At 39.9% G+C, this 144,179-nt stretch overlaps 6 protein-coding genes across 13 annotated transcripts in view; 5 read left to right on the top strand and 1 right to left on the bottom strand.

Moving 5' to 3' along the window:
• The window catches only part of LOC139646296 (NLR family CARD domain-containing protein 3-like), a 23,753-nt gene extending 9,320 nt beyond the window's left edge, over positions 1-14,433 (top strand). The window contains exons 4-10 of the mRNA XM_071522284.1: positions 2,620-2,698; positions 2,918-3,146; positions 3,380-5,177; positions 5,292-5,465; positions 9,952-10,125; positions 11,577-11,623; positions 11,882-14,433. Coding sequence (XP_071378385.1) covers positions 2,620-2,698; positions 2,918-3,146; positions 3,380-5,177; positions 5,292-5,465; positions 9,952-10,125; positions 11,577-11,623; positions 11,882-12,444 — 3,064 coding nt within the window. The 3' untranslated portion in view covers positions 12,445-14,433. The remainder of the gene's footprint in view (positions 1-2,619; positions 2,699-2,917; positions 3,147-3,379; positions 5,178-5,291; positions 5,466-9,951; positions 10,126-11,576; positions 11,624-11,881) is intronic.
• A 6,579-nt stretch (positions 14,434-21,012) lies between these two features.
• Positions 21,013-26,061, top strand: LOC139646300 (uncharacterized). 4 transcript variants are annotated; one of them, XM_071522290.1, is made up of 3 exons: positions 21,013-21,122; positions 21,866-22,442; positions 25,040-26,061. In XM_071522290.1, exons 2-3 carry the CDS (start codon positions 21,867-21,869, stop codon positions 25,634-25,636), a joined length of 1,173 nt encoding a protein of 390 aa, XP_071378391.1. In that variant the 5' UTR covers positions 21,013-21,122; position 21,866; the 3' UTR covers positions 25,637-26,061. The 4 variants fall into 4 exon arrangements, with proteins under 4 accessions (XP_071378391.1, XP_071378393.1, XP_071378390.1 ...); XM_071522289.1 differs by having other exon boundaries at positions 21,037-21,108; positions 21,721-22,442; XM_071522291.1 differs by having other exon boundaries at positions 21,053-21,108.
• A 71-nt stretch (positions 26,062-26,132) lies between these two features.
• Positions 26,133-37,776, top strand: LOC139646301 (insulin-like growth factor 1). The gene is made up of 4 exons (XM_071522293.1): positions 26,133-27,684; positions 28,061-28,205; positions 32,693-32,880; positions 35,528-37,776. The coding sequence occupies exons 1-4, from the start codon at positions 27,640-27,642 to the stop codon at positions 35,651-35,653; spliced, it is 504 nt and encodes a 167-aa protein (XP_071378394.1). The 5' UTR covers positions 26,133-27,639; the 3' UTR covers positions 35,654-37,776.
• A 12,603-nt stretch (positions 37,777-50,379) lies between these two features.
• Positions 50,380-91,794, top strand: LOC139646297 (DENN domain-containing protein 2D-like). Its single transcript, XM_071522285.1, has 17 exons — positions 50,380-50,622; positions 58,246-58,315; positions 58,486-58,587; positions 58,776-58,841; positions 65,985-66,032; positions 69,092-69,187; positions 75,640-75,809; positions 78,972-79,084; positions 79,169-79,238; positions 79,336-79,413; positions 82,460-82,600; positions 88,176-88,324; positions 88,609-88,780; positions 89,416-89,466; positions 89,649-89,730; positions 89,899-90,144; positions 91,418-91,794. The coding sequence occupies exons 2-17, from the start codon at positions 58,249-58,251 to the stop codon at positions 91,483-91,485; spliced, it is 1,719 nt and encodes a 572-aa protein (XP_071378386.1). The 5' UTR covers positions 50,380-50,622; positions 58,246-58,248; the 3' UTR covers positions 91,486-91,794.
• A 114-nt stretch (positions 91,795-91,908) lies between these two features.
• Positions 91,909-103,640, bottom strand: LOC139646298 (DNA damage-regulated autophagy modulator protein 2). The gene is made up of 7 exons (XM_071522286.1): positions 103,510-103,640; positions 98,680-98,747; positions 97,560-97,702; positions 95,257-95,434; positions 94,457-94,539; positions 94,198-94,290; positions 91,909-92,069 (listed from the first exon to the last, which is right to left on the bottom strand). Exons 1-7 carry the CDS (start codon positions 103,638-103,640, stop codon positions 91,947-91,949), a joined length of 819 nt encoding a protein of 272 aa, XP_071378387.1. The 3' UTR covers positions 91,909-91,946.
• A 7,973-nt stretch (positions 103,641-111,613) lies between these two features.
• LOC139646294 (serine/threonine-protein kinase 38-like) lies at positions 111,614-141,754 on the top strand. Of its 5 annotated transcripts, none has more exons than XM_071522283.1 (14): positions 111,614-111,696; positions 115,232-115,368; positions 117,885-117,936; positions 120,138-120,260; positions 123,223-123,306; positions 126,800-126,923; positions 127,636-127,790; positions 128,927-129,029; positions 129,275-129,336; positions 129,905-130,022; positions 132,331-132,454; positions 135,076-135,171; positions 135,694-135,788; positions 135,880-141,754. In XM_071522283.1, exons 2-14 carry the CDS (start codon positions 115,238-115,240, stop codon positions 136,017-136,019), a joined length of 1,407 nt encoding a protein of 468 aa, XP_071378384.1. In that variant the 5' UTR covers positions 111,614-111,696; positions 115,232-115,237; the 3' UTR covers positions 136,020-141,754. The 5 variants fall into 5 exon arrangements, with proteins under 5 accessions (XP_071378384.1, XP_071378380.1, XP_071378381.1 ...); XM_071522279.1 differs by having other exon boundaries at positions 128,927-129,038; XM_071522280.1 differs by having other exon boundaries at positions 111,644-111,696; positions 115,236-115,368; positions 128,927-129,038.
• Positions 141,755-144,179: the final 2,425 nt, after the last annotated feature.

Below are 144,179 nucleotides of genomic sequence, written 5' to 3'. Positions count from 1 at the left end.
TGATGCTATTATTAACACTTATATAGTCTTATTAACACATAATAGTGTTAATAAGCACCTTATAAGGACTTATAAGGGCCTTATTACCTATTAATTAACGCTTATTACAAGGACCTTAATATAAAGCGTTACCGCCATCGGGCTTGCTCCTGCAACACCATCATCACCATGGACTTTCCTGTCGCCTGGACAGCATACTGCTGAACCCAGAGACAGATGTCGGTGACCTTTGTGATCTCATCCCACACGGTTGGGTCAGGCTTCCATGTCATCGTAGAGCTCCGCCTGGTATGCCGTGAGCATTGACGTGACATTCAGTGCCCTCACCACCACCGCTGCAGCCTTATACACCCTCTCAATCATGGACTGGAACCGGTTGGGTAATATCTGGTGTGATAAGAGCCAAAGCTAACCCAGGTGGAGCAAGACGGTTGGGTAAGCTGTCAAGCGAGCCGCTGGAGCTAGCTATGTGGTAAGCCTGGAGGAGCTAACCACGGCAAACAACACTTCACTAGCAGGGACCACGCCACAACAATATGTCATTCAAGTGTTTAATGGAATTCAGAGGTATTGGATGTTGAGGACAGGTGAATGGATGTAAAGGGGGGGGTTGAAGGTGGAAGGAGAATGTCATCTGGTAGGCTGGTCCGGGAGGACGTACTGAAGACCGGGCAGAGGGAGACTCAGTGTGGGGGTTCCGTCTCAGGTGAGTTTCCGGCCGAGCTGATTACGGGCCCCCCAGATGGTACCTAGAATGACACGTGGGAGAGGTATGCACTGGATTGAGTAAGAAGGGATGAGGGGAGGAGGGAAGGGAGGATGAAGGGATGTGGGTAGGGATGAGGTAGGAAGGTGGATGGATGAAGGGAAGGGGAGGGAGGGTGGGTTGAGAGATCTAAGACAAACAGGGCAGGATGGGTTGACCAGGTATAAGTAGGCTAGGCAGGTGATTATAGGTGTGGTTGAGGCGTGGCCCTGCTCCCGAACCTAAGTTAACAAATTAACTTCATTACTGTTTGGAGACAGACTAGAGTCTTACCCATGGAGAAGGCAAGACGAAACCCGAAGAAGCTGCGGAAAAAACTAGCGCTCGGCGATGGAGCTGTGCTGTGAACAGTTAAGCTAGTTAGCCATAGCAACAGGCAAGAGATGAGCTTCTGAAGCGAGAAGAGGTGATTGAATGAAGAGAGGATGCAGTGTCAGCCCTATATATAGGAGGAGGGTCCTGATGCACATGTCACGACTGCCAGCCACTCAGGGCTGGCGTAGTGGAATAAATGCTTCTGAAGATACACGAGGGAGCGTATCCCATAGTGAAACATCGAAACGAATGCTATGAAAGAGAACACTGCTCGTTACTCATTCACTCTCCTCTCACAGACTTTCTATCTGGTTCTGGGATTTGAACTGGTGACTTTCTGGTCAAACCCTGCTTTTAAAACTACCTTCTTTTGTCAATCCTGTGTTTCTATCAGGATCCAGCAGGAGAGACCAGACTCCCCTGTACCCAGCTGTGTGTCCATGAGGAGTGACCAGTCTAAGCGTCGCCTTATTGACTTCAAAGATGGACACCACTCTGCTGAGGAAAGGTAAGAATTTAAAACGGATGGGTTTGTTGTTATCCAGCTCTCCTGAGAAGAGGTATCAAGTCATGAGATATAGAATTGTTCCGGCCATTCATACTCTGTTGTTTTTGTTTCCTCATTCAAAACATCACATCCAATAATCAGAGCTGGCTTCCCCGATAGCAATGTATCTTGAAAACTCACAACATACACAATGCACTACTCCTTGAAATTTGTACGTTTCCCAAAGGACTTCATGGCGACAAATTCTCAACATCTAATTGAAGATCAACTTCAAGAATCGAAAGGCATTTCAGGTCGATTCAAGGAATCATCAATTTTCTGAGCTGCGACTGACAGGTTGTTGTGTAATATCGACCCAGCTGACCATTATAGCTTCACCTGTTGAGGGAGAATATTTACTGAATTTGCAGACTCATATACCACACTGTTTGTGTTCTTGGCCAGTTACCTGGGTTTTGCTTAGAACAGCGCAAAATAGCTCACTGCATAAGGCATAGGGTGTTAATGTAGACTCAAGGATACATTTGAATTTGGTGTAGCTTAATAATAAATACATTGGTGAAAGAGAGGTACCATTATTTATTTATGAATTCATATATTTTTACAGTAAGGGTTGGGACAAAAGGAAATGCCTCTATTGGTTTTGATAGGTTTGACAGTGGCCTGTCTGCTCTAGGATCTCACCTTCACCGCTCCTGCAAAGAGATACTTGAAATCTCACAACTAGATGAACAGCACATTTCATGTACTGCTTGAGTTGCGAGTATTTTCTGGAAAGCCTTGTGAAATGAACAAATGTCTTGAAGAATGACTTGAAGATATACTTAGCGCTACAACCTGCTTTGGGAAAGGCACTCCAGAGAAACATTTACAGTGGAGTTCACCTTGTGTTTCTGCCAGGATTCATCATGACAGAACACAACACCTTTAACAACCTGTGTGTGTGTGTGTGTGTGTGTGTGTGTGTGTGTGTGTGTGTGTGTGTGTGTGTTGATATCTGGAGACCTAATACTTAATGTTTTCTCCACAGACTTCAGCAGCAAAGTAAAGAGGTTCCCAGTGGTCAGTCTGCCCAGGAGCATCAAACAGACCTGGACCCCATGTTTATGGTGTGTAAATGTACATCAACACCTTTTACTTCTGCTACAAACAAAATGCAAAACAACCATTCTGGTCATTATAGTCTCCATGCTGCACTCTTTAGACCAGTGGGCTTTCAAACCCTGCAACATGGATTTGATGTTGTGTTCCACGATTTTAATATGAAACTTTAATTTATTAGTATTTATTTAATTTAATTTAATTTAATTTTTTGTATTCTGTTCCAGCTTCTTGAGGAGAACATTGTCACTTTTGTGAAGAATGAGCTGAAAAGGTTCCAGAGGATTCTGAGTCCAGATTATCCAGAATACCCAGAGAGGCAGAGGGAGGATGAGGAGGTAGTGGACGGTGAGGAGGAAGAGCAGAGGAGGAGCAGCAGAGAGGCTTTTCTGCAGATCACACTGCAGTTCCTGAGGAGAATGAAGCAGGAGGAGCTGGCTGACTCACTGCAGAGCAGTAAGAGGCTTTTAACAGGTTTAACATGATGGAAATAGGAAATGGTTGAAAATGAAAGATGTTTACATTTCCAAACTCTGTAAAATGCTGTACACATCTGCATCAGATCTATACAATTTGTCAGAACATGTTTGTCCACTACTGATGAGCTGAATAGATATCATGGAGTGGGAAAATATATACATCCACACTGAAATCCACTCACTGATTTCATTTGTTGTTTGTTCATTCAGAAACTCTTGCTCCTATCTGCCAACGTAAACTCAAATTTAATCTGAAGGAGAAGTTTCAGTGTTTGTTTGAGGGGATTGCTAAAGCAGGAAACCCAACACTTCTTAATCAGATCTACACAGAGCTTTACATCACAGAGGGAGGGAGTGGAGAGATCAATGATGAACATGAGGTCAGACAGATTGAAACAGCATCCAGGAAACCAGCGAGACCAGAAACACCAATCAAATGTGAAGACATTTTTAAACCCATACCTGGAAGAGATGAACCAACCAGAACATTGATGACAAAGGGAGTGGCTGGCATTGGGAAAACAGTCTTAACACAGAAGTTCACTCTGGACTGGGCTGAAGACAAAGCCAACCAGGATATACAGTTCACATTTCCGTTAACTTTCCGAGAGCTGAATCTGCTGAAAGGGAAAAAGTACAGCTTGGTGGAACTTCTTCATCACTTCTTTACTGAGACCAAAGAAGCAGGAATCTGCAGGTTTGACAAGTTCCAGGTTGTGTTCATCTTTGACGGTCTGGATGAGTGTCGACTTCCTTTAGACTTCCAGAACAACGAGATCCTGACTGATGTTACAGAGTCAACCTCAGTTGATGTGCTGCTGACAAACCTCATCAAGGGGAAACTGCTTCCCTCTGCTCGCCTCTGGATAACCACACGACCTGCAGCAGCCAATCAGATCCCTCCTGGGTGTGTTGACATGGTGACAGAGGTGAGAGGCTTCACTGACCCACAGAAGGAGGAGTACTTCAGGAGGAAATTCAGAGATGAGGAGCAGGCCAGCAGAATCATCTCCCACATCAAGACTTCACGAAGCCTCCACATCATGTGCCACATCCCAGTCTTCTGCTGGATCACTGCTACAGTTCTGGACCATGTGTTGAAAACCAGTGAGAGAGGAGACCTGCCCAAGACCCTAACTGAGATGTACATCCACTTCCTGGTGGTTCAGTCCAAACTGCAGAATGTCAAGTATCATGGGAGAACTGAGACAGATCCACTCTGGAATACAGAGAGCAGGAAGATGATTCTCTCTCTGGGAAAACTGGCTTTTGAGCAGCTGGAGAAAGGCAACCTGATCTTCTATGAAGCCGACCTAACAGAGTGTGGCATTGATATCAGGGCAGCCTCAGTGTACTCAGGAGTGTTCACACAGATCTTTAAAGAGTGTGGGCTGAACAAGGACAATGTGTTCTGCTTTGTCCATCTGAGCATTCAGGAGTTTCTAGCTGCTGTTTTTGTTATCGTCTCATTCATCGACTCTGGTGTCAATCTACTGTCAAAACCACAATCAACCTCCACACCATCTAAACTAAGACACAAATCTAAACTAAAACACCTCTACCGGAATGCTGTGGAAAAGGCCTTACAGAGTCCAAATGGACACCTGGACTTGTTCCTCCGCTTCCTCCTGGGCCTTTCACTGGAGACCAATCAGACTCTCCTACGAGGCCTGCTGACACAGACAGGAACTAGTTCACAGACCAATCAGAAAACAGTCCAGTTCATCAAGAAGAAGATCAGGGAGAATCCCTCTCCAGAGAGAAGCATCAATCTGTTCCACTGTCTGAATGAGCTGAATGACCGTTCTCTAGTGGAGGAGATCCAACAGCACCTGAGTTCAGGAAGTCTCTCCACAGACAGACTCTCCCCTGCTCATTGGTCGGCTCTGGTCTTCATCTTACTGTCGTCAGAAGAAGAGCTGGAGGTGTTTGACCTGAAGAAATACTCTGCTTCAGAGGAGGCTCTCCTGAGGCTGCTGCCAGTGGTCAAAGCCTCCAATAAATCTGTGTAAGTGCATAGAAAACTGAATGGATCCAATGTATTAAACCTACTATTCATATAGAAGAAAAAAATAAATATTTTCAAAGTTCATGTTCGTCTTCATCACTAATTCTCCATCAGGCTGAGTTTCTGTAATCTGTCAGTGAGAAGCTGTGAAGCTCTGGCCTCAGTTCTCAGCTCCCAGTCCTCAAGTCTGAGAGAGCTGGACCTGAGTAACAACAACCTGCAGGAGTCAGGAGTGAAGCTGCTCTCTGCTGGGCTGGGGAGTCAACACTGCAGACTGGAAACTCTCAGGTAAGATCCATTTAGAGTCTTTTTGAATTGATTTGACACACTTCTCCAAACGAAGGTCCTTTCTCTCAAAACAGTCTGTCTCAGGTCAGGATTCTTCAATCTGCAAAGTGCGACCCTGCAAGTTATATATCAGGATTTCAGAGCCATTTTACATTAGCATTTTCAATTTCAATTTCACTGGATAGAAAGTTTGGGAATTTGCCAGCACTTGTTTTATTCTGATCCAAATTCATATACACAACCATGAACATGAAGGAGTTAGAAAAGATCATCCATGCTCTGATATCATGTCATTAGATTACTGCACTTCTCTCTATTTCTGTCTCAGCCATAATTCACTGTCACATCTCTAGCTTGTTCTGAACAGAACAGCTAGTATTTTAACTAGTGCAAAGAAGAGATGATATATCCCCAAGTTTAGTATCTCTCTACTGCTTACCACTTAGATACAGAATTAATATTAAGATTTCACTGATCACATTTAAAGCATGGCTAGTTTTATCTATGGGTTACACTACAGAGCTCTTAGTTCCCTTTGAGCCGGAAAGCAAGCTGAGATCTTCAGGTCCTTCTGACTTTCCCTCAGTCCAGACTCAAGACTGAAGGTGAAAACACATTTGCCATCAGCTTCCCTAGACTGTGGAATTTTAAAACACTTTAAATCTACTTTATACATCTTACTATTCTTCTTTATGGCTTTTTTGTAAAGTATAACATAGCATATACCATTTGGTGGATGTATTTATCCAAATCAGAATAAAAAATATATATATTTTCAAAGTTCTTGTTTGTCTTCATCACTAATTCTCTTCAGGCTGAGTGTCTGTCAGGTGTCAGATAGAAGCTGTGAAGCTCTGGCCTCAGGTCTCAGCTCCCAGTCCTCTAGTCTGAGGGAGCTGGACCTGAGTAACAACGACCTGCAGGATTCAGGAGTGAAGCTGCTCTGTGCTGGACTGGGGAGTCCACACTGTAGACTGGAAACTCTCAGGTAAGATCAGGTTGTGATGTGTAGGAGCCTTTTTTGTTTTTTTGTTTTGTAAAAGAGAACTACAAAGGCGTTGTGTAGTTTTGAATGTAAGATGACAGTCACCTTGCGTCAGCCGTCTAGTAATTGACACAGGTGCGTCTAACTGGTTGAGACGCTAAGCAGATATTGTTTTTCAACCGCGCGCTCACACACCTTTCTTCGCTTTACTATTTTGTTTTGTTTTTTATTCAACCTTTTAAAAGCCACGTATATTTGCAATAGCCTAGATTCATGCATCGAGCCTTGGTTTTTGTACGGTGGCCATTTTAGGACATCCTCAGCTGCCTTTGTCATTCGAAGGATTAGTTGTCTTTTGTCAGATTTAGGTGGACTTGTGGCAGATTTAACTGTACTTTGTCAAACTTAGATGGCGCTCGTCAGATTTAGATGGACTTGTGGCAGATTTAACTGTACTTTGTCAAACTTAGATGGCGCTCGTCAGATTTAGATGGAGTTGCATCAGGTTTAGCTGTACTTTGTCAAACTTAGATGGCGGTCGTCAGATTTAGATGGACTTGAGTCAAGTTTAGCTGTCTTTTGTCAGACTTAGGTGGAGTTGTATCAGGTTTAGCTGTAATTTGTCAAACAGTTTGTCTGCAATGGAGGGCAGTCCTGGCGTTACAATCAAGCGCTTCCAGTCCTCACATGGATGAATCTCACACACATGCAGTGCTACAACCGGACTGAAAGAAACCAGTTTCAGGTAAATACATAAAGCTTTTTGAACTAACTGTGCAGCGATTCCAATAAATCTGATTCATATTTGGAGAGTCCACCTCTTTGCCACAAGTATTGCCATTATCTTGATAATGTATGATTCTGTCGTAAAAGGATCACGCCAAACAAATTAACGATTCAGGTAACGTTACAAAAAATTGTCTGGTTAATGAAAACCTTAAGAATTGCTCTAAATGTAATTTTTGTTTGTTGTCATCATGCTTTTATTTTAAAGGCACAAACAGTAAACTTATTAGCATAACAATAAGCGCTAGCCAAGTGTAGGCAACCATCTGCCTCTGTTATAAATGTATATTATATGTTTATAGGGAAATTACTTAGCATCATTCTATAGTTGCGTACTTACTAATTTAGCCAGGAATAATTTAAACTAGTTAAAGGTAAAATTAGACAATACGATGCAGTGGTACCCATCTAGATCTGGTTAAATTTACACTAAGAACATTTTTTCCCCCAAAAAAGCACATAGTACATTATTAAGATAAGGCGGCAACACTTGTGGCAGAGAGCTGGACTATCTAAATATGAATCATATTTATTGGAATTGCTGCACAGTTAGTTCAAAATGCTTTATGTATTTACCTGCCTGCAGGTTCTTTTCTGTCTGGTTGTAGCACACTGCATGTGTAAGACTCATCTGTGTGATGAAGGATTGGACGCACTTGATTGTAATGCCAGGACTGCCCTCCATTGCAGACAAACTCAATCTAAGTTTGACAAAGTACAGCTAAACCTGATATAACTCCATCTAAGTCTGACAAGCATCATCTATGTTTGACAAAGTACAGCTAAACCTGGCACAAGTCCACCTAAATCTGACAAAAGAGAGCTAAGACTGACGCAAGTCCATCTAAATCTGACAAAGTACATCTACGAATGACAAAAGCGGCTGAGAAAGTCCTTAAATGGCCACCGTATTGAGCCTTGTTTTTTGATGCCTATACGCACCTGCAGAATCACATGCACTTCCACACTCATTCATATTGCTCAGACCTACATCTCCTGTAGGAGCTATTTGTTTATTTTGAATATTTGATTTATTTAAATCTATGTTATTTTTTGTGTTAACTCTGGTGTGTGGGGCGGATATGCAGCCAGGAAGGGCATATGATTTTTACCAGAGCAAGAGAGAGACAGAAGAATTTAATTGTTTGCTCTTGAAACCTGGAAATAAATGTCAAATTATATACGTAAGCATTTGACTGGACAGTGGATCTCCTTTTCTTGCCTGAGTCATTAAGTGCTTGACTGGCGCATCAGTGGTTTTTGTTTAACTTTATTATGGACAATAGAAAGCAATTGAAATCAATGGACAAATAGCCACTACATCTCCTGATCATCAATCAAGTCATCCCAAACAAGTGAGAACCCATACGACATAAACTACTGTGGATTAAGTGTGTTGAAAACAAGTCAGTCTTTAAAGCTGCAATAAGCGATTTTCCGACCACTAGAGGGTGACAGAAACCGCAACACATTTGTAAATAAAGCACAGCAATGGTACTGCACTACGGAGTCCCCAAAGGACAAACCATGCATAAAGGCTAATAGCTAAGCTAAACATACCTACAGAGAAGTGTCGCCAGTTACCAGTCTCGCTTTGCCCCTTTATCCCTGCTGAAGGTTACATGTCCCACAATCGCTCGCTTCATGGATTCCGCCATTACGAGAATTGTTTTTCAGGAATGGAATTGTGTTTCAGAATTGTGTTCTGTTTTTTGTGGTCATGAACATTTTCTGCATTGATCAACTAAAATCTTTTTCTATGGTATGAATCCAGTTTGATAAAATAGTATTGTGCTGTATTCCTCTTCTTTTCTACTCTGTTCCTTTAATTCTATTAAAAGGATGGACAGAGTTAGAGCATCATGTTTGAGCTCTGAAACATAAAATGTTCCCTGTCCAAATGTACTTGAGTAAGACACTGAACCCCTTCCTGCTCTCTGACAGTGAGTCGCTCTGGAAAGTTCAAATATAAAGGAAAAATAAAAGGAACATTTTTCTATTCATTTTGTCAGGTTGAATCAAAACAAGCTCACAGAGAAATGCTGTCAGGAGTTCTCATCAGGTCTCAGCTCCCAGTCCTCTAGTCTGAGAGAGCTGGACCTAAGTAACAACGACCTGCAGGATTCAGGAGTGAAGCTGCTCTCTGCTGGACTGGGGAGTCCACACTGCAGACTGGAAACTCTCAGGTAAGATCCATTTAGAGTCTTTTTTAATTGATTTGACACATTTCTCCAAACTAAGGTCTCTCTCAGCTCAGGATTCTTCAATCTGTTCAACAGATTTCAATCCTGCTTTACATGCAGGTTAATGTCAGTAAATAATCAACTGACCTGTGCAGGATTTTCTCTGCTTACATGATTTTTAAACCAGTTGTGATGCCAACATTTATCACTGTTTTGTAGCCTCTGTGAATTACTTTCCATGAAGGTATTTCACTATTTCCTCTCCTTGCAGCATCAGTTGCTGAAACCTAAAATACCAGAAAGAACTTCTAAGATTCTGTCACAAACTGAGTGGAAAACTCTCAAATTGAACCAGATGAAGCCACAGAGCCGATCACTGGGTCAACTGTTTGCATTTGAGACAGTTAAATTTTTTGCCAGAATTTGACTTCATGGTCAACTATTTTCACAGCTGTATACTAAAAAATATCTAACATGTAGCTTGGTGTGTGTGTGTGTGTGTGTGTGTATGTGTGTGTGTGTGTGTGTGCAGGATGTCAGGCTGTCTCCTCACAGAGGAAGGCTGTGCTTCTCTGGCCTCAGCTCTGAGCTCCAACCCCTCCCATCTGAGAGAGCTGGACCTGAGTTACAATCATCCAGGAGCCTCAGGAGTGAAGCTGCTCTCTGCTGGACTGGAGGATCCACACTGGAGACTGGACACTCTCAGGTATGGAGAGGCAACGTCTGCTAGAAGGCTGAGAGTCACACACCTTTTCTCTGTCAGACTGGCTGCATCCACACTGCAGCTAAATACAGCTGTCACTCCTCATTGAAGCTTCATCCTGTTCAGTTCACACACAGTTCAGTTATTTAAGGAATAGTTGAAAATTCAGTCATTATCTACTCACCCCCATGCCAGTAGAAAATCGGGTTTGTTAGTCCATACAGTCCCAGAGCTTGCCAGCTGAAGTACATTGCAGTGTTCTCCAAAACTGAAGTTGCTGGGGACCTGTCTTCAGTCTTCAAAAAATAACGGAAAATAACCATAAAATGGCTCCATGCAGCTCGTCCAGCATAATCCAAGTCTCTGGAAGCCAAACAATCCCAAAGTGACTTGAAAAGACATTTACAACATTATTTAGCTGAAACCACCACTCTACCTGTTGTTTTCAAAATACGTCCAATAGATAGCTCCAATTACTAGAAACAAGACTTCCAGTTTGGCCGTTTAGCCTTCAAAATAAAAGCACACAATTTTTAAACATGTAGAAAGAATTTATTTTAGAGACATTTTGGTTATATTTGTTTAAATTATCTTTACATCCCGACAGCTGTCAATAAATCAAATGCTCTGAGAAAACAAAAAGAAAAACTCCAGCCTCTGTGGCAGTCCCAGGCTAACAACCAATCAGGACAACTCTTCCACAACTTCCGCAAAGAGGCGTCCCGCCCCCACCTGTCAATCACACGTGCACAGACCATGCATAATCCTACCAGCCTGCAAACAACAGAGAGAAAACTAATATCTCCACAGAAGAGATTAGGTGAAACAGTCAGAATCCAAACTGAATACTGGGACTGGAATAAACCTGTTGTGTAAGGAAGGCAGTTATTTTCCCCACAAAGACCCTTTTAATCAGCAAGCTACATTCAGCTAAGTCAGCTGGTGTTAGTCTACCCTAGCTATGGCTTTGACACTGTTGGAACTAATCTATGTGTAAAAAATAGTTTTTTTTGCCAGTGAATATTTCAGTAACAACTAGATTGAGCTAGAAGAGCTGTGTATTGTGTAAAAGGTTTGGAATTTGTTAGTTCACCCAGACGCCGCTCTCTCTCTAGTACAGAGTGAACCTTGCTCGACCTAGGTTTGTGTTTGTAACCGTACTGACTAATCTATGCTGACAAACAATATTTTTTGCTGGCGAATGTTTTAGTTAGAACTAGATTGAGCTGGCAGAACTGTGTTTTGCATGAAAGATTTGAATTTATTAAGTTTGCCCCTCTCATGCAGCCTGAGCCTCGTTTGGAGGGAGGAGTTACAGGAGGGAGGGAGGGAGCAGAGAGGGAGGAGGGAGGATGTTTTTGTTGTGTATGTTCAAATTCTTGTTCATTTCTCTAAAGTATCCATTATCAAAGAGATTATGCTGGTCTGACTTTATTTACCCCCCCCCCCCCCAGTGTGGACCATGATGGAGTGCAGTGGTTGAAACCAGGTCTGAGGAAGTGTAAGTGTGTATTTAGTTTGATTCATGAAAACAAAACAGCACACATTCAGTTTCTATTTAAATAAAAAGCTCATGTGTGAAATCTATTCATTCAAATCCTACTCTGAAAAAAGATGGCTGACAAAATGTGTCATCATGAAACTGTGAAGAAACTGAAGAAATGAACAGTCAATCTGTTAATAAATCAACCAATAATAAACACAACAGGTGTATTAGATGAGTAGCTGCTGCTGTATTGTGTCTTGTTCTCTCCATCAGATGCCTGTGAACTCACACTAGACCCAAACACAGCAAACAGAAACCTCCTGTCTGAAGACAACAGAAATGTGACAGAGGTGGAAGAGGAGCAGCCATATCCTGATCACCCAGAGAAATTTGACTACTATCATCAGCTGCTGTGTAGAAATGGTCTGACTGGTCGCTGTTACTGGGAGGTCAAGTGGAAAGGATTGGTTTATATAGGAGTGACTTGCAGAGGAATGAGAAGGAGAGGAGACAGTGAAGACTGCAGACTTGGAAGGAATGAAAAGTCCTGGACTCTCTTCTGCTCTGTTAACAGTTACTTTGCCTATCACAATAACAGAGAAACAGCCATACATTCCCCCTCCTCCTCTGGCTCTAACAGAGTAGCAGTGTATCTGGACTGGCCTGCTGGCTCTCTGTCCTTCTACAGAGTTTCCTCTGACACACTGATCCACATCCACACCTTCCACTCCACATTCACTGAACCCCTCTACCCGGGGTTTTGGGTTGGGTTAAAGTCTGGTTCCTCAGTGTCTCTGTGTCAGATAGAGGAGAGAGAGAAATACTCACACTGCTGACCAAAGACAGCTGCTGAAATGATGGTTCACTCTGTACAGTTGAGTGTCATCATCATAACAGTGATAGGAGAACCCATGAGAGGAGATCACATGGCTGAGGGATTTAGTATACAGAGAGAACAACATGGGCCCCAGGGACTGGGGACAGCAGTGTTAAGGACCGTATGCAAGGTCTGGACAGAGATCCTCTCCATGAGACCTGGTATGAGCAGTTAGCCAAATAGGCGTGCAGAACCAGTAATGCCCAGTTCAGATAGGATGGAGACAAGGATTCAGCGGCAGATCTACCAGTGTAGTAACTGCACCCACACTGTCATTGTCATCACACATCTGGAAGGGTCTTGCATCCTGTGTGTGAGCCTCTTCCCTGATAACGGATCAGGAAAGTGGATAGAAAGTGGTTGGATCGTAAAGGAGGCCACTGACCTCTCGGTAAATCACTCCATTTTCACCCTAAGAGCTGGTATCAAGGACCAGACCTGGTAAATAACCATAAAACACCAACACTCAGCCCTGTCTTTGGTAATCCCCAAAGAAACAGAGAGTCTGAGATGACACCCATTGGAATGTTGCCAAAATCAAGAGAAATCTTTGATACAGACTCATGAAACCTTGGGTATCACATTGTGGTGGACTCTAATGTATATGACTAATTTTATGTGTAACTGTGATGTTTTATATAATAGTTATTTACGTTACTCAATTTCGTTATCTTTACATAGGGCTTCGATAGCCATGTTTGATATTAAAGTGTTCAGGAATTTGTGCTGAGTTTAATAATGTTGATGTTACGACGGTCAATTATATTGGACAGATCTGGGAACCAAAATTAGGGTTTCATGCATATGTAATGAGCCGTAACACTAGACATGCCAGCCCACGCACACACCCCTCAACTGATCACAACAAAACCAAACACACACATTTCCAATGCGGATTTCATGCACTTTACGTGGTCGCGACACGTGTGCTAACGGAGTCTGACAACAACTTTGTTCCAAAGTTTGTCTCCAAAGACGGACTCAACTGCATCATCATCACAAGCCAAGTAGAAAGCCTGTTTCACCCGAAACAGTGAAGAGAGCCTTGCTGCCTTGCCTATCTGCCTGACAAAACACACACACACCAGCACGTGTGTCTGTGTGTCCTGCCTGCTACAACCTCGCTATCAGCTATCCTGCTGAGTTTAACTCTGAAGAATCATCGGAACCTCCAGAGTGGGTCGGCGTTAGCCTTGAGAGACCCACAGCCCTGTCCAGCAGCCTGCGTGCTCCAGCCTGCGTGCTTCACTCTGTCGCGGCCTGCTGAGATCAACTGAACAGACGTCGGATCTTCATCCTCCAGCACCTCGTCGAGCCGAGACTCCTCACAGACTCCCGGCCTCAGCGTGCTTCATCTCCTTCCGGACCTTCGCTGGTGTCGTATGTACTGATCATTGTCCACTGGGCATCACATCATACATCACACATAGCTATTCCATTACATTCACACATCTCACACATATCACACACTTTATTACGGCTCCCTATAGTTATAGTAGCCTAACCATTCAGTTATTCAAAGATTCATTCGAGTTTTCCAGATAGTTATACTGTCGCCCTTTATTCCTATCTTGCCGACTCATGTCTTCCACTGCTCATCTTCCATGATTGTGTCCGCTGAAATGTTGGTTTAATTATCAGTATTGCATATTTACATGATCATCTATTCCTATTGCCATTGATTCATCACAATTCATAGGTATACCTCTTGTATATACTGTACTATATTCACTTGTATTTACCTGATTATTGAGTGTGCTTTAGTTTAGTAATAAATATATTATTCTGCATAAAGTCACCTTCTGTGTTCATTGTGTGGGTTTAAATTCAAACATGCCGAGAGTTCACTCCTTCAGATGAGACCTGTTGATGCTGTCTGTTATCTGGTGCCCCGTTCTTAATTCTCATTGAAGCTAACTCTAAATTATATTGATATCAGACACCATTAATACCTATCACCACTACACCGGGGTGGCATGGGGTTGCAGCTGCCACCCCTAAAAAATGCCTTGCCATCCCAGCTGCCACCCCAGTTTTGGACAATCTAATTCAAAAATATATATATGAAAAGTTGTGGCTGGTCGGAAATTTACAAGAGCGAAACTCCTATGTCCGAGTGCAAGTGAATGCAGCAAGAGATGACGCTCCCCGTAGACTCCTACCCATCCCCAACAGGAGCTGTTCGCGTGCATTCAGAGCGACTTCATCTATGACCGTCTGTGACACAACGGCAGGAAGAAGAAGAAGACAACGGCAGTCCAGTCGGCAGACCATACGGTGAAGGAATGAGGTTGATGAGCAAAATAGCTGTAGTATTACCAGTGAGCAGTGCAGCCGGTGAATGGAGTTTTTCCAACTCTTAGGATCATAAAGAATTATTTGCAGTCTACTATGACAGAGAATAGATTATCAAGTTTGGCTATAATCAGCATTGAATCAAAACGCACTAAGCTTTGGATCTAAATAAGTTTGTGAGGCGTTTTGCTGAACAACATGGTAATCGCCGCATTCAGCTAAGTCATGGATATGTGTAATATACATCCTTGTGTCCTTTCTATTTGGGCAGAATATGTCTTTTTTATTTGGGCAGAATATATATATACATACATATATATATATATATATATATATATATACACATATATATATTAGGGCTGTCAAATTTAACGCATTAATTTAGATTAATTTTAAAAATAACGCGTTAAAAAAGGTAAATTAACGCATATAATTTAATGATCTGTTCTGGTCACATTTTAGGCTAAGTGATAGGCGTATGTTAAATTATTAAAAAAAAAAAATGTTCTGGCCACATTTTAGGCTAAGTGATGGGCTTATGTTCAATGAAAAAAGACATGTATTTGGAAAAATGTCTGAAGATTTGGAAATAAAACAATTTATTTATTTCTAATGCCACCTTTAGATATTTCTATTCTGCTTTACTCATGTGCCACAATAATGTAATGTTTTTGAGTTAAAATATCTTCATTTAGGGGCTTTTCCAAGCAAATATTGATATATGTGATTGTTTGCAATTAAATCAGCATATGGTATATATATTTCTGCCACGGTCACCCCTTAAAATCTCCATGCCACCCTCTTGCCACCCCATGAATATTTCTCTAGATCCGCCCCTGCAAGGATTTGGTGGTCAACTATATAAAAAGCAGCAGACAAGTGAAGGAGGACAAGGACAGAGGAGAGGGATGAAGCCTGACAGGGTGGAGAGCCTCCTGACTGCAAGGAGAGCAGTCTCAGTAGAGTGAGAAGCCTTGAAACCGGATTGAAGAGGGTCCAGGAGATCATTCTGGGAGAGATAAAGAGAGAGTTGATTGGAAACTGCTCACTCAAGGGCTTTGGATAGAAAGGAGAGAAGAGATACAGGTCTGTAGTTAAGGATAGCAGCAGAGTCGAGGGAAGGTTTCTTAAGTAGAGGTTTGACTTTGGCAGTCTGTAGAGCAGCCGGAACAAGGCCTGAGGAAAGGGATGAGTTAACAAGGATAGTGAGGAAGGGAATGATGTCGGTGGAGATGGTTTGGAGAAGAGTGGAAGGGATAGGATCGAGGGGGCAGGTGGTGACTCGGTTGGACCTGACAAGTGTGATGACATCATCACGGGAGAGGGTAGAGAAGGAAACAAGCCCAGGGACAAGAGGCAGAGAAGTAGGTGATGGAAGGAACAGCTGATGTCATCCACCTTTGTAGCAAAGTAGGTGACTGTGACGGAGAAGCCGTCACTGTTTGCGGACAGCGCTTTGTAAATGCACTCCTTACTTACACTCGCAGACACGCATCCATTCACACACTATCCCTCCGTCATTGTGGTGAGTGCACACACCACAATATTTATTAAAGCAAGTTTAAAACTTCCCCATATCTCCCCTACAGTTATATACTAACCCTGGATAAGAAAAAACTCCTCGCCGTTGTAGTTGTTAATCGCTTATTTATACTTACTTCAGACAAGGAAGTGTCCTGCTGTCAACTAATACTCCTCTTCATCCAGGCAGGGAGTCACGAGACTGAAGATGGCGGTGTAGAACTTTTCTCCAACTTTTCTCCCCCATACTATGTAAGAACAGACTCAAAATCAAAGGATATTCCAGTGCTGTGACTGGAGTTAAAAACGACTGAAGTGCTGCCCTCAAATGTCTCACTGTACAAGACAAACCACTGCTATAGAAAAGAAAACGGTTGAAGAAATGTCTGAAGCCGTTGCCGGTGAGTGTAGGGACGCCAGCAGCTTGGCCAAATTAATTGATTCGACAATGGCCAAATACTTCCGCGACGTGGATTCCAAAGCGCAAGAGCTCGATTAGATAAAAAGCTGGACTCTATGCAAGCTGCCATAACACGCAATGCCGGTGAAATTAAGTCTGTTTGCTCACAAACTGCTGCCTTACAAGAGAGAGTAGAGAATACAGAGAAGGCCCTCGCACGGTGTTGTAAGGAATTAAACCAACTGGAAGCCAAAAATGCTGAAATACAAAATAGAAGCCGAAGGGACAATCTTCGTTTGATTGGCCTGAAAGAAGGCGCTGAGCAGACCAATGCACTGGCATACTTGACTGAGTATTTACCCAAGTGGTTCCCAGTCCTAGCTGGTAAACCCATGGAGATGCGCGCACATCGCATCGGCCCTCCACGAAAATGTATTGAATAACATGCAGAGTCATATCTCTACAATAATATAATTATTAATATCAGTATCTACACTGATACAATACTACTAGTAACATTATGAATATCAGTATTTATAACAGCAGCAGCTATAGAAGGCATAAAAAATGAGTATTACATCAGTATTAATAAAACCAATATTCATGTCTCTGATAATAATAATAATATAATTATATAAGTATGAATATTATATAAAGTGTGAATATTATATAGTGTAGTTCCTCTCTCTGAACAGCAGAGGGCAGTGAGCACATTTCATTTCTATAGGTTCACTATCAGTTAACAGATCAGTATTAACAATATCAGTATGAATATTAACACCATTAATATCAGTATTTATAACATCAGTGTTGATATCACTGTTGCTAATATTAGTCATGATATCAACATTAACAATAGCTGTATTTATACCGATAATGATAATATTAGTATTATTATCAGGATTAATATAGTCAGTACTAATATTGTTATTTATTTTACTTTTATCAATATAAAAGCTAATACCACTATTATTTAATATGACGAATATCAGTATGAACAACATCAGTATTTAAACCATATTCATGTCAGTGTTAATATCAGCACTTATTTCAGTATTAATATTATCATTATTAATATCAGTATTTACATAATATCAGTGCTGCAGTTACTCTCTCTCACCACTGGAGGGCAGCGAGCACTCAGGATTATTTCTGTGTGTTATCAGTTTCAATATTTATATTAACACCAATATTACTGTTAACATTATTAATATCACTATTTAAAACACCAGTATCACTTTCAGGTTTAATAATATCAGCATTAATGTCATTATTAACGTCTCTAATAATAAAATCATGATTAAAAACCAGTAGTGATATCACTATTAATAATACCAGTATTCATATTATAATAACAATAAATAAAATAATTACAATAATATCAATATTATAAGTATTGTATGTGTAGTGTTGCAGTTTCTCTGTCTGACCACTGGAGGGCAGTGAACACTCACTTTAACTGATAGTCAAACTGATATTAATATTGATTTGAATGCTGATATTATCAATATTACTGTAATATACATATGAAAGCTGACATTATTAACACTGATATTAATATTCATGTTTGTATTTCTGTTGTCATGTGTCTCTACACTGTTAAACCTTTACGAGCCATACATGTTGTTTCATCTCATTCATGTCATTAATCAATTATTAAAAATGAATGAATCGGTTGAATTGATTCATTTTGGAGCGAGTCACCACTTTCCTTCCTGTTCCAAACAAACTCAATCTGTGTTTGGTGTTTGAATCTGAATTTGATAGAATTTAATAAATCTGATAATAAATCTAAAATGTAAGAAGTTCTGTTAAGGAAAACAAAACACATTCATCAGCATGAGGAAACATGGTGACCTTTGACCCTGAACCCTGCTGTGTGTGACCTCTGACTGTCTGACTGACTTTCTGTCTGTCTGTCTGACTGACTGACTGACTGACTGTCTGACTGACTGACTTTCTGTCTGTCTGACTGACTTTCTGACTGACTGGCTGTCTGACTGACTGACTGAGTCTGTTGTTGATGATTGACAGGTAAAAATATCTTTCTTTAGCAACATTTGGTATTTTATTGTCATCTCATCATTCCAAGCTAAACTTCTATCTAGTTTTCTATAATTGTTTGTCAGAATTAAAGTTTCTCCTAGATGAACATTGTTTGGTCTTCATCTTTTCCAACAAGCAGTTTCAACTGTGCGAGAGTGAAAGTCTCACACACAGTTATTGACAATACATTAGGCCTGTGACCATTTCTACTATTTTTTAATGTTCCCTGTTTATAGCTGTTGCATCGCTCAAGTTATATCATATTATATTATATTGTATTATATTATATTCGTCGTCAGCATCACAGTCTCGGAAGACCATAGATTTCTTGTGTCTGGGAGTGTATATATATATATATATATATATATATATATATATATATGTATATGATATCACAGTATACTATAGTCGCGCACTTGACTGACGGCCGCACTATTTCAATCAAGGACAGACTGGGGCAAAAAAACAGCCCTGGACTTTGACCCAGACCAGCCCACCACAACCGGCGCGCGGATACTCCACATGTGGACGTGACCCTGCCAGGGTAACGATACCTTAATCTTACCTCACCATACTATACCAGCCAAGGTATCACGATACCAGTATCATAGTAGTAGTAGTAGTAGTAGTATCATAATAATATGATATAATTCTAAACTGAACAAAAATATAAAAGCAAATTTTACTTGGTTACAGTTCATATGAGAAAATCATTTGAGAGAAATTCTGGGCAAAGGAGAAATGCTCGGGATGTAAACAAACTTGTACAGAAGATTAGAGAAAAATAAGCTTTTTATGGAAAATTAACGGGATATTTTAACTCAGGAAACATGGGACCAAAATTTTACATGTTGCATTCATATTTTTGTTCAGTATAGTTTAAGTAGAATACTCACTGAGAGATGGAGGACACAATGAGGGCACTCTCCAGTGACTTCAGCTTTTAATCACATATTTTTTCAGCCCCACCCTTTTCTTTGCGTTTTTTGCTGTCCATGTTGGCTAACCCTAACCCAAACTACCACCACCAGCTACACCTGACTCTCTCAGCACTGTCGAGTTATTATCCTGTAATGAAATTCACACACCACATACCTTACTTCTCCAGATGCAGAGGAGTGAATATTTCCCAGAAAGTTTCACTCTGCCCTGCTTGTATAACCAAACCAACTATGCTGTATCTAATATAATTGCATTTTTTGACAAGTCCCCATTTTTGGCATTGTACAATAATCAGATATGGCACATCAAGACAAAGCCATCACAAGCAACAATAAGTTATTCCTTCCACTTTATGAAGAAATTGCTGACTAAAACAAGTTTCTTTCTTGTGTCATATGAGAAAACGTATACAAAAAAGTAAAAAATTGCTCAGCTTTCAAGAACAGGAACAAAATGACAGATGTACAGACGGATGCAAACAGCAGAAAAAACAACCAGAACCATACCAAAGCCAGTGAGCAGCTTAACAAAAACCTAACTCAAGAGGACTTTGATCATGTATCGAAAGGTGGATGGCTGAATGACAGTACAATTGGAGAGTATAATAACCTCTTGCTCTCAAATGTTAAAGACAAGGCTGTACATATTTGTTATCCCACTTTTGTGAGCCAAAAGTTGAGGAGCCTTTGGTGTGATGACATCAGTGTTCTACCTGAAGTTCCAGAACCACCAGAAAATTGGTGGAACTTTGAGTTGGTGATATTGCGAGTTGGTGATATTGCCAGTTATTGTAAAATCCCACTGGGGAAGCATAGTTGTAGATTTCACCAAGAAAAGAGAGTATGGTAACAGCATAGTATTAGATGTTGAAATTATGGATTCACTGTTGCAGTATGAGAAGGCGCTAGTAAATACAATGCACATACAAATAAAGTTAAACTGTACAGTGTCCAATTTAGTCAGAAAATGTCACAGTGTTAGTATGGCTGACTTTGAGGGCCTGCCATGAGTTTTCTTAAACAGCTTGGACCTAAATGTTAGTGTGCAGTGAAAGTACAGGTCTGTAGGAGTGTTTTGACATATAACTTGTGCACATACAATGAAAGGTGACCTGTGTAGTGTTTAATCTGTACAGCCTATGTAGTCCAAAAATGCCAAATCTCTGTTTAAATGGGTTTTTTTGTGCAAAAAGATTTGTTTCTAGTCAATATTTGAGTGTTGTTGTTTTTGTTTTTTTTTGTTTTGTAATCACGCTTTTATTCTGAAAAATTCGGACCGGAAGTCTTATTCTTATTGCCCAGCCGGAACACAGCCAACAGGAGGAACACAGCAGCTGAACACAGCCGGAGTAGATGAATGTGAGTGAGCAGGTTATACAGAAAAAGTTGGGAGTTTATGAAGTACAAGTGTTTAATCAAGGTATGAGCAACAATGTAAGTTCCTTGAAATTAATGAGAGACATTTTTAGGTATGTTTAAGCTTTCCTCGACCCCATATCGATGATGATATTTGCGACTATAGGTAATGCTAGTTCAATTGGCGTTTGCTAGCTGCATCCGATCTCTTGCACGGAGAAAACGTCACGCCAAACTCCTCAAACACCTGCCATTTTAACGTGGACTTGATCTTCGGCATATGTACATACCAGATAGAACATGACTTAAGACTTTTTATGAATCGCTGGGGTCAATTGATCCATCCGGTTCTTATTTCAGTTAGTTTTTAGTTTATATTTGTAGTTGGTTCACACTTGTCGCTATCTCCCACCACGGTGCATGTTGGTGTTGAAGATGGAATATTGCTGGTACAACAGGCGTACCAATGCTAAAAGCTGAAATAGTAGACTATTGAAATAAGAGCTGCTTGTTGGATTATATTTTCGCCGACGTTACCAGTGTAACCCAACGGTATTCGTAAAACCTCTTGAATCCCGTTCTACTAGGTATGCACGTTTGCATATAAGTAAGGCAACCTTAAATTGACGGATTTTTAATGGCGTGGCACGAACTTAATTGCTTTCTGTGTGTTCAGCTGTAGGGATGCAATTCAATTGCAGCTCAGCATGAGACCATCTCACCGTGGCAACTCTAATGTTTCAGAACAGTTTTATACTGTAGTTTAATCAACTAACTCAATACATTATTAGAGTATGTGAAAAGTTGTTGATATTACACAGCATGGATATCCTTGACGGGTTTGAGATCTACATCCCCAAGAAGGCTGAGGTGAAAACCATCCCTCTTTGGAGCTTGCCAAACTCAATGTTGAAGGGGATGGGCCTTCCCCAGTCTGACTGTGATGGCTCCAGGAACCTTGCAGCCTCCCCAGAAGGCACATGGATTTCTCCAGCTGTCATACGGAAGAGAGGCCACCCATCAGCCAACCATACAGGAGACTCCAAAGAGAGCATGTCTTTACTGTTGAGCAGAAAGCTTCGGACAGCTCAGGGTCCCTTCCAAATGTCTTTCGTCTCCTCCAACCACACAGCCTACAGGGTGCTGGGAGACATCCTTCCTGGGAACAAGGTTTCCACCCAGACCAGTCAATACTCCATGCTTTCTCACTGCTCCCCACCTCACACCCACCAAGATGCCATTGTCATCTACTGTGGCCGGGTCTACCTGTCCATCAAGAGGACCAAGCGAGTCAGAAGTCAAGGAGAGACACATGAACCAAACCCAGTCGCCCAGTCTTGGCTGAGTGATTCTCTCCTTCCTGCAACATCAACATCTGCCTCTGAGAGCCAGAGGGTGGTAAGACATGGCTCTGTCTTATTTGTCTGTGGCAGGTAGAAGTTATTTACATGTATGGAGACAAGGGTTAGACCAATATATACATAATGTTTTTAGAAATCTGATATGTGTCATGGTTGTCAACCACTGATATGATGAGTGTATGATACATCCCTAGCCGGTCCCTATTCCGTGTCAAATCAACCAAATTTCAGGAACTTCGCCGGCTTGAACTTTTGATTTTGATCATTTTTCTCCTGGTGGAAGATATACATAAATGATGACGAAAGCCAAAATATTAAAGCTCACTGATCATTATTTACTGAGTTTATTTACTGAGCTGACTACTTAATTCTGCTAAACTGGCAAGAACAATATTTATATTTTCATATTTTCCAATGGAATGTTAAGCCATTATGAATTTGTTGAACATTGGGCCTCATGCAAGAACATTTTCGTTTTCTTATCTTAAATTTCTCTTACTTTTTTCGTGAGGTGGACTCGTACGAGTGTGCCACGTCCGATTCACCAAACACTTGTATCTTCAGAAAACTGTCGTAAATGACCTGCGTAAATATGATGAATTCCACCTGTTCTAAATGAACGCACGTTCATGAGAATTGTGAATTTGCATAATTGACGTCCCAATAATGCCATATAAGGTTAGGCGTCCGGCCCATATGTCGGGAAGCTTCATTCATAAAACTGACAGGAAGACTTCGGAGAAGTCTACCAGCTCTGAGATTGAAGTCCTACTATTAGAAATAAGTCAACCAAAGCATATAATATTTAATATAATTCAATAGTGAAATCAAAGGCCCTGCTAAAGCCAAGGAATGGGGAAAAATAACTCTGTGCGTTCCCTTGCGATAAACAACTATAGTATTCCTATACATTTTAGATGAACACTAAATAAATATCACAATGCTATAATTCCCTATAGGAATATTATAGTGATACTACAGAAGACAAAAATACCATGATAAGGTCACTATAAACTCATTATTGAGTACCACAGACACTCTAAGTCATCAGAGTATTATAGGAATATTATAGGACTATAGTGATTTGTCATTAGGGCACTGTCACAGAAATAAAAAAAGAAATGGCTTGACATGAAATAAGATGCAAAAAGCAAGGCGATCCATGACTGCAACAGGAGGGCCAGGAGAAATTCTCTGTTACACAGACAGATGAAAGAATAGGCCTACACCTGCCATAACTGGCGATATAGCAGTGTCAGGTGTTCAGCGATGTCACCCTGGACAGCGACTTGCACCTCAACCTGGTAAGACCTAAATTTAGATTCACTTACACTTACCCACATTAAAGTTATCAACTGGAGTAAAATAGCCTAGAAATCAGATTTATCTCCCTCTATAATGTATTTCCCCCAATACAAACTAACCTTGCCTTTGTCTCATCTGAGTGTTTGTCAAATAACCTGGCAATTATTAGTGTTTTTTGTTTTGTCTTTGTATTGAGCGCACTTATAGGCTACTATGTAACCCACATGAATACTTATGAGATTTTATGCGGCTCTGATAAAATACATTACGCACTACCTTCTTTTGAAAAAGCCATCAGTGCTCCGTTGCTATTTTTCCTGTTGCTGTAACCACTGTACTGGTTAATCTCAACATGATTATACATTACTTTACAGTGTCATTTATATATTCAAACTCAAAATGTCTTCAAATTGACAGAGATACAATCCATTAGTCAACAACAAAGTTTTTGTTTTGCTTTGGAGAACAGCAGGTTGATTGTACGTGCCTCATATGATAGGTCTGGACCACTTGTACATTTTGTTCGTACCTAAGAGAAAATTGTAAATACGAGAAAATTGGTGAATGTGGCAAGTTCTTTTAAATCGCTCGTACGAGTGATTTTAAGAACGAATCTGTTCGTACGAGAGGCCCATTGTGTGATGAACAATATAGCCGTAATTAGCCTAAATGATAAACTTTATCAAATGTATTTAGGCCTATATGGAGCTGGTAAATAGCAGAGACATCAAATTTGGACCAATGATAGATATTGATGTGTAAATGCTGTTTAAGTAGTATCCAGTTGGCCGCTAAAGGTAAAAATGTTCAACTTTGAATCATCATACAGTAACTCTATCATAAGTCTTATTTGCACGAAACGTGGTACACATATCCAGCCATCCTTACTCTTTTTGTTAAAATCAAATTTTTAACATCTCCTACACTGTTTGACTCATTACCATCAAAATTGGTCAGTAGTGTCAGTGGACCAAGCTCTTTAAAAGTTATTCATAGATTTTTTTATATCTAATTTTGTTTTGCTGATTTTAACTCTCAAATTTCAGCTAAATTGTTATAACTTCATAACAGTTTGGCCAATATTCATGAAACTTTGGACATATTATATTTGAACATATTGAAATACATTGAATAACGTGTGCCAATGTGTGTGAAGCCATTTTAATATCGATCAATACGGGACGACACAAATACCAAAAATGTACATCTCTGAATCCGATTGACATAATGTAATGAAATTTTATTTCATGCAGATCTGATTTTCAGAGTTGGCTGCTGTACTGACCATTTACGCTCTTGTATGTAATCAGTGCTTTGTATTTCCTCCAGGAGTTGTTGAATGACTACTACAGGTCGAAGAAGAAACATGCGACATGTAAAGATGGAGTAACACATAGTGAAAATGAGGATGAGTTTATGAACAAGGAAAGGGATGCATCATCATCCAAGGCTGCACATTCTGTCCCTCAATCCAGTGACGGCATTCACAAAGTGCACAGCCTCTGTCATGAGACTAGTGGAAAGGATCCTGGAGGGAAACAGGCTATAGAAGAAGATGCCAGGGAACCAACATGGTTTCAACAGGAAGAAGAGGAAGAGGAGGTGGTGGTCAACAAAGTGATACCTACAGGTAGTGGGGAATCTGAAATGGAAGACTTGCACTGTCAAGAGGCTGCGAGTGCTGATCAAAACGATGTGGACAGTAATTTGCAAGTCAGCAGAGATGAAGTCGATGATGCCATTGCCGTTACAGAGGACAGTAACATTCAGAGCTCGACCAGGGGGGCACTGCTGGGTTTGGCTTTCACCTCCGCACCAGTACCTCAGGATTTTGACTTTGAGCAGCTGGCTCAAGAGGAACTGATTTCCCAAATTAGAGCCAAACTCAGAGAGCGTGAAGCTGCTCTTAACAACCTGCAGTCCTGAGAATGACCATTCAGTCTGAACTAATGCATGCATGGCCGTACAACAGTAATGAGAGTGTGGGCTCTCACTCCCGAAAAGCCAGACGTTTAAGTTATATTGAATTACTGTTAGGTTTCAGTATCATTTGGACATTTTCTTTACTGATACCAGTATTTACAGTACCTTTTTAATTCAATACATTTTTCAACACTATGTGCAGATCAAAGCAATTCAGCTGCCTTAATTTAATAGAGGACCAACTAATGAATCAAACTGTTAGGAAGATACTCTGGATTGTGTTAAAGGATAATACTAGTGTCATTTTATTTTTTTCCTATCTACTTTAAATCTTGTGAAGAGTCTAACCCCAGCAATGTATTTTCCACAGGCAGAAGCTACTAGTATCTGTTCTCCTGCAAGTTTGCCTTATAAAGTCCTGCACTCTATACTGATCACTTGTGACTTTTTAAATAAATCAAGTTAAAGGCCTTCAGACTTGACAGCATTTTGAAAATGACAGGATATTCAAAATTGTTGAACCTGTCACTGGGATTGTAAGTGCAATTGTGTTTGGTTCTTCTTCATTGTGAATGTAGAATGTTGACATGGTTGATTCTGACTGGTGTACTCAAGCAACTGCTTGAGCAACTGCTGCAGGTTTTGGAAGAATTGCCATTGATGTTTTGAGAATAGTTAAATGCACTATATATTTTAAAGTTAAATGCATTCTCACATTGAACATGTGTAGTACTACTGTAATTTGTGGTGCTAATTTTATTAGCATGGGATGGATTATTAGTATATGGAAATTATTAAAAGCATTCATAGTGAATACAAGTCGGGTTAAACCACAGAACTTGAATGGATAGAACGGTCTTTCCCATTCAAATCAACACTCCTGGATGGTCGGATCGGCGGCCGTTATTATGTGTACCGTTCCGTAACATAAAACCTCCTTGGTACCGTTGGCCTAGCTTCCATATAAATGTGGCCAATATTATCCTTTTATTAAAAATGGGAAGTCATTGTCATCCACCTCTGATATGGTGGATATGATGCAGCTTGATTTGATTACATATTTATTTCAGAATTGATCAATACTACATTGGTTGTCTATGGGGAACCCTTAACCTGAATTGATTTTAATCAGACCTTTTGATCATCATCAGTCTAAATGCTGTTTCAAAAGCTTTTCCACCCTGGCAATGGTGAAATTTAAAGTTATTGAATATTGGCACAAAATATCGACTATCAGCAGATTCAAACAGCCAAGTTTGTGCCAATTAGTGGGTTGAAGCCCCAGTTGACAAAATTTGTCAAAGATTCCAAGAATAGTGACTGAATATTCATAGTATTCATATTCATAGTATAGTATCACTTACATGCAACCATGTCTGTGATAACATTGAAGTGAATGGTAAATAAGTGAAAATAAAGGGCCGGAGCCGGGAACCGAAGCCAGGACCTTCTTGTTACATGGTAGCCCTTTTAGCTGATCTTGTTAGCCAATATTAGATTGGTTAACAGGCTGCCTACAAGGCAATCTATTATTGCAAGGCTAAATTTATATCTACATCTGATATCTGCCAATCAGTACCAGTCATTTCCAGGTTCAAAGTCGCCAGGACTATCTATGTGCCAAATTAGAAAAAAAACAAAAACATTATTGGAGTGAATACATAATAACAATAATAATAATAATAGGAATCTCTGGAAACATAATGGGTTACCACCACTCATGCAGTGGTAACCTAAATATGGGTATTGGCCTTAAAAAAAATTTAAAAAGTGGGTAAAAAGTATTCTTTTGTATAAAGTATTTAACTTATCCCACATGGCAAGCATGGTAGCAATAGAGCAGAAATAGTTTACAGCATGTTAAATCTTCTGGTATGAGATTTGGGCCTCTTGCCTAAAACTGTGAGATTACTGGAGGGAGGGAGCATTCTCACTCAGGTCCTCCCCTCTCCTGCTGGCTGAGTATAAGATAGCAGGTTCACTACAGACAGCCACAGACAAACAGGATGCACTCCCAATACTGGCCTTCTGCAAGACCACAGACACTGAAGGTAAGTCAGCTGAGACGTTTGTCATTCCAGCTTAGTTTTTTCTGTGACAGCAGAACAAAATTCAATGAGATGTTTCTGCATTTCGACAGCAATTTCAGGAATGAGACACGAAGTTGCTCCTCACAGATACTGTCATGGATCTTTGGATTAAGAGAATGAGGGAAAACGATCAGCAAGCATTGATCAATGCACAGCCATTGTTTATTAAGATTCTAGAAATGTATTAGGCATTTTCATTGCAATTATTGAGAGATTTTGGCATGGGTCTGGGTCTACAGTGTAAGATGTACAGATGAGATCAAGATAATTCATAATTATGTTTATTATTTGCTTTTCCATGATATTAGCTGTGTTTTCACAGTTTTTCTCTCCTCAGGTGTTATGTTTTCAGATCTGTGTGTTTTACTTCACAATGTGCCTGGCAGTGTTGCCGATCCCGTCAGACGCAGCCAGACTCCGCTGTGGTAGTGATCTCCTTACTGACCTGATATTTGTGTGTGGTGAACGTGGAATCTACTTAGGTAAGTCTATCCTTGTAAAATACGGCTATTTTCTGCAGTGACCGCTATGAGTTTTTGAAAGCTGATATTGATACCGATAGTTTTTGATTGAAACTTCTGATAGACAATATTTTGTACCTATATTCCATGTCTTTAAATTTGACCATGTTCAAGTCTAAAAAAAATACAATTCAATGTTTGCCCAACAATTATATTCTTGTCCTTTGCTGTGGAAATAGGTCTATAATTGCTAAAAGTAAGAGAATCCAGATTTTTTTTGTTTAAAACAGGGTTAGGGAATTGTTTGTAATTGCTAAAATGCTTGGAACAACTGTTTCAAGGACCTCTTTTAGGAAGTCAGTTGGAACAGTATATAGAATTATATATGGAAATCTTTATAAGTAAAAAAACAAAAAAAAACTAAACGCAGTTTGAATGGTTTGACTACACAGTGATGAGAATGGCCTGGGAGCATAATGCTATCAGCTTCCTGGTGTGACGTCATTATCTGTCCAACAGTGAAAAGCATCTGAACATCACTATCGATTCAAAGATTATTATTATTAAGAAGAGTATTTGAAACGCTTGATGCATGTCACACTGTGGGAAGACTCACCACCACCTTTATGCTACGAGTTTACTGAACACCTAATGTGGTAAGAAGATTTTGGAGTGTTCTTTAGTGCTTATGTATCAAGCAGGTATTTCATTTTATAGCATTAACAAAAAGCACTGTTAAAACCAACAAAAAAGGCACAAACTCAGTGCTGACAATACCAATATGAAATAGCCGATGTATGGTGGACCAAAACTAGAGTAATTTAATTAATTAAATCAGACATACCTTTGGAAGGCCTAGCCTGCAGCATGGTGACTAGAACTAAATATAAAGATACAATATCAGCAATATCTATACCTACATTTAAGTTTGGGAAGAGGAAAGATGTTGGGTAATCCACTCCAGTGCTCGATTCCCAGCCTGTCTCCACTTTGTGCTCAAAGTGGTACAGGCTAGGAAACGAAGGGCAAACTTGACTTGTTTCTCATGGGCGATGTGTTTCGTCCATATCGTTGAATGCTTCCTGCCAATACTGGCATTGTGGTCCAGGAAAATAAACACCTTACGCCTGCAGTAGTAGAGCTGCTCACCCCTGGCCTTTCAGTGTTCTCTGTCATGATAGTAGTGACAACACACAATAACCGCTCTTGTCTTAGAGTTACGCAAATCTATCGTAGCCTGAGGTGGCCCAATCCGGTGCGCTGTGTCCAACATGGGAGGCGAGGGGAGGGTGTCTAGACATAATATGAAAAAATCAGACAAACTTCCCTGGGTACACAGTTTCTGATTTTCACGAATGTCAATAGACTGTAAGTTGCAGCGATGGGATGGAGATTCAAGGTCCTCTGGTTTCAATGTCAGCTGTTTGTTTTTGGTGATGAGGTGGGAGACAGTGGACTCCACCTGAACTAGACAGTCACTGTATTCTGACAAATTTTTCTCCAGCTCTATGATCCTGAGATGGTGTTTGTCAGTGGCGGATCTGACTGTATCCAAGGAGGTGGAGAATGGAGCTAATGCAGCATTAATGACGGTTTTGAGTTCAGAGGCAATGGTGGCTTTCAGCTCCGAGACGGAACATAACATGTTGTGCATTGCATTGTCCAGGTTGAACTACTTGGTGTTTTGCTGCTTCTCAGTTTTATATTACACAGCATTTAAATACCAGAAAGTATGTGCAACTGATAAATACTCGCAGTGAAGTGTGTAAATATAACAAATCAAGCCTAGACTCAGGAGCCTCGTCCACATGTGTTTTCCCCATGGCGCAGCCGAGGGCATTACAAGGCAAATTCAGGTCAGTTAGTCAGTCAGGGCCGCTTAGTGAGATGATGCACTTTGTGAGATGGCCCCTAGAGAGCGTCTTTGACTGTGAGATGCAGTGTTTCCCATACAGAGGCACGAAATCAAATTGGTCAGTGTATAAAAATTGATCTAAATCGATCTCTGATGTGCACATCACGTCATGTTTGTCAATTGGACATGCACAGAACAGCAGCATTGAGAACAACGCTGCAAAAACAGAAGTTAACAACTTAACATTCCACAATTTGCTCCAAACTCGCCTTTGTTAGTAACGGATTTGTAAACAGTAACATGTCTTCTGCTGCCCGACAAACTTTAATGGTAGGTAACGTTATTACCTTGTGGTATTTAAGTAACGTTATGGAATCAGGTAATTGAACCGCGTCGCAGTACTTCAGTGCATAGAATTGAACACATGCACCGTGGGTCTGCACAGGATCTGTACTTGTTCTCCGCATGCTTCCCATGGTAAACTGATGAATCAGAACTTTTTTCTTTTTTTATAATAACATTTTTATTGAGATATTGTATCTCCTTAAATTTATTACAAAGAAAAAGGGAATGGGAGGATTGGATACAGTCTTCCCAAATATTCTTGTCATAAACAGTTTGAAGATCCTTTTCCCATTGTTCAACAACTTTATATTTTCCCCAGTATGGCTCAACACACTGTCATATAAATAGGAAATAAACCTTTCTTTCTTGTGTAGTTAATAATGTTTTTTTCAATTGGTCCAAGAATGGATACATCCTGGCTTAATTTACAGTCTGTATTGATAACGTGACAAGCTTGAAGATGAGCAAAAAAGTCTTTGTGTGGAACTACATAAGTAATTAGGACATCTGCAAAAGACCTAAGTACATCAAACAAGTCTCCTATCACTCTAATACTTCTATCATGCCAAGAGCGAAACATAGCACTTTTAATAGGAGAGACTGGAGAGAAATCCCTGTTGTTCATGAGTGGTGTTAAATATGAAGAAATATCCTTTCTACCAGTAAAGTGTACCATTTCCTGCCAAACCTTAATAGAATTTTAAGTATTATAAGTATATAAGTATTATTATTATTAGATTGTCTGTTGACCTAGAATGTGCTTTCCTATTACTTGTGCGCTCCCCCAGTAATGCAAAGGGAGCACATCCCCAGGCCTCGTGAGGTTCTGGTCCCCCTTTAAGATAGCTGTGGACCCATTCAGAGATAATTCTACCTTATTTATTTAGTGTCAGGACTTCAGTGGACTTCATTAATTGGGTTAAGCTGATATACCATTTACCCAAGGCAAGTGTACTGGTTAATGGTATGAGATCCTCAGAGTTCCTGTTGTGTAGGTACAGCCTTTTTCAAGGGAATATAAGTACATTTTGGTTAGTGGGCCTTTCAATAAATTCTGGAACTTTTTATAAAACTAATCAGAACTTTTTATTGCTCATTAGCCAGTACGCAGATCCTCAGGGAGAATGCTCCTGGCTGTTCCAAAGTCCGGGCTAAAGATAAAAGGAGAGAGGCTTTTACCATGTCTTCTTAAAAATCTCTTCTTAAAAAGTACTTCTATGAACACGCCTTCCATAATTCCATTCCATGAAAGCACACACACAGATCTTCATTACAAAATAAACAGATCTCTATTTCACCAAATCATTTTGGCAAAGTTTGTCAAACAAATATGCTAATGTTTCGGCCTAGTGGCCTTCATCAGAGCATGTATGAGAGTGGAAGCCATGCCATTCTCATATAGGTGTCTGTAGGTTGTTGGCTGTAGAGAATTACATTATAATTTATGGGGTTAAAATATCTTTTTCTTTATACAAAATGATAATGACAGTCAATAGGTGAATGACATGCAACTTAATTAATACTTACACTGAGGTTTCAAACTGCAAAGGGCATGGTTTAAAGGAAACTTAGATTTATAGGAAACATTTGAAACTGAAGTCATCATTGAGTCCAGCAGGGGTCATTGTGTTTAGTGTGTAGATCTAGTACATTTCTCTCTGTGTGAACAACTTGGCTATGTTGCCCACTCTGGCTGGAGGAGTTTGCGGCTTACAAAATGCAAAGAGGCTGGTGAGCCAAAGTTGCCCTCAAGCCCTTTCACCTAATTACTTCTCCCCTGTTCTGACCAAGGCCACCGTCACCATCTGGTATCAATGTGATATCACTCTTCCACCAAAATGGCAGCGTACTTACCAGAACATTTAGCCTCTATGGCATGATAGCTTTATTGTTATAACACATCTTATCTGACACCATTTTAGCTGTCACATTTTGAAATAAGAAGGGCACACAGAAACAGCAGTGGAGTAGAGCGCTTCTAAAACCAAAAACGCCAACCGCAAACCAAAAAAAACAAGTTTTAGATGAAGTCATTGAGAAAACTGCACTTCGAGAGTGTGTCCCTGCTTTATGGTTCACCAAATTGTGTGCTCAGTGGAGTTGAGAGTAAAAGAACACTTGGAAAAAAAGAAACCAGGGCACTTATTTTGAGTGCAAAAGTAAAAAAAAAAGCTTTTATTTTTCTGTGGCTACCCTGTATATTTCGGCACATTCACATTACATTCATCAATTTTTTTCAAAAGTGAGGAAGATATTAAAGCTAAAGAGTGACTAGGGAATTTCATCTTTGTTATCTTTCTTCCACCAGGAAAAGGTAACTGGTCTGGTTATGGTACTCGGCCCAGAGGTAAGGGCATAGTGGACCACTGCTGCCAGCCAGCCGGTTGTGACCTGCAGCATCTAGAGATGTATTGTGCGAAACCGAAGAGCCATGGCCAACAACACACCACAGCATACCCAACCACACAACAACTTAACAAACCACAGCTAGTCATGGTAAGTCATTTCTAAAAATGATATTCCTGAAGTGATATCCTAAAATCTGGAAATCTGCAAATGTTCTGAAGTCCTTCAAACTTAAATAACTGTAGGCCAATCTCTATATTATGCGTCTTGGTGAAAATATGAGAAACAGAACAGGTGAAGGACGTTTTAAGCTCTAATTATACATCCCAATATCCCAATCAATCAGGTTTCAGGAAGCAACACAGCACCGTCACCATAGCTCTTAAAGGCCTATTTCACTGCTGTGAATATGATGATTTATTAAAACTAGGTCACCCATGTAGTAGAAGTGTGCAATTATTTTTTAAATTGGAGCCCTATGACCAGAGCAAACTGAGAAAACGGCTGTAGATTCCCCATATCGCTGTTAAGGGGGAATCCTACTGATGGTGCGTTCATGGTCAGTGTAGCACCAAAGACAGAGTTAGCAGAGAGAAAGCAGCATTATATCTCTTTACTGAGGCTTATTTTCATTTACAAAACGTTTTTCCTCATCGAGTCTGGATAAATCGTACCCGTTTTCAAAGGATCATAAAACAAACCAGCGCGCTGGAGTCAGTTACGTTCTGTGGATCAACTTACCGAGTGCTGAATGGTGCCGCTGGATGTAGCCGCAAGTTACAGGTAAAGTTAACACAGTCGCTGTTCGCTGTTGTTCTGTATTCAGAGTTGGCAAAGTCCGATATAATATTCTGTCAGAAAACAAAGTCAGGTTCACCAAAGCACCGTGAAGTTTGTTGCAGCGCAGAGTTTTCTGTCTGTCCCCCTGACGATCATCACCGGGCGTTCACAGGTGTTCAACCCCCCGGTGCAGAGCGTCTCTCTCGGCTGACGCTGTTACAGCTCCCGTGGACGCCCTCTCCTCCACACTCTGATTTGTCTGATTCCACAGCACTATGTTCGGCCTCATAAGTTGTAATAGTGGCGCCACATCTCTGCTCCGACATTAATGGCTAGTTGTTTTTTCGTGTTAGATTCAGCTTTTCTGAATCACGGAGAAATTTAGCAGCTTAGCTTAGCTTAGCTGTGGCTGAAACGTCGCTCTGGTGGTCGCTTCCTCTTCCAGACTCTGTTGTGTCTGATTCAACAGCGCGATATTCGGCCTCGTATCATGAAACTAGTTTTCTTCCAAATATACTGATATTTTAAAGTATTTAGTAGTATGATATATTAGTGTCTGCTTTTCCCTATCGCTAGCGTAGCATGGGACGGGAGTGTTTTGGGAGACCCACATTTTACTGTCCTTGAAGGCACCACTACAGAAAATGTGGAAATGTAGTTTGTAGTCTAAGGCAGAGCTCCAAAGGCTTTTTGCCGGAAAATGAACTGGGAGCTCTGGCTGCAGGCAACATGGAGGGAAGTTAAACATTGTTCATTTGCATCTACTACCGACATTGTAATGATACAAAGCTGGTTGAAAATCGGCGAAGTTGCCCTTTAAGGTGGTAAATGACATAATTGAGGCACTGGATTGTAGGAAAACTTGTGCAGCCCTTTGTATTGATTTGTCAAAGGCATTTGACACAGTTGACCATAGTATCCTGGTAAAAAAGCTGCAGTATTTGATTATCCTGTCATGCGGTAGATTGGTTTACCAATTATCTTTCTGCTACAATGCAATATGTCCAGTTTGTGGGGTCTGCCTCATCTATTTTGACTGTTTCCAAGGGTGTGCCCCAAGGTTCAATTCTAGGTCCTTTATTGTTCTCCATTTATATTAATAAGCTTTGTGATAACTTCAATGCTTTGTACCATCTCTATGCAGGCAACACTGTTATTTACTTCTCTGCTTCACCAGTTACACATGCCCTTGAACGATTGCAGTCTGTTTTTGATGTCTTTCAGTCCTGTTTGAAACAACTTAAATTGGTATTAAATACGGTCGAAACTAAGCTTATGTTATTTTCTAACTCCAATGAGCTACCCTCTAATCTTCCATGTGTCTTCACCCTTCAAGGTGTAAAAATGTAGTTATAAGTATCTGGGTATCTACATTGATCACCATTTATCTTGTAAACCTCATATTGAAAATCTTGTTACTAAACTCAAGCTGAAATTAGATTTTTATTATAGGAATAAACCATGCTTCTCTTTTTGTGCTAAGAAATATCTGGTATTGGCAACCTTTTTGTCGCTACTAGCCTATGGTGATCTGCTTTATGTGAATGCTTCTGCACAATGTCTATGGATGCTAGATACTGTCTATCATAGTGCTTTATGATTCATCACTAGCTGTGAATGTATTATGTACCATTACACCTTGTATACTAGAGCCGGATGGCCTTCTTTGTATGTACGTAGGCATACCCACTGGTTGACCTTTACCTACAAGTCACTCCTTGGGTTGCTCCCTGCCTATGTGTACATATTTGTCTAGAAACCAATGTTTTTATGGCCAACACTCACAAGACTTTCTGCAGATGTCAGTACCCCAAGTTCGGATGGAGTTGGACAAAAAAGCTTTTAAGTATTCTGCACCCTTTACTCTGAATGCTTTTCAGATTGACCTAAAACTGTCTGAGTTGATTTCATTAGGAGAATTCAAATCAATTTTAAAAGACTTGGAGGATACCACGATCAGTCAATGTCTCTGCCATTGAATTATCTTGTAACCTGTTTTTTGTTTGTTTTTCTACAGGAACAGCAGTTTCAAGCTGTATTTCAGCGGAGAATTTTAGAGCACCTGGGGATACCCAACAGTCCAAAGAGAGAAGCCTATAGAAAGAAAACACACCACTCACTCAGGCGGAAAAACAAAGCTTGATCATCATGCAGGAGGATGAACACACAGCAGATAACCAGCAGGCTTCCTTTAGCCTCTGGGAATCCCCTTCAAGGGATGACAAAACTGTCATGAACTTTGTCCTCATGGAGGGGCTGAATATTCAAAGTTACTAAATTGGACGCAGCAAGTTTGGAGGACTGACACAGACTGTTATATGCACTTGAATAAGTAGGGATACTCCCTCACAGTGGCCCAAGAATTACACCAAAATACCAGATTTTCAACAGATTTGGGGGAAATAGAGGGCTTTCTGGTGTCATAACACACACTCAGCTGATTGTTTTTCTAAATGTATAACGTGGACTTCTCAACAGAATTCAGTAGAAATTATAATTTCATTACTGATACATCTGATACATTTTGTGTTTAAATAATATCAGCTTGTTAGCTTGCTAATTATAGTATCTGGTCAGCTAACCATCGCTGTCTTGTAAAAACATCTGATTTGCCTAGGAACTAACACATCTAGTAGAGCTAGCATTGGTAGTGGCTAGAAGTTGCATGTTAACATTAACATCAGTTGCTTTGCTAAATGGGCCTCCTGCAGTTTATTCTGTTAACTGAGCAGACTCCTAAGCTATATCAGTGTGTATGTTTTGGAGTAGAGACTAGGGTATAGAAAATCCAGTTTAGTGTGCCATAGTAACTTAAATTTTGAAACAAATCTACCTTATCAGCAGTGTTGGGGAAAGTAACTTTTGAAAATAACTAGTTACTTTACTTCGTTACTTTCCTGAAATAGTAACTAGTTACGTTACTAAGTTAGTCTTTATTAAAAGTAACGCATTAGAATACTTTCACGTTACCCACTTAAAATTATGCCTTTAAAATACGTCTTCTGCTGATGTCATCACTCTTAATGTACAGAAATCATCACTAATCATCATGTTTGGGACACAGCCTTAAGTAATATCTACTGTTGTCTAAAACATCAAAGTAGCTTTCATTTACCTTGTTCCACGTACAGTATTTGGACCAGGGCTGGGGGGTTGGACCAACTGGATGCTTTTCTGCCGTCACTGCATCACAGGAGATTTTGAATTGATCAACACTGGCTCCGTGTTCCTCTCTATAAAAACGCCTAATCTGAGAAACATGGTATCGACATGGAGCTATTGACGTTAAAAGGTACCTACATTGCAGACTCTCTGTCGTTTTATAATCCTTCACGAGCTCTTAGATCTTCTGTGGCTGGGTTTTTAAACACAAACAATACTACACATAAGAAAATAGGCAGTGCAGCTTTTTTTTAACTATGCTCCAAAATTATGGAATATTATACCTAAAGCCATAAGAGATTCGAGCTCAGTGAACATTTTTAAATGACAGCTGAAAATCTATTTATTTAACTTGGCTTTTAATTGAAGTCATTCTATTTTTACTTTTTATTATTTTTTTTACATATTATATCATTCTTACCAGTTTGTTTTTACGGTCCCTTTTACCATCTACTGATTTATTTATTGCTAATCCTTTCCATTTGCCCTTGTTATAATTTGTATGTTTTCAATTTGTCTATTTCTTTTAATATCAAGCATTTTATTTTTATTTTTTATTGTAAAGCACTTTGAACTGCATCGTTTGTATGAAAGATGCTCTATAAATAAAGTTTATTATTATTATTATTATTCATGACTGTATAATGTAGCGTACCATGTATTTCAGGTATAGAACTTATAGTTGCAATACATGCAGTACCGAAGACACTTTCCAATACTTGAGTGTCTCTGCAAGAGAAACAAAGTTCTACAAACTTTGTTTCTTTTGCAGTTCAGTAATATCAAATTTTATGTTACATATTTTTTAACTATAAAAAAGTTTGTGTTTATTCCTCATATAGTGATTTTTTTTTATTTGAATACTTGTATATACTATTATTAAACATACTATTATTATATTATTTAACAATACTTATACAGTATATTATTTAGCTTTTGTACGTGTGGAATCAGTGTAGGGCTACTGCATGCAGTAGTAGTCAAGTGCGATGTGAGATCTGGAAATTTGTGTAAAAAACGTTGAGTCTGAGTAGATTCATTATTTATTATATTTATATATTATAACACCTTTTGGCCTTTTGACATGAAGCACATGAAACAAAAAGAAAGCTTTTATTTTGTATTTTCATTAGCTTAAAACTGAATGAAAACAGAATAAAAGATATAAAGGTATTATTTTCTGAATGATTCCATGATTTTCTATTGCTCTGTTTCTCAGTCAGTTTTCAGTGATTTGGGGAATAACAAGGAAAACTGGGGGATTCATTTGTATGTCTGAGGTTTGAACATGATATTTTTACATTTGTGAATCACGAAAGTGTCTTTTCTCAGTGTGCCCATTGCCCATAGAGTTGTTTTGGATTCAGTCACAACATTTCAGAATAATACAATATTTGCTACAACTTGACCTCTTGTTTTGACGTTAAATTTCAGTGCAATCATAAACATTTGTCTCTCTTTGCTTTGACAAGACAGAAGTTCTCTTTCTGAGAACTTCTAACAAAGCGTTTTGAAGGCCATCCACCCTATTCCAGCCTGATAAAATTGTTCTTTCATGACATTGATTTGCAGGCCCATATTCTTGAAGAATACATACTTGTTTGCATTCAGTCACATTAATTCAATTTATACATTTTGTTTTACATAAGTAGCAAGGTTTCGTTTCCTATCTAAATGTAGCATTGTAAAAATGACTGATTCCTCTTGCTCTGGTTTTTTTCAATATACAGGATATGATGTTAATATCCTTTGTGCCATAATCCATGGTGAGCATTCATATGGAGGCCCAATTCAGAGTTTAACAGAATGATGCTCTACCATACCAATGAGTACCATGGAAAACATCAGGCTACACCATCATAAATCTACAGAACCATAAGACAGGCAGCAACATTCACCAGCTACCTACTCTAGTTTCAAGGTGCGTGAGTGTTACTCATCCTCTGACCAAAAGCCTGAATAAGAGTTTAGCCATTTCTATAAGGGTGAGAGTATACTGTATTCAATATACAAATGTTACATTTCTATGTTGAATCAATATACAAATAGTATAGTACAGAAGCTTTGTATCAAAGCAGCTGCTGACTTGTCTGCAAAGGTTTCAGCTTGTCAGCGAGCAGTCTTTAGGCTCCTCTTCTGCAAGGAAGCAGTCCTCCTCATCCTCCTGTGCACTTCAGGGGCAAAAGTAAAAGGTTTGTATCCACTTCTGTACCTATCTAAGTCACCTACAGCCAAAATTATCATTCTGTAACGAGAGTCCGAGGCGGATATGCATGAAGATGGTGAAATTATGCCAACAGCCAATTGTTAGATGTTAGCGTTAGCGATCACGCTAACCTTAGACTTTTCTTCATGTCCATGTTTCATTTAAAGGTCACACATAAAAAAACTATTTCAGAGAGAAGGTGCGGTGATTACAGCACACAGTTTTTCGCGTTTCAGCCTGGGTACCGGTGCTCTCAGAACAGGACATCTCAGTAGGGGAAGTCTCTAGGAATCACCAGAAGGCACTGCAGCACACGGATCTCTGCACTGTTAGAAGAAAGTGTTTTGAAACCCAAAAAGTGGTGGCAACTCTGCTGCCACCAATATAGTGGAGTTAAAACCCTGTTTACACTGGCATTTCAAGACAACATTTAGTGGTACAAAACCCTCCTGTGACTGTTTTGAGATCCAAAATCCGAATGGTGCTTTGAAGCACTCTTGAAAACTGATATGGAGCATGGATACACCAGTGAAATAAGTGATTTGAAACACATTTCAGAGATTCAAACTCTTTTTTTCTAGAATTGGAGACACCCCTGATTATAGAGATTTGAAAGACTGCACAGTGTTTCGAGGTCTGTAAAACCTGGAACTATTTTTCTTATTTTCCTCAACTCCAAATACCACTTTGGTGTTTTGATGCCTTACTTTCATGGACTGAAAACACCACTAGCTGACTGTCAGGGAATCCAAACACCACTATGGTGTTTTATTGATTGATTTATGGCACTCCAGACACCACTATGGTATATTTTTCAGAAAGGCTTTGTCCTTCATTATAGAGTTATCTATATGCCAAGTGGTTCATTGGAATATCTAACAACATAGGGACGTGGTTACTGATCAAACTGTTATGCTATTGTGTTGACATTACATTAGAGATTAATTTGGTTTCCAACAGAAAAAGGTCTATATGAGAATGACTTGTGTAGTGAGGAGAAAATGAAGAAGTCTCTATCTGAAGGATAAGTCTCCAAATGTCAACCAAGTGATAGTTGCGTATGATATTTTTAAGCATTACATCACTCTTATTCATTAACATAGAGCAAGACCATTGCTTATCCAATAAGGAGTCTAGAATGCAATTAAAATCCCCATCTCCCATTATTATATTGGCATTGGCAGTGTCAATGGCAATGAACGTTTTATTTAAAACAGACTGAAAGAAATTTGCGTCATCAAAGTGGTCCGTATAAATTCACTGTCACTGGAATACAATTTAGCCCTTGATACTGTAATGTATCTTCAATTTGGGTCTCAAATGGTGCACCATTTGAGACCACAGATTATACGCACCGTGGTGTGTATAATCTGTATAGTAGTAATTGAAGCCAAGATGTGGTCAACCAATCTTTTTTATAAGGACAAGTTGCCAATAATAATATAAAGAAAAAACTTGCTATGGCCAGTGAGTAAAAATGTCAAATCAGTTCAACCATCTGACGTCGTGGTGTCCCTGTAACAACGCATTATGTAATAACACCGCATTATGTAATAACTCGACAAAATGTAATACATTTTCACTTCATTATGTAATAACACCCGCATTTTGTAATAATCTGCCGCATTTTGTAATACACAGCCTGAACGCAATATGTAATAAATTTCCCCACATTTTGTAATAAATTATTACATATTGTGGTGGTTATTACAAAATGCGGGAGTTGCACTTTTTTTATGATGAAAATGTAATAATACAGTGCATTATGTAACTCCCATATTTTGTAATAACCACCGCAATATGTAATAATCTATTACATATTACTTTCAGGCTGTGTATTACAAAATGCGGCAGATTATTACAAAATGCGGATGTTATTACATAATGAAGTGAAAATGTATTTTGTCGAGTTATTACATAATGCAGTGTTATTACATAATGCGTTGTTACAGTCCCCTTGTGGAAGGAGACAACAGTGGCTCAATTGTTCCAACACTTCAGTCATAAGGACATGAATATGTACTTTGAGGCAAGGCTAGTGTATCACCTGATTCTCATTCACAAACATCATTGGATGCCCCATGTTGTCGAAGCTCCTGTACTGACACAACAAAGCCTTCAGGGTGTGAGGCCACCTTGCATCTCTCCCAGACCATGTCAAATCATTGTCATATTTAATGATCGTTGGGCCCAGGTCCTGATATATGAAGCCGTCAGATCCATTGTATTGAATACATACTGCCTGGCAGCTGGCCAGGCTTTCTGCCTGGCCAGCTGCAAAATCATTTCATTTCATTTCATGTATGCAAAATCATTTCTTTAACCGAGTCATGATGTAGGTGTGCACTGAAGGGCCGACTTGGGGTGCAAGGCAAGTGTGGTGCACATGGTCCACTTTATTTATTTGGTTTATTGAAGTTCTCTTCTCCGAGTAGCGCCTGGATGAATTTGAGATTGCCATTTTCATCATCCTTTATTCAGATTATCTGAATATTCTGCCTCCTGGAATGTGATTCAGCATTTCCCTCAAGCTGTTGAATTTAAATTGAAAGAGTGGCAGAAAGAGTGGCACACAGGCTTTCTAGTAGTGCTATAGCATCGCAGCAAAAACGTTTTCCTGAATGTGAGTTACTGACCCATGAGATTCTTCTGATCTAAATATTTCAGTAAAACCAGATTATACTCCTGTTGTCTGTTGACTGACCATTCACTGCTAATGGCTCCACAACTGCACAATAATTTACCATTGTCAAGTTTCTGATGAAACGCTTGTGGAGAGCCTACAAAATTTGTACCTTTAACAGACATGATTTACAATCTAGCGAAGTACAATACTTCAGTCAAAAGCCATGTAAGTAAAAGTAATCACTGATTCCAAACAAAACTCAAAAAGTAAGACTACACATAAAGTACATATGTACTTTTTTAAATTCTTAAACACAAGTCATCAGATCCAGTTGCTCCTCTCTACTACAGCAGGTATAAGCCAGTCCAAACCAGACTTCATCTCCCTGAAACATCCCTTCTCAGGCCAGATGGAAGATGGAAGTGGCCTTTTGATTATAGCAACACAGTAACAGCTGCCTAGGAGGCTAGATAAGACTGAAGGGGAGAGCTTTCTCCTAGTGGCTGCTTGCGTCACAACTAGATAGTATGATTCACTCCCATGCCTTGCCATGCCAAGCTTTTCTATTAAAGGCCCCACTTGTATTTGATTCTCATGGCTATGGGTGAACTCTATTTCTCAGGCCAAAAGGATACATGTTAGGTTGGTAACCTTTTACACAGTTTATATTTTTGACAAGCTCATCAAATCTGTGATGTGGGAATACTTTATGCTTATTTTATGTGGTGTCTCCAGTGAGAAAAAGTTTGGTGATATACTGTACTGTGTGGCATGTACATATTCATGAACAGCGTTAATCAAGACAGCATTGCAGTTCTAAAATAATCTATTAAAAATAGTCTATTAAATTAAACGGATTATGGGCTTTAAAAGAATGCTGAAATGAAACTGAGTTAGTAAAATAGATTTATTCAACAATACGTTTAAAAGACTAAAATGACTGGCAGATATCATTTACAACTTGCATGCCACAATAAAAAAAGTTGAGGGCAAGGTCACCTGGCCAGGGATGCAATCCTAAGGCCTGCCATGTGAATGTGAAGCACACAAGCATGCAGTAGTGGAAAACACACATAATATAAAAATAGGGGAAGTGACCCACATACCCATGTACATATAAGCCCACTTGCTCTTTTATTTTGAAATATAAAAAATACAGGAAATATAGCAAAAATATCAAATTGTTACTGTCATGTTACTTTTTGGAGTGAATTGGATTTTTCGCTCTTGAGTTATGTATGAGCATGTTCTCCACTGTGCAGAAGCCATTTTAGAAGTGACCCCAAAACTTTGCCTTGTGAGTGGTCCTCTCAAGAAGCCATTTTCCTCTGATTTGAGGACCAAAACCGGTGAGTATTGATAAGAATTATAAAATTAAGAGATTCATAAATTAAATGACACCTTATATGATGTGTTAGTATTTAAAAGCATTATTTTGTATTTCAAAAGATAGAATTCATGAGCTAGCGCGGGAGTAGAATAGAATGGTGGTCACACAGATAGATGCTGTAGAACAACAAAAAATGATAACTGTTGATGACCATATTAAATGAAAACATTTTCTTTCAGCATACATCTTCAGCACAAAAAATATCTGTTACTAGAACCTATAAATTTTGTCATGTGGGCTTACAGTAATAGGAACAGCGCCATTCGGAGGCCAATTAGCACATGAAGAATAATTGTTTTATTTTTTGCACTAATTTTAAAAAGCATGATCTAAGTTGTAAAAATAATGCATTGTATTCATTATTAAGATATTATTTGTTTACATGAATTCTATAATAAATTAGTGAGGTTGATTTGCCATGGCCCACTGTTGTTCCTAATAAGCTCACTTTGCCCAAACCCATTGTACTTCATATTAAGAGGCCTTAAATGAATTCATTTAACGCAGAACACATCCTTTCCATTCGTGAATTACTTAATTTATTTTCATTGTAGGGACGAAATGGGTAGGCAGAGAAAAAAGTGGAAGCCTACTGTGAGTTTCATGAGGGCAAGTGTGACAACCTTGCTAAATTGGCAAGGAAATGCATGGACATATTCCTGTGAATAGGAAGGCATCCAGGTTTAAAGGGTACACATGTACCTTATAAGCCCACTATGGACTTTTCATGTTTGCAATTAAACTTAGATTTGGGTGGACTTAATTTGGGTCACTTACCTTATTTTATGTGTTCAAACTGTGATCTCTGAGTTATTCTTACCACAACATGCAGTGAGAGGGAACTTCTGGACCTCTACTCTCCAGAGACACAGGCCCCTGACTCAAACTCAAATATGTAAAAATGTGGTTGGAACAACTATGCATATGGCAGAGAGAGGTACAGTAGGTCTATACATGGATGGTAGATGGAAGTGAAAAATAGCTGGACAAGCAAAATGTTGATAATACACTAATTTTTTACAAATTCAACAGAACTATATTGAGTAATGAAAAAGTGAACAAAAGAAAACCAGCTAATGAACATAAAACAATGAACAAAACGAAAGAGCAAAACAGCTGGTTAACAACAAGCAGCAGGGGTATGGTCAACCCCACTCCAGGCCTGCCTATAGTAAGTAGGCCTATATTAGAGCACAACACACACCCCTGAAGAATGGTATGAAACACTCTTAAGAGGACACTGAAGCCATTAAACTCAATACAGCAGTTTTATAAGATTGAAGGCCTCAAGAACGGACCTGTCACTGAAGCCACTTAACTGAACAGAACAAGTATTGGACAAATGCTAGAGTAATACTACAACATTACACTACAAACCAACACGTTTGTTGCAACATACATCCAACCTGCAGCTGTATGGGACTCAGGGAGCTTCAAATGGGAGCTGTCCTGTCACTGAAGCCACTTGATATGATGATAGAATTAGCTAGCCATTAGACTATTGCTACAAAACAAGGGCCTTAGGTGGTACAACTCAACATATCTCCAAACTGCAGTTGCACTGGCCTCAGAGAGCTGCGAAGGGGCCTGCCACTGAAATCGCCTAGCTAAAGGAGAAGGAGGTTTTTAACTAACAATATTCCACAGTCACCAATCTGACCCAGTTTTTCCCACTGATTACCTGCCTGTCTGTCATGCCACTACGACACACCAGAGCGGTCAAAAGGAACCTAGCCCTACTTCTGGCCCTTTTGCACTGGGGGCCCATTTGCCCCCAGCGCAAAAGGGCCAGATAACAGCAGTACCTTACTACAGTCCTATGTTCATTGAGTGTTCAGAGTTCTATTGTGTTCTATTGGTCAATGTAATGTGTTTTTCTTTATTCTAATCTCTTTATTCAGGAACATTAATAAGGTACATACTGTACAGATTCAAACAGAACACCATAATTGCCTTGTGATGCTCTATTTTGCTTACAAAAGTACAGCAGAAAGAAAAGCAACAATCTAATAAAGAAAATGTAACAAACAAACATAAAAAGACACTGTCCTTCCCCTGTCCCCCCCAACCCATCCATCCTCTGTGGTCACCTCTCACAGCTTATAGAACACAGCACAAACACTTCCTTGCACAGTACACAGCAATGATAAAAGATGGATATTGGCTGCTCAGGCAGAGTGAGTTCCTTGTGGTTGCCCTGAGGTACACCAATCCGGTAAGTAGTTGATTACAGGTTTCTATAGCCTATTAAAGATTTTTAGGCTACCCTTGGATCTAGTACACAGTCTTCCTCACTACTACTGAGTGACTGTAGGAGGCTTATCCATAATCCAGTTAAAAAGAATAAATTTTCTGTCCAAAACAAGCAATTTTTGGAGGAGCAAAATTGGAGGCATTAAGAGGCAGATTCTTGTTGGGCAGACTAAGCAGGAATAGACCAGGTGTTTTTTCAATTCTAGTTTGTAAAATAGAATTTAGTTCTTTAGTTAGTAATGACCAGAATTTACAAATGGTGGGGCATAGCCACAGGCAATGTATGTAAGTACCAGTCTTTGTTTTGCACTTCAAGCAAGAAGGAGATTGGGTGGGGTGAAATTTATTAAGAATATAGGGGGTTTTATCCTGTCTGTGTGAGATTTTGTATTTGGTTTCCATAAATCTGTTACAGCAAAATATATTGTTACAGGCAAGGATGCACTCAGCCCAATTGTCTGCTTCATACTCAGTCCCCAGATCCCTCTCCCATACTGACTGAACATGATCAATGTTATGTTCCTACTCCTATTAAGCCCACATGACTAAATTTGTAGAAAATGTGAAGGAACGCTTTCAGAGGGTTCCTTCACCTCAATGCATAATGCATTGAAATTAAGTTCAGCCCCAACTTTAACTGGTTAACAAGCTGTATTCTTGTTTTTTTTAGTTTTTTTTTTTAGTATCTCTTCTTATTCTTTCTTCACAATTTCCATTGAGATGATGTTGACGTTTGGCAAAATGATAGAGATTGGTGGTGGCTTATTACTCAAAAAAGCTAACCCCTTATGGGCCAGATGATGGCACTATAATCAAATAAATACCCTCATTACAATTTGAAGGCCATAACTCCCACACTGACGCACTGATCCACTCTCAGAAAACAAAATCTTTCTTATCTCATCTGAAAGAAGGACATGATGAGTAACAGCAGAAAGACTCAGAAACAAATCATTCTGAAGAGATACATGCATGACATGGACATGGTCATGTCATTTTAATGTTTTCTCCTATTAATGTATCTATTAATCTGAATTACTTTTATAACTTCTATAGCTTCTATATCATTTTGCGCTATAGATTTTTGAAGCGATATGTGTGTACTCTTTGTATTTGGCAGTAATCTCTATCCTTGAGTAAGGAAAATAGTGTCAAACAGGGAGCATGTATCAGGCTGGTCAACATTATGTAACATGCTGTACACTGAAGATTATTTTGTTTATATTATCTATTCCCGTTGAGGCATATCAGAGAGGACATGTTGAATTTGATTTGCTTTTGGAGCAAAACCTATTATGATAAGAGTGTATTTTGCAGTCCGACCATGTGAGAATGAACACAGTGTAGAATTTAAACACAAGGCAATATGGTAAATAATAGCAAATATAAGCAATCTTCTAATATCTTCTTGAAAAATGTATTTATCACAACCATGTACCAAATCTCATGAAATTTGCTACACATGCTAATTGGACATGTAATAATCCAAATCCAAAACATTACTTCTGTGGTGTGTGCTATGTTGTTGGCTTGTGATTTGACCATTGTTACCAAACTTTCTAACTTTTCTTTTTATGTCGATGAGCTGTATCTACTTCCATTATACTTCATTCAAGCTTATAAGCGCTGAGTAAGGGATGTATTTATTTTATTTTCTTCTTCTTCTAAAAGGCATCTTCAGTCATATTTGGCATATTATGCTTGGGCCCTTGGATCCTATCACTTCCATCCATTTGCTGCTTCAACAACCCAATTTCCCCATGGGGATCATTAAAGACTGAAGATTTTACTGTAAATTCTTGATTTCATGTGAGGAGCGGGCCTATGACATGGGGCCTCTGATCTCAAAGAAAATGCCACCAAAAATGTCCAGCAGATGGAGATCCTTTACCTTCTCATGCTACAGTGGTTTTCAGTCATGTGCCATCCTGACCATCTCCATCCAGCTGCAGCCGTGGAGCGCAACCACAGTTTTAGACCAGCAGTTCTAGACCTGAGCTGCGTTTCATTAGTCATTTAACCAGCCTACACTTCCCCTCGGCACTTGGTAATACGTAGCACCATATGTAACGCGAGTGGCCACTTGCAGAGCAGGGGGGCAGGGTCCGGGGGGGAGCAGAATATTTTAAATGGAATGCACTTGCACTTAAGCAGGCCTAATAATTAATAATAAGAATAAATATTAATTACACAGAACAACGAGTAATAAAATATTGCAGATGAGTTAATTTCATAAATATGCCTAAATCCTCTAAATAATAAGATGCGTTTGTGAAGTCTGCATCGTTGTTGACTCGCTCCCTCGGCCCTCGAAGGGTCGATCTCAGCAAGTTCACTTCAGTTATTCAGTTCGGTTAAGTGCTGAGGGGAAGTCAACGAGGGCAGGTTGAAACGACTAGAAGGCTCATTTGAGATGACTACCTGCACGCCTGGAGCAGACAAGAGTAGCCGAGTGCAGTCAGGCGAGGAGTCAACAAGCCGAACACTCCCGACAGCACACTCACTGCTCTTTTTCATCTTCTTCAGTTTTGTTTAACGGCGGTTGATAAACAATTTAAAAGGTGCATTACCACCACCCACACTCACTGCTCAAACGACCCAGCCCTTCACGTTACTTATTTTTATTTTAATGTAGGTACTTTTAGCACGACTTTCTATTCTACGTTTGTAAAATGTTGTTTCTGTTTTTTGTTAGTATTTCTTCTCACAGAAGAAGAAGTCGGGATTGTCCGGTGGCTTTCCCGGGACATCACCCCACAATAACCAGAAATAAATAAATAAATAAACCCATTAAACTGTTTTTGTTGTTGTTTGTGTTAAAGGAAAACATGAAAAAGATCTTTTGTTTGATGCATTTTACTGGCAATTTACCCATTGTTAATCTAATATGAATATTTTGCACTGTTAATTGAATATTTAAATTGTGTGTTTATATCAGAATCAGAATCAGCTTTATTGGCCAAGTATGTACACATACAAGGAACTTGACTGCGGTGTTTCGTTGCTCTCAGTGTACTAACACAGAATAAATATACAGCTAAAAACAAGGACAACAAGATGAACAGAGGTAAACCTAAACATACTATGTACAAATATGCATATATATATAAAAAAAAGTATGTGTATATATATGTATACATATATAGATAGATAGATAGATAGATAGATATATAGATATACAGATATATACATATGTAAACAACCCTAGGACAATAGTGCAATGGTGCAGAGTGCAAAGATGCTGGGATAAATATGGAGTTGTTGGTGTAACAGGTTGCATTATATACATGAGTTATTATTACACATTACATACATTATACACACATTATATACACAATCAGAATTGTACAGATGATGATGATGGGGGAGGAGGAGCAGAAGGAAATCCCTGGTCTGGGCCTTTCACTTCTGCTTTTTTGTTTTTTTGGGGGGGTAATTATATACATGAGGTAGGTTTATTGCACAGGTATAGTTTCTGTCACTGTGTGACTGATTTAAGTGTTCATCTGAGTGATGGCCTGTGGGAAGAAACTGTTCTTGTGTCTGTTGTTTTGGCGTACAGTGTTCTGTAGCGCCTACCAGAGGGGAGGAGGGGAACAGGTTGTGTTCAGGGTGTGATTTTCCTGCCCGTTTCCTGACTCTGGAGATGTATAAGTCCTGAATGGAGGGCAGGTTGGCACCAATGATTTTCTCTGCAGTCCTGACTGTCCTTTGTAGTCTGTTCCTGTCCTGTTTGGTGGCCGATCCAAACCAGACAGTGATGGATGTGCAGAGAACAGACTGTATTATTGCACAGTAGAACTGGATCCGCAGCTCCTGAGGCAGGTTGAACTTCCTGAGCTGGCGTAGGAAGTATATCCTCTGCTGGGCCTTTTTGATGAGTATGTCTATGTTGGACGCCCACTTTAGGTCCTGGGAGATTGTGGATCCCAGAAACCTGAAGGTTTTCACAGCAGACACGGTGCTGTTGAGTATGGTGAGGGGGGACAGTGTTGGGGGGCTCCTCCTGAAGTAAGTATAAGGCATAGACTAGTTTTTTTTTGTGTAAGAACAGCATGACTGTAGGCTACAGCTGTATACAGTCATATGCAAAGTATTACAAAAGCCTATATACAACCGACATTAGTTAAAACAGCCTTTGAGGTGGGATTTCAAAAGCACATCTTTCAAAATCTTTGCTTGATTAATTGTGAGTTTTGCTAGGCTGTAATAATTACAATAAGGATTTCAGAGTTAGTATTTTCCAAAAGCACACACAAAGGAATTTTTTTGTGACATTTAAAAAAAAAACACCCCTTGACACAAACCAGTCCACCAGTTTAGCCCAAAATGTATTGGGAATAAAACATGCAAAAAAAATAATTTACATACTTTCTACATATTTTTTAATTTGAATTTGAATTTTGAATTTGAATTTCTTTATTTGAACAGGGACAAAGTACAAAGAACATTAACCTTATAAAACAAGGAGAGATGTAATGTACCAGGTTTTAGCAAATTGCTAATTTCCACCCGTAGTCCCTGGGCAGGTGAGTAAAATGATAGAATAGTACGAAAATTACATGGTACTCAATAAGAGTATACAAACACAATCATCCCCACATCCCCAACCCTGAAACTGCAGGTCTAGAACTGCTGGTCTAAAACAGTGGTTGGTCTCCGCGGCTGCAACTGACCCCAGAGTCGTCAGGTTTTCATTCCTCCTCTCTATGCTTTTATACAATTTGAGAAATCTAAATGACTACACTATTAACGTGATGTTACTAACACTATTAACTTTAAGCACGGTAAACATTGATGTTTGCATGATGACAGAAAACTGCAGCATGCATACTCCGCTGTGGCTAGGGTTTTTGAAGGCTGATACCGATATTTTTGGATTGAAGCCTAAATGTCTTCCCTAAAATTACAAGTATTCAGGATTTCCCACAGAGTTTACTTGTGTGGGAGCAAAATCTCTCATTGTATCTCTCAAATTCATATGAATAAATTGGCTTCAACTGGTTTAAGAAGCAGATGAATAGGGAGCACAGCATCCAACCATTCTTAATACACATCTCACACACACATGCGCGCGCACACAGACACACACACACACACACCATTTGTCTCAGTGAGTACACTGTTTTACACTGCAAGAGGAAATTCCGGTTGTGGGTTTAAGGCTGAAGTCCGTCAACTGCACACTTCCTCATACAGATGCACTTGCAGCCTCATTGCTGTTACTGATAACACTGCTAGATACACACACAGAATAGACAGTGAAAGAGAAAAAGAGAGGGTTACAGGTTGAGAAAGACTGAACTGGAGAGTTTTAATGTGGACATTTTGTACTGATGGACAAAATAGTGGTCGTGCTCACATTAGCAGTAGTGTGTGAGTGCGTGTGTGAGTAGATATAGGCTAGTGGATATAGTGTATGTAAAGCGCAGTGAATATATTGCTCTCAGACAAGACGAGACATCGCAACACTTGGTGAGTGTGTTATTTCCGTGAACCATGATCTTTGTGTTGTCAAGGTTGCACCACTTGTTTGAATGGGATCGACTGTGATTCAATTGCCATTTTCATACTGACTGAATTCAACTTAAGGAATACAACTTTAGAGATTGGCAAAATAAGTTCATTGATATCTATATCTAAAATAGAAGAGAATAAAATAGAGAAAAAAACTAGGGGTAGAAACTAAGGAGTACTATTTCATAGGTGGAAAATGGGAACAGAAAACCAGAGCTACGATATAGAAAGATCTTGTCCATATCATTGTTCTCTCTTGTTCAAATGTAATATTTTCCTATGAAGAAGTATAGTTGAAATGTAAAGATAGGGAACTGTTTGATCCTGACAGGCTGCTGTCAATTCACACAACTTCACTTTCATTTCCTGTGGTAAGAGCATAACCACCATACATACTGCTTACAGATACGGTGTGAACTTAGTTTATTTTTTAAACACAGAAACATGACACTTTACACACACATCCAGCTATTCTTGTTCTACAGATTTGCCTGTGGAACCATGAAGGTCTACAATATTAGATTTTCAGGTATTTTGAACTTTGTAAAAACAGTTTATAGTAGGCTTCTTCAGTTTTTAACTTATTGACACAAAAATGGATACCATGAAGACCAAGATACAAAAACTGATGTAACCAATTTTTACACAATAATGTGGCTGCGTTATTTGATCTTAAATGATGTTATTGTCTAACTGGACTAACTTACCATTTAGTTATTGCACTGTCAATTACTAACAACATATGAACTGTTCATTAACAAAAAAATAATTATGCAACAACATATTTGCGTTCATATGTATTTACATAGTACCGAACCTGTAAAATGAAGCAGGTCTATTTTCTACATTTCAATAGTAATTCATATGTATTTACATGGATCCGGACCTGCATGAAGCTGGTCATGTGAATCTCCTCTACTTCCGTGTTTACACTCCTAGTCATACACACACAAACTGAAAAGCCCCGCTGAAAGAGTTTCACTTGCACCTAACCTTAACCATTACCTTTTTGGTCTTTGGTCTGTTTCCTAGCTGTTGTAGCTTCTCTCCCCAGTGCCGATACGTAAAATTTATGTGATTCATCATAACTATGATTGCTATTGTGACATTAATACCAGAGCTAGGGCAAGTGGACACTTGATGGAAGTGCTTCAGAATATGGTACGAAATGTGATGAAAGGTTTTAATGCCTTTTAATTAAGAACTGAATTAAATTATAAGATTTCAAAACATTTCTCCTGAAATGAGTTATGGTACTTTTAATACAGCTATAGGAAGGTAATAATATGGTAGAAAATATCTGTGCATTGTTCTTAAAATGACCTTCAGGGTGAAATTCTACTACAGTTTATTAAAGCTGAATAGATAAGCGAAAGCAAGAATTGGAAGCAGTCATCACCATGGCAACCGATACATGCCCTGCTTGCACGTTTTGTTCGTGCACGGCTTGTTTTGTCGTGTCAAATTTTATGAGAGGCAAGGATAACAGGTTGCAACTGTCATGTAAGCACATAACATCCAAAACCATGAATGACATGTCTTAGCATCTTAGCAATGTGTGCGCCGGGCCAGCCGCCGGTGGCCAGCCGCCGGTGGTCATCCCGGAAAAAGCGGCCGTTCTGGACTTCTCCAGAACTTCCACATGGCCAATCCGTTTCTGTCTCCAAATAGCACATGTTCGTATCAGGATTGATTATAAGGTGTGATATTGCTTATTGCAGGTTTAAAAGATGCTCATTTAGGTTCAGCAAAATGGCTCGGGAATGGTCATAGATGAGGAAGCTATACCAACAGTTCTAGAGAAGCCTGTCATAAGCCTAGGAAGGTGGTATGATACAAATCTGAGTGATAGGGAGCAGGTTCAGGAGATTCGGCAGCAGATAGTTGAAAGTATTCAGGACATAGAGAGATCAAAGTTACCGGGCAAGCTAAAGTTGTAGTGTTTGCAGTTTGGCCTATTGCCTCGGCTAATGTGGCCCCTGACAGTAAATGAGATACCACTGTCAAGGGTAGAGAAGTTGGAGAGACTGGTCAGCTCATATGTCAGGAAATGGCTTGGAGTTCCATGTTGTCTTAGTAGTATAGCTTTGTATGGGAAAGGAATTCTGGAACTACCTATATCTAGGCTAGCAGAGGAGTTTAAATGTGCAAATGTAAGATTGGAGTTGACACTGACAGAATCTAAGGATCCAATAGTCAGGAGTGCAGCACCTCCCGTGTTAGCAGAGCGGAAATGGAACCCAAGAGAGGCAGTGCAACAAGCGCAGTCAGCTCTAAGACATACGGATATTGTAAGGCAGGTGCAAAAAGGGCGAGGGGGCTTAGGCCTGGGGATAGGGCAACCGTTATGGAGTAAGGCAACTTCTACAGAGAGGAGACAGATGGTTGTAGATCAGATACATCAACAGGAGGAGTCAGCAAGGTGTGCCAAGGCAGTGTCTCAGGCAAAGCAGGGCCAGTGGATGAAGTGGGAGAGTGTAGAAAAGAAGAAACTCAGCTGGAGAGAGCTATGGGGGATGGAGGCAAACATAAAAAAATCATAAAATTCATCATAACAATTTGACTTAAATTGCAAGAAATCTGACAAAAAAAAGATTTCAGACTACCACAGCAGGGAAGTTAAACTGTGTCTATCGTATACCTAAGTGTAAGCAGTCTGAGTTTGAGAATTAATTAAATATATTTAATTGGGATGATTTGATGTCTTCTGATGAGCTGGAAAAGGGGTGTAACACCTTAACAACCACAATTAATCTCATAAATGAAAGATTTTCTGAGAAGGTTCAGAATAAATCTGAGCAAATGGTATACACGCTGGTTTAATGACAATTATTGGAAATTGATGAAAAAGAGAGATTCAGCATTGAGAAAAGCATTAAAATCAAGATGAGATATAGACATGAGGATTTTCAAAGGGCTGAGAATAGCTAAATCCCATTTATATCAGTATTATGAATGAGGTAAAAGGAAATGGCAAACTAATCTGGAGAAACATCAACCATCTCACAGCAGTGTGCCAAAATCTACATGGGGTTTACAGTTTAGGGTACAAGGGAAACAGCCAATCATTTCTAAAGTTGCTAAAAGAGCTGTGACTGATCAATTGACTACACATCTTAATACAACCAATTTCCCCCTACATCATATGCAATTTGGCTTCAGAACGAACCACTCCACTGAAACCACTTGTTATCTTGTAGAGAAAATAAAATCTAAGCTCGACAAGGGTGGTGTAGTTAGATTTACGTAAAGCATTCGATACAGTTAATCACAATGTTCTCATCTCAATGTTTAATTTCTTAAAAGGTTTAATTTCTCCCCTGCAGCGCTGTCATGGATGGCCTCATATTTATCAGATAGGACACAGTGTGTAAAAGTTAATAACATGCTTTCAAGCAGTTTGAAGTGCAAAATGGGTGTGCCACAAGGATCAGTCCCTTGGTATTTAGTCTATATAAATTATCTTCCACAACAGTGTCATAGGATGAAGGTACAAATGTACGCAGATGACACTGTTGTGTACACACATGCTAAAACAGCAGAACAAGCTTCAAAGATTACTATGGCCATGACAAAGATCACACAGTGGCTCACACTGTGTGAAAGCAAAAACGACCACCTCTTGCAGACATTCATATTCAGGGGGAAATACAAATATCTATATCATTTTGGACTCTAATCTCAATTTTAACGAACACATTAAAAAAAATTACAAAAACTATCAAATACAATTTACCAAATTTTAAACAAATTAGAAACTGTCTTTCCTGTAGATGCTGCCAAGATATTCATGCATGCTATGATTTTTTCTCACTTCCTATTGTGCCACAAGTTGGAGAAATGGTCATTAAACCTCTGCAATCTTTACACAAACACACTTTAAAAATACTGGATAAAAATTGTAATATACTTCAAAAGCACAACTTCTTGAGTTTTTGAGAATTTTAGATTTTATTCAAATGTGTGTCTTGTTTTCAAGGTTTTACACAATCTCGCCCCTCCTCCACTACATGTCACTTTGTGAGAAGAGAGCACCACTAAATCCTCTAGAACTTCCTCAAGAGGAGATGCTCTGTAGCCTTCCGTCGCACTGCTTTTGGACAGTCCGCATTAAGGACACTAAATAATGGAACACACTTCCAGCTGATATTGCATATTGAGTTCCAGTCAGGGGCGTGTCTAGGTAGCCTGGGGCAAGGGCCACCCCTGAAATCTGACTGGCCACCCCATGTGCTACCCTTGAGTGTGACCAAACTGAGTGGCAAACATAAATGCAGCACCTGAAGATGAAAACCAAGAGGTAATGTCAGTAGCCTGCCTTTTTTCCCAATGGCACAACTGTGGTCATCACGAGGCAAGTTCAGGTCACGCAGACAGTCAGTCAGTCAGGGATGCTTAATGATGATGCACTTCATCAGATGGCCTCTACAGGGCGTCTTTGACTGTGAGATGCTGTGTTTCCCATACAGAGGCACAAAATCAAGTTGGTCAGTGTATAGAAATTGATCTAAATCGATCTCTGATGCGCACATCACATCATGTTTGTCATGTGGAGATGCACAGACAGCAGACCAGCAGCATTGTATTCAATCCACAGAGTCTGCCGGTGTGAAAACAAAAGTGAAACTTACATTCCACAATTTGCTCTAAACTCGCCTGTGTAACACGTCTTCTGCTGCCCTACAATTCTTATCTTGTATCTTGTGGTATTTAAGTAACGTTAATGAACTAGGCAGTGGTGTAGTGCAGGGTATACGCAGGTATACAGCGTATACCTACTTATTTTTCAGTCGGCATTGCGTATACCCACTTCTAAATCCCCTCTGATGCGCATCATTCAGTAGTGTGCTGCAAAGAGAAAGAGAGACAGAGAGAGAGAGAGAGACCGCACAAAGAGACTACTTCTGTTTGGATCTCTTCCCAACTCGTCTCTCCCTAACATTTTCGTCTCGTTTTTATTCGTTGACGAAATTGTCAATACATTTTGTGATAGTTTTTGTCATCATAAATTATTTTTTATTTAGTTATCTCGTTTTCGTCAATGAAAAAATCTCGTTGACGAAAACTATGACGAAAATTATTCGTCAACGAAATTAACATTTGCAAACTGCCCCTTGACAAATACTGTTAATTTTATAATGATGGCACACTCTGGCCTACACTATCTGCTGCAAATCAGCTGTTCCAAGAGACAGTTTACAAAAGAAACTACTGGCCCATAGACTACTTGCAAGGTGAGAGAATAGTTGTCCAATTTTCATGTGTGGATGGACTAAGGAATAAGGAATAGTTCACTCAAAATGCATAATTATGTAGTTGTCTCACCCTATAGTCTGTGGGCCAGTATTGATTGTAAAATCTGCACCTGTTCTGTGGCTAATGTTAATTTCATAATGATCCTTACTCCCTGAAGTCAAGCAGCAGAAGTTAAGTGACAATGTGCAAATACTAGCCTACTGGCCCATTTTTGGGTGAACTAAATATGCAAGAGTAGTCTTACATGTCACTGTTTATAACACAGGGCGTTTATCCTTTGCTGGACGGGCCGCTTAAAAAAAAAAATTTGGGGCATAAATTAAGAGTATACCCACTTCTCCAGGCACCACTACACCACTGGAACTAGGTAATTGAACCGTGTTGAAGTGTTTCAGTGTGTAGAATTGAACACACACGCCGTGTGTGTTCAATTCTGCACAGGATCTGTGCTTGTTTTATATGCATACAGTAGATAGTGATGCTTGAAAACATTATGGATAATTCAGTTTTTTTTTTTTTTCAACCTGGGCCTTGCGTTAAAAAATTCATCACTTCCCTTTCCCTTTCAAATGTCCTTTCAACACGACTACACCCACACAGCAGTGGGACCTGCCTACATCCTTGCTAAATGCCTCACTCACTGCCACCCTGGCTTGAGTCTGTGTCCCACCTTGGCCACGCCAGTCAAAATGGCCTGGACATGCCACTGGTTCTTTTAGCAGTTTTACAGCCAAAATCTGTCTTATAGCTAAACAAACATGCAACTGTAATGCTGTAACTGCAACTAATTGTAACTGGCTTAATTTTGAAAGCACATGCACTTTGTATTGGTTTTTATATCTTGTACACTGCAATGTCTAGTGTCTATTATGTATTACTGTTGTATGTTTGTATTGGGTGGATTGTATGTTTTCAATTGTGACCTGCCAAGGGACTGCAGATAAAAATTAGCTCTAAGCTAAATCTGGCAAATGGTAATATTTATGTTTTACATTGTACATGGTCCCTTACAAATACATTCAATAAATAAATGTCCTGTGATTTTGGTTTGCTATAAATGGCAGCTGTTTTGTATCTTGAACAATATAGAGCCGTGTTTATGAACCCAGTCCACAAGGACAACTTTTAGCTCCAAATCTACTTTTGCACACCTGATTCAATTAAGGTGCCATGAGAATGTGTGGCCCTTAATTGATTTTGTATTTCCCTGCAGCCTGGATAGATGAAATATTGAGTAGGTGTGGCTTCACAGCCAGGGGTTATGCAAGAATTAAGTAGACAGACAAGGTTGTAAACTTTACATCACAGTCTCTGTTATATTTTGTTTCCATGTTCATAAGTTAAGTTTGTGCTGATTAGTATGTGTGATGTGCTTTATTAGGGCTCTGCTCAATAAAAAAATGTTAAGTCATAGAATATTGAGTTGTTGGGGAATATTGAAATGGCTGTTTAATAGCCTAGAGTGTACACAAAGCCATGTGTTGCTGTTGGATTGCAGTTTAAGAAACACATTTGCATTTAATTTGCAGCAAAGTCCATTTTCTTTAAAAATGTGGCTCTGAATCTTCTATTTTCAAGACTTTATTAATGTAATGAGAAAAAATATTAAAAAAATAAGACAAAAATAACATTGTCTTCAATCTCATTTGACATAGAATTAGTTTATTTGTATTTTATCCAGACTCCAACATGAATAATTCAGTGGCTCAGTTTGCCCCCAAGTGGCTCAACTTACCCACTTGAGCCAAGGGCCCACTTTTATTTAAGAAGTTGTATTTTCATTCTTCTTTCATATAGCTGCAGTCTTACCAGTTCATTTGAAAGTCAACATCCTGAAATATGGGTGGAAGCATTTGTTTTAGTTCTGTGTCATTTTTCCTTGCCAAGATAACATTTTGAGTAAAAACTGGCTCATCTTACCCCACTCTCCCCTACTAATGTTCTCTTCAAAGCCACAACAGCCTACAGTAAGTGGTATGGGAATAATCTTTGAAACCCTATTTCACAACCTCAGCTGGTATCACACTGGTATTACCTGCTAGTTTGGGTTGGAGACTGTGTACACAGATTAAATACAGAGTTTCAAAGTTCACAACGGAGCAAACAAACAATTATAGCCTAGTAAAGACAATACAGTATGTCATAATAGTCTGTGCACAGTTGCACACATAGGTCTGATAGACTGCAATAGGTATTATAATAATAATAATATATTATGAAAGCAATGACAACAGAAAAATATCCTTAATATTCCTTGTACTCACAGGTTTTTATCATTTACCTTTTCTTTTACATTTCAGTTATTTTTGTTTCCTTTTCTCACAGACAATGGAGGGAGAGATGTCTCCAAACAAGCCAAAGAGGAGTTTCAGGTTTTCATCTCTTCGCCTCAAAAGTGAGACTGGTTTCCTTCCATCTACTGGCTAAATTGGTCGTACATATACTTTTACAGTCATCTAAAATGTCTAACATTTCTGTCTATACTTCTCATTTATGATTACAATACCTGTGTTTCATTTAACCTTTTATTTAGGTTGAACTCATTATGTCAATGTGAAATTTCAGCTAAAAGGCAAAGTATTCCCGAAGAGACTGATTTACAAGGATTTACAAGGCAGAGACGGTTGAAGTCTTTCTCATCAGTGCGAGAGACATTCTGGAGAAAGGGTAAACAACATACTCCCATCCCCAGTCAGTCCACTTCTCTTATTTCAGATCCACCATAACACTAATCACAGAAGTTCTCCTCCAAGAACTGCTTGTCCATAATGAAGAGCACCAATCTGTAATAATATCTATTGGTAAATCATACTTTTCATGTTCTTCTGACCTCATCTTTCATCCTTTAACCCTAGAGAGAGTCCCAGATGAAGAGAGTACCTCACAACAAAACAGTTGTCTGATCCAGCTGAGGAAGACAGGTAGGTTAGAAAATAACATGGGTGCCAATTAGCACTTAATTTAAGTGAATCCAAATTTGATCAATTTGATCCAAATCTAAAAAAAAAATCCCATCAGGGAGCATTCAGGACCAGTGTTCCCCTCTAAGATTGAAGTTTAGTGACCTATGTTTAACAATTTATCACACTGAACAAATAATATCAGACATCAAAAACGTTAGAAATGTAATGGATATAAGCAGGTATGGAAGTTTTGGTGGCAAAGTGGCCGTTGGACGTTTTGGTGGCATGGTGGGTCAGTTACACTGTTACACTGTTGCCTCATAGCAACAAGTTGCCTCGTAGCAACAAGGATGTGGGTTTGAATCACCTTTGATCATAGTTTCACTGTTATCTCTCTACATACAATAGAGATCGTCATGGAATTCTGGACAAAATCATACCTAACAATAAAAAATATTCTCAGATTTGGGTCAGAGAGACAAAATTTCATCAAATTGGGGTCCGTGGCCCTAATGTGGACTAAATTAGGGGTCCTTGATATGAAAAAGGATGAGAATCACTGGTTTAGTGAATTAATTCCTTGTGAAAATTGGATCTATTTCAGGGAAGTCCATTTTCAGGGAATTCTGCAGTATTTAGCATGTTGGGTGACTGAGCATGTTGGGTGAGCATATTAGGTTTCAAAACAAATAGTCCTTCAGGGGCCTCTTTGTGCCAGCGGCCTCTGGTTATCATCAATTGTTTTATGCATGCTTGTTACAGTTTAGTATTTTCTGTAGATCAATCAAGAAACACTTCTGGAAAGTGTCACCACTGAAAATAGAGTGAAACCGATTTTAGGCTTTTCAACCCTCCCAAGACAAAATTCTGGGGGAAATAAAAAAAATTGCGCTAATTGTATCAGCCTTCAAAAACCCATATCGGTGAAGGACCAACGGTAAAGTATTCTCTAGAAGTGTCATTGTTTTCAGATTAAGATACGATATAAGATAAGATTTGTTTTTCCATATACTAGGCCTACAGAGACTCACACGTTTCGATGGACTTGTTCACGCGCACAGGAAGCGCAGGGCGAGAAGTAATGCTGCATTCATGTCTTACAGGAATAACCAACTGCTGTGTCTTGATTGTTCAAAGCAATGAATTGGAAGCGCTCATATGGTAGTTAGAACCGGTTAGAACGTATGATAACCTAGGTAATCTTGGTTGAATTAAGGTCAACACACAATTGTATGGGCCAAGTGGGCTGCTGACCGAGATGAAACAGAACCCCTTTAAAGCCATCAGGACACGTGTGGTCCCTAAATTTCTCATTCATTTTCTCCATAGACATTCCAGAAAACATATTTCATATGTTAAGCTTTTAACTTAACCAACCAGGTACACGACTAATCATATATTATAACAATAGATTAAACGAATATAAAAAGAAAAAGGAGCATTTTCTAGTACCATTTACCATCTGAAAACTGACTAAAACTTATTTTTTAGTAGAATTTACCAAGTGAAAGCTGAGGTGAACAGTAGGCTATTTTGCAGTATGCCTATATATGCGCTGAAAACTGAGGTGAACGGTATTTAGAAGTTGTAAACTGAGATGAACGGTAATCTCTAATAGGAAATTCATTTTTCCCATATGATGTGAATGCAGCATAGGACCGCGTGGACGCGCGCAAGCACAGTGCAGAACTCGAGCAGTTTCAGTTGTTGGGGAACACGTTGAACCGACTGTGACAGTGAGCGCGAGCCAGGATGTGTACTGGAATGGAGACGATAAACTACCGTTGTTGTTTTTGTTGCTAAAAAAACATCTGAGAGAAAAACAGTGTTTGTGGAGTTAAGCAGCAATGAGTGGAGAGGTGACGAGGAGAATTAGAAGAGGACCAGGGCTGACTAACTTCAAGAACAGATGGAGTGAGTATTGGGCAGCCGACACAGACGAGACGAGACTGTATTCACTCTAATTTATTTGATCGCCTTGATTGAATTTGTAAATAATAGTTTAGCACCGATACATTTTAGCAAAGTGCATTCAAAAATCGGACAGTTTAATGCTTGCTTATCGGCAAACCTATAGGGCATGATATAGGCTAAGACATTTTACGAATCATTCCACTGGTAACAAGTGATCCACCAAGAAGCACCTATAACCTATATATTCAGTAGAATTTCAACTTTTAAATTGGCTTCCACTGCTGGTAAAGGCCCTCCCTAGCGTGTTATGGTGGAACAAGATTGTGAGAGCAACGGGCGAACCAAATTTGTAGTTGAAAATTAATGGAAATTAGTGCGGCTTGGTGAATTATATAGCCTACGTGCCTAATTAAAGAACGTCATCTAATACTTAGGAGCCTATACATTTAACGTGTTTTGAGGTGTGTGTTTTAAGGATAAGTAAGGCAACATAAAATTTACAGATTTCTGACTGGAGTGTGGTGTGATCTCTCCATACAAGAGAATGGAACGTTATCGGGCTAGCAGACACTGAACACGAAATATTGTTTTCCAGTCCTGTAATTGTGTTTTAAAAGAGTTAGGCCTAGCCAATGTCATATGGTTCAGTATGTCACTGCAAAAGTCCAACAAACTACTATGTGGCCTAATGGAAACCTTTTTAGCCTGTCAAACTTACAACCCTGCCCTTTGATGCTCTGAGCTGTGTGTTGTAGCATTAAGTGGCGTATATTATTTAACTTATGTCCATCACCCCCTTGCTATTTAGGCTACTGGAGTTAATTGTAGGCTATGGCTTTGTACAGAGGATATTGGCTAATTCTAGCCATATGAACTGTAGATTACAATGGCTTTATTGCAGTCAGAAATAGGCTCAGGGTAATTTTTTAATCTCAATTTGTCTGTTGCATTCAGTTTAAACCATTGGCATCTGTTGTAACCATTGTTGGTTGTACCAAGGGACCCTTTATGTTTGAAGTTTAACATCTTTTATACAGCAGACCTGCATGAGTCCTTTAATGACTGACTGCACATTAAGCCTGGAATGTGGCTGTTGACACAGAAATGGATTACAGACTGATGAAACTATTGGTGTAAATGTTAAAAAGTCAGTGTGCTAACCCCATGAATCTAGAGAATACTATTTTATGAAGGTCATCAGTGAAATTACATTTGAAACCTAGGTAAAGTTTTTGTTTTCTGATGCAAGATAACGTGAAGGGGATTTATTTCAGACAAACTTGGAAGAATGCAGAGTTGGAAGAATCCCTTTAGACACAACTGACTGCCTGGTAGGCTGCTAGAGATGTTGTAACATGTTCAATAGCCTAAGGGCACACCCTATGCTAATACATGACTGTTATTTACACCCACATTGCAGTTGAACTGCAGTAACATTAAAAGGTTATGGCATGTAGGACTGGCAAATGCTTGTTCATGAATATAACTATGAAGGACAAGAACAATATGTGATATTAAGGTCTGAAGCTAGAAATCCTCACCACTGGAGGACATTCCATATGCTGAGGTTGCAGTGTTTAAAAAGCCAGAAGTTCATGATGAGTTTGTGTGCTGCAGTAGTTGTGTAGGCTTGTTATAGTCAGTGTTGGGAATAGCTACCTTCCTTGGAAAAGAGTTGGCAACACTGCTACCGGTGCGGTAAATTAGCCCACACAGTGTACTAATGCTTGATTTGAAGGCCTGTCGAGGCTACAATAAATACGCCTATCAAAACATATCTATTGTGTTTTATTGTTCCACTACTTACTTTTCATCATAGTGATAATGGGTACAATGTTAGATAAAATTGGACAGTTGTCTTGTCCCACACTGTGCCACAGCAACACTAAAATAATATAGCTATGTGTAATAAGAGAATTGAAGTAGACATTTAAAAGTAACGCAAAAGTTACTTTCCCTAGTAACTAATTACTTTTATTATGCAGTAATTGGTAAAGTAATTCAATTACTTTTTGAGAGAAGTAAGTAGTAACTGTAACTAATTACACATTTTCAGTAACTTGCCCAACACTGGTTATAGTACATAAAGGGAAAAAAAATATGCCTGCTTTTTTTTCTTTTGGCAACTACATGTGTGCAAAATTGTGACTGCCAGCTGTTGGCTGTAGAAATAGAGCTAATTTCCCTATTGGCTAATGCAAATACCTTACCCTGTCAACAGAAGTTATGCATTGTCCTCATTTGGACCTTGCACTTTAGTGTATGCTGTTACAGTATCTTGAACCAACAAGGTGAGCTAGATTGAAAGTGAGCTGTGGGCTCTTTAATTACAGTGGGCTGACCTGCTGAAGTCAACTCACACTGTAGGTTGTCTGGGACAAATTCAGTTGTACTTATGCTGCATTCACATCATACGGGAATAACTGTAAGAATTACTTCAGTGCGAATTGGAAGTGTTTATGACGTTCTGTAGACTTTGGTTGATCCTGATCAACTTTTTCACCCTTAACACACATGCATTTAAGTGAGTGATACATTTGAATAATAATAATAATAATGATAATAATAATAATACACTTAATCTCACTTAGCGTTACCTGACTGACTGACTGACTGACTGACTGACTGACTGACTGACTGCCTGGCCTGAATTTCACTCGTGATGCCCTCGGCTGCGCCATGGGAAAAACAGGTGCATAAAAACAGATAAAATGAACCAACAGCAAAGATCATTAAAAGCAACACAAAGGAAAAAGGCCTGATTAAAAAGGAAAAGTTTATAAATAATGCATGAAAACAAAGAAATAAAACCAACACCAAAGTTAAGGAAAGGCTCTGTTAAAAAGGAAGGTTTTAAAAGCATCAAGAGTCTGCGGTGCCCTCAGGTGGTCAGGTGGTTTGAGTTCATGTTTTACAGGAAACCAAACATTGCAATGTCAACCACAAACCAAATATCCAGTAAATAGTTGTGTCCTAGAATGGCTTTTTAAGAGTTTTGTGAACAGTATTTTCTAGTAGTATTTACCATCCGAAAGCTATAGAGAAGACACATGCTAAAATATCAAAATTATTAAATACTAATTACGACGAATTACATGTAGGGACATCAAGAGGTTGACCCCCCTCTTTCATGGTGGAGTCATCCTGCTACACTCAGTGGTGAGTCCTGTGGCCCCACTGATAACCTGCAGTGAAGTGCTGTGATAAGAGTCGATCAACCACTCTTTCTCATCGTAAAATGCAGATGACCCCAGCAAACCAAATCAAGCTCAGGTTGTGCCCATATGATCAAAGGACCTAAACCACAGTATTGTTGGGTCACAACCCTGAGACCACATTCCATGTGGTCTCACCTGACTGGAGAGTCACCAGGCGTAAATGTGCCTTGGCCTTGCACAGCGCAGAAAACTTGTTTCCCGCTCTGTGCAAAACTCTCAAAATTGACCAAACACTTGACTTAAATGGAGCATTCTGCCAAGGACTCAATGGACAATTGCAATCCGTGCTTTGCCTGGGTGGGTTAACCCTGGGTCACAACCCTGAGACCACATTCCATGTGGTCTCACCTGACTGGAGAGTCACCAGGCGTAAATGTGCCTTGGCCTTGCACAGCGCAGAAAACTTGTTTCCCGCTCTGTGCAAAACTCTCAAAATTGACCAAACACTTGACTTAAATGGAGCATTCTGCCAAGGACTCAATGGACAATTGCAATCCGTGCTTTGCCTGGGTGGGTTAAAGGCTAATTTTATATTAGCTGACAATTATTTGTCACACTAATAATCGCGATCAATGATTTCATTGCCTTTTTTTTTTTTTTTTTTACCAACATTATAGTATAAAGGCTCAGCTAAACCTCATGGTCCTCATGTTTATAGATAAAAAATAGATGGTTGGACATGGTGATATGACAAAACAAACTGACAAAATTTCCTGAAGCAAGTAACCACAGAGAGTGGCACGAAGACAAAAGACAACCTAAAACCTAAAATCATGCCGTGCCCATAATGTTGGGGCTTACAACAAGCTGACTTATGCCCACCCCACAGCACACTCATACATTTCTGCACAACAAAAATGCCTACATCCTCAACCCGGGCTTACAGGCTTCCTTCTCAAGCAGAGTACTGGCAATATTCCACAACATCGCTATGTAGGCTCCAGATAAACAAAAACATCACTGAAGTATATGTGAATGTCAGCAACAGATGGGTACATATGAGACTCAAAAACAACAATTTTTCATCATTTAGGCTATAGCATGTGTCTTTCATCTTTTTTTTCCCTGTGCACTGTACGTGATATAATAAAGTGCACATAGCCTTTGTGTGGCCTATTATTTAAGGTTTAATAAAATAATTTGTTTGCATATTTTTTAATTGAATGAAATAATGTTTTGCACAATTTTAGGCAAACACCAAATCTTCACAGTCATTTCTGGAATGCCTAACCTCTGAGAGCTAAAAGAACGTATTCCTTTAGATTAATTAATTGAATGTGCTAGTCTGAAATAGGCCTGGATCACAAATCAGCTCCGTTAGCAGAGCCTAAGTGGTCTCTTACCTTGGTTCTGTATCACAGGACCTTGGCCCAAGATACAGTGGTGCCCCATAATGATGATGATTATGCTTTATCAAAAATATAATATTCCAAGCATGTTTAATTAAATCCTTCCCTTTTGCTACAAGGCTGAGGTAAACAGTATTTTCTAGTAGTATTTACCATCTGAAGGCTGAAGTGAATGTATTATGTAGTAGTAATTACAGCTGAAAGCTTAGGTGAACAGCATTTCCTAGTAGTACTTACCATGTGAAAGCTGAGGTGAACAGTATTTTCTAGTACAGTAATATTTGCCATCTGGAAGCTGAGGTGAACAGTATATTCAAATGCTGTAGGAAGCTTGTATCTACCGTCTTTCCAATATGCCATGAATGCAGCATCAGTACTTCCATTCTTTTCTCAGAATCTGAAGCAAACAAATGAGTCAGACTGTTTGTACTACTTTAATTGATTTAATATAGAACACCTGTGTTGTAAAAACTAACCCGTGTTGACCCGAGTTAACAGGAACAAATGTTTATTGAAGCTGCTCCACTGTTGAGGGTAATAGTCAATGTAAATAGATAACTGAAAACATACTTCTTTGTTTTAGGAGTAATGGATGTAAAACGATATAGAAAACATAGATTCTAAGGGAAAGAGGCTCTCAGAGCTGTTTTATTAATCTAACCTTTCTCTCCTTTGTCAAGGTGAGCAGCCAATGAGGGACATTGTCTGTGATGTTGGTGGGAAGGAGGGTAAGTAGATGTAGGCTGTTTGTGGGCTATTTGTGCCATCATATACTTCTTTCAACGTTGAGGCCAAATGTAATTTACATTTTCTCAAATATTTTCTCAAAACTTTGGTTATCCAAATATAGGTTTCAGAACTGGTAGTAGCAATTTATTTTTGGCATTTTCGCAAAGGAAAGATCGGGAGAGAGGGGGATGACATGCAACAAAGGTCCCATGCCGGTTTCAAACTCAGGATGTTATGCTTACATGGTATGCGCCATACCACTGATCCACATTCTGTGTCCCCCACTTCCCACGTGGGTCCGATCTCCCTAGAGAGTGTCTGTCCAATCAGTTGTCAGAATTACATGTCAATATATGATGACATTACAGCTGGATACCATTACTAACTAGGCCTGTGCTGATATGAAAATCCCCAACCCCACCCCCCAGTGCACCAGATATACTGTATATACCCTGTGACCCCAAAACCGTGATACAAACCGAGCCGTGAGTTTTCTGAACTGTTACACCCCTGGTCTAATCACAATGTTAATTTGTGATCAAGGAAGAGCTTTGTTAATACTGTAAAGATGAGGGCCCAAGAATAATACCTCAGTCCAGGATATGTATAGATTATAGTTTGTTTACATACTCATATACCGTCCCACACATTGGGTCTCATGCAAGAACCACTAGTACGAACAGATGCGTTCTTAAATCACTCGTAAGACCGATTTAAGAGAACTTGTCGCATTCACCAATTTTCTCGTATTTAGAATTTTCTCTTAGGTAGCAACAACATTTATGAGTGGCCCAGACCTGTTGTACGAGTCACGTAAAATGTATCTGCTGTTCTCCAAAGCAAAAAAACGTTGTTGTTGACTAATGGATTGTATCTCTTTAATTACTTTGTAGAAATTATGAGTTTTATTATACAAATTACACTTTGTAATGTATAATGTATTATATTGTTGAGATTATCCTGTTTGACAGTGCTTATAGTCATAAGAAAAAATAGCAAGGGAGCACTGTTGGCTTTTTCAAAAGAAGGTAGAGCGTAATTTATTTTACCAGAGCCACATACAATCCAAAAATATCCCTGCGGGTTACACAGTAGCCTGTTAATGCGCTCAATACAAAGAGAAAACAAAAAACACTAATAATTGCCCGGTTATTTGACATTCACTCAAGTGAGACAAATGCAATGTTAGATTGTATTGGGGAAAACACATTATAGAGGGAGATAAATCTTATTTCTAGCTATATGTCTATTTTACTCCAGTTGATAATGTTAATGTGGTTAAAGGAATAGTTCACCCAAAAATGAAAATTCAGTCATTATCTACTCACCCCCATGCCAAGAGGTTCTTCACTGGGAAATTATCCAAATGTCCTGTAAGGACCGGGTAGCAGTTGATAATTATAAGCTCGGTACTGCTAATAATAAAAGAAACTGGATGATACCTCCTGGGAGATGTAACTGTAACTACTGTCTAACTCTGACTAATGCGCACTAACCACCTGGTAACTTCTGCAAGTTCTATTGACGGTACTCGCATTCGTCTTGCAATATCCGGCAGCTACCCTGTTCTTTCAGCACCGTAATATAAAGTCGTACCAATATTCCTATAGGGAATTATAGTTTTGTTGTGATATTTATTTAGTATTAGTCTAAAATGTATAGGAATACTATAGTTGTTTTTAGTAAGGGGAACGCACAACAGACAACACTGCATTAACAGCACAAGTAATTTTTTCCCATTCCTTGGCTTTAGCAGGGCCTTTGATTCCACTATTGATGCTATTAAATATTATATGCTTTCGTTGATTTATTTCTGATAGTAGGACTTCAGTCTCAGAGCTGGTAGAATTCTTCTTCTTAGTCTTCCATGTCATTTTATGAATAAAGCTTCCCGATAAATGGGGCCGGATGCCTAACCTTATATGGCATTATTGGGGCATCAATTATGCAAATTCACAATTCTCGTGAATGAGCGTTCATTTAGAACAGGTGCCGTTCATCATGTTTACACAGGTCATTTATGGCAATCTTCTGAAGATACGAGCGTTTGGTGAATCTGACGTGGCATACTCGTATGAGTCCACCTCACGAAAAAAGTAATAGAAAGAAAGAATACGAAAATGTTCTTGCATGAGGCTCAATGTAATTTCTGTGCATGTGTTATGGGTCGTATAGGGTTCGAAGCCACGATCATCAGCCATCCTTTAGCGTATTGCTATTGATACCAATACTGAACTAGCTGTAAGCCTAAAGTGTAGATACTGGGTAATGTAGATGAGTATAGCCCTGATCTGTATGGAGGGTGGTTCTGGGAGCCCAGAAGTTGCTGTTGATCTGTAAATGTCAAACCAAGCATCTGTGATGGGAGAAACCAACTTGATAACCCCTACGACAAATCTGCTCTTAACACCCCACCCCACTCCCATTTTTTCTAATAGCCTTAGCTAGGATGCTGCAAGGTGCTCTCCCAAATAGCATAAGCACAGATCCTGTAAAGGTCCACTAATTGTACTTAAATACTACAAGGTGATAACATTACCCACCATTAAAGTTTGTAGGGCAGCAGAAGATGAGTTATGAAGTTACTGGTTACAAATCCTGTTACTAACACAGGCAAGTTTGGAGCAGATTGTGGAATGTGAAGTTTCACTTTTGTGAGAGACTCTGTGGGATTGAATACAAAGCTGCTGGTCTACTGGCCAACACCGAATGACAGACATGATGTGATGTGACATCAGGCACATCAATTTCTATACATTGACCAAGTTCTTATTTTGCCTATGTATGGGAAACACTGCATCTCGCAGCCAAAGACACCCTCTGCCCCCGGCTGTGCCATGGGAAAAAGAAAGGATGATGCGTCAATTGCATTAATGTTTTTTAACGTGTTCAATATTTCTAATTAATCGCAAAAATTCACACGTTCATTTTCACAGCCCTAATTTTAAATCAGAGCTATTGTCATGGTTAACATAGATTTAGTATGATCAATTACATCAGACCTGAATTGCTTAACTCTCACTTTCAATACTGAGAATCTGCTGATGTTCTCCAATAGGCACTGTCCCGTCTGGTGAAGATGGCAGTGGAGAACAAGGGGCCCTCAAGAGGATCAGTGCCATGTGGTCTTCCTTCCGCCGAGGCAAAAGAGATCGTGAGTACTGCATTAAATTAGCAGATTACAGAAGGACAATTTACTGTTTTGTAAGTAATTTCTTGCTCCACATTTGATACTTCCTCTTTCTCATTTCCTTATATTGACCTCTTTTGTCACACAGACCAAAGGAAATCATTGTCACTGAGTACTGTCACTTTTGTGTACTTCAAAAATTGTCATTATGAGCTGGTCTGGCACATGAAACAAAACATCAGCTAACTGCACCAGCGCAAAGCACATTAACTTGTATTCCATTAACGAGATAACATGATAAATACAATATGTTTGTTATAAACAGAGATCATTTGCCAGCTTGTACCCTTTCACACACAAATCACTACTGCTTTTGTTGCAAAGCAACGCAGGACACGCCTGAGTGTTTGTTTACACTGTTCAGCTGTTCAAGATGGCACAGAAGATGTTTCGTTTTAATATCTTCTTTGTATGAAAGTGCTCTAAGGCTGTGGAAGCTATACTTACAGCTACTAGTAGCCTAATGCAGAGCAGTCTTGCAGTTCTGCAGGCCAGGAGAAGATATCACGTAAAAAGGAGTCTTCAGCAGCACCGGGATCTATAGGCACAGACTAGTCCAAGCCATGGAAGGTTAGCCTCTCAGCTAGTAAGCCAGTAAACATACGTGATAGCGTATCGTAGTTTCTGACTGGTTATCTTCACGATGTAATGTAACGCATCATAACAACATGCACCGTATATTGCGTAAGAAAGCCGGCTTTTTAAAGTTCTCCTTTCACACAGCACAGAAAGCCGCTCTGAAGAAGAAGAAGAAGAAGAAGACGACACTTTATTTGTCATTGTAGGCATACAACGAAATTATGTTTGGTAACTCTCAGTGACCCGCAGCAATAGAGAACAAGATAAAAACAAGATAATAAAAAGGTATTGCACAACAAGTTAGATGTATGTAATAAAGTGTTGGAGTGCATTAGCAGCAGTTGGGGGGTGGGGGTGGTGGATGGGAGAGGCTAACTTGGTAATGTTTACAGTCTTCAGTCCTCAACAGCTATGGGAGGGTGGGGGGGTGATGGAGGCTACAGCTCTGGGGAAAAAGCCGTTCTTCACTCTGTTTGTTCAGGCTTTGATGGCTCTGTATCTCTTCCCCGATGGCAAGGGGACAAACAGACTGTGACCTGGGTGGATTGGGTCCTTACTGATGTTGCTAGCCTTCTTGTGTAGACGGCTAGCATACACTGTGTCCAAGTTTGGGAGCACAGTTCCCACAATCTTCTGTGCTGTTTTTACCACCCGGACCAAGTCCTTCCGGTTCTCAGCAGTGCAGCTGGCATACCACACCGTGGCACAGTAGCAGAGGATACTCTCTATGGTGCTTCTGTAAAAGTTTATTAGGAGCTGAGAGGGAAGTTTGGCCTGTTTGAGTTTTCTTAGGAAGAAAAGCCTCTGTTGAGCATTCTTCACCAGGTGGGAGGTGTTAAGGGACCATGAGAGATCTTTTGTTATATGGATTCCCAGGAATTTGATGTCGTTGACACTCTCCACCTCCTCACCATTTATGTGGAGAGGGGGATATGTGGTCTTCCTGGATCTCCTAAAGTCTACAATGATCTCCTTGGTTTTTATGGTGTTCAGGACTAGATTTTTGTCCGAACACCACTCGACCAGATGTTGGACCTCCTCTCTGTAGTGTGTCTCCTCATTGTCGGATATAAGGGATTATAGTATTGAAAGCGGAGCTAAAATCAACGAATAGCATCCTGACATATGTGTTTGGATGCTCCAGGTGGGACAGGGCCGTATGAAGTGCGATTGAGACTGCATCCTCCGTAGATCTGTTTCCTCGATAAGCAAACTGGTGGCTGTCCAGATTAGTGGGGGTGCTGGACTTGATGTGAGATAGTACAAGCCTCTCAAAGCACTTCATAACAACTGATGTTAGAGCAACTGGGCGATAGTCATTAAGGCTTTTAACTGCTGTCTTTTTGGGCACAGGGACGATGGTGGTGGATTTAAGACAGGTGGGGACTACAGCCTGTTGTAGGGAGAGGTTAAAGATGCTGGTAAACACCCCTGCTAGTTGGTCAGCACATGACTTAAGTGTGCGGCCTGACACCCTGTCTGGTCCTGCTGCTTTGGTGATGTCTATTGGTGTAGACTTTGAGGTGTATTCCTCCAAGTCTGCCCCCTGTGCGAACACTTCCCAGTCTTTGTTTTCAAAGCAGCCCTGCAGTAGTGAGGTGGCTTCCTCACTCCAGACTTGGACAGTTTTAACAGCTGGTCTTGTTCTACAGATTAGATGTTTGTAGGATGGAGTCAATTGAATTGGCTTCATGACGGTCGGAAGGCAGCTTATTAGTTTCTGAAAAAGGCTGCTGTGACTTTCACACAGAGCTCAAAGCTGCCAATTAAAAAACAAAGCACCATGGCTATTTTCATTTGGAGCTTATCTCTCATGGTCTGAGACCATATGACCCTGCAGCATGGTGTAATGACTGTGTGTGTCGATATTATCGGTTTTGAAATTCTCACATCCGCCCACGCCTAATGAGTGCAGTGCATAGACTGGCATATTATATCCCGGATTATAAAAATCTGTGATATATTGAAAATTAGTACCCCCCCCCCACACACACACACACACATACACACACACACCCTGGTCTGCCACAGGTACATTGTCAACCTGTGGGAAACTGTTAAATTAAGCTGTTATTTCAAAGATAATTAAGATTGACCATGTAAGTGCAACTAAGCAATTAAAACTCCAGTAACTCCAGTAAAGTCAAGACGTGTAAGAGAAGAGAAAACAGCCTAGAGAATAGAGGATGTGTCAGTGAATGAGTGAGTTTGTGTCTTAGTAATGTACCACACAAAACCTGCCCAGTCAACCTCCTCCTTTTATTTCAAAGGAGCAAAGAAAGACACTGGAAGAGACCCATAATGTCTCCACTAAAGCGTGTAGGGAAAGTGCAGCGGTTGCCTGTAACAAGAGACTGCTCTGTGTTTGTCTTTGGTGTTGGCTATAGTTGAGCAGGTCCTCTGTTAAAGGTACACAATGTTACCCAACTAAAAACAGTTAGCCATGACTAAGACTGATTGAGGAAGGTAAAGAAACTGGATTGTATTTTGAAATCCTGCAAAAAACAGACTCCCAACTCATGGAAAGATGTTTTATAATATATAGGCTAAGTTGCTTATACAGAGAAGACGGTAAATATTCACACGGTATCCATGATCCTTAAACAGTCTGCAAAAGTCCTAAAATAATTATCTAAATTTAAGGGTTTAAAAGTATTTTTTGATTATTAAAGCTTAGCTATGAATTTCCCACATCTTCCAATAATACAGTGAATTTTCCCACAATCCTTCATATGAGGAATCATGTAATTGGTCATTAGGCTGTTAGTTTACAGCTGGCCGTGCTGACGATGCTACAACACACAAGTCCTTTCGGTGAGCCATTAATCTCGAGCCTTTCAACATTCCAAGGTAAATGGGAGCGGGGTGCATTTTATTGTTAAAGTCAATGATGTTACTGTCAGTTATTTGTCAGTGCATCACAGTTGCTACTGAGACAGAATTTAAACGTTACTGTTGGTTTCAAATTGACAGAATTTACCATTGAGGTCAATGTCAACCTCACACTGTCAACCCATTGTTTGTCTTAACCCAGAGATGTGCAAAGTAGTTCCGTTTCAATGCATGTGGTGTCATAGCCTAGTTCATGTTACCGTGGCAAATGGGGAAATCCAACTAATAGGTGTAACTTCATAGCAGGAGCTAGGTGTATGTAGCCTGGTAAAACCATGCATATTCTTGGGCTCAGTCCGGCCACACAGATATGTCTGGTCCCGGCACATTGGAAATTATTTCGGCTAGGGAGTGGCCTTGTTGAGCAGATTAAAGAACTATATGACACAGTGAATGGATGCCGCATCTGAAAGTTTGTCTGCTGCTACAAGTAGCGGGTATGTATGCAAAAGAGCTAGCTGTAAATTATATTTACCATTTGTATGTGACCTGAACCTTGTCCACCACAATCCCCTTGAGATTTTCATGATACACTGGCGTTGCCTGTGTATTCCACCACTTTTCGTTCAGCAACCAAGCCTCTGGGCTGCTGAATACAAGTTGGCAACATCCATATAGGATGTCCGAATCGCTGTGGACACCAATCTGCATAGCTGTGATCCTCAGCTTCATAGCTTCACTGTTGTGGTCCTCCATGAGAAAGATCAACAGCAATGAAAAGCATGTTCTTGACCGTCTCATTGTTAAGGATTTTATGTTGTCCATTTCAGACAAAACTGATTCCAAAGCTGCATCGATTAAATCAGCCTCACCGCCCCATAAAGCTGATCTCATCTTCTGAGCGGAGCTGAAATCCAATCCAGTGGTTCAGGGCCAGATGGATCTCGTCAATCACAATGTAATTGTGCGCGAGTTCGACTGGTTTCATGAGACTAAAGTTTATCATGTTTGGTGTTGCAGAGTTTGGCACCAAAAACAAGCTCCAACAAATCTTAGCAGCACAATACTTAGCAGCACTCTAGAGGGGATGTTCATAATGTACATAATGATAATAGCATAGCACTCGAAATTGGCCTCAGATACAGCAATGAGGAGATGCTGCCCTGAGTTCAACTAGCCACTGTCTGCCCTAAAACTACAAAAAGGTGGTTGAAGATGTGTGAATGTGTGTGGATGCTGTCACAACCCGGCTGCAAGACCATGACAAAATGTCCCGCACACCAAGCCAATAGAGTATACAGTCCATTTATTCAAGAAATAACATAATAAAAAAACTCAAATACTACGATGCCATGTGGAAATCAGTATAATCAGTGATGTTGGTGAGTGAATGAGTGTTAGAGATGTAAGTGTAGTGTTGTAAGGTGTGAAACGCCAAACTAAAGCCAAAGTGGTGGGGTCTCTAGGAGAGAGCCACCCTGATTGTGGACTCAGTGCAGCTCTTAACCCCTGGCAGTGCTGGGCCCAGGTGCCAGTTGCGCTGATGACCCTCCCGCTCCACCCCCAGACACCTGCATGGAAACACACAGACAGCACACAAGCACTGGCAGACAGAGCGGGGGGTAATCACAATGCGTAAATGAGAGTGTGCATATGAAGTGTGTTTACTAAGCACGGACTGTGGTCAGTGACAGCTTTTCCATCACAGTTGGATTTCACTAAGCAACAATACACTGGCTACGTTTACATGCAAACAAATGATGCCACTATTGCTCTTACTATGATTATCATAATAATGTGATGAAGTTGTTTACAGGTGCAATAGAAGTAAATACTCCCGTGTATATGTCATGTCACTTTACCCTGACTATTGAATGTATAGGCGATGTCTGGAGACCCTTACAATTGGATTTAAAAAGTTGCCTGTGTTATCAGTAGACTATTATGAGGTGTGTGTCGGGAGATGCAGTTTTTCACATTAACACTACACGGCCCATAGACAACGGCAGTGGGCGTTGTGAATTTATTTGTGTCATTTATTTTTCTCCTCCTTTAATAACGTTTGCTAAAAATACAGACTGCAAAGCATAATGTGGTTTTGTAAGTAATATAGACCTAGAAAAGGAGATATTTGAGTTTTGTGGCTATTTTTAAAAAACGGCCTTCTCTGGCCGTGGCTGCGGTCAAAGGACATGTGGCACCCAGCCACAGGAGCGAATTGCTCTCTCCTCCAATTTGCATTTAGTTCTTGTGCTTCTGTTTTGCTGAAATCTCACAAGTTGGATCAAACTATTGAACTGCATTCTTATTTCATGAAGACAATGTCATTATTTTTATTATCATTAAATTATTTCATTTTCAGCACCAGGCGGGCACTGTCCACAGCTATTGATTGTACTAACCGTTTCAGCGCCACATGGTGAAACACAGCCGTCATCCAGCCTCATCATAAATTAAATAGCCTATAACTTGATTTCTTTTCTTTCTTGCATTTTGTAAGGGGGTAAATTCTTTATTTGGACATTATATTGGGGACTCTCATAGTTGGCCCAAGACTGTTAAATGAATAAAAAAAACAAAAAAAAACCCCAAAAAAACAAATTAAATTCTAAAATAATATGGGGGCCCAAAAAATATTGCTGGGCCGTCTGTTGCCGACCCCTGCTATAATGTATTTTACATAGGTTGTAGGCTAATATAAATTATGTGACATCTCTATGTGAGCATTTCCCTTCTTTCATTAAAATTTCAGCCATGATTTTCATTTCTAACATTTTCACACGCATTAGATGGTGGCCCAACTGTAGCGGAAACCAGACTGTTCACCCCTTCAGATAATAAGCATTAGCAAATAAGGAAGAAAGAACATTTTAAGGTCATGGAAGCACTCTGACTTAGTTATGGAAAGTCATTGCAAAGTTATGGAATTTTCTTTAGGGACACAGTGGTAACCCTGTATTATGAAGCTATATTATAACACAGTATATTACTATGTGTCTGTGTAGGAGTGAAAGACCCTGCACCTCCAGAGCCACTGGGCCCAGTGGTGGACAACACAGCCAGGCAGCAACGCTACGCCAGTGGCCAGTACTTCTTTGAGTATCTAGTGGTGGTTAGCCTCAAGAAGTCCAAGGAGGGCAACTACCAGCCTCAGATCACCTACCAGTTCCCCAAGGTCAGTTTTATGGTGAGCCTAAAAGGCACATAGTTCAAATCCGACCAGGATTTCTTGTTTCAAGTTTGCTAGCACAAATTTGGTGGCCTGGAGTTTAGCAATTTAGTCATGAGGAAAAAGTATGGGATTATACTGGACGTGTATTGGGAATATCATTATCTGCTAGAAGTGCTAACCAGCTGGTTAGCAAGCTTGCCAGCTGACTGACTGACTGACTGACTGCCTGATGTCCTTGGCGCGCAAAGACAGATGGTCGGACATGATGATATGACAAAACAAACAAAATTAACTAAACAAAATGTAAGTAAGTAACCACACAGAGCATGGTACGAAGACAGAAGTGTGTTGGACAACCACGCTATGACAACCTAAAATCACGCCGTGCCCATGATGTTCGGACTTACCCCACAGCACACTCAATACATTTCTGCACAACAAAAATGCATACATCCTCACCCGGGGGTGGATGGGGTCATATTGTGTAAAAAAAGATTTCCCTTGCCTCTTTGATTATAAAGGAGTTGGATGTGCTTTCTAAACATGGTGAAAGTATCAAAACGCACGGTAGCCAACTAAATCCACACAATCCATATTAGAAAAGCGAGCCTCTAAACGAGCCATTTGGACTTCCGTAACTTTGTGGCGTCACAAAGGTTCGCTTATCATTTTTGTAAGAAATAATAGACTAACAAAGTGTTTTTTTCAAAGCAGTTGAGCGGTTGTCATTGTTTATTACCAGAGAGTTTTTCCTTCCTCTCACTGTCTGCAGCTGCCATGTCTGTGGTGTCTCAAGTTTCACTCTTGAAACGGTTAGCCAATCAGAACAGAGGGGTCGTTCATATTAATGAGCCTTAAAGACACAGCAACAGAAACAGCCTGTTCTTGGTAAGGCTCAGAGAGATGCTGGAAAATGAACGTCTAAAAATGGATTGAGAGTGTTTTTGGTACATGACACCACACAAACAGCTTTGAATGGACCTCAAGACATAAAATAAAACTCTGGAAAGTGTAGAATATGGGACCTTTACTTAAAAGCTTGTTAGAGTAGTGAATGACATTTGGAAGACAGGTACACACTTGGGCTTATTTATGTGGTTTTATTTATTTAAGAGAAAACAAAAAAGTGTAACTATGAGGCAGTTTATGGAATCAGACGATTATAGAAAATAATCATCTATATTCCATATAATTGGGATCACGCAATTATACAATCATCGGCACAGCCCTAAAGACCACGGTAGAAATAGTTTGTTGAAACAGGGTTTGTTTGGACCACTTTATGGCAAAAAGTGTTATGTTTGGCCAAAATTACAGGCGCTCTGTTGATTTGTCCATTTCACATGAAAAGAAAATGCATCAATTTTGTAAAATTGCATGCACTTGCAAATATTATGCAAATTGAAATAATTTATGTTAATTATTGCAACAGCAAATCCTGGAGTGTCTGATAGTCACGAGTGATAGAAGACCACTGAATAAAAAGAGGTTCTTCTTACTCTGTGTTTAAAAAAAAAAGATAAGAAGTCCAAGGAGGGCAACTACCAGCCTCAGATCACCTACCAGTTCCCCAAGGTCAGTTTTATGGTGAGCCTAAAAGGCACATAGTTCAAATCCGACCAGGATTTCTTGTTTCAAGTTTGCTAGCACAAATTTGGTGGCCTGGAGTTTAGCAATTTAGTCATGAGGAAAAAGTATGGGATTATACTGGACGTGTATTGGGAATATCATTATCTGCTAGAAGTGCTAACCAGCTGGTTAGCAAGCTTGCCAGCTGACTGACTGACTGACTGACTGCCTGATGTCCTTGGCGCGCAAAGACAGATGGTCGGACATGATGATATGACAAAACAAACAAAATTAACTAAACAAAATGTAAGTAAGTAACCACACAGAGCATGGTACGAAGACAGAAGTGTGTTGGACAACCACGCTATGACAACCTAAAATCACGCCGTGCCCATGATGTTCGGACTTACCCCACAGCACACTCAATACATTTCTGCACAACAAAAATGCATACATCCTCACCCGGGGGTGGATGGGGTCATATTGTGTAAAAAAAGATTTCCCTTGCCTCTTTGATTATAAAGGAGTTGGATGTGCTTTCTAAACATGGTGAAAGTATCAAAACGCACGGTAGCCAACTAAATCCACACAATCCATATTAGAAAAGCGAGCCTCTAAACGAGCCATTTGGACTTCCGTAACTTTGTGGCGTCACAAAGGTTCGCTTATCATTTTTGTAAGAAATAATAGACTAACAAAGTGTTTTTTTCAAAGCAGTTGAGCGGTTGTCATTGTTTATTACCAGAGAGTTTTTCCTTCCTCTCACTGTCTGCAGCTGCCATGTCTGTGGTGTCTCAAGTTTCACTCTTGAAACGGTTAGCCAATCAGAACAGAGGGGTCGTTCATATTAATGAGCCTTAAAGACACAGCAACAGAAACAGCCTGTTCTTGGTAAGGCTCAGAGAGATGCTGGAAAATGAACGTCTAAAAATGGATTGAGAGTGTTTTTGGTACATGACACCACACAAACAGCTTTGAATGGACCTCAAGACATAAAATAAAACTCTGGAAAGTGTAGAATATGGGACCTTTACTTAAAAGCTTGTTAGAGTAGTGAATGACATTTGGAAGACAGGTACACACTTGGGCTTATTTATGTGGGTTTATTTATTTAAGAGAAAACAAAAAAGTGTAACTATGAGGCAGTTTATGGAATCAGACGATTATAGAAAATAATCATCTATATTCCATATAATTGGGATCACGCAATTATACAATCATCGGCACAGCCCTAAAGACCACGGTAGAAATAGTTTGTTGAAACAGGGTTTGTTTGGACCACTTTATGGCAAAAAGTGTTATGTTTGGCCAAAATTACAGGCGCTCTGTTGATTTGTCCATTTCACATGAAAAGAAAATGCATCAATTTTGTAAAATTGCATGCACTTGCAAATATTATGCAAATTGAAATAATTTATGTTAATTATTGCAACAGCAAATCCTGGAGTGTCTGATAGTCACGAGTGATAGAAGACCACTGAATAAAAAGAGGTTCTTCTTACTCTGTGTTTAAAAAAAAAAGATATTTTTTTTAAGAATAGAGATAAAGTGTGTGTGTGTGTGTGTGTGTGTGTGTGTGTGTGTGTGTGCACTCAGAGAGATGGGATGGTGAGGTTTCAGAGGGAGGAGGAGGAGAAGACGCTCAAGGCGATCACTCTGTTTTGTTTCCCTGAGGGCATCAACTGGGCTCCGATGACAGATTACCACAGGTAGCATCACACCCATGAGAGTAATTTTGGCACTCTTAATCTTTGACACAAACAATAACGGTTCATTATACATCATATTTCCAGTGAGACCTTCTCCTTTGTCTTGACTGAGATTGACGGCAGCAGAAGAAATGGATACTGTAGGAGGTTACTGGTCAGTATGTAGACTGAAGATTTGTTGTACTGGGTGTTATTATTTAGGATTCATTTTTATAATAATCACCTCTCCTTTTCCTCTTTCCGATCTGCAGCCCAATGGGAATGGAGCTCGTCCACCCGAAGCGTACTGTATCATCAGTAGACTTGCTTGTTTTGGCCTCTTCTCCAAGGTGAGAGAAACATCAAGAGTGATTTAAACTGAACATCTCTTTAAAGGGTAACTTCGGTATTTTTCAACCTGGACCCTATTTTCCCAACTGCGGGTGTCTAAGAAACTAATGGGGACAACAATTTTTGAAATTGGTCCAGTATTGAGCGAGATCGCTTCAGCCGGCAGCCGCGAAACGGGCTGCAATGTAATCCGACGGGGCAAATGCGCACCGTCAATGTACGTCCACTAAAAGTGCTTGTTTTTGCCACTGACTGGCTCAGATTGTTATTATAAGTGTCTGACACAATATGGAAAGGACCCTATACAGAAATGAAACGTACTTCCTTACCTTTAGCTTGATCCCGTCTGTGTAACCAAGTCTCGCCCAAGTCCCGCGAGAGCTTAGTTGTTGCAGGAAGTCACCTGTGGAAACGTGAGTGAGAGTTGGAGAGAGGAGTGCCACCGGGAGGAGTTTGTTGTGTTGGAGTACAGAGATCGTAGCTCAGTGTTATCTAAAAGATTTTCTAAGTCATGGCTGAATATTTACCTGATTTCGACAACGTGGAAGAGGCCTTTGAATTCGATGGCGGCCCGTATTTATTTGAGCCAGAGTATACGGATGAAGAGCTCCTACTCATTGAAGAGCTACCATCATCATTCATTGCCAGTAAGTATCTCTATGATAGCCTATCTGCTAATGTATAGGATATACAAATGTAGGCATAAAAGTAGTCATAGGTCGTATAATAGATAAGCATAAATATGACATTTTTACACCACGCACACACACTTTGGCAACAATATTACACAGATAATTTCAGCTTGTTGATATCACTTATTGTATTATTATGAATGTCAACTGCTGAAAAGGGGAAATGAATCTATATACATATTTTATAATCAATCATGACTCAGTTGATAGGCTATTTTACACATACTACTGGCTAGCTCCACCAAGGAGGTTATGTTTTCGGTGCCGTTTGTTTGTTTGTCTGTCAGCAGGATTATGGAAAAAATACTGACCCGATTTTCATGAAACTTGGTGGAAGGGTGTAGCATGGGCCAAGGAAGAACCCATTAAATTTTGGAGCGGATCTGGATCCGACTCACGAACAAACAATAATAGCATGAACCTTGGCGGAGGTCTGCGCTCTCTGAGTGCCTTTCTAGTTTCGTGATTGTTTTTGCCGTGTGTACTGATGCCAGGACAACGCAATAACTTTAGCTAATAACATTACCTCCACTCTGTCTGCAGCAGGTCTCTCCACTCTTGGGACAGCATTTTTCTTTAGGAAAAAGTGCTTTGGGATAGGATTTCGTCTCCTCTTTGGCTGGCTGTAGTCATCCCGGTCAAAATGGTCACTGCAGACCCGATGGTCTGCAAGGCGCAGCGTATGGACAGGAGTGTTGGCATCCATTTGTAGCACAACTAGCCACAACTTCAGCGGGTCACTATCCAACAAAGGCAGTCTGTGAAAGCTGCGCGAAGTGTTGCGCGACATTTTGTTGGCACAATTCGGAAATGCGCAAACACGAACCATTGTTTTTTTTAGTTTTTTTTTTTAGATCTTTTAGATAACGCTAAGCTACGATCTCTGTACTCCAACACAACAAACTCCTCCCGGTGGCACTCCTCTCTCCAACTCTCACTCACATTTCCACAGGTGACTTCCTGCAACAACTAAGCTCTCGCGGGACTTGGGCGAGACTTGGTTACACACAGACGGGATCAAGCTAAAGGTAAGGAAGTACGTTTCATTTCTGTATAGGGTCCTTTCCATATTGTGTCAGACACTTATAATAACAATCTGAGCCAGTCAGTGGCAAAAACAAGCACTTTTAGTGGACGTACATTGACGGTGCGCATTTGCCCCGTCGGATTACATTGCAGCCCGTTTCGCGGCTGCCGGCTGAAGCGATCTCGCTCAATACTGGACCAATTTCAAAAATTGTTGTCCCCATTAGTTTCTTAGACACCCGCAGTTGGGAAAATAGGGTCCAGGTTGAAAAATACCGAAGTTACCCTTTAAGCTGAAATGTGTTTAAGTGTCTTCTAACTTTTAAATGTTTTGTTTGGGTAAAACTTCTTACCCTAGCTGCAGGGTAAGAAGTTAAGAAATTAAGACCATTAATTTATATTTTCATGCGTTTTGTAATCAAAATCTAAAGTTTTTCACAAGCCATAACTCAGTTTCCCTGGTAACACCTGAGGGTTTGACTAATACCTGGAACAATCATTACCATCCCATAAGGTTCTTATACAATGGAAACGTTGTTCACTACTATAGTAAATAGGACGAACCTTAGATACGACTTGGCAACTGGAGATATTTCTAGTCCGCTCAGCTCATAGAACCCTTTGGCTCAGCTATGAGCCAGAAAGCTAACGTTATGCTAGCAAGATTCAAAGTCAATAACATTGCGTATGGTTGACAAACAGTAAATATAATTTGACAGTATGTTTAACAACAAGACTAGCTAGTTATCCAGCCATGTCATTGTCCCCAAATCAGTATCAAGATTTTCACGAACAAATGAGATAGGCCATGTGTACTGTCGGCCGCAGCCTGAAGTAGCGAGTTGAATAGCGAATGGGATGTGAGATGATCGCTTACCGTATGTGATACAAAGTATCAGTGAGTTCAGAGGGGCAGTGTACTTCCTGCAGCTTATGTGTTACAGTCGCCATCCTGTGGTGTTCAGAGGTTGAGGCACTATGCTATGGTTACTCATTTTAGATACAGGCTGATACTACGTAGCCAGCGCATTAATTTAGAACGGTGAACAGACAGTTTCACTGGAACTACTTTGTAGGTGTCCATTATCAGGAATTAATGGACACCCTGCAGCCAATCAGAATCGAGTATTCAACCAGACCATGGTATAACAGGAATTAATGGACACCCTGCAGCCAATCAGAATCGAGTATTCAACCAGACCATGGTATAACAGGAATTAATGGACACCCTGCAGCCAATCAGAATCGTGTATTCACCCAGACCATGGTGTAATGGTATTTATTGGTACTGTCTCACAAGATGCTCTCTGCTCCTCTGTCTCTGCAGATTTTTGATGAGGTAGAGAAGCGGCGGCAGATCTCCATGGCCATGATCTACCCATTCATGCAGAAGCTGAGGGAGGCCCCATTCCCAGCTCCAGGAAACACTGTCGAGATTAAGAGCTTCATCCCTGAGTCTGGCACTGAGGTCAGACTGATGCTCATTCTTCCACCAAAACCCCTTGCTCTGAACAGACCAGTCAAAGTTTAATTGATCATATAGATTCCAAATAGCCTGATGTTCAGACTGAATGGCCATTTCGTTACCACTCCATTATTCAGCCTCCTCGTTATTGAGCCTCATTATTAGCTGTTTTGTGTGTGTGTGTGTGTGTGTGTGTGGAGGGGGGGGGGGGGGGGGGGGTTGATTTTCCCCTAACCAATCACCAGTGACTGACATTTCTGGCTGCTCTGACATTATTTTCAGTGACACTGACGCTGGGCATATTCACTAACTTCGCCAAGGATGTCGGTCAATTTTGACAAAAATATCGTCTTTGCAAAGACAATATGTTAGTTATTCTGCCGAGATGCCAATGAAAAAATTTTGCATGAACGGTTGAAACTTTAGTCCCGCCCCGCAAAGGCACTGATTGGCTCGATTGTTTCTCCGAGCTAGAAACAAGCCGTTGACTAGAGCAACACCAGACTCTCTGAAATAAAGACTGTTTTAAGTTGATGCAGCATGGCCAGTGATGTAGTGGTAAATAAAAAGATTGGTAAACTCTGATCTCCAATAACAACCATCAATATAAAAAAAAAACCTATTCTATTTCCAACAAAAGCATTAATTCATGTTTCCTTAAAAGAACCTACTGTATCTCCATATAACTTAAATCAGTTGCTTGATTAATTGATTGTTTGATTGATTCAATTTATTTAATAATCAATAAGAATGTACAGGAGGATGCTTCGTTTAAAAAGGACTAGGGCTGGGAATAGATTAAAAAAAATTAACCAATTAATCGCACAGTTTTCTGTGATGAATCCGGATTATGACTGAAGATTGTAATAATAGATAGACCTCCACCATGTCTGACAACACCCCGCAAGGAAGTTATGCACCTTTTGGTAATATGCCATGCCCACCACCATGCCCTTTTTGCCAATTGACATGAAAAGTTAATCAGTTCTTCCTTGGTCCGTAACCAACCTTTATACCAAGTTTTGTGCAAATCTGTGCCCAACTTTTTGAGATATCCTGCTAAAGGACGGACAGACGGACAGACGGACAAACACACAGACACGGGTGAAAACATTACCTCCTTGAGGTAATCAACAGAAAGGGAGTACATTTGAAATGAAATACTACTGTTTAATGGCATCTTTTTAATTTGAAAACGCAGACCCTCCCCTGTGAACTACAGATCAGTCATTTCCATCAAAACCATTCAGCTTCAAAATTCAGCTTGAAATGCATATTTCTTTATATGCACTAACTGAAATAATAACAAAAGCTACAAGTGTCAGATGAAACTTTCTGCCTAAAACTCCATCCTGTCCTTCTCCATCATTAGCCAGGATGACTTGGCTGGTCAGCCACTACAGGAATTAAACAAAACAGAGCAAAAAAAACCCCCCAAAACAACAAGCCCAGATCCTGAACAGCCGCACGGCGCCCTCTAGGAGCCTAATAATGAATTAAGATATGATAAGATAAGATAAGATAAGATAACATAAGATAGTACTTTATTGATCCCTTTGGGATGTGAAAATGCCTCTTCATGCTGCCGTGGGAAAACAAGGACAGATCCTGTACAGGTCCACTAATGCTACTTAAATACCACAAGGTAATAGCGTTACTCACCGTTAAAGTTTGTAGGGCAGCAGAAGACGAGTTATCAGGTTACTGTTTATAAATCCCTTTACTAACACAGGGGAGTTTGGAGCAAATTGTGGAATGTTAAGTTTCACTTTTGTTTTCACAACGAGAGACTCTGGGATTGAATACAAAGCTGCTGGTCTGCTGGTCATCGCCAAATGACAGACATGATGTGATGTGACATCAGGCGCATTAGAGATCCATTCAGATCAATTTCTATACATTGACCAACATTTGATTTTGCCTATGTATGGGGAAGACGTCCTCTGTCCGCGGCTGCGCTGTGAGAAAAAGAACAATGCTGCGTCAATTGTGTTAATTTCCCTTGCCTTAAACATTTCAAATTAATCGCAAAAATGAACGCTTTAATTTTCCCAGTACCTATCTGAAGTTCAAAGTACCTATCTAAAAATTATCAAGGATAACACAATAAAGCTCGAAAGATTTCCATTGTGGTTCTTCAGAGGAAGGACTGGTGAAAGGGGAAAAGGAGAGGAAGAGGCAAATGTGTCTTAAATCCAGTTACTAGAGGTGTTATTTTTTCCACCAAGTTTCTTTGTGCTACATGTTCACTCTTAGATTAATCCAGAATATGGTTAGTAGTACAATATTCATCTTTCTTAGCATCATAACTTTACTAGCTGTGTTCAATTAGCTGTGTTAATTGTTTAATTATATAGCTTTAATTAGCTGTGTTCAATTTTTATATTGGTCTTCAATTTAATTCCAGGTAGCATTAAAAGCTCTTAAAAAGTCTTAAATTTGGCTTTCTGAAACCTGTAGATACCTTGATAAAATACAATTTTATGTCATACAGATTTATGTCTGTCTAAAAAGGTGGTAAACTCTTCACAGATAAAAAGGTGGATACGCTGAGTTTAGATCCTCTACATCCTTCAAGTTCTGTTTTATTGTCATCTCCGCTGCATAAATCTACATATATTAGGGATGTCCAACATAAATCGATGATCGATTTATTGTTTGTTATGTATCACGTTGATTAACCTTAACGGTTAACGACTGAATTACGCAATCGCAGCCGGTTAGTCCAACTGCACAAATGGCCATTAAACCAAAGTGGAGAGCTACTTGCAAGAAATGCCTCCACCATATACACAGTTAACCCCAGACGATTTGATCAACAATAGTTTTTTTTTATTTCCTTTGGAAACGTTATTTCAGTCAGACTAATATTGGAATATGAGAATGCCAGATGAAAATGCGGCAGGTTTTTACGAGCCATAACTGCACCGCCTACATAGACTAATACTATAATAATATTCTTATTTGTCGAAGTGTGTGTAGTGGCGTGTGTTTTTTTGTTTTGTTTTTTTTGGCGGGGGGGGGGGGTTAACAAATCGATCATATATACATATATACATCTAAATATACAGAGACTGTGCACAGTGACACAAGATAGAGGCCGTGGGAAGGGTGGGAGCTGTCCTTGACCATGCTGGAGGCTTCCGGGATGTTGTGAAAAATAAATGTCCTGAATGGAGGGAAGAGCGGTACCGATGGTGTTTCCTGCTGTCCTCACTATCCACTGCAGGGACTTACGGTCTAGATTGCCCCTGTACAGGTGCCCCTGTAGAATGCAGTCAGGATGGGGGTTGGGAGTCTGAACCCGGAGCTGCTGCAACTTCTCGTGCTGCCATCTTGCGAAGGTCACAGCCCTCTCAATCTAATGCCAAATGTTTACTTGTCCCATCAGACTGAGGAAGGCTGCTGGGTCTCAGCAAAGCTACAGTCTAACCCACTGACTTCATGAAGTGAGATATTCTATGCAGGTGTTTTAGTGTGGAGTTGTGTCTGAACCTGCCCAGCATTACCTAACCTTTTCTTACAGTCAAAATCCGACAAATATCTATTCTGTCATGCCACATTCCATGTTTCAGCCCTCTTGCACAATCAGGTCTCACACAAGCACACACTGCTGGATATGTTAGACGTTATTTATCTTAGAGATACTGGTTGACTAACTTTCAGGTTAAAAAGAAGAGCACAAACCATGCTTTATGCTTATGGAAAGCCCTTTGTCCATCATGGTGTGTGATTCATCACAGGAGTGATGAAATGAGATCAAGTTTATGGTTTGTCCATTCACAAGACTGCATTGAGAGATAACATTAAATTATATTGATCCTTGTGAAATTGGGTCATTGCAGCAGGAAATAGTAATAGGATACCACAGGAAAAATATAGATTATAAAATAGAAAGAGAATATAAACAATTACAATTATGAAAAAAGTGGCTTTTCAGAATCACTGGCCTCACTATTGTTACCACTGGCCCAGTGAAATATTAGTTCACTCTGATTTAACTAAGTCGAATGGTCAAGAATTGATAACCTAACCATGAGAAAAGAAGAAAATTATCAGACATGACAGGGGTTTTAAAAAAATGTTTGATTGCTGTAGCTTTTACGGTTTCTGAGATCCAGATACTTTTAGGGCAGAAGAAGAAGCGGAATAACAAAAACAATTGGGGTTCCAGCACTTTGTGCTTGGACCCCTAATAATCTGAACAAAAACAATAGGGTTTAGCACTTTGTGTTTGGACCCCTACTCAACCGTCAGTGGCGTTAGCAAGCTAAGATAAGAGTTTACAGATAAGTGTTTTTATCTGTTTAGGACTTTGAACTCTACTGGCCTGAGTGGGCTACTTAAAAGGTTAATTTACTGGCTCAGAGGTCTGGAAAGATGTCTCCAGGCCAGCAGGAAAATGGCAATGTCAAGCCCTATAATCATATGCAGCCAATAATTTCCCCACATGTTATGTAGACTGTATGAGCAGGAAATATGGAAAAGAATATGGATTATTGACATGTATGGACTTACTTACAGTTCTTACCTAAAGTATCAATTGCTTACTTAAATATAGATTACTAAATATGAAATAGGTGATATCAGGTTCTGAAATGACCACCTGCCAAATGCCAGTCAAATTAATTTTCTTATCTTTGGCAGATATACAGTGGTCACCCACTACATTGGCCCTGCATAGACTCAACCCTCCATGGCATATGATTGCCCACACCTGCGCTGAACACTCTTTTATTAACCCAGTCTTCTTGAAACTTGGCACCTATGTGCTACTGTTATCCAAGTACCAGAGCTTAGAATTTTGTGATGATTGGCCAACAGGGGGTGCTACAATGACAATACAATTTTGGCCTATAATTTTTTAACCATTAGAAGTTGATCAACATTTTTTTTCCCCAGGATTTTCTGGGTCACATTGAATATAGAAAATGTTTTGCTCTTGGCATTTTTTTCTGTCCACCATTTTGAATTTTTTGATGAACCTATTTTTGCAAAGCCCTGCCATAGGCCAGTCGATTTTGTGTGGCACCTGTTTCATGAAATGAGCCATAACTTGTGAATACAAAATTAAATCTTCACAAAAGTTGACAAATGTGGTCACTCCATCTTTCCACCTCAGCATATCAAATTTTGTGAAATTTTTAATCAGTAATCAGATGAAAACTCTTAATGAAGTTGAAATTTGGTGTGCTGTGTCTTGGTCCAATGTCCTATGAAAATCTGTAAAGTTTAAAGTCTAAACCATATGTACAGAATGATGAGTTGGCGAATATGTGGCACTACAGTTCTCTGTGTATATCCTACTGACTGCTGGTAGTAGCTATATCAAGTAGTAGTAGTAGTATTATCTTGTGTTTCAGTGGATAGTTTCAGTGTTCCATGGTCTAATTGCTGTTTCAGAGGCTTTTCCATCCTGACTAGAATACAATTCTGGAGGTAACACAAAATACATGAAATACATGTACGGCAAGCTTCTTCCAAAAAAAAAAATCAAATAATCATTTTCAGTTCAGTAATGACGTGCTGGTAACAGTGTTGACATACAGTATTTGTGACAGTGGTGACTCTCCATTAGATCATCAGGCTGACTCGACCCTTGGATTCGTGGCTGGAGCACGTCAACTTCGCAACACTCTTCGGCTGCCTGACAGATGAGGAGGTATTGCTGGTGTTTGCCTCCGCTGTCCTGGAGAGACGGATCGTTTTCATTGCTGATGAATTGGGGTATTACACGCTCACCTGTACACTCAGATATACACAAGTCATGGAGAAATACTCAGGCTTACTTATGCCTGGCCTTAGGAACTAGAAGTCGAACGTATTTTCTGGTACTAGCATTTCTAACTGTCTCTGCTTGTAATATCTTTGCAACCAAAACTCTGGTGAAAATATTGATGAAATTTTGATGAATTGATATGATTGTTCATGACTAAAAATCAGGTCAAAAACCTGAACTATCTCTTTATTACCAAAAGTTCTGATGTCAGCATTACTGTCTCTCTCTACAGCACCTTATCCCAAGTCATTCATGCAGTAGCAGCCCTCATCTACCCGTTTACCTGGCAGCACACCCTCATCTCCATCGTTCCAGAGATTCTCATCGACGTAGTGATGGCACCCACTCCCTACCTGCTTGGGGTCCAGAAACGCCTGCTGGAGCAGGTCACCGACCAAAGCGATGTGAGTTATCTTAACAAAACATTGTCTTTCAAAGCAGATTGAAGTTTTACTTGCACCTTAGGACTACTTTGTGAATTTGTAGGACAGGCTGTGGGGGGTCTTACAGATATTTCAATCAGGAGAGACTAGGATGAATGCTCGAATGAAAAAGTTTATTCATGACATGAAACAAGATGTAAACTTTGGTGTAAGCACCATGCAGGAACTCCTCCCATTCGTGAAGTTAGGAGTACATCCGGGATACGTAGGAATTAGGATATCCCCCTGGGGAGTTCCTCTGGAGCCTGGACATTGGTGGTGATGGGGTGGAGGAGGGACGAAGGTAAGCACAGCGACTGGAATGACAGCAGCATACGGCATAGATCTGGGAGAAGGACAATAGCATAGAAGGTGACGTGTATATACTCCCGTCACTTAGACGATTGGCTCTTTGAAAAAGAGAGGGAAGTGACGGCTAACTCTGATTGGTTCTCTGGAAAAAGAGGGAAAGTGTTCACCAACTCTGATTGGGTAAAGAGAAAGCATGAATGAATGATAAGTAGTCTTCCTGATTGAAATTATGTAATACTTCACTAGTAGTGGATTAATTATTGAGTGGCCTATTCATTCTTCTCTTTCTTCCCTCTATAACACAGTTGCTTGTGGTAGACTTATCTGAGGATAAAAAGGAGACCTTCATTGTTTCCGTAAGTGTGTGGAAATATTGTGTTGTCTTGATTAAAATGATGAAAATGCCATTCTAAAAATGTGGGAAAGGTTTTGAATGTACATTTTAAAAACAATCTTTTGGTTCTCTATTATGATTTTAAAATTGAGAGGAAACTTAATCATTTTGTCAACTGTGCTGTAAAATTGCTCCTCTTTCCAGATTGGCGATGAGAAGTCTATACTGCCCCCTAAGCTCCAAAATGAAATATTACAGGCATTAGGAGACAGAAAAGAAGGCGCAAGTAAGTAAACTGGACCCAAAATCAAACACGGGTCTGCACCAGTTTTCCAAAGCACAATGGATACTAGACATCTGCTTGGTTTGAATATCATTAATAGATTCTTGCCATTTTAAAAGTTGCATTGATCTACAGAAAATGTCTTTGAAAACAGTATGGCATTTCTTTCAGCTGAGGAGGAGTTGAACCGAGTGGTATCGGAAGCCTTCCTGCCTTTCTTTGTGAAAATAGTTGGCCATTATGCCTTGTATGTGAAGTACAGCGGTCCTGGGGAGCAGGGGGTGTTTGAGAAGAGAAGTTTCTACAAGGCCATCAAGTCCAAGACCACTCGACACTTTGTCAAGAAGTTCATCCAGACTCAGATGTTTGACCTCTTCATCCAGGAGGCAGAGCAGCAGCAGCCTGGACCACAGCAAGGTGAGGAAGTAAAAAGGAAGTATTAAAAGAATAGTTCACCCAAAAATGAAAATTCTGTCATCATCTACTCACCCTCATGCCAAATGAAACACAGGTGAAATTTGTTAGTCCATATAACACACAGGGAGGTTTCCAGCACAACTTGGTAGCAGCCTTCTCCAAAACAACTGAAGTCAACGGGGACCTGTTCTTTAGAGTTCCAAAACAAAAACAGCCAAACAATCACACTGTGAATAGAAAGACCTATACACCATTATTTGTTGCAAATCAATCAGCTGTAGTTAAGATTTGCACTAAATGATGGTGTAAATATACTGTAGGTCTTTTTGGGACTCTGAAGAACTGGTCCCCACTGACTTCAGTTGTTTTGGAGAAGGCTGCTGTGGAGTTGTGCTGGCAACCTCCCTGTGTGTTATATGGACAAACTTCCCTGTGTTTCAACTGGCATGAGGGTGAGTAGATGATGACAGAATTTTCATTTTTGGGTGAACTATTCCTTTAAGACCACAGATGTGTTCTTGCGGCATAAAAATAGTCCAGGCACTTATGGGTTTGATAGTTAAAAAGTCACTAAATGGAGAGGGCTAAGACATTAAAGTAATAATCTGTTGTATTTTGATGTACATCATACAGTATATGTCAGTTTTTGCTTCTCTATTGACAATTGATATAAAACAATTAGTGATTCAACCTATACCCAGTTCATGATAGCTTTTAAATTTGTTGTTCTAAACACCCAGTGTCAGGGAAGTCGCTCACTGTGGCACACAGGAAGTGATGCGTTTTGCATTTCTGGTTTGTTTGGAATAAATAGAAGAGGAACTGGGTTGTTAGCATGAGCAGTCATAGCCACCATGGCTGAACAGACAAAGAAAAGAGTGCCACCTACAGAAACTCAAACTGCATCAACAGAAAATCCAAGGAAAAAGTCGTCTCAGTACTGCACACACTGTTTGATAGACAAGTGATCTCTGTGCAGTGGAAAACACCACAGCAATGAGATCTTAGCACCAAAGATGGAAACAAAATAAAAACCCAACATAGCAATGACCACTTGCCACCAAAGATGGAGACAAAATTAAAAAAACAAGGATCTTAAGAATTACCACTCAAAACGTATATATTTCCTTTTTACTTCTCCAAGAGCACCTGTCGCTTTTAGTTTCTTTCCTCTTTGAAATCCTAAATTTACAATCTATACATAGTGATTACATAGATGATATGATTATAGCAATGCAAACTAATGCATTGCATTACTATCCTTTTTCTGCAGGAATATTTCATAAAAAGATCCTTGAATACCAGGAAAAGAAGAAAGGGGACAAGACAAAGAAGCAGTAGCTATCTTGTTAATACACTGTTTGAGACATTGTTTGTATATAAAGGATTTACATGACAATTCAAGCTGTAGATGTACAGTATATGTTGCGCTGTATGATTTATTTCATGTTTTGTTTTTCTCTTAACTAATTGTGTGGAAAAGGAGAATTATGGGTAGAATTTAGTGGGTATTTTGAATGTTGCTGCTTCTCTATGAAACACTGGTAAATATCCATCTGTTGGTTCTCAGCCTGTGGCTCTAGTCTGAAATTGACACTGCATATGATGAGCAGAAAAATCATTTCAAATAAAGACTATTTTTTTTAAGTCTACAGTAGCAAAGACTGAGCATCATATGTTATGTTTTTATATAGCAAAATCTCACGAAATGTATGCAATCAAATTTATGCAAAATATCAGTGGTCCTGAAAAATTTGACAAGGAAATGACGGCGTTGTGTTACTCATTGTCTTTATTCAGATTCAGATGCTGCCAGCCAGCAGCGGTGAGTGTTCCCCATGGTGAACATGTCCTCTGACGTTGTAGTGACCATAGTCATATAGGTGGTTACTCTGCAGGACCGCCTGCACCCTAAGGCGGAGTTTCTGTGGAAACATGGAACAAAACATTCAAAGCAACGACAAGAAAGTACGCATTCAGACACATTCAAAGCTGTCAAGACGTCATGGTTCAACTTTGGTTTCTCCCGATCAGCTTTTTCACAGTTAATACTCATGTACTTATTGATGATGCATTTGAGTTCATGTTTGTAATGTCAGCCAGTAACCAAAAATCCAGCAAGTAGTTGTCCTGCCATGGCATTGTAAGTTGTGTGATCACATGACTTGTGTGACAAAAATTCATTCATTTTGTTGGTTTTATTTTATATAAATATAGCGTTTCCTATACTTGACTAAAGATAGTTCCGTGTTGGTGATGTCAATTCAGGAAGTCGAAGAAATCAGGGTCCATCACCAACCCCAAGTTCCCAACTAGTATTTACCAGTTAAAAGCTGAGTTGAACAGTGTTCTCTCGTATCAAGCTTGTACCTACCATCTGTTCCATATGATGTGAATGCAGCACAATGCCACATTCACATTGTATCGTCAGAAGCATAAGAATCAGATGACTTCTCTTGGTACCACTTGGAAGTGTTCATGTGTTTAAAGGAATGGTTCACCCAAAAATGAAAATTCAGTCATTATCTACTCACCCCCATGCCAGTTGAAACACAGGTGAAGTTTGTCCATATAACACACAGGGAGGTAGGGAGAAAATCAGTTTATTAGTCTATACAACAGTCTCGGAGCTTGCCAGCTGAAGTACATTGCAGCGTTCTCCATAACAACTGAAGTTGCTGGGGACCTGTCTTCAGTCTTCAAAAAATAACGGATAATAACCATAAAATGTCTCCATCCAGCTCATCCAGCATAATCCAAGTCTCCTGAAGCCAATAGATCCCAAAGTGACTTGAAAAGACCGACATTTACACCATTATTTTGCTGAAATCGCCACTCTACCTGTTGTTTTCAAAATACATCACGTTTGCGTGCACCCGGCCTCGATAGGTAAGACTAGCTCCAATTACCAGAAACAAGACTTCCAGTTTGGCCGTTTGGCCAAAATAAAAGTGCAAGATTTTAAATAGGTAGAAATACTGTTTTAAACCAATTTCTTTGTATTTAATTGTCAAATTTGGTAAGTGAGTGAATGTCATAATAATGAAAAATATGTGCCATTTTAACTATAAAAGCTGCATGTATTACACTGTGCAGAATACATACAGAACAGAGACGTAAGTGGACATCAAACATTTATATGGGTGTTCTTATTGAATTTGACGATTAAATACAAAATAATTGGTTTAAAACAATTTTAATTCATTTCTTCATTTCCTCTTATTTCTCTTGCTTGTATTTTGAAGGCTAAATGGGCAAACCGGAAGTCTTGTTTCTGGTAATTGGAGCTAGTCTTACCTATCGAGGCCAGGGTCCATGTAAACGTGATGTATTTTGATAATAGGTAAAGTGGCGATTTCAGGTTAATAATGGTGTAAATGTCTTTTAAAGTCACTTTGGGATCGGTTGGCTTCAACAGACTTGGATTATGCTGGATGAGCTGGATGGAGTCATTTTATGGTTATTTTCTGTTATTTTTTGAAGACTGAAGACAGGTCCCCAACAACTTCAGTTGTTTTGGAGAACGTTGCAACGTACTTCAGCTGGCAAGCTCCGGGACTGTTGTATGGACTAACAAACTTTACTCGATTTTCTACTGGCATGGGGGTGAGTAGATAATGACTGAATTTTCATTTTTGGGTGAACTATTCCTTTAACTTGGAATGCCCACATCCAAAATATTATTACTTGTGAATTTAAAACAAACCATATATGAACTGCAGCAGATCGCTATTCGCTTTTACAGTGGATTTGAGTGTATTACTGTGAATATAACTCTTCATTTTGATTTTTATCACCTTGGACTGCTGACATTGGTGGATTCGCTCCAGTGTTTGCCACTTGTGTTGACACTTCGGCACATCATGACACCACCATGACAAGAAAAAATCCCACATATCCTACTTGTTATTACCACTAGGGGGCTGATGTGAATGGTTTTTCCCAGTCGGCAGATTGCATTTACAGTAAATTTGACATGACATGAATATGGCATAAGCCCGGTTTCTTCTCTGTGCATTTTTTAATTCAACTTATTGGAATTGCAGCTTTTACCTGAAAGTCTCTGATGTAGGTGAGGAAGTACATAATGAAGGAGAAGGCTAGTGACCACTCTGATGCTGTACTGACTAGATGAGCTGTGTAACCCTGGAACAGATGGGCGAAAATACACATTTGCAAGGCCAAAAAAGCAGTGTAAGCAAATAATGGTACACTGCTGGATTAACTACTCCAACAGGTGAAGTCCACAATGAGCTTTAAATGTATGTGTGAACAGAGTATCAAAAACTGAATTAGTGTGGCAATTGCTCACCTTCTCCCCTGGTCTCCAGTGTAGCTTACTGGTCACATCTACACCTGGTAGGACATCATAGAGGATCACTGATGACACAAACACTGTGTGTGCATGTGTGTGCGTGCGTGTGTTTGTGAAACAGAGAGGGGAAAGGTGGTAAGAAAAACAAAATGCTTTAAGGTGCACAGTGAACACTATTCGAGATAAAAATTGTTAGAGAGTTCATCGTTTTAGCTTTCAGAAAGGTCTTTAATTACTAATGCAAGAGGTTGAAAGAATAGAACAGTGGTCTTCAACCATGTGCCATCAAGGTCTAATGTGCCATTCACATCATGTTGGAAGAAGCAGAAGAATGGAATGACATCCCGTTGCTACAACTTGGTGTTCACATGTTGAATGCCCACATCCAAGATGGCAGAAGAAAGATCAATGGTTGTGGAATTCCTTCTTAATATCCTAAGGTATTTTATGATAAACCGATATTATCTTCCTCTGAAAGACCTCAAGGATGGAAAGAAACCGACATTGGTGGATTCCTGCCATGTTTGCCACCACCAGGAGGCAGGCGTGATGTTTTTTTTCCCAGTTGGCAGCTTGTATTTACCGTAAATCTGACATGAATACGGCAGAAGACTGCATGTCTTCATTCCAACCAAACACTACCGCAGCTTATTTCACTGGTGCAGTTTTTGGTTGGAATGAAAACCTGCAGACTCTTGGGCCTCAATGGTATATGATTGAAAACCACTGGCCTAGACCATCTTGTGGGCTTTCTGTGCCCACTAGACGGTTACAGATGTTATGGATGTTGTGCTCACTAGTGATGACGCTAGCCAGGGTCCAGAGCCCTACAGCAGTACGAGCCCACAGGATGTCCTTTCTGTGGAAGCGAGGCTGCATATAGTAAGACATGGCTGTCTGGACCAGGATGTAGAGCACTCCTGAGCCAAAGGTCAACGTCGCCCCCAGCAGATGCACAGAGATGATGGCACTTCTCTGAGGAATGGCAAAGATACCGCATGCTATTCTGTTCTCCAGTACAAAGTGTGCCCGGGCAGTATGTGTATACGCCATCTAGAATTCCTTTGGAGCATTTGCAACAAAGTGATGTGAAAAGTGAAAAGTATCACACCGGGCTGAACAAATGAATACAGCTCTTACTGGGCGACATGCATACAATCAGATTTTTATCTTCAAGTGTAGGGAAGAGTGGGGCAAGTTGTCACATGAGAAAGTCTCAGTGGCTTTATTTCTGAAACTAAATATTTGAGAGCCAAAATTCCAATTACAAAAATGTTTACTTTCTTAATAAGAGGTTACCTATGTTGATTACAGCAGTCAAAGCAGAAGTCAACCCACTCTAACATAAAAACAAGTTGTATACCTGAAAGTAAATAATGAAAATCTTAGTTTTTCTTCTCATTTGTTTCTTATAAAATAATTATACATTGTGACACATAAAGGCAAGGGTCAGCTATAACCTGATAATAAATTTGAATGGTTTGGTCAAGCTATGTGCTAAGGGAAGGGATCTTTGTCAGGAATGCCTGGTTGGGGCAGTTGTCACATTGATTTCGGGGGCATTTTGTCATATACTTTTTTTTTCGGTTAGACATTCATTGTTTTCTGAATAAATATTATGTTGGTACTTGAACCCACAAACCTTTGGCTTGTGTAGCAAGTGGCCTCACTGCTGGACCACCTACAGCCACAGAGGGTAGGCTGCATAGGCAGATTACTATTATTACTGTTGTCTTTAAGTGAAGATCAAATTGAATGTGTGTGTATTAAATGTATCATACTGAATACAGAATTTGTGTTTGTCGGTTTGTCGGTTTGTCGGATGGGTGAGGGAGGGTTTATTGTGCCTGGTGTATGGTGTATGTTGATTTCTGAAACTAAGTATATGGTTTTCAATACAAGAGTATGTTTTTCATGTTATTAATAATATAGAAGTTAATATAAGTAATATATACGTTTTGTTTTGAGGGAAATATACCTCAATACCTAACCTCCTAAATGTGGTTTCCCGCTGGCCAGGAGGGAGCCATGTTGATGCTGCAGCCTCGCAGAACTGGATTATCTGTCTTGAGCACGTTGCTGCTGGAGACGCGCGTTGCATTGTTTACTGACCTTTTTCACTGACTGAATTTTCTCGGCTAGCTAGTTTGTCTGTAGGTGATAGAGGTTATGCCTTGACAACAAGGCTGATGACTAACCCTCAGAGCCCTCAGGAGTGATCATATAATTATCATGCGCACACTCGCTCTGCCACAGAGCACCATAGGTGCGTTGGAAGGCCAAATTACTTAATTATTATTTTTCTCACTTCTGACAACACTTCTATTTCAGAGTTTGAGCTTTTCATCTTTGTTCTCTTTGCCATCCTCCACCATTCCAGTAGTGCTTTTAGTCTCTTCAGTCAGCAGGCCTTTTATGGAGTTGTCCGAGCGTCTACCTAAGTTAATCAGCATCAACAGGCACGCGCATCCAATTTACAAACAAGTGACATTCATCATCAGATACACCTGGGATACGCAAAAATAGATTGTCTGCGCATGTTTCATGAATCCCAGTCTGCTGTTTGTAGGCATGTTTCTTAAGAACAAAAGTAAGAAAAATGTAAGAAAAGTTTTGTGAATCAGGCCCCTTGAGTACTCGGCCCGAGCACTAATTTACTGTATAATTCTTTATAGGGTGATATACTGTATATGCTTAGACAATATTGTCCTTTTATTAAAAATGGGATCTGGTTGAGTCAATGCCATCCACTTCTAATATGATGGACATGATGTAGTTTGATTGATTACATATTTATTGTAGAATTGATCAATACACTGGTTTGTGTATTGGAAGCCCTTAGCCTGAAATGACTCGAATGTAGTAGTACCAGTAATAGTAGCAGTAGCAAAAGAATTCTAGAGGAAACACTGAATACCAGTCTTCTTTCTCATTTTGCTCATTTTTGGCAGGAAATTGTCAAATTTAAAGATATTGAAAAACAGCACAAAACCAACAGCTTTAATCCAAATAAATTGGTATCAGCCATCAAAACCCATATCAGTCAAACCCTACAACATATAGCATTCTGAATTAAGAAATAACTGTAAAACTTGTTTACCTGAAAATTTGCAACAATGCACATGCCCAGTGAGGTCAGAAAGCCCAGAACCAGAGCAGCAGAGTTGAGTCGGTGCAGCCTGGGTTCACCTCCTATAGCCAGGGCTTCCACCTGTTTATACCGCACATAGACAGTGGATAGACCTACACACAAAGACACATAAGGGCATGATTATGAATGTGAAATTATGGTTCCTGATGCAATACATACTGATGTATAGAAAAATATGAATGCTGTGTGTTTGAGAAACTTTAGCAGTCTTCAATGTACAAACATAAAAAAGTGAATGTTTTTCAAGCTTATACTGCTACTGCTACTAGGGCTACTACTAATACTGCTGCTACAACCACTGTTACTACTACTACTACTACTAATACGACTGCCACCATACCGCTACTAGTATCACTACTGCTACTACTACTAGCACTATTACTGCTATTACTACTGCTGCTAATACTACTACTACTGCTGCTACAGCTACTGCTTCTACTATTATACTATATTTAATTGTATTTTTATTTCATAAAAACGTTTTTTATTTTCAATTACATGATGATTTTATTCGGAATTACATTTTTCGAAGTGGCTCTTTTATTTCCCTTTTTCCTTGCTCCTCTTTTTGTCATGGCGTGACAAATTCAGGTCAGACAGTCAGTCAGTCAGACATCTGTCACTTTGTGAGATGATGACCTTCGTAAGATGGCCTCTAGAGGGCGTCTTTGACTGCGAGAGTAAGGAAAGGGGGCCAAATGAAAGCCACTTGGAAAAATGTAATTCTGAATAATATCATTGTGTAATTGAAAATAAAAGCCATTTGAAAAATAAAAAAAAGAATTTATGAAATAAAAATACAATTAAATATAATAATGTTATGAAAGCAATAACTATGAAATAATCCTATTTAATAATTTTGAAATGAAAGAAAAAAACAATAAATTATTAATTTATTTACTGATTATATTTATTTCACCGAGACATATTTATTTATTTCATTGTGACTAATTTGGTTCTCCAGTTTTCTACCAGTTTGATGTTGTAGTCATTGAAAGACAGCACTGTTATAGAAGAATATAGTGTGTCAAAGCCAAGGAGGATGTTGACACAACAACCACAGTCTTACCGAAAAAGGAAGAGATGCTTAGCATGAACCCAAAGAGACAGCTCTCAGGGATCTCAGAGCTCGTATCACTGTGAACACAGAGATAAACCATAAAAAAGAGTAATACACAATCTCTGAGAATCTCATTAAACTAGAAGAATGCAATCATTGCTGAAATGATAGGAAATATTGACAAAAGCTGTAATTTAACAGCTGCCAGTTCTAATCAGAGTTTAAGATCATTCACATTTTAGATTAGGTGACAAAGGAATGGTCTTACCATAAGGATTAGTCGGTGTATTTCATTCTAACCAATCTTCAACATATATACACTACATACATTCATACATACATTCATCATACTTAAGCATCTTAAGCATAAAAGGACAACATAGGCTTGATGCCTTATAAAGACATTAAAGACATACATATGCACACAGACACATGGATAGACACATTAGGGCTCAACCGATATGGGTTGTTGAAGGTTGATAACGGTACTAATATTTTTTTGTTGAACCGGTTGATAGCTGATGTTTTGTGCTGATTTTTAATATCTTTAAATTTGACCATTTTGATGCCATTTTTTTTTCTAAAAATTAAAAGTATTTAGTGTTTCCTCCATATTTGTAGCATTTAGACCATGGGACACTAAAAACCTTAAAACACCTTAAAAAAGAGAAAAAAAAAGTTTTTTGGACATTTTGACACCGAGAGCAGGTGAACCCCATGGTATGGGTCACAAAGCAAGGCTGGAAAGAATGTTAATTGACTTGACAAATGACTTTAGCAGATTCAAATGGATAATTCTACACACCATTATTCTAGGGTTAAAGTGCAAAGAACAAGCAGAAGACAGTGATAGCTGGAGGTGACTTTAACACAATAATCAACCTAACTGCAAGCACCTCAGGTAACACCAGGACCTGACACTCCACACAACACTCACTGGCCTTGGTGATAGTTGGTGATTGGATTGGATTAAACAGAGAATATTCATACTTCTCATCAATCATTTTCATCCATTTACTTTTTTCTCACTAGCAATGCAATTGTATCTGATATCTAAGATTGCAGAATTCACCCCATCATCATCGGTGATTATGCCCCTTTATCCTTTACTCTTAACAAGAATCATACAAACCATCAGTAGATGGCACCTCAATAAATCTCTACTTAAAGGGATAGTTAAAGGCCCTATATGTAACAATGACACCCAACGTTTAAAATGGGTACTGCAGTCCAAAATCAAAACATTGGGGAGAGTTGTCTCCCCCCACCCCCTCCTCCCCAGACTCGAAGCTCCCGCGGGTTGCCAGGTGAAAACAGAAAGAAAACAGACGCAGTTTCCATTTTCATAGATTGAAGAGCGTGAAGCTAATCAGTATGGTAGATAGTGGTAACATGCTAATTTGTAACATGCTAATTTGTTTCATATCTGGCAACCCGGGGTGTCGAAATGGGCAGTAGGGGGAGTCAACCAGACCAAAACAAAAACATACGTTCCGCTCCGGAATGGAAATTTCAAAGGAGAACATACTGGCTGTAGCATTGTTGTTGGAGAAGCCAGTATTCAACTTAGCATGTTTCCTTAATCGCTGATGACATATCATGGTCATTTTATGATTTAGTACAGTAAATATATTACATATTGGTCCTTTAAGTATTTTGAACCCTGGGCCAAATAACATGTTTTCCGTCAAGATCCCTATTAGTAGAAACTATTATTGCATCACTAGATGCTCAAAACGCATTTGATAGAGTAAATTGGACTTTGTTATTTGCAACTTTATCAAATTCGGTTTCGGAGAGTTGTTTATTCAATGGATACAAACACTGTACAACTCACCAATGGCCACAGTCACCACTAACGGACTAGCATCACAGTTAGTTTCAAAAAAGGAATCCAAACTAACCACACACATCACAAGATCAGCCTTTATGCAGATGATGTATGCTTTTGCTACAAGACACATCAAACTCTCTAAAAGAAATAAACTCCTTTTTGTAAATATCTAACTACAGGACAAAATCAATCAATCAATCAATCAATCAATCATCAATCAAATTTCATTCCACTTTAAAAACTCTAGGAGGTGACCTAAACTGCTGGAAAAACCTACCTCTCTCTTTAACTTCTCTCTCTTTAGCAGAATAGCGACCAGTAAAATGTTCATACTTCCAAAAGTCAACTACTTCTTCAAAATGATTCCCATACAACCCACCATTAACTGGAAGAAATACAGCAGATAGAACAGTCATTTCCTGTGGCGAAAGGTTTTGCAGCAAGGACCAAAGCAGTGGAAAACTGGCATCTTGCACCATCTCCATCGCCTTGCTGCCAGCAGGGAGGCTACTTAAGGATTGTTGGACCAATTTGGGTTTGATCGCTTTATATTACTGTTATAGCCTAAATTATAAACTGCAATGATTGATATGAAAATATGGTTATAGGCAGTGTTTTTTTTATACTAACATTCCCTTGAATTTAATTCTTTTCAACATTTCTGTTGTGATCAACATAAATATGATGTTAATATACATTTTATGACCTCTGGTTATGACTCTTTAATGGGGAAGTACTGCTTTGGCAACAGTTCAGTCATTGCAGCAGTGGTCTTTTACAAGTTGCTGCTGTCTTGTTAAGTAGCTAGGTCAAAAATTTTGACATCTTTGCACAACGAGTAGAACTGGTTATAGTTGAGTTAATCTCACTTTCAGCTGATACCCGTTAGCTTTTTAAAGTTAGCGCACCCCGGCCTCGATAGGTAAGACTAGCTCGAATTAGCAGAAACAAGACTTCCGGTTTGGCCGTTTAGCCTTCAAAATAAAAGTGTGACATTAGAAAATAGGTCGAAACTCTAAGAAAATCCTCTCCAAATTATATGAACTAATATCCTCCTCCAACACAACATCACTTCCAGTAAAAGAATGGGAATAAAACGTACCAACTTCTGGTGTAAAATCTGCAGCAACACCTTCTCAATGACTAACAATACTAACCTACAACTTATACAGTACAACGTAATCCACAGGGCACACATTACTCAGCACAAGATGTATAAAATGGGATTCACAGACTCAGACACGTGCTCACAATGCGCACTAAACACCTAAGATAACTATCTCTGCTCCACCTGGTTCTGTACACCAACTCAGCATTTCTGGTAAGAAGTCACTGACAGACTATCCCTTATTATGAGCTGTAGCATTCCAGTATCCCCATCCCTCTGTTTACTTGGCAACTTCTCAGCAATCAACCCACTAATCCACAACACCAAACCCATACTCATCGCCTTAACCTCCTTAATTTGAAGTCCAGAAATAACCCTAAATTATGTCCCAATCTTGCAGTCCCTCTGCAAGATTGCCCTATCTCCTCATTAGTGTGTATCTGGTCTATGTCTATCTACTGTATGTCTGTCTATGTCTGTCCACTCTAGTTGTTCAGTCTATGTCCTGTCTGTGTCTGTCTGTCCTCTTTGGTTGTTTATTACCAATATTAATCTGCTGTATCTATTAGATGTATTTTGTTTTGCTTTATTTTGTTTTATGTCCCTCCCTCAGAGAGGCTTCACCATAATGTTTTGTTACAATTGTAATTAAAAATAAAGTTGACCTCCAAAGAGGTGGGGTGGTGGCAGTCCAAGTGAGTGAGTGAGTGAGTGAGTGAGTGAGTTACTTTACAGATCCATGAATTGCTTTGCATCTAAAAAAGACAGGCCTGGATTCAAACCCACAATCTGCAGGTTGAGAGGCAGTTGCTTTACCTGGCCCCAAAGGGACACTAGATGGCGTTGATTTATACGTGCCTTAAGCATCCCAAAGACTTCTATACAAAATAACCTACCGAGCCCTTCATTTTTGTGTGTGGTTTTGAGACGGCTGTTCTGTGGTGGCTCAAACTTTCACCCTTCCTCCAAGGCCTTAGCATTATGTAGATGTTAACATCAAAGTTCCAGTAAAGTTTTTCGTTTTCCCAAAATGCAGCTTTCGGGAGCTGGGAGCTAAAGCTGAGAGTAGCTCACTGATGGCGTTGATTCTGCGCTGCTGCACGAACAGTTCACGTAGCCCTTCAGAATAAAACTCCATCGGCAATATACCAAAACCTGTGAGAGGGAAGGAGTGCACATAATACTTTGAAGGTTAAGAAACAAGTAAAATATAACCTTTACTGTCATTCTGAGCTCGCTTCTTGCGGCGCAAAGTATCACAGCAAGATCCAGGGCATCCTGGTGGTCGGCTCGTACCATGTAAACACCGTTTTCACCTGTCATCCTCCTATCTCTCCCAATCTTTCATGTCTATCTTTACTTTGAACTGTCAAATAAAGCTGAAAATGGCAAAAAAAAACAAAAAAAAAACATAAGTCCTAGAGCAACCAGATGGGCTCATATGGCTCCCTACTAGTCAGGCAAGGCAACCCACGCCTATTGGCTGAATGGTGGCGCTATAGCACACATATTTATGTTTTGGTCCGTAACTCTCACAACTCCGAAAATGCAGATTACATGTGTTGGACACAAAAAGATTACTTGAAGGAAACTAAAACTACCTTAAGGTTTTGGTCATGGATAAACAAAGACTTGCAGATACATGAGTTGGGAATTAAACTCAGGTTGTCGGAGATTAAGGTAAATGAATCCATTCATTCACCCAACCCCACCCCCAGTCTCCACACCCTTACTTTCCACTATGTTATTTCAATGTCAAACTCATCGTCCTTCTTTCCTCCATGCAATCCTTGCCTGGTAGGGAAATGTATTTCTCTCACTTCTCTGCAAAGAGCACATATTTGCACTTTCAGACGTACTCATTTCAGCAAATTGCATGAAACAAGGCTGTTTTTACCTGATGTAGGGTATCACAGGGTCAATGTGGCCCAGCAGCACAGCAATGACATAGTTCAGGATGAAGGCAGCCAAGGACCAGACAACCAATGTGACAGGGAGGAAACAAACTCCCCTCTGAAACCACCACATATTTCCTTGAGAGTTAAGGATGCAGAAAAAAAATCCCTGTAAAACAGACAACCAAAAGCATGCAGAGTCAGTAGCAAGCAGTCATACAGCTTACTATAAGATCACACAAGCAGAGCTTTTGAAAAACAGTAACAGTTATGAAAGTAACAGATAATCACAAAACAAAATCATACTTTCTAATAACTAAAATGAACACTTTCCCACTATGGGAAAGTGACAAAACACAAACAAAGCACAAACAAATCTGTTGTATCAATTGCATACAGGGGCAGTCAGCCAGAGGTTAAAGAAGCAGGATTGTGACCTGTGATTGTACTGGGCAGGTCGCACTGGCTAACAGCAGAAGACTATATTGTACTGGGCAGCTCCCAATGGCCAACAGTAGAGGACTGTGGTTGTACTGAGAAGCTGATGTGGGCAACTGTATGAATGTGAACCAAGACAGTGCTGGTAAAGAGCATGAAGCTCTGTCAATTTTCTCCAGAGAAATCAAGGTTAAAACATAAAAAATAAAAATACAAAATTAACCACTTACCACATTAAAGCAGCTCAAATTAACTTCCAGCCAGATTTGAGGAGAAATCCGGTCTCAAATCTGGGCATGCGAGCGTGAATGTGTTTCTCAGCTCAGTATCTCTCTCCCTCGATGGTTCAAAAGCGATGTGATGACAGGAGGAAGTGGTATAACACAGATCTGAGGCAGTATGTGGAAGTGTGTTGAATGAGTTGCAATGAAAGACCCTAGGTTGCCCCTCTGCTTAATCCAAAGCCTTGTGACTTGTGTCAGCTGACTTACGCATCATTTCACTTTAATTTGCCAAGTTCTAGCAGGCTTCAACCACAAAAGCATGCACGCACACACACACACACACACACACAGAGAGAGAGAGAGAGAGAGAGAGAGAGAGAGAGAGAGATTCGACATTTCTCTCAGTGATAAACAACTGCTTCAAAAAATAAATAAGGCTTCAGGAGGAACTCTGCTAGTCATGCTGAATGTCAGTCATGACTACTTGGACAGATGGCAACACAGCATCATGCCTTAATCACAGAAACATGGGTCCCACAAAGATACAAAGCATGTTTTATCCTAAATATACCAATCTTTATGACCCTAACCCTAACCCTAACCCTGTTTATTCTAAAATGTATGATTTTTGCAGAGAGGAATTTACATGGTGTCAAATGAAAAACCATTTAACATAATGAAAACAAAATGTATACGGAGGCAAATTTTGAATTTACTTTATCTACAAAATTTCTGCATGTTCCCATATATGACCATCAATCCAATAATAATGTTTGTTTAAAAGGGACAGGTTTTCATAGAATGAAAGCATACAGGCCAGTTAAGCAATATCTGTAACATCAGTGCTCTTGTCATTTCCAGTCGAAACAGCAATAAATGACTTAACTTTGTCCTTAATTTGTCTGTCCAAATCTCCAGCAAGATCCAAAATTCTATCTGCTACTGAGTTTCTCGTCAGGCTGTTGTTGGCAAATACCTGTCATGTTGGGGTACACGAGTGTGGCTTTAAAGGAATAGTTCACCCAAAAATGAAAATTCTGTCATCATCTACTCACCCTCATGCCAAATGAAACACAAGTGAAATTTGTTAGTCCATATAACACACAGGGAGGTTGCCAGCACAACTTCGTAGCAGCCTTCTCCAAAACAACTGAAGTCAATGGGGACCTGTTCTTTAGAATTCTAAAACAAAATCAATCAGCTGTAGTTAAGATTTGCACTAAATTATGGTGTAAATATACTGAACGAGAGGTTGCCAATCGCGTTTTGCAAAATTGCCTCAGAATGATAATATCAGGCTATAAACTTTTATATTTTTAAAGAAATTCTGTTCACGGTTTCATATTAGTGTTCAGGAACACTGCAAGAGCTAAGACAAGACAGACTTACCACCGTTTTCTACTTGTAAACAAATATACCGCTTCCGGGTCATTACATGTCCGATTTCTGCATTTTCCACTCCAAAATAAATCTTTTAGTACAATAGCCTCTTACTGTAATGTCTGACAAGGTTGGAGAACACTTTGGGACACATTTTGCTCATTTTCATGAAGGGTGACAATAATTCTGGAGTTGACTGTATATGTATATGTATCATGCAATTCCTGTATGATCATTTCTGAATTTACAATGCATCAATTCACAGTAAATGAAAAAAAAATTACTGACATGGACTGATTGCAATGCAACACTGAATTTATTTTTTGCAGTGGGATTTCAGTCTTCGGCTGTTTTCCTCAGTGTTTGGACCAGCCGACGGAAGAAGCGCCAGACTCTGTTCTTCTTCTTGGTCTTTTTGATCTCTGAAAAATAAAAGAGGACAATCAATGCCTCAATTCATCTTCATGGAAGTAGACATGAGCTACAGTGTGAGCGGACCTGATGAAGAACTCCTACCAGTTGGGAGGCTCATAGGAACCAGAGGAGCTTCAGTAGGGAGGCTCACAGGAACCACAGGAGCTTCAGTTTGGAGGCTCATAGGAACCAGAGGAGCTTCAGTAGGGAGGCTCACAGGAACCACAGGAGCTTCAGTAGGGAGGCTCAGAGGAACCACAGAAGCTTCAGTTGGGAGGCTCAGAGGAAACAGAGGAGCTTCAGTAGGGAGGATCAGAGGAACCACAGGAGCTTCAGTAGGGAGGACCACAGGAGCTTCAATAGGGAGGCTCACAGGAACCAGAGGAGCTTCAGCAGCGAGGATCAGAGGAACCAGCGGAGCTTCAGTAGGGAGGCTCACAAGAACCACAGGAGCTTTAGTTGGGAGGCTCAGAGGAACCAGAGGAGCTTCAGTAGGGAGGCTCAGAGGAACCAGAGGAGCTTCAGTAGGGAGGCTCACAGGAACCAGAGGAGCTTCAGTGGGGAGGCTCACAGGAACCAGAGGAGCTTCAGTAGCTAGGCTCAGAGGAACCACAGGGGCTTCAGTAGGGAGGCTCACAGGAACCAGAGGAGCTTCAGTAGGGAGGCTGAAGCAGGGTGGAGTTCACAGCTCCATCCACTTCAGCTGGCTGGGTGGAATCATCTAGATCCACCTAAAGAGGGAGAGAAGCTGTTTGAATTTATTTTTTATTATACAGTATCTTATCCAGCTACTTGATCATACATCTGAGCAGGTCTTCTTACCTCTTTGGTGGTCAGCACTTGTTTCTGTGGCTCGAACATCACACAGATTTCCCCCACGGTGACGTCAACGATCCTGGTCAGCAGCTCTGGCTCAAAGTGCTTCAGCTTCTCCAGCAGGACATCTGGAGTGTACTTCTCTCTGACCTTGTTCTGGATAGTAAGGACCTTCTCATCCCGGATGGAGCGGGAGAAGGCGGCCTGACGGTCCGTGGAGGTCAGAGAGGCGGAGAGCTTATCCTCAACGGCCTTCGTGAGTCCGACGGCCAGGTCGCTGAGCTGCAGCGGGGGTACGGATAAGAGGATCGCCGGATTAATCCAGAAGCCCTGCAGCACTTTAGGCACAACCAGCATCACCACCTCCTGGGGGCCGAGGAGGCTGGAGCTGGGCTGCTGCTTCTCCATCAGGCTCCTGATGGCTTTGTCAGCCAGACGGATGATCTGAGGGTCTCTGTCGAAAAGAGTCGCCCAAAATGCATTGAAATACACATTTTCTGAAACGACACAATTTCCCCACGGAAATCATTCAAGTTTCATCTTATCTCATAACTGTGACTTACTGAAAACAAGGACTGTTGGCTTCAGATGAGTTCAGCACGATTCGGGCTAAAAACTCAATGACCATCATTTTCATGCTGATGTTCACCTCCCACATCTGAAACAAGACATGGGATGCACCATTAAGATTTGACATATTTACAGGATCAATCTAGTGTTATGTGATCATTTACTCCAAACTGAGTCTTTTCATGATCTTGGTCTTACCAGCGTGAGGAGAGGCTGGACACTTGTATCAAAACTCTCAAGATCAAACCTCCACAATCTTCAAATGGAAAGAAAAAAGAAGGTTCATCTTAACTGTTGCTCTATTTTCTTCTCATTAGTAACAGACTAGCTTAAAGGAATAGTTCACCCAAAAATTGAAATTCTGTCATTATCTACTCACCCCCATGCCAGTAGAAAATCATAAAAAAATAAAGTTTGTTAGTCCATACAACAGAAAAAAAACAAAACGAAAAATAACCATAAAATGGCTCCATGCAGCTCTTACAGCATAATCCAAGTCTCTTAAAGCCAAAAGATCCCAAAGTGACTTGAAAAGACCGACATTTACACCATTATTTAGCTGAAATCGCCACTCTAGCTGTTATTTCAAAATACATCACGTGTGCGCCGGCCTCGATAGGTAATTTTCATTTTTGGTTGAACTATTCCTTTAACATTAGCAGAGTTGATGACAGATTGAGTGGTGGACTGTCTCACCGCTCCCTGAGAGATGTCTTGCCCTGCGCCACCAGCCAGTCAGTCATGTCCTCAGCTGTCAGCTCAGATGGGACCTGCTTTTGTTGCTGAAGCCTCAAAAACTGCACCATCATTTTTTTCTACAAGACAATAGAAAACATCAGATGTTCTCATATACAGTATAATCACAGGAGACACTTTACCAGAATTTGTCAGGTGTATTATTTTGTGCGGGCCTGAAACAAAAGTGGTTCTTACTTGTACTTCATAGTACTTCCACTCCCAGCAGAGCTGTACAGTGTCTCTGTACACTGGCACATTGAACAATGCCTTTGAAGGAAATGTGATACTGTCACTCAAAAGCCTCTTATGCTACATTTAATTACAGCTCAAAATCTTTACAAGTTCACTGCAATAAACAATCCTCAAAAGACACGCATGTTATGGATGGTAGGTATCAGATACTCCTGCCATTGCCCTTAACCAAGGCACTGGCCTCAGAATTGGGGTTGGTCCCTGGGCACTGCATTGTGGCTGCCCACTGCTCCTAAGTAGTTAGGATTGGTCAAAGACAGAGGACAACTTAACGGTAACTTAACGTTATTGTTCTATGTTATTACAGGATGCTTTGCATCGATGAATCCTGTAATGTACTGTACATATCACTATACAGTTTTTAACCTATGAATGTTAAATTGATAAAATTAAATATTTTATAATGTAGCCTACCTCTGTATGTTTGAATGGAATTCTTTTATATATATATATATATATATTATAATTTGATGGAAGGTTTCCATCACACTGAGAACCAACAGCTGCAAACATTAAAAAAAAAAAAAAAAAGTGCAGTCCGGTCTGGATTTGGGGTTTGGTTGGTGTGGCTGCTCTTTGCTGTCTCCCTGACCCCGACTCCCTCAATCTTTTGTTGCTATGATACTGAATATATAGAATGGACATTAACTTTAAAAGGTGATCGTACAAAATAACAACCATAATATTTATTATACAATGGCCTGGCTGAATACTTTATTCTGATTGGCTGGAGGGATGTTGGTCATTTCAGATAACCACATGGCTCTGACATAGCTCCTTATCACAAGGATGCCAGTTAGGAGATGGGCATCACTTTTATGGCATCAACAACATCTTTAGCAAAACCAGGAATACACTTATTTTAGCTTTATTAATTTGTACACATTGAGTCACCTGAACTCTGCTGGTCTGTCTCCTCTAATCTGTGACTCCTGCCTCCGTTTGGCTCTGTTAAACAGATCAGTGCGTGTATTCAGAAGTTACAGGACTGATGGCTGTCTATAGGAGACTTTTTAAATTACTATATTCAGTTTAACTCAAAGATAATATATGATAGGCTGTACCACTACAAATTATTTAGCTAAAGCTAATATTTAGTTACAGCTAATCAAACAACAATTATAGCTACATATTCCTTCACTCTCCTTGCCCTGCTAGGTAGCAATAGTTACACTAGGCTACAGTAATTTCAGTTACAACGATGGCTCATGTGAAAATGCCAACATTTCCGTCTGTTTACTAGTTAAATTCCCCTGAACATGTTGCTTTATCGCTCACATTGGGTTGAAAATAAGACGGAATGTCTAGATGATTCTTTCTCGACAGTTTCACAACACAACCTGTCAGCTCCGCGGCTCAAATTGAACTGTCTGTATCTGTCATTTGATTGTGTGTTTGTTTGATGTGCCCCAGCTTCCCGGTTGGGTGGAGTGGAGTTTTTAAGCACTGTGATTGGCCCAAAGGTCCAAACACCGCCCAGCCGGCAAACTATGTGTTAAACCGAAATTAAGCAGTTGTTTAAACGCTCTGTTTATTTTTTCAGAACTGGAACGCGCGTTCCTTTGTCAAATTCACTCTCGGAACGCTGTTCTGATGCTTTTTTCCTCTGTGAAAAGATTCGGGGCTAGTCAAAAAATATTCCCGACCGGTCCGCAGTTAGAGCGGCCCGATGTCCCGATGGCCAGTCCATCCCTGAATACAGGTGCGTGTACCCCCCGCCCTCGGATTAGCTGAAAACTCCAGATGCACTATATTCTCTAAAATGATTAAATATCAATAATAAATGGCTTACACATGAAGAGGGATGAAATGGGGGATGGCAGTTTTACAAAGGGGATGGTTTTTGACAATTGTTATTTCAAGGGGGATGGCATCCCCTCGCATCCCCCCTCAAATCGACTACTGACTGTAGGTCTTTTTGGAACTCTGAAGAACTGGTCCCCACTGACTTCAGTTGTTTTGGAGAAGGCTGCTATGGAGTTGTGCTGGCAACCTCCCTGTGTGTTATATGGACACACTTCACCTGTGTTTCAACTGGCATGAGGGTGAGTAGATGATTGACAGAATTTTCAGTTTTGGGTGAACTATTCCTTTAATGTTGACGCTATTTCATTAGCAATAAGGTCGCTAGTTTTCAAAGCTGCATCACTAATATCTGTGAGTAAAAACAGACTGCTGTTCAATCACTCCAACAATTCATTTATCTTCTCTGTTTTAAAAATGAATTTGATCATTTCCAGGTCTTGAATAGTTTGGGAATTTGAAAACATATCTGCAAAAGTATGGAAAATGTTGTGGTTCAGGTCTGATACACACATAATTATAGCTTGTATGTTGTTGTAGAGCCACTTTGAGTCCACAGTTTTTGTTGATATGAAGAATAATGTTCAGATAGAGGGACGCTCTTATTACCCAGCCGCTGTCAGCATGCATTATATCAAATATCGACCAAAATCAAATCCAGTCAAGAACATAGGGTCTGGGAAAAATATAGAATTTTAAAATGGAAACCGTGTAGGAACCCTGCCAATCATCTCACATATTCTGAGATTTGTCGCTGTGAAGAACAATCTTCATCTATACAGTGATATGACCTAGTTAGCAGGGGCAAGATGTCTATCTGCGTAAATCATATTGAACACCAGACAAAATCTTCAAAACAAATCAAGGTCTGGAAAAAGTATGGAATTTTTTAATTGAAAATGTGTAGGAACCCTGGAAGTAAGCTTTGCTTGTGACTGTATCCTGGGCGCATCGTGTATGTTGCACTGACCAATAGCCCTTCAAACTTTAGGCAATTGGGATCCATAATAGGTCATCCTGAGCCTGCTACTCTTATTAGAACAGTGGGACCCCCAGCACTGCATTTTATTAAAAATCAGAATGAGGGCGCTCAGGTGACGCTGCAGAAAAACGTAACAGAACACAAACTTGCCATTCACATCTGTAATCCGACATATATGCATTACAAAGAAGCCAGACATGGCAAATAAAGTTCAGTAAAGGTGGAATTGAACATAGCCTACCCTACCTACCACGTTCTCAAAGATGAGGAGATACAGTAGATACTGAAAGGTAGGAATCCAGGAGTTTAATATGAAGACAATAATTAATTTATAAAGTGGCACATTTTGATTTTATTAATCAAACAGGATTAAAATGTAGAATCTAGTCTTCGGACCATACTCCGAAGCAGAAGGTGGCGGTAATGCACGTATAACGCTGGTTGCCAACCGCCCTTAAAATACAAGAAAAAGAAGAAGAAGAAGTAGTAGTGGTGGTGGTGGTGGTAGAAGAAGAGGAAGAAGAAGAAGAAGACAATCAGTAAAACAGAGGAAGACGCACCCGAGATCTAAGGTAAGTGAACAAAAACAACTTTAAAAAAAAAATAGGCACGGAGAGGAATAAAAGGCAATATGTTGAATGTTTTCATAGATTAATTAGTCTAATGAATGAATTGTACACTATTCTTTTTCAAGACGAATTAACGCTGTTTTGGCAGGTCAGTAGCTAACGTTTGCTAGCTAACTTTTCCCCTTAGCTGTTTGGTCGGGGAACTTCACCAGTGTCAAGCCAGTCAAAATGAAAAATATATCTCCGGTCACAGCTTTCAAAATTAAATGCTCATTGACAGACATTTGTTGAAACGTCTTTGGTGCCATAGCGACTCTCTTATTTTGAAGGCAACATTTGTATATTTCGGTCTTTCTCTGGTTGACTTGATGCAGCTATGAACTTTGATAGCTAACGTTAGCAGGTTAACGCATTCGGTTATGCGGCTGTAACGTTCAACGTACATGCAAAATCTTGTTGACTCCTTTAACGTTACGTTTTCAGTTGAATTGCTTCGTTATTTTTTACTAGCCATTTAGTTAGCTACTACACACACGTCTACGCTGCTAGCTAGGTAAGCCAGGAAGTTCTTTGGCAAGCTGTGTGTGTTGGATGGTACTTGCTGGTGCAGTCTGTCGGAACAATCATTATTACGATACGTTTCGTTTATTCTAGTATGACAGAACGGCACGCCAAACTGCTAAAACATATGGCAGTTCAATGTTGCCTTGCTTATCGGCAAACGTACACAAGGCGTAGAACACGACATAAGGTGTTTTGCGAATTATTAGGATCCACTCTTCAATTCGGCATGCACCAAATACACCAAGCAGCACTTATATCAATACAATTTTAACTTTTAGAATTGGTTCACTTGTTCCGCCAAAATACACCATGTTGGGCGGCTTTGAACCGTATGAATCACTTCTATAGCTTAAGTTGAAATTTTGAAATGCTGCTTGGTGGATCATATGAATTTCAGGAACACCCTAACGTTTTGGCATGTCTTAAGTCAGGTATATGGCAGGTGTATGGCTATTATAGTGAAATGCAGTAGTTGGTGGTAGACAAAATTTGTATTAATGTAAGTTAGCCTAATAGTAAGTGAATTTAAAGTACTTAGTATGGACTTTTCCTCTGTACTGATTATTTTATATCAATTAACCAATATGAAACCTGAACAGTGAAGCAGAATTGAACCAAGCAGGAACCACAACATGCCAGTAAAAATTTTTTTCCATCATTGGGCAGTATAAAATAGAGGTAGGTTTACATAAGCATTTCACAAAATTAAAGGTTAATGCTGAAACCATTAGTTGAAAATGAATCAGTTATAATTGGTTACAGCTTCACAGATGATAAGATTAGCTGCTTTTCTCAGTTTCATATTGTTATAAAATATTTTCTTTTATTTGGCTGCTGGGCAGCCTAAGTAAGCAATTTGAAGAGTCACTTTGGGCTCTGGTAACTTGCAATGGGCATTTGTCATTACTTTTGACGTTTTGTAGACTAAATGATTAATTGATTAATTGAAAAAATAATCAATAGATTAATGATAATGAAAATAATCGTTAGTTGCAGCCCTATAAAGGTTAAATGTGTAGGCCTAATATTTCCGATTTACTTAAGCATAATATGACTAGTAAATATCAGCAGAGATTCCCGAATGTTAGTGAATGAATCAAAGTGAACAGCCATGGTGCACATGCTGCAGGGACCTCTGCATTCGAAAACACAGGAGGGGCAGAGGCTGTGTTTTTGTTGTTGTTTGAATGCCCTCCTACCATACCAAGGTCCGATCAAAATCTGGCAGTTTGTTTTTGCCTTGCTTATTGACAAAAAACAGACATCGAAAAATATAATTTGAGACTTAATAATTGAGACCTAATATATACTTTTTCCAAATATTTTTAAATGCCAGTGTTTTCAGAATAAAAAAACTAGGATTGTAAATACATTTTTTGCAATTTTCTCCCTGCAACATACTTCCAGCTAACAGCAGTACAACGGGCTACAGTGCGTTGATAGACAGGTGAAAGTCTCTCCCTCTCCTTCTCCTCCTTTTTGATCAAGTCAGCGCCATCAAAATGCCACGTAAAGTAATTTCACACATATCATATGATTACTGGCATAGATCAACAGTATGATGAGGCAAACAGAGCTCCTGCACATGTCTACTAGTCTATGTCTGCACGGGGCAGCCTGTCTGTGGATAAACTGAAAGCATTCATTGCGCAATATTGCGCTCCTGTATTTCCATGGGATATCCAAACATGAATATCGACAGCTAGTCGTCAGCAACACTTTTTTCAGATGAACCATGCCAAGGAGCTGCTTCAGAGAAATCCTGTGTGTGTGTGTGTTGTCTGGGTCGGAGGAATACAGGAGAGGAGGGAAAGTGCGTGCGTAAAACTAGGGATGCACCGATATGGAAATTTTGGGCCGATACCGATAGCCGATTTTTTTTGAACACCTTTACTCCTTTACTTTATTATTTATATACTTTACCTGTACTTTTATATACTTTTTTTTTTTTATTTCTTATTATTTTTTATTTTCAGTTTTTGCCTCTTTGCTGATCTGGAGTCCTCTGATAACCTGCCTCAGCAAATTGCAAAAAAAGCAAATTTTTTATTCCCCATCCAGTCTATCTTGGATGGATTGGATGGACTCTGCCTGCGGTCAGTTAGATCTCTTTGACATCTTTTCTTTTTGTTTGTTTCTTTTTCTTCTTTTTGCTTTTGACTGCTGTCACAAGAATATAATATTGCATTGTAATTAGAACACTTGAGCCCAGGGATGACATGCAGTGTGGCTTAGCAGTGTTGTGAAGGAGATGTTATTTGATTGGACAGCACGCAAGTCTTTTAACCATTTTCACACAGCCAACATGTAATGGTTGTAACCGATTTTCTGGGGATAACCCCCCCAAAGCAGGGTCAGCTAGTCCTGGGCTAAAGTCGGGGTTATCCCGCTTTGCAATTTGCCTGTGTGAAACATTTGTTAGCCCAGGGCTAAGGAAGCACTTGGCCTCTGGCTAAGTGCTGTGTGAAAAGCCATATTATCTCCATTGTTTTTAATCTGATTTACAGAATGTCTCTGCCAGCATTGCTTGCACAATTCAAATTTCTTCACCATTTCTTCATAACTGCGCAATATTATCAACTTGGCTCTGTCATAGCTCTGCGCACCCAGCAGCTTCTTTTGAATTTCATTCCTCTTTTTACAGGGCCACAGTCATTTGATACTCATTTAATACTCCCATTTTTCAGGGCTCAGCAGAATGCTCTTAAAATTGAATTATCCTGACCTTGTATAAACAGCAAGGCACAATTTAAGAGAGCATGGCAGTGTATGATGTTGTTTTCCTGGCAGTCTGCTACTTCCCCCTGGCCCCCCTTTCCCCATCTCTTATCCCCTCAAGGGGACAGTGTTCCTTTTGCTCAGCCGTGTGGAAAGCACTAGTCTGAGTGGACGTTGAGTTACAGTAGTGAGGACTAGGGGGTTGTATTGTACTGTGAGCAGTTCTTCAGCCACTTTCTCCTCTGTTCCCCTCCAGGTAGGCATGGCGATGACAGGCCAGAGCTCATGCTCCTCTATGAGTAACCACACCAAAGAGCGAGTCACCATGGCCAAAGTGACCCTGGAAAACTTCTACAGTAACCTAATTGCCCAGCACGAGGAGAGAGAGATGAGGTAACATCCCCAGATTGCATATGCATTCATGAAATGCTGTCTGACTGTATACTAACTTTAAAAACTTTAATAATTTTGCCAGACTAATTTTGATGACCATGATGTTTAATTCCAGGCTGAAATCTTGGTGAGGGCTTGCTCATAGCACATGGATGACCATCATTTAAAGTCAAAATGAAGTGAAAATTGCCTTATTAGCTAATTCTCCTTATCATAACACACATTTTTTGGCTGTAAAAAATACTGTCATGTTGGGTGAGATGTGTAATGGTTTGTGAGCACTCCAAGATTGGAGAAACTAGACATAGAGAAAACCGAATATTTAACAGAGTATGCCAGTATTATACTTTTCACCCTCATTTCATCATTTTTATCTATCTCTTTACATTAATCCATCCTGTTAACCATTTTAACCCATTTACAAGTAACTACTTTAGATTCAGGTTGGGTTTACCTGGCAGCTGCTGTGGAAAGTGGGCTTTGGTAATGCTTTTGTTGGTGGCTTCACTGAAGCTGCAGATTCCATGTTTTGTGCAGATATTCAATATCTTTAAATTTGAAAATTACTATGCAAAAAAACAAGAAAACTATTACCAAAGATTAGGCTAAATTCGTTTTTTAATGAAATGTCTGAATGAACAAAGAGAATATTGCAAATGCAAAATGAAAGTGTTCTGAGAGATACTGTTGGGCTGTGCCTATTTCATGCTTAATCGGCATTGACAACGTTTTTGCAAAATTAACCTACCCGGTGGTAATACACTATGATAAAGTGCAACCCTTGATTCACAGTCGGAGAAAGCAAACTGTATGTTGTGCGTGAGAGGGAGCACACAAGACGTGGTCTAGGGGACGCATGAATGCATTTAACTTTAGTATTGTTTTGTTAGGTAGTCAATTGGCTCATATAATTAGAACTCCAGCTGTCTTAACTGTACTTACCCTGCCTTGAGTCAGTAAAACTTTATTGGTCAAATACAGCGACAAGCTGCAATGAAAGAGGTTTAAGCCTTTACTGACAGGTAATAATATCGAAAAATTGTTAGTTTCTGACATTAAGACATTTTGACCATTAATGATAGCACCCCTATCAGGCTAATTGGGGTAACACTTGTAGTACAGCATTTGCACACAACTTTATATTATTGGGAAAAATTCCATGTCTGTATCACCATCCATCTCACAGGAATTTGTGAAAATGTATTCCAGGCCCTCACACTCTTCTGCCATTTTAGAATCATTTCACACACGGTTCAACGGCTTTATGAAACATATTTAGCAAGTTTTGTGATGATTGAACAAACAGATTTTGACTTTGAATTTGTTAGACCACGCCCATTTTTGGCATTCGTGGCACCCTGTTCAGGCTGAAGGCATGACACGTTTGAAATGCCATTCCAGACATGAGTGGTTTGAGAGTGATTTTGCAAATGGACTCTGATCTACCAGCTATTATGGTTACTAGATCATAGGCCACGCCCACTTTCACCAATGATGACCAAACTTCAGATTTTGACCAGTACTTGGTCCCAGACCATGTGTACCAAATTTCACATCTGGGTTTCGTCATCTGGGTTAGGAGATACAGTTTTCTGGCCTTTATGACGCCCCCTATTGGTTGATCTTACAATGGCTTTGCACACATGATTATTACACATATTTGAACATGTTCACCATGTTTCGTGATAATTGGACAATCAGTCATGAATAGGGACGTGCATTTTCAAAAATCAATTTGCACTGTTAGTTAACGATCAAATATCGATGTTTGTTACCACCCCCTAACTGATAATTTACCTCTTGTTTGGAGCCATCTGGGTGGTCAGCTGCTCCAAAGTTGCGTGACAACAAACTGAGCTTCTTGGGACTGACGGGCAGTGCTTGAGGGAGACAGTGTTCTGAATAGCCACTATAGGGCAGGATTAGACAAAATGGGCAGGCCAGGAGGCAATTAGGGAGCTCATATAAGGGAGCTAGAGAATAACCTCTTTCAAGTTGGAGAGTAAAGACATGGACATGCCAATATTCGATATTCAAAAAATTTCTGCCCGAACTCTAAAAAGCAAGCTGTTCAACCCTTGGGAAAAGCAACATGAACAAACCAAGAAAGAAGAACATTTTATGGAAAGTCATGGAATCGTACATCAAACCCTAACCCTGCTAGTAACTTCGCAATAGTCTATTAGAATTATAAAAATAAAGGGATTGGAAGCACCTTACTTGCGCTACGTTAAAATATTTATTAATGCTTCAGAAATGCATAAATGAACAACAGCGCATAATGAGCATCTGTTTCCTTAGACACATAAAACCTTTAAACCGCATCACAGTTCGATTGGAAGAGGACCGATACCTGCATTTTCAGGTATCGGTCCTTCAAATGGCATTGCTCTCACTTGGCCAAACAACAGAGCTAAGTGACTAAATGCTCCAGAGTTTGGATAAACTGCTCTAAACATGCTTGCTGTGAACACAACAGCTCTATTATTGATTGTTGCACTCTACACTTGTTTCAGGCAGCAGAAGTTGGAGAAGGTGATGGATCAAGAGGGCTTGGCTGATGAAGAGGTGAGTTTCAAGTTTGTTTATTTATATAGCCCTTTGTCTCAAAGGACAGACAATGAGCCAAACTAGGTCAAACTGATCAACAATCAACCATGAATGATGTAGGACAAACATCAGCAAGAGCAAAAACACACAAAAAACAGATTATAATAAGACATAACAGCCTACGTATTATACATAACCTAACCCAGTGGTTCTCAAAGTGGGGTCTGCAAAATAACTGATAAAACTGATACATCATTGATAAAATTGTGCCGCATCATTAAAAGTGCATATCTGCATGTGGGGACCACTTGTGCCACACTGTGCAATAAAACAAGTGTACCTTTGAGCCAATTACTCCCACCTGTTCGTTTCAAGCAAATAGAGATTTTGATATGTTGTCACTTTTCACATCAATTTTTCGCATATCTGTACATTTTCAGGCTGTATCAGGGCTTCACACTCAAGTTTTTCATAAAACTTAAAATCCATAAATCCACAGTCTTCTCTTATGTGAAGAGTATTTTATATTTTGAATTAAACAAAGGCGCTCAAATAACAGTTACACAATGTTAAAGAACAAGCCCAAGTTAAAGTAGTAAATTCATCTGGTCTCTCAGCTCTACTTGTACACAGAGAATCCATGGCATTTTTACAGGCATGAAATTACTGAATAAAATTCATCAATACATTTCTGTATTATCAACACCTAAAACAATATTATTCTATCATAACATACAAAGGTGTATAGATGATTTTCTCCTTGAAGTCTTGACAGAAAGCATCCTCCACCTGCTCCTCAACCACTTGAGAGCTCAATAAAGCTTTCTGAGCCGCTTGATCCAGTTTTATTTTGTTATGACTAATAGGGCTGCAACGGATCACAAAACTCACGGTACGGATCGTATCACGGTTTTGAGTCACGGATCGGATCATTTTTCGGATCAGCAAAAAAAAAAAAAAGGGTTAGGGTTAAACGCACTTTAAAAGTAGGTAGGTAGCAGCACTTTAAAACGAATGTAGACACATTGTAGTATTGAAGTATTGAATTGAATTAATTTAAAAATGTGCTGCTCTGATGCAGCCGCCTCTCTCTGTCTGTAGTCTCCACTCTGTAGTCTCGCTCAATGTCCCGCCCACAGCACTATCTGATTGGTTACACGTCACGAGTAACAGCCTATCAACAGTGAAGGCTCTGCCACAGACTGGAGCTTCTCCTAGTGGAGCTGTGTGTGAAGGGAAGGCAGCATGTTGCTGAAGTTGAAATAAACATCACAATCTTGCGATCTATTTCAATGATGACAAGCATGTCCAGTTTCCCAGTTCCACCACTGAAAACGCCCAAAGTCAAGTCACAGCCTACAGGATTTCACTCAACGGAGGAGAAAGCGACGGCTTTTAAATCAGTCGCTCGTCCTTTTTTTTTTTCTTCCCTTACACAATCATTGCGCTTCAGAGTAAAACACAGCAGCATCTGTCTGTCTGTATCTTTTCACTGCAACTCTGCATCGAGACTTAGGGAATTATTACTTTAAAAAGTAACAGCGGCAGTAAAACTGTATTTCACACTTTGATGGTTAAACTTTGCAATTAATCTGCGGTTCATATGCGTTCCGAACCGTGGGGGCGGATCCGTACGGATCACGGATCAACTACGGTCCGTTACACCACTAATGACTAATATAACTAAGAAAATAACCGTTAGGTTAATCGATAAAATAGTCGACAGATTAATCGATTACCAAATAATCGTTAGTTGCTAGGGATGTTTATGATTAATCAACGATAAGGATGTTTATGAGTAGGCCTAATCACTGATCTGTTATTTAGGTTGATTCTTGACTGTATGCAACCTCAATCATTGTTATCAAACTAATTTTTTTTTTTTTTGTGGGGTGTAACCTTTTTCTTATTATTTTGGTGGAGAAATGCAATTTTTTATATTGACCATGTCAAATAGCACAATGTAAACGTTCTGCACATGCTTGGTTCAAGAGTAAAAGTCTGAATCATTTGTCAACCCCAGCACCAGTGTGGCTGCTAGTGAAACGTAAAGGTATTCTGTCACTGTATCCTGTGGCTCTATATGCGCAGTGTTGGTTTTTTTTTTTTTTTTGGTGGTGACAGACCGACCAGACCAACAGAGTGATTTATAGTAGCTGCTGCATGCAACAATATGTCTCTGACCAGATTCTGTTTAAATTGCTGTCTCTGCTTTATAGAAACGTGTCCGACGTTCTCAACATGCGAGGAAAGAGACAGAGTTTCTTCGTCTGAAACGTACTCGACTGGGCCTGGAGGACTTTGAATCCCTCAAGGTGATTGGCCGAGGAGCTTTTGGAGAGGTAAACAGCTTTACACAAATACTTTGAAAGTGGTACCATGTGCCATTGTGAAATGCAGGTTTGCATTTCAACCAAACACTACAGCATCTCATCTCACACAACTTCAAAAACCTGCAGACTCTTGGGTCACAATGGCACACAGTGGAGAACCATTGGTCTATGAAGTCATTGGCTTAGTTTTCAGAGTATCTAAAATAGGTCAATATGCCTGCAAACCTGTATGAATTTTGTGTACAATGTATCAATTGTGAGATCAAAGTACATGGGTACGAGGAGTTGAGCTAGAATTTGTATACGGTTTAGGAAAATCCGCGCTCAGTTTGTTGCCAGGCAACCAAAGAAGCGCTGGACTGTAGTGATGCATTCCACGCGGATCTTATCCACTCAAGTTGAACTATTTTCAACTCTTTGCGCGATCATCCGCGGCAGAAAAATCCGCGATCCACCGTGGAGTTGGCGGTGAGCGTGGAATCCCCTCCCTTCCATAGGAAATAATGCCGTTTTGAGCGGAAATCGCTCCGCAATGTGGGGGGGTATTATGTCGTGTCCCCTGTAGTTCCTCTGTTCCCCCCCTAGGGGGTGCGCCCCCCAGTTTGGGAACCTCATAAAGACGTCCTTCTTCAAATATCTATTAAATTGTGCCACCAGCAACTGCTATACCTGACTGCCATTGCTCTTTTCCCTGCTCATCTATGAGCATGTGCTTTACACTCCTATCATGTCTGCAGCACTGACAGACTCTATCACTACATTTCCCAGCTGGAAATCTCCCCATACTTCCCACTGTGTCACCCACTCCTCCCCATCATAATGCACACTAAATACCTGTCTATCATTAATTTCTATCCTGTCTATCACTGTGTCCCTATACCAAACTTTGTTGCCATCCTCTATACTACATGCATGTCTGACTAACTTTCCTACAAGCTGTTCTGCTGCAGTTACATGCAGGACTCTAACCTGTGGCAGCCCTTTTCTTTTCCTACCTAAATCCCTATACCCGTTCCTGCTGCTTCCCTGCCAGATGAAGAAACTCTTCCTTAGCAAGAGTAACAACATCAGAGGGAGCACAACCATGTTCTCTCTGTTCAGTGTCCTCTTCTACTGGCGGCTGGCTGTCAAGCAATACACTCTTCAGATTACTGACCAGAGTGTCCAAGGGTAACTTCTAACTAAGCCTCCATATTTAAACATCTCAAGTGTGAGATTATGCTTTGTGGCAACATCCCTTACTCCTCTCTCTGCCTATTTTGCCCTAGTGTCTTGTAATTCTCTCATCTCTAATAGCCTGGGCTCTCTCAATGTGGCTGTTTGCTGATGCACAGATATTACCTGTGCTTTCCTATCACTATCTAACTGACAACCAATCCCAGGACGTTTTCTGATTTAAAAAGCATCATTCCCTCCACTGTAATTGTACTTGCCTTAGCCTCCTCCGTAAGTAGCCTGTCAAACATACCAAAATCATACTCTGAGCTGGCTGTAACGACTGTGCTGCAGTTGGTCTGCCAACATGCAACTGCATACTCTGACATGGCTGGCTAGAAGCATCTCCACTGCCTGGACGGTTAGGGCCGATTCACATGCAGCGCTCTAAAACGCGAGGCGCACTGAGTGGACAGTGAACACCAAACTTTTATCAAGTGCGCTTGGACGGTTGCGTTACGGGTGCGCCTGGCATTGCCAAGCAACCAAAGACAACAACTTCACACAAAGTTTGTTAGTGGTTATCTGAAATAATCGATTACCATCGCAGTAAAACTGTCATAGTAGCTTTACTTCTTGATCTACATACGGAGCAGAAAAAGATCTCGCCATGAATGCATCCCTCTCTCCAAGCCCACAAAAATACAAGAGTACGGAAATATCACTAGTAGATCCTGGACCTTCGTTTAAATGGTGAGAGATTCAAGGGTTATTTCAGGCTTTCAGGCTATGTGAGATGCGGTGCACTTGCGGCGTTCCAACGCGTGCACGTTGCAACCGCATCGCCCTCACGTTTGCGCGCGTCTGCCGTGCGCCCCCATTGAAATGAATGGATTTGAGCGCGCAAAAGACACAGCATTTTGAACTGGCCCTTAGAGCGTCAAACTTTGCACTGGTGCTCTGTACTCTGTACACTGAAAAACAGGGCTATCCAATACATCTATATCCTCAGCCTCACCGCCCCTGTCACAAATGGGTGTCCATCTGCCTGCCACTCCCAGAGCCTCCTAACTAGCTCCAGATACCTGTCATTCATAGCAAGTACATTCTCTTTCTTAGAAAGATGATGACCAATGTTGGCAGGTCTGCCTTTGCCAGCCAAGTAAAGATGTCTAAATGCCGCACAGCGTTATAGCTGATGTCTGTATCCACAGCAATCTAATAACCTAATGTACAATGAAAATAAAGCATCATGTTGTAAAACATTACCTTTGGAATAAATTACAAAGTGTCTGCATTTTTTTTTCAAAGATATGACAATATATACAGGTGGGAAAATGTAGGCATAGCCATTACTCGATTATATCAACTATTACATAGGCCTGTATAAGGGAAAATGTAGGCGTAGCCATACATACATACACACAAAAAAATGCCCATGGTTGGCAGGTATGAAACAAGACTAAGAGTCTAACAGCCCTGCGACACTGCATTTTGTGGAAGCGTCTGGTTCTCCGGATTGTTCTTCGGAATCTAACTCCCTGCGGCACACTTTCACCCACGTGACCATAAAAGTGGTGAACAGAGTGACCGACCGACCGACCAACAATGCCATCCCTAGAGCCCCCGCTGTCGCGGGGCAAAAAATATTGCAACTCAGTAGTTGTCTACTCCTAGATGACAGATTGTGGTCATGAAGTGTCCCAGAAAGTTTTTACTGATTACTGTGGTCATGAAGAGCCCCAGCAAGTTTTTACTGATGGTTTGTGAGGAGTCACAGTATCAGGCTGACGAGCAGTTTTGTGTTTCCTTCCAGGTCCGTCTGGTGCAGAAGAAAGACACCGGCCATGTCTATGCCATGAAGATCCTCCGCAAAGCTGATATGCTGGAGAAAGAACAGGTGAGGAGGGCAGCTCAATACAAAAGCATTGGAATGCTACTGGTAGTTTCCTTTTGGTATTCGATATACGTACATATTAAAATGGATACAGACAACTTTTCAACTTCCCCCCCGTTGTCCCCCCCTAGCGTTTCCAAGTGGTATTGTTGTTTGCGCTGCTGTCACAAAGACAACCGGATCGCTTTCTGTTAGAGCCTAGCTCTGTGCAACAGAACAAACCATCTGTCTGCTTATCAACTCCTTGATCATAACACAATATAATAACTTTCACCACTGCTCATTTTAGAAAGGCCACTGCAAGAAAACGTGTTCTTTGTTCAGATTATAAAACGGACAATGGATCATTTGTTTGTTTCTGGCTGCTAGCGTTAGCGTTAGCTAGCATTAACATGGCTAACGTTGCTAATGCTAGCTACGATAGCTAATGCTAGCAGCCAGAAACAAACATAGTTAGATGTTTGATTATTTATTTTAAACATCTATGTTTGTTTCTGGCTGGTCCTGGCTTCCTTGTAGCTCCTGGTTCGTTTTCTGGCTGCTAGCGGTAGCGTTAGCCATGTTGCTAAAGCTACTGCTAGCAGCCAGAAAACGTTAGCAACATGGCTAACGCTACCACCAGCAGCCTGGCTACTGTCCAAACTACTACTGTCCAAAGCAAGAAACAATCCCAATTTGAACTAGAAACCCCGATCTCAGTGTTATGATAGAGGGTAGAGTTTCCACTGTGACTTCGGTTGTTCCACCGTCCGCGATTTCCACTACTGGGGATAGCTACCGATAGCTACCGGGCCTCTTTTGGTTGCGCAATGGATGACGCACTTCCTTTGTGCCGTAAATCGAGCCTTCATTCTCCTGGGAGATTGTACCCGGTGGCAGACAGAATTGCATAGTGAAAGCAAGGCTTATAGGGAACCAATCTAAACTCCGATGGTGTCATTATTCTATAGCCATTACACTGTGCAATCAACATTTACTTCATAATGATAAGTTAAAGCAAAAAAGTTGTCTATAGGGTCTTTAAGGTCAGACCAATATGTTTTTTTTTTTTTTTTTAAGGCTGATGCCAATATTTTGGGATTGAAGCTGCTGATTGCTGACATTTTGTGCCAGTATTCAGTGTTTCCTCTTGAGTGAAACCGCTGTCTCCATTGAAAGCCATGCTAATGAAAGCTGGGTTAGCTCTCCTTGAAGGAATAGTTCACCCAAAAAAGAAAATTCTGTCATTATCTACTCACCCCCATGCGTTACATTACGTTGCGGCTTACGATAGTACATTTTGTCAACAGTAGTGAAACCAACTGTTCATCACAGTCCCATGCAAGCTGAAACTCGGTACAGTGCTACTGCATTGGCAAATAACAGACATGACATGATGCGCACATTAGGCACATTACAGAGTGATTTAGATACATTTCTATACATTGACTAACTTTTGTTTTTGTGCCGGTCGTGTCGATGTTATGGCGCTGCGCCACAGCTTATGTATTGGAAACACTGGCTTCGTAGTCTACTGGTTTTTCCCACGGTGCAGCTGAGGGCATCACGAGGTCAATTCAGGTCAGTCAGTCAGGTAACACTTGATGATGATGCGCTTTTTTTTGACTGTGTGATGCAGTGTTTCCCATACAGAGGCACAAAATCAAAAGTTGCTCAGTGTATAGAAATGGATCTAAATCTATCTGCACATCACATCATGTCTGTAATTTGGAGATGTACAGACAGCAGACCAGCAGCATTGAACTCAATCCACAGAGTCTCCAGTTGTGAAAACAAAAGTTAAACTTAACATTCCACAGTTAGTAACGCGGATTTGCAGACAGTAACTTGTCTTCGCCGCCATACACACTTTAACAGTAGGTGCCTTTAACGTTACCTTGTGGTATTAAAGTAACGTTAGTGTAATTAGGTAATTTAACCCGTGTCGCAGTGCTTCAGTGCATAGAATTGAACACGCGCCATGGGTATGTACACGATCTGTAGATGTTTATTTAAGAATAAAAACATATGTACGTGGTCAGGGATGAGTCCAGTGTGCAGCCTGTTGACAGTCAGTCCAGCCACTGAAACACACGCTCCGATGGAACAGATGTCCTGGGATCGGGAGGCAGAAATGAACTTTGCCAATCTTCCTGCATTCCCTGTCATTGTGCTTGTAGACGTGCTGTATATCAACATAGTATTACAATGTTTACAATGAACACTGTCATCTTTTCGGGTATAATGCTCCTACACTGGACTTTTCGCCCGCTTGCTTGGCGCCCTCGTGGTGGGAAATGTTTTCAGCAAAAAATGAGAAATGGCACATAGCCTACACTGTCGCTTAATCAGTTAATATATGCTTGATCAATCAAATTCTTAACGTTGATTACTGGGTTTCCGTTATCCTGTAATTACCGTTTTTTTACCGGGAAAATCTGTTGAAGTCCGACATATTTAAATCTCTCCGGTCATAACGTCCTGTGAAAATAATTCCCTCTAAGCACAATTATTGGAACATTGTGCTCCTTGTTTTGCTGAGACTGAGTTACAGCAACAGGTTGAGTTCTACTCCCAGTCTGCTCCTGACAAGTAGCTTTGAGTAGTTTTAAGTCTCTTTCAGTAAAGTAGCCTAATAATAAATATTGCACTACGTGAGTCGATTTAAGTGACATGAGACACAACTAGGGAGGATTTACTAAATTGTTTTGAATGTAGTGTAATGTATTAACCAATCAAGGGCGATGTGTGTGTGTGCGGGTAGGCCTATGTTGTGCATCGGGTGAAGGTAAGATGCCTTTGCAGTTTATTTTCATGACTTTTTGCTGGGCTGTGCTTTTTACGTATTTACTGTGTCGTTTTCCTTTGTTTTAGGTTGCGTATTTAGCAATTGGCAATGTGTGATGATGGTTAACAGGACATGCACGTTGCGCATTTGGCCTTGTGCAATGGTGAGAGGGACACATAGTTTTTGGCATTTGGCATTGCGTAATGGTGAGAGGGACACGTAGTTTTTGGCATTTGGCATTGCGTAATGGTGACAGCATATGGCTATTTGGCAACAAAATACATGTCAGGAACGAAGTAAAGTGCAAATTTTCATAGTAGATGATCCTATTTTTCTATTTTGCATGGTAACGTGTGTGTGTTTGAGAGAGATAACGTTATGCACGTGAGTCTAATGACGGAACTTATTTTATTTGGAATGTATAAGCAAAAGTAGCCTATTTTTCAATAGAAAATATTATAAATCTACATGCCTTGATGATGTCATTCTTTATATAGCCTGCCTATCAATTGTTTTTAAGCTCAATAAACACAGCTAATATTTGACCAGAATTTCTCCCATTTGTCTGGGACATTGAAATCTTTCAGGACACGTGGACCGGCATCAACGGAAACCCTGATTAATTGATCTTCAATTAACCGTTTACATCCCTAATACCCAGAGGTGATTTGACCTATTTAAACCCTGAGTGTGTGTGTGTGTGTCTGTCAATGGCTGACTGTGTTTTAGGTCGGTCATATTCGTGCTGAGAGGGACATCCTGGTGGAGGCAGACAGCCTGTGGGTGGTCAAGATGTTCTACAGCTTCCAGGACAAGATGAACCTCTACCTTATCATGGAGTTCCTCCCAGGAGGTATGCCCTTCACTGCAAATAGTACAATAGTCTCTTAACCCTATTGGAATAGTATAGTAAAATCAGAAGACTGCTACCAGATCAGCCAAATTGGTCACAGTGTTTAGAGATAATTAGTTGGAAATTAAGTGGCACCATTTTCAATGCTTTTGAATCAAAGAGCATTGTACAAAATGAGATGCCTCCTACATAAGACATGACTGATTGTATTAAAAAATAGCGGACAAAATGACTGATGTTTAAAGTACAGTAAGTGGGCACCGCAATGTTGTATTTTTGGAGCCAGTAGGGTAAAAAGTGTGGGGCAGGTGGAGCCTGCACGGAAAGCCAGCCCATAATATTGCCTGATATGTTAATTGGTATTAATGGAATGGAAAAGCACCATCCTCTCAATAGACGATTGAACAATTTAATGTACTTTGTAAAACTAGAGAAGATCAAATTCACATTGCAAAGAAAGAAGGATCTTTTCTATGCCAAAATGTCTTAAGGGGCCATTTTAAAAGAGACTGATTTATCATTGATCTATGAATTTTGTACATGTGGCTCAAGTTTCAGAAATTAATAAATAAATAAAAAGCGCCTGGTTTTGGATCCTTGGTGCCAATATTCACCACTGGACATGTGATTACAGAATTTGCCTTGATGTCGTCAGATACATGGCTATGTAATGACTGCTAGTTTCAGTGTGTGCTATACTGTTGTCCTGTAGGAGACATGATGACCTTGTTGATGAAGAAGGACACTCTGACAGAAGAGGCCACCCAGTTCTACATTGCTGAGACGGTGCTGGCTATTGACTCTATCCACCAGCTGGGCTTCATCCATAGAGACATCAAGCCAGACAACCTGCTGCTAGACTCCAGGGTGAGGATGGGTTGTGGACACATTGTGGATACATTAATAATTTGATATGGTCTACTATCATTAGGGAGTTTAGATGTGGTTGCTTGTGTATTGGACTAATATACTGTATCCTCTTCTTGTTTTCTTTCTTTTTTCACATACATTTAACTAAATGCCTAATATACATGCGTTCTACCATTGGGAATCAAGGAAACCTGTCACAAACCCTTATTCACAGTTTATAGCTACTGTGTATTAGCATTTTCAGTTAATTTTGAATGGAAAATTTTATAAAACACACCAGTGTTTCCCGTAGAATCCTTGTGTTTTTTTTATCCAGGTCACCAGAAGCCTCCAGGGTGATTATTCCTTATTGTTTTTTTGCCAGTTTATTACCTCCGCCAAGTTTTTTTTTTTTGCACACGTCTGTTTGTCCGTCTGACTGTCCGTCTGTCTGTCTGTTAGCAGGATATCTCAAAAAGTTGGGCACGGATTTGCATAAAACTTGGTATGAAGGTTGGTTATGGGCCAAGGAAGAACTGATTAACTTTTCATGTCGATTGGCTGAAAGGGGGCGTGGTGGCCTTGGCCATCACTAAAATAAATGGCCTCGTTGTATAAATGGCCTTGTTGGATATGTCAAGAGCAGATGATGATAATCAACAATAGTAAAGATGATAGTTGGTTGATCATCGAACATACTGTATGTGCTTCTCTGTTGACCTGCAAATATGACCATCTACAGTATATTTCCACTGTATTTCTGTGAAATCTACACGCTGTATGCGGAGAATATCTGCAAGCCGCAGGTATAACTCATTGTATGTGCCACTTTGGCAGCTTTTTTGAGGTGAGCTGCCTATTCCTTCATCCCCCACTCTTCCTATGGTCATGGTCAAGTGTTCCCACCTTCAATATGAATATGAATTTAACCCCTGGTAACAGCTGTAGTCTAGCCTATGTTAAAACCTTCAGCAAAAGCTAGGAATTGTTTTGCCATGAAAATGGTCAAATTTAAAGTTAGTGAATATTGGTGCAAAATGTAAGCCTTCGGCAGCTCCCAAAAGTATTCCTATCCAGCCTTCAAAAGCCCATATTGGTTGAACTGCACAATGGACTAATGACTTGAGTGTACTTTGTTTGTGTTGTGCTTCCAGGGTCATGTGAAGCTGTCTGACTTTGGTCTGTGCACCGGTCTGAAGAGAGCTCACCGCACTGAGTTCTACAAGAACCTCAACCACAGCCTCCCCAGTGACCTCAGTAAGCAAAGTCAGGCAACCCATTACTATTCTTTCTCCTCACATTAATCATATTTATATTGCACTGTTTGACCTGTAACTTTCATTAAGTGAAACTGTCAGGTTTTGTAGCTACAGTACAATGGGGGAATGTTTCCATATTGGTGAAGATGCAGGATCTGTATAGATTAACCTAGGAGAGGTTGTGCTATCAAACGCATATGTAGGGGAACAACATCCTCACACGTAATTGGCCTGTCTACACAGCCTTCCAGAATATGAATTCCAAGAGGAAAGCAGAGACCTGGAAGAGGAACAGGAGGCAGCTGGTAGGTCTTAAGTCTGAAGGAAGAGCTAGAGAAACAGCATGGCACAAAAATGTTGACATCATTCCGGTCGCATGACACGATAGCTGGGTGTACACACATATAAGCCTCCATCATGGTTGTATGGCCATTAGTTGGAACATAAAAGTATTGCTGAGTGCATTTCTTTGTTTTGGTCTTCAGATGAAAGCATGAGATATGGCCAACAGTGGCTGGCACTAAAGAACAATAACAACTGCCAATGCTTATAAATTCTTGAAAGATTCATTACATTTTTTCTGGTAAACGTGTTTCTTTTTTAATTTTTTTTCTTTGGACGTAGCTCTACGTTCAGGAAGCCTATTTGCTTCAGCCTACCCAATGGAAATGCACTTAATAGGCATTTTATTCTTCCCTACACAAAATTGGCTCAGAATGGATTTGACAGTTAAACGTTGACATGGCCACTGTCACTGTAGTTTTATTGTCAACTAAAAGAAAATGCACCCCTAATATTCTAATTTGCTTTCTGTTCCCCAATTTCTCTTCATCCTTCCCTCTTGTGTTCACCCCGCCCCTTCCTTTTAACCAGGCTTTCTCTACAGTGGGAACACCAGATTACATCGCTCCAGAAGTCTTCATGCAGAACGGATACAACAAACTCTGTGATTGGTGGAGCCTGGGCGTCATCATGTATGAGATGCTGATAGGTACGAGCGCAGTTAAATAATAGAATATCTTTCACCTTATTCACATAGCGGCTGTATTTGATATACATCCTACTGAAGGTGGGAAGCCCTATCTGGAAGACTAACCCTAACCCTAACAATGGCGATCCTAGATAACCGGGATCACGAAGCTGGTTATTAACTCGCTCTGTCAACCCAGGATTTTCCAATCCAGCTATGAGCAAATTCACATGAAAGAGGCGGGGTGCAACATGGACAGATCCAGAGTAGAGCTGCAACGATTAATCAATTAATCGATTAATTGTCAACTATTAAATTAATCGCCAACTATTTTGATGATCAATTAATCGGTTTGAGTAATTTTTTAAGAAAAATAAGTCAAAATTCTCTGATTCCAGCTTCTTAAATGTGAATATTTTCTGGTTTCTTTACTCCTCTATGACAGTAAACTGAATATCTTTGGGTTGTGGACAAAACAAGACATTTGAGGACGTCATCTTGGGCTTTGGGAAACACTGATCCACATTTTTCACAATTTTCTGACATTTTATAGAACAAACAACTAATCGATTAATCGAGAAAATAATCGACAAATTAATCGACAATGAAAATAATCGTTAGTTGCAGCCCTAATCCAGAGCATCAGATTTAATTAAGCATTATACAACAGTTGTCTGCTAGAAGTGCTAACCAGCTGGTTAGTGAGCTAGCCAGCTACTCAACTAACGTCAGATGACGTTGTCGTGATTTATTTCTCTCCATGAAGCGCTCCAGGCAGCGCTTTTCCCACACAAACAAAAGCTATGTGTGAACGCAGCCTAATCAAGGTTATATAAGAACACCTATGCAGCGGAGTGATGCGTATAGTAAAAAGCCTCAGTGCTGTTATACTTTATATCAGCACTCGTGGAATGCCTCTTGTCCAAGCAAATTACTCGACTGGGACTGTTGTATAAGATGAGATCAAATGAAACTATTGATCACTGTGGGTAAATTAGGTCATTGCAGTGGCACAAGTAACATGATTCAAGGGGGAAAAGGAAGTAGGGTATACTGTAAGCACACAACTATATATTAAGAAAATATAAACATATAAAAAGAAGCAATAAAAATGGTACGAAATAATCAATAAATAAAAGCAATAGATTATGAGTAGTGGTGAAATTATTTAAATTTCAACAAGTTAAGTAGATTGTAAAAGTGGAAAGTATGAGAAAGAATTGGGTTGCTAACATTTCTGTTATCTCAAGAAGAACAAACTATTGAATGAATATATATGACACTAGATATTTCAAGTTTTAATGATAATCTTATACTCCCAGCGCTTCTTTTTTCTCTTGAGCTGTATCAGGCTGGCCCTGTCTATGGCTTTGTTCAGAATGCAGGCAAATCAGATATGTTTCTCAAATCCAATCTGTAGGACTAACTATCTACACTGTTATTTGCAAGTGATCAGTTCAAATTTGTGTGTTCAGACACTGTTAAGATATCTGCATCGGTTGCTGTGGTAACGACATAGGCAACATGTCATTGAAGAAATCACAAGAAATGAATATGGCTTCCTGAGGGGGCATACACATTAAGAAAAGTTATAAGAAAAAGAAAAGTTATAAGATATAAGAAAAAAAAAGTTATAAGAAAAAGTTATAAGACTTCAGTTAATTTTCCCGTTCACAAGCACAAATCTTTCCTTGTGTGTAATTTCTGACATGAATTCAAATATTTGGTGGATATGAATAGCGCAACTACCCCCTGTGTCCTGAAATATACGATCAGTAGAAAGCGTTTGTGAAACCCAATCTTTTTAAGTTGTGTTCAGCATCATTGAGATGGGTTTCTTGCAGGCATGCTATGTTTTTTCATTTTCTTTCCTTTTTTTTTTTTTCAATTGTATTTAATATTCTGTTTACATTGAAAGAACCTTAAAGGAACAATCAGTAATATGGACTCTTACTGTGACCAAGGTTGAGGTCTCTAAATGACCCGTTGTAAGCCAGAGTCTCACTTCAGCTTTGGAGGGGAAGCCCTTCCCCCTCTCAATACGATGCAAGGGTCCTATTGAATGCGTAACAGTCCATAGCAAAACAAAAATGAAATAAATAAACAGCCCACCCTGAGCTTGTCTATTAGTGCATTAGTGTTCATTCCCAACATGTCCATTATCCATTGTCCATTATAGTATTTTTTGCCTTGGTATCAAAAATGGTATAATCTAAAAAATGTTGTGGTACAGTATGGAAGTTTATGGAAAATTTGGGTTTCATGACAACCCTATTCCGGGTTCAGCTTTTTGTTTTGACATCCTTGCTGTGGTGTATGGTGTCTTAAGGCTATCCCCCGTTCTGCTCGGAGACCCCCCAGGAGACCTACAGGAAAGTAATGAACTGGCGGGAAACGCTGACCTTTCCACCAGAAGTGCCTATCTCAGAGAGGGCCAAAGATCTCATCCTCAGGTAGGACTTAATAGCTACTGATCTCTCTGTCTTTTCAGCAGCATCTTACATCACTTACCCTTGCACCATATAAATTCTAGGGCTGCAGCCATTCGTCAGTCATCAATTACAATATTTGTTTATTTTGTATGTTCATAATTGATGCATAATTTTGTTTTGGAAATGGCTGCTGCAAACGTGGAGCAACCACGTACCACGAAACCAGTAAAAGTACAGCCTCGTAACAAGGAAATAAATGTTATGCTGCACTTGGAATTTCACATGTTGGCAACTCCAAATGCCAGTTTGCAGCCAGTGTTAGTTGGTGCCAGTGTGCCAAGTTCTCTTTGGCCAGCTGATGGCCTTTGGGTTCTCCCCCACACCCTGCCTGTAGTCTGGAGGCTATAGCATGTTGCTAATACTAGCAAGCCAGCACAATGTCATGGTTGGGATCCCTCAACTTTGACCTGTTCTGGCTATCCAGATGGAGCACTAACCTGTCCATGTGCCATCACAATCCTCCTACCCACAGCAGCAGTGGAATAAATCCAGTGGATGGAAAGAGCTAGTATTAGTTGTTAGCCAGGGGTAATTTTAGCATACCACCAGAAATTAACTAGCGAGCTAGCAAACTACTTTTTGCATAATGAGCAAAGTCCAGTTTCTCAAAAGCTTCTTAGCAATTATATCAACTTGGACCATTGTAGGCCAGTTCTTTTAATAAATGGCTTTGTTTAATGTGCTAGTAGTAGCTAACTAGCTCGCTAGCTAATTACTGGTGGTAATCTCTTGCTATCCATCAGAATAATGCAAAGGAATTATCGACTAATTTAAGTAGGGGGTAGGGCTGGTAGGGCTCAGCATTTTGAAATTTGAATGAAGTTTGCACCACATACAATGACTGAGATATAAATACAATGGATGTGAATGGCCATTTAAAATTATTATGTTGCTATAGCGCCAAATTTTGCACGTTACCTCAGAATCGGTGCACAAACATGAGTTATGCCAATTTTTGTACATTAGGCCATGCCTACAAATTTTGAAAGGGAATTGTATCAAAACAGAACGTAATATTTAAAAAAACTGCTCGATTTTTTTGTGCATGATAGTCCAGATATGCTGTGTGCCAAATTTGGTGAAGATGGGACAAAAGCTGTGGGGGTAGTGAAAAAACAGTTTTGGAAAAAAAATCAAAACAGCAGAAAATGTTGTAGATGAAATGGGCGTGGCCTGCATCAGTAGATGCCAAATGACCCAAAGAATCAAGCCAACAAAGAATTTTGTTTCTATGATTTACAGCCAACAAAGAATTCTGTTTCTGTGATTTACAGCCAACAAAGAATTTTGTTTCTATGATTTACAGTCACAAAGTTATGGTCATTTAAGACGATATCCAATATTTGGTGTCATTTTGCCAATAGCGGGTGGTATAGCAAACTTTTAAAGGTCCCATATTTTGGAAAATGGGATTTCCCTTGCCTCTTTGATTATAAAGGTGTTGGAAGTGCTATCTAAGCATTGTGAAAGTAGCAAAATGCACGGTCACCAACTAAATCCATACAATCCATGTCTCTAAATGAGCCGTTTGGACTTCTGTAACTTTGCGGCATCACAACGCCCATTTCGTTCATTATCATTTGTCCGCCTACATCACCATGGCTTTTGTAAGAAATAATAAGCTAACAAAGCATAAAAAAGATAATAATTTATCATTCTGAAACATTCTGTTGTAGTCTTGGTTGTGGTTGTGGTTTGTTGTCTTCTGTTCTTTCAGATTCAGGATCTGACTCTGGCTCAAACATGTATGATTGGATCAAATTACATTGAGAGGTTGCCATTGTTTATTTACTGGAAAGTTTTCACATTTGACGAGCCGTTTGGACTTCCGTAACTTTGTGGCGTCACAAAGGTTCGCTCATTATGATTTTTGTAAGAAATAATAGACTAACAAAGCATTTTTTTCAAAGCGGTTGAGCGGTTGTCATTGTTTATTACCGGAGAGTTTTCCCTACCTCTCACTGTCTGTAGCTGCCATGTCTGTGGTGTCTCACGTTTCACTCTTGAAACGGTTAGCCCATCAGAACAGAGGGATCGTTAATATTAATGAGCCTTAAAGACACAGCAACAGAAACAGCCTGTTCTTGGTAAGGCTCAGAGAGATGCTGGAAAATTAAGGTGTAAAAATGGATTGAGAGTGTTTTTGGTACATTACACCATACAAACGGCTTTGAATGGACCTCAGGCCATAAAATAAAACACTGGAAGGTGTAAAATATGGGACCTTTAAAATGTAAATGGCCATAACTTAAATTGTTGAAACTAAATTCTTTAGGGATTTTTTCTTACAAAAACAACTTATTCATTATACAGGATCTTATTTGGGTCTAGACTTGGGCAATAATATGCTGAAAAGAAGTTGGGTTATGATGTATTCCGCATTTCATTTCTTTCTTTGAAAGGTTCAGTTGTTTTATTCTAAATTACTCATTAAGATTGATTACAGTGATAAAATGTACAGATTAATCAATAACAAAATATATATATGTTTGCAGCCCTATAAAAAAAATATATATATATTAATTGGTGTATGTATACTATATACTAGCATAGTCAATCATCTGAGGTAATGTGCTGTGTAGGTTCTGCTGTGAGGAGGAGCACAGGATCGGTGCCACCAGCGTGGAGGAGATCAAATCCAATGCCTTCTTTGAGGGGGTGGACTATGACCATATCAGGTGGGGATGATGCAGCACTTATTCAAGTTAATGATAAGATCTCACAAAAGTATCGAGATCCCTCACGACCAAAATTCAAGTGAAGAATCATGTAGTGTGTGTCCCATATGATCCCATTTGGGATTTTTACAATCATATAGTGTACTCCAGGCTTGCATGTCCACTCTTAGGTTAATACAGAGCAGGGTTAATGCAGAGCATGTTTTCTTTCATCACATCTGCTTTAATCAACACAGTTTGACATCATGTCACTAAACTGTTAATTTTCCTTTTAGTGTCCTTTTTCTTATACAGCTAATTTATAGTTTCAGAACTTTCATTAGCTGTGTTCAATCAGGAGAAAGTCTGGTTTTGGCAGCTTTTTGTCTTTATTTTGGTTAATTTGGTCTTAAATTTATTGACTTTCTGAAATGTGAAGATGCACACTTTTTTTTCTAACACCCTATCATTCTCAGAAGAATCATTGTTGAGTTACCAACCTGTCTGAAGCTTTTCTGTAACTGTACTAACCTGTTCTGCCAGAGAGAGACCTGCTGCCATTCCCATAGAGATCAAAAGCATTGACGATACGTCAAACTTTGATGAATTCCCTGATTCAGATATCCTCCAACCAACAGGTATGCAGCCTTTTTTCCATCAAGCAGATGACATTTCATATTTTGTCATCATCTTGTCCTGTGATTTAACAATGATATCATTCCTCTTTAGCTGCCCCGGTAGTGTCTAACCAGACCGAGGTAGACTTGAAGAACAAGGACTGGGTCTTCATCAACTACACCTATAAGCGCTTTGAAGGCCTCACCGCTCGAGGGGCCATACCGTCCTACATGAAGTCAGGGAAAAGATGAATACCTTCTTCCTATATGATCCTCAGACTGGCATTTAAGGAATACCACCATGAAACCTGAATAAGTACTCCTCCAAACCCCAGTTCTCTGAAGAACTTCACCACTAAATGGGTGGCAATGAGTAGATGCCCAACTCCATCCTACAAAATGGAGAATTGCTCCTGTTCTCTATCCTGCTGAAGTGGCAAGGATTCTTGTCACAGAGGCCATGCTATTCATGTAATGTGGAGATTCCTTTTCCCAGCCATTACAAAGCAAGTGAATAACGGGGCTCAATTTTTTATGTTGCAATCCATCACACCACAACATTTTTTGTTTTTGTGAATCAAGTGGGGAATCCACCACCAAAGAGGAATTGCTGCCTTCGTTTATAGCAGCTCTTCACTATGTCGGACTCATCCAAGGTTCACTCTATACTCTATGGTCTAACTTGTCCATGCTTATGAATTAAGTGATTCTGATTGTTTATACCTGTCTTTCACACCAGTGGACCACATTGGGATTTCTTAACTTTGACTCCAAATACCAGCATCTTTCACTTTCCCTCTCCATAAACCACCAGTCTTACACTAGGCTGTTGGACCAGCAATGAACTAGAATCCAGCATGGCTTGATGTTTTACAAAGGGCTCTTCTTCCAACCCAGGACTAGATTCTTCTTCACTCAATTTACACATTATGTTGGAATTGAGTTCTCAAAGTGAAATTCAGGTGCTCTTCAGGGATTCTGTCCAAATGTTTTTAATGTTCTTTCCTACAAGAGCTCACTTACGAGGCACCTCTTAAATGCTGTTGGCTTGGCCTAAGTTTGCCTGTTGTATCAAGATGGCTCCGAACCAAAGACAATGTGAGCTAGCCTGTGCCCAGCCCTTCCGAGCCTGTTTTTACATTCATAATTTCTCGGATTCGCTTGTTTGTTTTCATTCGTTTTGTTTTGGTGCTCTGTAGGTCTGGTGGAATTGTCCATCTAACAGCTTAACTACACTGGTTGTGTTTCTGTTCTGTAAGTTTGTGTCAGAAGGGTCAGATCAGATATGCAGCCATTTACTTCAATGCAGCCTGCTGCACTGGCCACGCATGCAGCACGTTGATAGATCTGCTGACGGAGCTGGATCGGAGCAGCAACTTTGGAAATACGCACGGCTTCTATTTTTGACGAACTACGCATCCGTCTTTTCCGTATTTTAGCCATATAAATGTATATAAATGCCAAGAATTTGCTTACTGCAGTCATTTATCACCATTTCAGTTAACCAAATAGAGGATACATGAACCAATGTCCCTTAAATAAATAAATGTTGGAGATGAGGTTATCTATTGATAGGCGCTGAGAAGCCTGAGTACGCCTACACTCTCAAAAATAATGATAAGTACCCTGTATGGTACATCAATGTTCCTCATGGTACAACTTGACTTGTTTATGGAACATTAAGCAAAACTACATAACTGTGTTCACTTACCCATACGTAAAATGTAGATAAGCGCAACACAACACCACGGACAGAACAAGAATGGTCGTGGGGTAGCATGTTAAACTGCCGTGCTGCTGGGCTGCAATGAGTTTGGATATGCAAATGTTACGCATGCTTTGTAGTTCAAGCTTAAGGGCTTTCTCTGGCGTCAATACAGAGGCGGATGCATGAGCGGTGTTGGTAAGGTGATGGTATTATTGCAAAGTGCTGCTTTCCTCACATTTTACTATTTATTTCTTTTTTTTGTGGAAAAACTTATTTGTGGTATTGATATCACTGCACAAACAAGAAACTATGTATTTACCATTTATATGTAATGTGGACCTCATCCACAGAGATGCCAGAGTCTGCTCCTGTGTGTCTTGGAATGTAGTTTCTGCCTCCGCTTATCTTTCAGCAACCAGGTTCAGGGCTCCCAAACGCGAGTGAACAATGTCCAATCAAAATATTTTCCTCTCAATTGATCCCAAGGTACAGTGCAACTGACACTGATATTACAAGCTTGCGCAGCTCCTTTAGTTGGTCCTCCAAAGGTGCTACGTGGGAAAAATTATCATAAGAGGCTTATAGCTACCCATCACTTCATGGGCTAGAGGGGATAGTTCATAAATTAGGCTTTTACCAAAGCCTGCTGGCAAGACACCAACTGCATCTTGTCCCTGAGCAAATGCATTTAAAAGCTTATATTCTTGGAGTTTTAGTGCAGATATAGCTGTATTCAGTTTCTTGGTAACTGCTTCAATCGCAAGATCATTGTCTACATTCTCACCCACCATTGCTTCCCCTGCTTCCTGATTACACCATCATCCAAGACCCTGCCCACAAATTGAATAATCAAATCAAAATGCCAGAATATTCCAGTATCTGGACTGCCGCCTGTGACAAGGACGTGACCAGACCTACGAAGCATCAAAAAATTCTAACAAAGTAGGCATGGTTAAAACAAACGATTCTGAGGAATAACAAATGTAAACACAGGCGCTTCGGAGAGCTGGAGCGAGGCTGAATGTGAGCTTGAGCGAATTACATAAGTCATGTTTCTACCTTTGTCTCTGTAATGTCACTTCTTGTAACTTTAATAGTTTAGTAGTTTTATAGATTGATTTGTGCAAATCTTGGTTAATTGCAAGAGAATCACCATTTGAGAATGACACATTTTGTGGAACAGGTGACCTTTTAGACACCAGAAATTAAAATTCTTCCTTTAATTTGATAATGGCCCAGTTATTTTAGGATACCTGTAGCACATTTTGCCGAAAAAACTCAACATTGAAACTTGAGCTAATGAAATTCTTTTAGGGTTGGCAGCTCTTTAAGGCAGGGTGACCCACCCCACATATTCAATGGTAGGGTTTAATTCTGGGATATAATAGACTTTTAAATGAACAATAAGAAGAAGAAAAAATAACCTTCAATTCAACAATTTAATAATAAATAAAATTTCACTGCAGGTTTTACTGATTGCCAACATCTGATATTTAATAAATGGCCAATATCAATTATTGGTTTGTGCATATATCTGTATGCACATATCCCTAGTCAAAATCTTTGACTAATTTTAATGTGATTCTCAGAGACAGAAACAGCCTCATGGGAAAAGAAAAAGCGTTTATATAAGGAGACAAGAACATTGATGTACCCATGACAGGAAAACCATAAACAGCTGTTCTCTGCTGCCTTTCCCTTGTATACTTTTATCTGTAAAGGCCTGGTAGTTGAACACATGATGGTGTTGTTACAAAGAAAAAGAGAAAACAATAGACGAGTGCAAGCTGGGCCCATAGCAGCTATTGATTTCCAGAGGTCAAGGGCTTTCTCTTGGTGTGTTTAGCCAATATCAGCTGGAGGGAATCCTGCATCATTGCATTTGTCCAAAATTCCACTTCTAGGTTATGTGTCTGTCACTTAGGATGTCCTTATTTTTCAAGGAGATACTCAGTACCTTCACAGTAACCACAGGGCTGAGCTTTTCCAGCAAACACAATATCCCAAATGCTGACATTTAAAATGAATGTAAATGGAGGTCTATAGAGAATGAGTTTTTTTGATGCCACAATAATTCCAAAATGCTGTTGTTTGAATGTAGCCTGGACCAGCCTGGCAAGTGGCGTTCTTTTCTGTCACATGGGGTAAATAAGTTATGTCTGAAGGCTTTTCTTTATGGTAGGGGGTCTATGTACAATACACAGGTAGTGTGTAGATGTTGCTGATGCACACATTTTAGACGAGCAGTTTTTCTGTGGCGGATGTCTCACCTTTTTAAATGGACTTGATTTTGGAGTTATCCTGCTGATTGCTTTTATCAAGTTCCAGAGGAGTTGGCAAAGAGTGAATGACTACCTGGAATAACTTTTATTTTTTAAATTATGCCGCTTGGTGTGTGATTTCTGTGTCTATTGAACTGTTGGTGAGGATGTCAATAACGCTTAGTAAACATGATGAAAAGTCAGATTGTTTGATAGCCCTTACACTGCTCAAAGATGGTTCTTTTATACAAGTGTCACTCAATTGTGTCTGTATGCTATGCTTGTGTCCCATGTACCATACATTATCTGGGAACCAAAATTGAAAAGGGCATTGAATTAATGGAGATTTGGGCAGGTGGGTGTACGTTATTTAAAAACTTGCGGCGCGTGACTGTTGTGTTTTTCTGCTTTGACAATGAATAACTGCACTTACTGTGTTGTGTCCACATGTAGAACATTTGAATGAATGGTAGCTCAGCTTCTTAAGGTTCATAAGAGAAATGTATGAAATTCCTAGCTGTACTGTATGTTAAAGTATTTTCTATCTTGACACCTGTACAAGACACTGTTGATCCAGTTGATTCATTTTCTCTGCTGTACCTTACGATGATTATGGGTTTGGCTATTGGGTGTGACTTCTGACTGTTTTCACCCTTGATCTATAATGAACCTACTTTGAAGTTGGCAAGCTGAGTCATGAACACAGTTATTTAGATTGTCCAGAATGCTAGCTCAACTCGAGACAGATCTACTCACCTCGACAAGACAGGGATGACAGCCTAGCAGGCTCAACCAGTTCCACAAAGCTCATTATGGAAAAGTAAACAGACTCATTCACTTGGCTGGGTCTTACCGTCTAAACATCATTGCTGAGCCATTTTGTTCTATAACCAGTTTGCCCCAGATCCTGTCATGTATAACTTTCATATGTGTATCTTGTTAGAAATGATGGTCAGCTTAGGTTAAGCAGCTTAGGTTCAGAACCAGAGAAGAATTATTTCAAATGTCACATGGGTTTTTGAAGACCAGTACCTAATTTTTCAATTGGAGCAGTTGATAGCCAAAATACTGCCTATCAACCTTTAAGCCAATGTCTTTAAATTTGACGGTTTTATACCCAAGAAATTCCAAGTATTCAGGGTTGAAAAGCCTCTGAATGTGCATTTAGACCATCATGGGACACCGAGGATTAATTCAATTATTTTAGTTTTGCAGCCTTTCATGTAACTGGTAGGAGAGGAACATCCATCATGCCGGCAGTGGATGACATGACTGGCCGATATCAGATTTTTAATAAAAAAAAGCCCGGTATCAGCCTGATATAACTGCAAACTGATAATAGGTCTAACCCAACCAATAGGTAGTAATAGTGACATTGCTGACAAAGCTGACATTTCCACCAACATTTATTCCTGTGCGGGGGTATTAAAAGAAAAGATCACAGATGAATTAAAGGCAAACAGTTGTTGCTGTGAGAGATATTGAAAATTATGCATAGTGTTGACAGAGCTAGAGTGTCTCTGGACTTTGAAACGGTTGTGCAAGTTGTATTTACTGTATGTATGCATGTATTGGTTGAGGTTTGACATGGCTTGTTAATTCAGGACACATTTACAAACTGTTGAAGGGACTAGATGTTACACTGATGGTAGCAATACTCGCTTGCACTATTATGGTAGTTGATTAACAGCACTAAATAAAAAGCTAATTTTGACTGTCTTGTCTGTTTTGATTTTAGAGAACACAGTCAAACCACAACATTATTTCACATTCTTCATACTTCAAGAACACAAACACAAGGAGGTAAAGAGCAGTAATGATTGCATGATGGTTAGCCCTACATCACATTTAGTTACCATTTAGTACCCTACCCCCAGCCATCTTGAGAACTACAATTCCCTTGTATAGACCTGCAGGTTCTTGTTTCCTGTTGATGAACACTGAGCACCCAAATCTGTGCACTGATAGGCTGCCAGTCATTTCACACTTAGTTGTGAAATCAGCTACCATAAAACCAGGGGTGGGTAGTAACGCGTTACAAGTAACGCACATAAAAAAAAGTAAGTTTTTTTTAAGGAACGAGTACTTGTAGTTCCTTTTTTTAAACTGTACTTCTACTCTTTACTCAAGTATATTTTTGAGCCAGTAATCTACTTTTTACTTCACTACATTTGCCATTTATACCTTTGTTACAACTAGTCTGCTCTAAATGCGGGGAGTGAAGGGGGAGAGCACGAGGAGCTCCTCTACTGCAGATGCCAAGTTGCCAGCTGCCTGGAAGAAAAATAAGCTCCACCTGTCTTTTGACCACGATGCGATGATGACGGAGCAAAACCCAGAACAAGAGGCAGCTTCCAACAAATGGGTATCCCCAAATGAAAAGTGTGAATGGAGAGAAGTTTTCATTCTCTAGTTGATCTTGGTCTTGGTACAGGGAGTAATACTACAGAACAGAAAATCTGAGTTTTAATTAATTGTATTGTATTCGGTATCTACTGCATTTTGGGGCAGTAATAGGTTTGGTTACTTTGATAATGTCTGTAAATACTAGAGTTAAACAGACTTATATTCTGTTTTATAAAGGGCTGAGAAAGTTTTATCAACAAGTGTTTTTTCATTATTTTGCACTGGCCCACACACACTAAAAAATATTAAAATGGAAAGTAACTTGTACTTTGAGTAATTTATTAACCAGGTACTTTTTTACTTTTACTTGAGTAGGTTTCTCAAATAGTAATTTTCACTTTTACTTGAGTCATTTTTTATGGGAGTAATTGTACTTTTACTTGAGTATAGATTTTCAGTACTCTACCCACCACTGCATAAAACCGATTGCAGCCATTGTTCTCTCTGTCTCTCTGGCTTGCCAAAGGGACAGGAGTCCCTGTCTGCTCTTTGCTCTTTCGAGCAGAGAAACACACAGACCAGCCCAAGGCCTGGACTGTCCTGTCTGATCTAAAACAGAGTGAATATGCACAGCCTATCCTCTCTTCCCTGTAGAGATACTGCAGATGTGAAAGGAAATGCTAAGAAAGGAGAGTGACAAACCAGAGGCCTATACCAGAAGCTATCCTCTCTTCCCTGCAAGTTGCAGATATGAAAGGAAACTCCTTGCGTAAAGGCAGATGAGGAGTGCACAAAACTAGCAATGAAGCGAATGTAAATGTAATGTTTGCTAATGTTAAATTGGTATGATGTATTGCATTTACAAACTGGTGATCTGTTGACACCAAATAGCCATCTCTCGTGTTAGATAGGATAAATACACAAACTTATGGTTTGCATGTATGTTACCTCCATTGATGTGATCTGACTTCATGACCTCATAATATCAAAGAATATATCGTTATTCTCATATTCCATTGTTGAATAGGATCCATAAAACTTTCGTTCAGCTCAGTTCACTAACTCTGGGAGGCCTAGGCCTAGACAGCTTTCCCTCCATCTAAGCTCCTGGTACATGTGCCCAGTGTGCCACACATGGCCCATAGACAAAGGATGCATACACACATACACAAGCCTGTACATAGGTTGTCTTTGTGTTAAATTTTAATACCCTTATTCAATAAATTGTGTGTTGATTCCAAAAGGGTCTTGTGTCTGTATTACATATACAGTATTGTGACAAAATGGTCGGGAGGCCGACACGTATATATCTTATTTCCCATTCTAATCCGTTTGCATTTATATATTCATTCCACACATTTACCCGTTTGATTAACTTAGAAGAATTGGAATCAAACAGTCATCCATCGCTACATTGTAACACTGCTATGCATTAACTATCTGTTATGTTTAGTGGTATTTTGTTATATTCTCTGATTAACTGGGGGAAAAGAATACACAGACATAGTTTCCATTTACATTTCATTTATTGCTTTTGTTACAGAATAAGTGTGGAGTTGTATTAACGTTCATTTCATTGCAGTATCAGACCATACTTCAGCCACGGGAGTCTGTTTGGGAGGGGGCCGCCTAACTACTGCCAAGTAGTATATGGTGGTGATGACATCAGAGCGAATACGCAGGGAGATACCATTCATGGTTTTTTTTTTCAATTTTGAGTAGAGTGGTTTTCTGACTGTGTGGGACCTGTTTGGGTTTATATGTTGTCATTTCTGGTGTTTTGGGATGGAGTTAAAGGGACATTATGTGATGTTTTGCATGATGTTATTAAGACCAATTTATGGGAAGTAACGTTAAGGTAAAACCTCCTGTGGCCAGATGGCACTGTCCTGGCAGAGAATGCAGCCGTGTACACATGCCTTAAGTTGAGTTGCCTTTATTTGCTCTTCAGTTTTCTTTTGTTGCTGTAAGAAGATTTTGTTTGCTATTTTTCATTTCTTTTTCCTGTTACATGTGTAATCCGGACACTGTAAATGAATGCACCCTAAGCCTCCAAGACCTTGTCCTGAGTCTGCCTCAAACCACTTCCTAGACCCT

This window comes from Centroberyx affinis, unplaced genomic scaffold (assembly GCF_046629955.1).
Source record: "Centroberyx affinis isolate AG114_WGS23_722 - 3 ecotype Tasmania unplaced genomic scaffold, CSIRO-AGI_Caff_v1 ptg000971l_1, whole genome shotgun sequence".
In the NCBI taxonomy this organism is placed as follows: domain Eukaryota; kingdom Metazoa; phylum Chordata; class Actinopteri; order Beryciformes; family Berycidae; genus Centroberyx; species Centroberyx affinis.
Note: the sequence above shows the minus strand (reverse complement) of the source record. Positions and strands in the feature narration are given on the sequence as shown.

What these genes read in the sequence shown, in the direction of transcription:
- LOC139646300 (XM_071522290.1), top strand. Translation starts at nt 21,867, where the DNA reads ATGGATATCCTTGACGGGTTTGAGATCTACATCCCCAAGAAGGCTGAG. An exon ending in CCTCTGAGAGCCAGAGGGTG is followed by an intron (nt 22,443 to 25,039) that starts GTAAGACATGGC and finishes TATTTCCTCCAG; the next exon opens with GAGTTGTTGAATGACTACTA.
- LOC139646301 (XM_071522293.1), top strand. Translation starts at nt 27,640, where the DNA reads ATGCACTCCCAATACTGGCCTTCTGCAAGACCACAGACACTGAAG. An exon ending in CAAGACCACAGACACTGAAG is followed by an intron (nt 27,685 to 28,060) that starts GTAAGTCAGCTG and finishes TTCTCTCCTCAG; the next exon opens with GTGTTATGTTTTCAGATCTG. An exon ending in ACAAACCACAGCTAGTCATG is followed by an intron (nt 32,881 to 35,527) that starts GTAAGTCATTTC and finishes GTTTTTCTACAG; the next exon opens with GAACAGCAGTTTCAAGCTGT.
- LOC139646297 (XM_071522285.1), top strand. Translation starts at nt 58,249, where the DNA reads ATGGAGGGAGAGATGTCTCCAAACAAGCCAAAGAGGAGTTTCAGGTTT. An exon ending in TCACCTACCAGTTCCCCAAG is followed by an intron (nt 75,810 to 78,971) that starts GTCAGTTTTATG and finishes GTGTGCACTCAG; the next exon opens with AGAGATGGGATGGTGAGGTT. An exon ending in TTCATTGCTGATGAATTGGG is followed by an intron (nt 88,325 to 88,608) that starts GTATTACACGCT and finishes CTCTCTCTACAG; the next exon opens with CACCTTATCCCAAGTCATTC.
- LOC139646298 (XM_071522286.1), bottom strand. Translation starts at nt 103,640, where the DNA reads ATGTGGTGGTTTCAGAGGGGAGTTTGTTTCCTCCCTGTCACATTGGTT. An exon ending in ACTGGAGACCAGGGGAGAAG is followed by an intron (nt 94,291 to 94,456) that starts GTGAGCAATTGC and finishes CATCTGTTCCAG; the next exon opens with GGTTACACAGCTCATCTAGT. An exon ending in CCTACATCAGAGACTTTCAG is followed by an intron (nt 92,070 to 94,197) that starts GTAAAAGCTGCA and finishes ATGTTTCCACAG; the next exon opens with AAACTCCGCCTTAGGGTGCA.
- LOC139646294 (XM_071522279.1), top strand. Translation starts at nt 115,238, where the DNA reads ATGGCGATGACAGGCCAGAGCTCATGCTCCTCTATGAGTAACCACACC. An exon ending in AGGGCTTGGCTGATGAAGAG is followed by an intron (nt 117,937 to 120,137) that starts GTGAGTTTCAAG and finishes TCTGCTTTATAG; the next exon opens with AAACGTGTCCGACGTTCTCA. An exon ending in AGAGGAACAGGAGGCAGCTG is followed by an intron (nt 129,337 to 129,904) that starts GTAGGTCTTAAG and finishes CCTTTTAACCAG; the next exon opens with GCTTTCTCTACAGTGGGAAC.